The following is a 127,504-nucleotide window of genomic DNA, read 5'->3' on the forward strand; positions in this document are numbered from 1 at the left end:
AAATTGTGTCGGATCCAGTTTTTCTTTGTCATCAGAGAGTTTGACGAGCTTCGAGTTCATATCTACTGGTGTGCTTACTGGCTTTGAATTTTCCATTCTGAATTTCTCCAACACATCTTTGATATATGTTGTCTGACCAATCCAGATTTCTCCAGCTTCTGGTTTTTGAACAATTTTCACACCAAGAAAATGAGTTAGCTCACCCATGTCCTTTATCTCAAATTGTTTTGAAAGCATTTTCTTCACCTCCATCATCCGTTTATCATTGCATCCAGCCAGAAGAATGTCATCAACATACACAGCAATAATGAAAATCTCACCAGTTGCTGCAGTGTAAATGCAGGGATCAGCTGTAGTTTGGACAAACCCCATCTTCTTCAGCTTTTCATCTAGAACGATGTTCCAACACCTTGGTGATTGTTTCAATCCATAGATGCTGCGATTTAGTTTGCACACTAGATGTTCTATTCCTTTGACAACAAAACCTTCAGGTTGTTGCATGTACACTTCTTCCTTTAGTTCTCCATTCAGGAAAGCTGTCTTGACATCCATCTGATGTAGTTTTAGTCCATGCTGTACAGCTAGAGCAAGTATTGTTCTAATTGACTCAAATCTGACTACTGGACTAAATGTTTCGTCATAGTCCGACCCAAACTTTTGTGAAAAACCTTGTGCTACTAGACGTGCTTTGTGTCTCTCAAATGTTCCATCAGCATCAACCTTGACTTTGAACACCCATTTACTGCCCACTACTTTTTGATCTTTTGGTAGTTCTACCAGTTCCCACACATTGTTTGCATACAGAGATTCTATTTCTTTCTTCATAGCTTCCTTCCATTTCTCCTTGTCTGGACTACTAAAAACATCTTTTAGAGTTTTGGGTTCAGCTGTTTGATAATTAGTAAGTGTTGCCCACTCTCCATAATAGTCAGGTGGTTTTCTCACTCTTGTTGATCTTTGAATCTCTTCTTCTGCTGAGCCCTCACTGTAAGATTCTTGGCAGTCAAATTGCACATAACGTTTCACAGTGTCTTCCTCATTTTCAGCAGACTCCTTCTCAATTTCATGATCAGACTCATTGAATAGCACGTCTCGACTGTAGAACACCTTTGCGAGTTTTATATCATAGAGCCGATATCCTTTCGTTTCTGTTCCATAACCCAGAAGGATACATTTCTTTGCTTTGGGATCTAGTTTCTTCCGTTCATCTTTGGGTATGTGAGCATGTACAGTACATCCGAATACACGTAAATGATCAACCTTTGGTTTCTCACCGGTCCAGGCTTCAAAAGGAGTCATCCCTTTCACTGATTTTGTTGGGCTTCTGTTTCTCAGATACACAGCTGTTGACAGTGCTTCCGCCCAGAACTTCTGGGGTAGCTTTGCATCCGCTAACATTGATCTCACTGCCTCCGTCAGTGTTTTATTCATTCGTTCAGCTACTCCATTTTGCTCAGGAGTCTTCGGTACTGTGAGCTCATGTCGAACTCCTTCTTTTTTCAGGAAGTTTTGAAACTCAGACGAGGTATATTCTCCTCCATTATCTGTGCGTAAGACTTTCAGTTGTCTTCCAGTAGATTTTTCTGTCATAGCCTTCCATTCTAGGAATTTCTGAAAAACTTAATTTTTCCGCTTCAGAACATACACCCATACATAGTGAGTATTCTCATCAATGAATGTCAGAAAATATTCAGCTCCACTCAAGGATTTTGCATTCATTTTCCCACATACATCACTGTGCACTAAGCCAAGTGGTTCAACAGCTCTTTTGCGATCACTGCTTTTGAACTTGCTGCGATGATGCTTTCCTTCAGCACATGAATCACAAAAGTCTATATCTTTTGACACATCAAAGTCAAAGCCATCAACTAAACACTCATTACACAGCTTCTTCAGATTCTGTACACCTAGATGACCATAACGTCGGTGCCAGGTTTGTTCCTTAGTATCTTTATGCAAATTCACATTTTCTGATACATGCAAATGATCACTTTCTCTACAGTTCACATAATAGAGACTGCCATCTTTTATTGCAACAGCAATCAGTTTTTGATTAACATCTGTGATGCAGCATCTGCTCTCTGTGAACTTGACTTTTTTTCCAGACTGAGTTACCTTGGACACACTCAGTAAGTTGTATGACAATTGTGGTACATACAAAACATCATTCAGCTTGCATTCTTTTGTCTTACCATCAGACAATGTCATCTTCAGCCGCACAACTCCACGTCCTATTGCTTCAACAGAGTAACCATCTCCAAGTGTTACTTCTTGTGAGGATTCCAGGCTTTTAAACTCAACAAACTGTTTCTTGTCATTGCACATGTGACAGGTTGCTCCTGAATCTACAATCCAGCTATCCATTCTTCCATCAGAACTTGATGATAGTGCATGACTCACCATTAGTCCAACACTCTCACTATCTGAATCACGGTCCTGTTTTTTCACTTGTGCCTTGTTTGCTTTGGGTTTATAACTCACCTTACTCTCTTTGTGGAAGTCTGTGCTTGCAAAATATTTGTTGAACTCTCTGCAGTCACGCTTGATATGTCCATACCTTCCGCAGTAGTGACACTTTGGGCCTTTTCCTCTCACAAACTGTTTTCCAGTCAGAGCTTTAACATAATCACTGGTGTTTTCAACATCGCGTTCTCTCAGTTTACGTTCTTCATGCAACAATCGTTCCGTGACAACCTCCATTCTAGGTACTTGCTTAGCTTACACTTGCTTCAAGTGCGGTGACTAACACGTTGAACGAGTCAGGTAAACTGGCTAGCAGGTGCACCACACGATCTTCCTCGTCGATATGATCTCCCACAATTGACAGTGCATCAAACGTTTCAGTCAACACCTTAATGTGCTCTTGAACTGAGTCTCCATCTTTCAATTTTAACGAATACAGTTTACGCCTCAGTGCTAGCTTATTCGCCCAAGTTTTCTTCTGAAACTGATTCAACAATTTTTTCCACACGACAGTAGGATCTTCCGGCTCTCCAATCAAATAGGTTCTATTGACAGTACAATGGTAGCCAGCGCACGATCACTTTTAGCCATATAAATTGCTAACTTACTTGGATCAGATCGTGGAGCAGTCTCTGTACCATTTACCAAGTCCCATAGTCCATCTCTCATCAATGCCATCCGACATTGCACTTTCCACGTGGGATAGTTTGCTCCGTTTAATGAAACAATTGTCACCGTCTTGGAATCCGAGCTCATTTTTTTTTTTTTTTTCTCACAGTCGGTCAATATCTTCAATAAGCCTTTCAGCAGCGTCACTGTAGCGTTCAAGTTCTGGGCCCATAACCTGTTGTTTTTTAATAAAGACTCAGAGTACTACTCATTTTTAGTCAAACGCACAGAACAAACAGTGCGTTCTCCTTTACTGCGTGTTCAGACAAAACGTATACAGCTCTTCTTCAATGCTAGCTAACAGAAAAAATATGCCCAGAGCTCCCCCCAGTGGTCACACCATCAAAACCCAAAAAAGAAGATTTACATTAGAGGCAGCTTAGTAACTTTAACAGCTTTAACTGAAATACACAAAAGTCAATAACCATTCTAGTAAGAGTGACATTTTCCAACAATTTATTCAAAGTTTTTTGAAAAAAATCGATTTGTGGCGGTCAGTTTGATCTTGTGGCGGGCCGCCACAAATAAATCAATATGGGAAAAACTGATGTATGTATAATTGACAAAAAAAAAAAAAGATCTCTAAATTGGCTAAGAAATAAAATACACTTCTGGACAATAACCAATCATTTGTCTTCTATAATATTTTCGATAAATATTTTACTAATGACAATTTTATGGTTATGATTGTACAAGCAGTATATATGCTACATTTTTATCACAGAATAAGGCAGAACATATATTTTATAGCTTCTGTACTGTAATTAATGCTGTCAATTACCACTGCATCATTCATATTTATTACCTGGAGAAGACTTGAAAAACATACATAAACCATATCGTCTTCACGTTTCATCCGTTAAGTTTTATGCTTGTTATTCAGCTTAGCTACAGCGAAGCATGGTTCTGTGATCAGTAGTAAATCTCCATCCGAAGACCAGAGGGCGCTCTCGTGCAGAAACTCCAAATACACCCCGAAGAAGAAACCCAGGAAATGCAATCGATGCAGCTGAATAAACAGAAAAGATAACTACTTGATTACTTGATTAAACTTCATTAATAAACACACATCTAAGACAATATATGATTTATCTGAGTTCTTATTATAATAAAGTATTTAACAATGCAATGCTAATCAACATAGTATTCTAAGCAGTGATAAAGGCTATGAAATATTGCGTACCTTAATTATTCTGTGTAAGAAACACTTGACTTACATTATGAAGTGAGTTGAGTAAAAACATGTTATTAAATATGGTATTTTCATGTGCTTTCAAATAGAGCAGCATTTACTGCTCACTGTAAACATAGTTCACTGAGAAGCTATGCAAACAGCTGTCATTATCACAGAACGATTTCATTGGTGTGCAATTATGAACACGATATTGCGTAACTTTTCAGCGAACAACGGCTCTATGTATTAAATGCTGCTCCACCTGAAAGCAGGTGACGGAGATTTACTACTGATTACAGCACCGTAAAGCTACTGACATGATGTGCATTACTATCGCATTCAATTAACTGAACAGCCCTAGCTGGCGCTCACCTATTATCGTCCCTGTTTTGATTTCAGCAAAACAATTAAAGCGAACGCAGACAACGTGATTAATATTCATGAACCCAGCAGCTCATTAATGCTTAGTGCATTTTATATTGTTATTAGCAGTAGAATTTGTAGTAGTATTGTTATCTTATCAGTATTATTTCGTTTTTTTTCCCTTTTTTTATAGAAACACTTAATGACAAACAACATCAGAAATACAGTAACAAATGTAGATTCTACTGCGTCTAGTATTTCAGCTTCATTCATCGCACCCAAAGAAAAACTGCAGAGCTTTACAACTATAGGACAGGAAGAGCTAAATAAACTTATCAGTGCATCTAAACCAACAACGTGTTTATTAGATCCTGTACCTACTAAACTACTGAAAGAGTTGTTACCTGTAGCAGAAGAACCGCTTCTCAATATTATTAACTCTTCGTTATTTTTAGGTCACGTCCCAAAACCATTCAAGCTGGCGGTTATTAAGCCTCTTATTAAGAAACCACAACTAGATTCTAATGAACTGGCAAATTACAGACCCATTTCATATCTACCATTTATGTCTAAAATTTTAGAAAAAGTTGTGTCTTCTCAATTGTGCTCCTTTTTGCAAAAAAATTATCTCTATGAAGAATTTCAGTCAGGTTTCAGGCTTCACCATAGTACAGAAACTGCACTTGTTAAAATTACAAATGACTTGCTTCTTGCTTCAGATCAAGGCTGCATCTCATTGCTAGTATTACTTGATCTAAGTGCTGCGTTTGACACTATAGACCATGACATACTCATAGATCGATTACAAAACTATACTGGTATTCAAGGGCAGGCTTTAAGATGGTTTAGATCCTACCTGTCCGATCGCTACCACTTTGTTCATTTAAATGGGGAGTCATCTCAATTATCACCAGTAAAGTATGGAGTACCACAAGGATCTGTCCTAGGTCCTCTGCTATTTTCAATATACATGTTGCCTCTTGGTAATATTATTAGAAAACACGGGATAAGTTTTCATTGCTATCCCGATGATACTCAATTATATATCTCAACAAGACCAGATGAAACTTCTAAACTATCTAAGCTAATAGATTGAATAAAAATGTAAAACATTGGATGACTAATAATTTCCTCCTACTAAATTCAGATAAGACAGAGATATTACTTATTGGACCAAAAAACAGTACACAGAATCTCTTGGATTACAATTTGCAACTAGACGGATGCACTGTCACATCCTCTAATAAATCTGGGTGTTATATTAGACAGCAACTTGTCCTTTGAAAATCATATTTCCCATGTTACAAAAACAGCATTCTTCCATCTCAGGAACATTGCCAAGCTTCGAAACATGCTGCCTGTTTCTGATGCAGAAAAGCTAGTTCATGCATTCATGACCTCTAGACTGGACTATTGTAATGCACTGCTAGCTGGTTGTCCTGCATCTTCAATAAACAAGCTACAGATAGTCCAAAATGCAGCGGCTAGAGTTCTTACCAGGTCTAGAAAATATGATCATATTACCCCAATTTTACAGTCTCTGCACTGGCTACCTATTCAGTTCCGTATCATTTACTAAATAGTATTACTTGCCTATAAGGCCTTAAATGGTTTAGCTCCTGCGTACCTAACTTGTCTTCTACCACGCTATAATCCAACCCGCTCTCTAAGGTCGCAAAACTCTGGACTTTTGGTAGTACCTAGGATAGCAAAGTCCACTAAAGGAGGTAGAGCTTTTTCACATTTGGCTCCCAAACTCTGGAATAGCCTTCCTGATAACATTCGGGGTTCAGATACACTCTCTCTGTTTAAATCTAGATTAAAGACACATCTCTTTAGCCAAGCATTCACATAATGCATCTTATAATCTTGTACTGCAGTTATAACTGATCAAATGTACATTATTATTATTCTTTAGCTTGGGTTGAACAAATCATTTTTGCTTAGATGGAACAGCAGCTACGCTAATTATGTCTCTATTTGTTTCTCTGTTTCTAGGAATTACAGAAGTTTCAGTCTGGATCCAACCCTTAAATGATCTGAGATGACCGAACACCTGAGAAGAGATGATGCCAACCCCTCAGAGGATGCCAACGCTCAGACAACATACAGAATCACCACATTTTGCCATAAGTTAAACATATTAAGGTTCTGCAATATATAAATATATTGTGGAAACTTAAATTCCTGTATAGCTGCTTTGCAACGATTTGTATCGTAAAAAGCGCTATACAAATAAACTTGAATTGAATTGAATCAAATCACCTCAGGAATCATGGAATAACTCACACTGGAGAAGAGCCTTACATGTGCAATCACTGTGGAAAGGGTTTCACAAACAAAAGATCCCTCAAGGTTCACCTGGTAATTCACACGGGAGAGAAAGCTTTCAACTGCCCAGTGTGTGGAAAGAGTTGCAAACTTAAAGGAACACTTAAGCTTCACATTGGAGAGATCTTAAATGTGTATCCAGTGTGAAATGTTTGCAAACTCATTCTGTGACATTGGAAACATAATTACACTGAGGAATATGGCAAACACCCAATTTTTCATTGATTGAAAGAGTGACGATTCTTCCTCTTTGTGGGTTTCCTTTGTTGTTTTGTTTTGAAATTAAAGTATTAAGAGCTCCATCCATGTCTCCGCTTCCTCTTCTGCCTGACCATGACTCTTCTTTATTTGCACATTTTGACTGTCAGCATCTATTTCATGCACAAAACTCTCTCTCTATATATATGTATATACAGGTTAGTGCTGTCAATCGATTAAAAAAATTTAACGAATTAATCGCAATTAATTATTTTCCTGAAATTAATTTTTTTCCTGAAATTAATTGCGATTCATCTTCAAATTAATGTACAAACAACATTTTTAATATTTGTTTAATGGCATCTTTTTTTATGACTGGAGGCCAGTATCACTGATACCAAGTAATACTGATTTCCCTCATCAAACATTTTCCCCTAATATTTAACCATTGGTTATAGCCATTAAACATTACATTATAATTTAGAGCTATCAATTTTAACATTTAAAAGACTGTAAACTTCTAATTTAAATTAACTTTAAACAATCTTCAGATAAACCCATTATTATAAATGTCATATAGCTAGGCTACTTCTTGATGAACAGACATCACAGCAGCTGGTTATTAGGTTGTTTTTGGGTGCTATTTCTTTAAGAGATGCTGAACTTAACGCGGATCTGACACGCATCGTGTTTTCTCTCAACTCTCATCACCTTTTCTAACCCAGAGACTCTATTAATGAGCTAATGAGTTGATCCCGACTGTTGCGTCACAGTCGGTGTTATGTTCTGATTCGCCTGTTTTTCAGTGGTCTTTTTTAATCACGAGATTTACATATGAAGGAGGAAACTATGGTGTTTGAGGCTCACTGTATGTCATTTCCATGTACAGAACTGTTATTATTTAAATATGCCAGGGTAAAGACAGTTTTTCATTCTATGGCACCTTTAACGCGTTAAACTGAAAAAGTTAATCACCTGCGTTAACGCACTAATTTTGACAGCACTAATACAGGTGCATCTCAAAAAATTTGAATAACTTGAAAAATTTATTTTTTTAATTGTAATTTATTTCAAATAGTGAAACTTTCATATATTCTAGATTCATTAGATGTAAAGTAAAACATTTCAAAATATTTTTTCTGTTTTAATTTGGATGATTAGAGCTTACAGCTCATGAAAGTCAAAAAATCAAGTATCTCAAAATATTATAATATTTACATTTGAGCTTCATTTCATTATAAATTCTGGGTATCTCTTGTTCTTTGAAACCACAATAATGGGGAAGACTGCTGACTTGGCAATGATCCAGAAGACGAACATTGACGGCCTCCACAAAGAGGGTAAGTCACAGAGGGTCATTACTGAAAGCTGTGGCTGTTTACAGAGTGCTGTATCAAAGCATATTAAATTATTGAGATGCACCTGTAGATATAATTTTAATTTGCTTAAAAACAAAGCGAATTTATTTAACAAAAATTAAGTTAAGACGGTTAAGAATATGACTAATACTGAATAAGGTAAGTCTATTAAATAGCAGTCCCAAACAAGTTTTTGTTAATAAAATTAAGTTGGTATGAGCCACCAGTCATTTAAACATGAAAAAAAATATTTTTGGGTTATGGAAACAACAGTTACCGTGGTGAATATACAAAACTAACATGAACTGTTAATGAAACGTGGAAACTGCTCCTGAATAGAATGAATATCATACCTTCATGCAAATCCTTCCCAGCCAGCACACGCAGTACCAGTTATGTGATTTATCGGTACTGTACTTTTATATCACGCATTGTATTCTCGTAGTTTCTGCGCTTTAGTGAAGTGATATACAGCGCGGCGCCACGTTCGTGCGTGCTATAGAAGAGTGCACGCTACAAACACGGTATCTGGGAGGACAGATACAGGATAGTTTGCTTTTCTGAGGTGAGAGACTTATTTCATAAGTTAATAAAATAATGACACTGACATTAAGCCTGTCAGCATCTCACCTGACCCCAGATACTGAATCAGGACAGTGCGTTTCTCTCAGGTACTCTTTACTTAAACTGCATCTGACAGAAGTATCAACAGCTTTCATGCACGTCTTTTAAAATAAAAGTCTCGCATCAGAAAAAAACATTTAGAATGACATTTTTTGTTGTTGATTTATTTTTTAATGGCCAGCTACCACATTCACAAAAGGTCAATGGCACCCAGAATATTCTGAACAGAGCCTCTGCTTTTAAACAAACAAAAAATAAAACGCGATTTAGGTTAGCTTCACTTGAATGTGGGTGATTTTCATGAAAAAAAGCAACATTTTGAAGAAAAAGCTGAGAGAATCATGTTTTTGTAAAAGACTACATCTGGATCCGATTCAGAAAAATGATCAAATTGAGGTAGAATGAAGAAGTAGAGCGCTTCCACCAACACATCCAAAGCTTGCACGGGCCTTAACCACTTCCTGGATCATAATTTATTTTGGTAATATTATAGGAAGCTTTGATTTGTATGCCATTTAATGCTTAATGATAATATGCTGTTTAATGCTGATTTTACATATGCATCTGCTTACTTACACGATGGCTTGTTTCTGCTGCTTCTCCGCCATGTTTTGATCCAGATATTCAATACTCTTTCAGAAGATGCGTAATAGTGCCTCCTGCTATACACCAGTGAAAACACACAAAGCAGGAAAATCCCATCAATGGTGGGGAAAGAGCTAAGTGTATCTATAATCAGAAAAATATGTTTTTTATTCCTAGTCTGAAGTATGTCCCTGGGAACATCTAATCCTGCAAATTTGCTCGAGTCTCAACTAAGCGTCCTTGCTGGGCACTGATGAGACTGATGTAAGATACAGCAGTATTTTCCCTCTTTTAAGTGCCACCAGATAGTTCTATGCATCGGAGTTTGTGCACTGCTCTCTTTTCCCCTTGTTTTCCGAGCAAGGTATAAACAGCACTGAGACTAAGCTAAAACTAAATAATCTCTATTAGTTCTTTAGTCAGTGGGATATTGAGAACCCCTCAAAGAGTTTCTGATATAAAGCCCAAGGCTCCTGGTATGACTGACTGAGGAATCCATTCAAGATCACACAGGGCCTGCTTACACCTGATCGTGAAAAGACCAGGGGTCACATTTATAAAACTCTCCGTAGATTTCATCCTGAAAGTGAACATAGGCACAAAAGCTAGATTCAAATTTTCAGATTTACAAAACCATTCATACGCCAGAACCTGCGCAAAAATCCCAGTTGGAGGAAGATCGTGTGCATCCTCCCCGAAATCACCATATACGGAGCTTATAGTTTTAGTATGCATAACCTCATCTGCATATCATTTCCACTGTTTAACACAGTCAAAGGTACAAGACATATTAAGGAAATATGAGATCCGGACTAAAAATGACATTTGTGCCATACATTAATTTTTATTGCTAAAAATCATCCAATATCTGATGTTTAGAATAACATCAAAATATCCATAAAACAAAACTGTTTAAAATATAGGCAGACAGGCCTATATTTATTGCAGTGGAAATACAATTGTCTGACTCGGCGCATCACTGACAAAGTATTTTAAAAAGGAAATGTGCCAATCTAACCGTATTCTTCAAATACAGTGGTAGGCTATTTTTCATGATGTTGTGGAGATCTTCACACGACATTAACACCTCCATGCAGCTGCAGTTGTACAGCAAGCTATTATCATTAGACCTATTCAAACCAAATCCAACAGTATCTGCCATAATACCGAAGTGCACATCATTGATCTCACGAATATTTTCTCATAACATGAGATCTGCAGTTTAGTTTAAAGGAAGTTGCAGGTTTTGTGCGTACGCAGCGGTTATAAATGAGGCCCCTGGGCTGCGTTTCCCAAAAGTATCGTAAGCCAATGGAGCTACGATCAGTGAAGGTATTTAATAAGGCAGTTTGTCACATCCACGTCAAAGTTTTCACAAACTCAAGAGGCAGGAAAAATGTAATGCTTTCAAGTCAATTACTGCTAAATTTACATTTCACAATTACTTCTTGTCCACCTAAACACACCCCAAATCTAGAAGCTCTGCAAGCATGTAAATAAGTGACCATGACCATCTGCAGCTAATCAAACATATGTTTGCCTTTTCATCTTCAGTTTGGGCTCCAAAACATTTGAACCTCTTCAAAAGGGTTTAAAGACTATTATTCAGGATATTTGAGACTTATAGTGAATTTAATGCTTTTGCAGGCTACTTTTAACCCTACTTTCACCAGATTGAAGGCAAAGGTGATTTTTGAAATTGCTCCTTTTTCTAAACCTCTTGCCACACGCAGAACACTGCAGTTTCTTGGAAGAATGAGTTCGTAAATGCCTTTTCAGATCTTTTTGATATTTGAAACTCTTCTCACACTGAAGACACGTGTAAGGCTTCTCTCCAGTGTGAACTTTCATGCGAGTCTTCAGGTTTGCTTTATTTGTGCAGCTTATTCCACAGTGATGGCTTAGAAAACTGTCCTGTCTTAAGTGAATCCCCATGTGGTAATTAAGGCTTTCTTTACGCGTGAAACTCTTTCCACACTGATCACATGTGAACGGCCTCTCTCCAGTGTGAACTCTCATGTGAGTCTTAAGATTTCCTTTTCGATTAAGCATTTTTCCACACAGTTTGCAGGTGTAAGGTTTCTCTCCAGCGTGAACAACCATGTGAGAATGAAGGGGTCCTTTATGTGAGAAGCACTTTCCACACTTATCACATGTGTACGGCTTCTCTCCAGTGTGAATTCTAATATGAGCCTTGAGACTTTCTTTTCGTGAGAAACTTCTTCCACACTGTTGGCAGGTGAAAGGCTTCTCTCCAGTGTGAATTCTCATGTGAACTTTAAGGTTTCCTTTCTGATTGTAACACTTTCCACACTGCTGGCAGGTGAAACTACCTCTAGTTTCAGTCTCTGGAGCACTTTTTTGAGAGGTCATAAAGTCAAGATGTTTCTCATTTTGATCTTTCTCTTCTGCTTCATTCAGTTCTTGATTCTCCTCTTTCAGCACCATCTGGTCTAAGGCAAAAAGAGACATGTTAACCCTGGTTTAATGGCACAAAGTAAGAAATATCAAAACATTTAGACATTTAAATGCATCAAAACCAACAATATAACTGTGATCAGAGATGATGGGTTCAAGCACACTGTCACGTGGTGGGCACATGCATTTGAGTGGGTAAATAATGTATGTGTTACACCTGAACCACAATAGCTCAGGCCCCATGACCAAACTCACCACACCAGTTTGATCCGACACCCATATATTAAGCAAAATTATTTCTGACAGTTTACATAATTTTAGTATTGATCTATCATCAAACTGATTCAAATAATGTTAGAATAAAATAAAATTGACATCAATGAGAAATCATAAAATTTGTCATGTCATGTTGGAATAATTTAAACACTTTGTGTCATGACCTAATTATAATACATCATCATAACGCATTAATTATGCATGGCGCACGCAGTTAAAATAGTTTTACCATTTATGTGCTCTTAAAGGGGTAGTTCACTTCTATAATCACCCCCTTGTCGTTCAAGATGTTCATGTCTTTCTTTCTTCAGTCGTAAAGAAATTGTTTTTTGAGGAAAACATATCAGGATTTCTCTCCAAATAATGGACTTCTATGGTGCCCCTGAGTTTGAACCAAAATGCAGTTTAAATGCAGCTTCAAAGGGCTCTAAACGATCCCATACGAGGAAGAAGGGTTTTATCTAGCATAACGATTGGTTATTTTCTACATTTTTTTTACAATTATTTACTTTTTAACCTCAAACGCTCCTCTTGTCTATCTCTGCGTGAACTGTTTTTTTCCAGTTTTTTCAGAAAAACTCCCATCTCATTTTCTCCTCCAACTTCAAAATCGTCCTACATCACTGAAGAAGTACTGATGTAGGATTAGTAATTACACTAACTAGCTAGCTATCTGTCTAACATCTACAAATAAATTACAAAATGTAGCCTTTATTTTGTTGTCTTTTTCATATTGCTAATTTTCCTTTGTTGTAATAACTACTTGTCACTGTAGGCATAGTTGTGGGTTGCATTTCTCTGTTTGGGAGTAGGCTATAGCTCATGTCTGATCTCTTCAATTCACGAATAAAATACCTACAAGGCGCATTTATTTATTATCACAATTTATTTACTACTTATTTATGCTAATACTTGTCAGTATTTGTGTTATCATATTATAGTAAAGTTTAGAAACACCTGCATTTTCAGAATTTTTTTAGTGGAAATCTAAAATCTCGCCTAGGGCACCAACAGAGCCTGGGCCGGCCCTGATTGTACTTATGTTTATTAATGTTATTAATTTAAACACACACCATGGCCACACCCTTTGAGATATCAAAAATCTGCTCTCAATTTAAAATAACTTAAATGTTTTAATACTTTCAATTAATAATAACCCTTTTCCTATGAATTTCATGAATTATTTAGGCTTAAGCCTTGTCTGTGAAACTGGGGGACAGCATCTTCGCTTTTGGGTCTTCTTTTTTTCCGCCTACAGAGCTCGTGAGAGTTGCATTTAAGGAACGCATGTTCCATCAAGGACACCCGCATTAAAGACATCCACCTGAGATTAGGTGAGTGAAAGTGTTGCATTCATTGGATAAATTCGGTTAAACACATTATTAACAAAATTGTTAAAGGGGACCTATTATGCTCCTTTTTACAAGATGTAAAATAAGTCTCTGATATCCTCAGAGTGTGTATGTGAAGTTTTAGCTCAAAATACCCGACAGATCATTTTTTTATAGCTTTTTAAAATTGCCACTTTTAGGGTAAGAGCCCAAACGTGCTGTTTTGAGTGTGTTGCTTTAAATGCAAATGAGCTGTCGCTCCCGGTGAAGAGTGTGGAGCTTCAAGAGCTCAAGCTCCGGCATTAGCAGTGCTAGCCTTTGCTAATAAACATTCCACTGTTAATATAAGCCTCTTATCTTTACAGAAAACGTACTCTGTTTCAAAGTCAGTCATCTGATGATACTGACCATAATAAATTTGCGTTTATGAATTACACAGATGGGGAGCACTGCGGGATAAAAATAACAACATAGCTGGTCTCATGCGATCACAAACTTTATAAGTCCCCTTCTGATTATGAGCTCGACAACTTTAAGCGATCGACTCCCATTGCTTTCAGATGCAACTTTTAACAACCGCATTCCTATTCACGATCATTCATGAAGACAGCACCAGAGAAAACAGAGACGATGGTAGCTTTAGCATCATTAACCTTAGTGCCAAGCAGCTCTTTCAGAAAGGCATTTTGGAAAACAAACACCTGATACTTACTTTGTCTGGAGCTGACGTTCACGCATGAAGTATTGGTATTGATCTTTACACGTATTGGGGACTTTACCGATTTTTTCCAGGACATTTCCTCTGAAAATGAAACTTAATCACAGTGTCCTCGGCTCAGATGGAGGGAGTCTATGGAGACTCCTATGTTCGTTAGTGCATCCCAAAACACAACACTTGAAACGCCTCTCTCAGGGCTGTGTCTATAGGGCAGCGTCACAGATGAGCGGGACTTTTGCCCCTCGGTGATGTGAACAGAGGGAGAATCTGAAACAGCTCGTTCTGAGAGACGGTTTATCATTTTTACCATTATAGGCTGGTTGTTTTCACACACCTTATAAAAGTGATTTTTGCATAATAGGTCCCCTTTAAAGTATTTGACTGAATGTAGTCCTCCAACAACGCTTTAATTTGCATCTGTCTTTACGACAGTCCTATGACATTCTTCAAAAACATCACTTATTTCTGCAGAGCTAATAAAGATCAAATGAGTGAGTTCAGCTTTCAGAATGAAACCAACCTGTTTGTTCCTCAGTATCTTCATGTTTGACTCTCAATGCTTCTTCAATCTTCACATCTTCACTCTCCTCTTTAATAAATTCCATCTTTATAACAGTGAGTCACATATATATCGCTTCAGCAGGAGTTTTTCTGTGTGTTTGGACACTTTCTCCTGTTTAACATTATGAGAGAAAACAAAAATGCAAATTAAATACTGAGTGCATCTCAGTCAGCACACTAGTTCAGTAGTCAGCGCACTAGTTCAGTAGTCAGCTCACTAGTTCAGTAGTCAGCGCACTAGTTCAGTAGTCAGCTCACTAGTTCAGTAGTCAGTTCAGTAGTCAGCTCACTAGTTCAGTAGTCAGCTCACTAGTTCAGTAGTCAGCGCACTAGTTCTGTAGTCAGCGCACTAGTTCAGTATTCAGCGCACTAGTTCTGTAGTCAGCTCACTAGTTCAGTAGTCAGCTCACTAGTTCAGTAGTCAGCTCACTAGTTCAGTAGTCAGCTCACTAGTTCTGTAGTCAGCTCACTAGTTCAGTAGTCAGCGCACTAGTTCTGTAGTCAGCGCACTAGTTCAGTAGTCAGCTCACTAGTTCAGTAGTCAGCTCACTAGTTCAGTAGTCAGCTCACTAGTTCAGTAGTCAGCTCACTAGTTCAGTAGTCAGCTCACTAGTTCTGTAGTCAGCTCACTAGTTCAGTAGTCAGCGCACTAGTTCTGTAGTCAGCGCACTAGTTCAGTAGTCAGCTCACTAGTTCAGTAGTCAGCTCACTAGTTCTGTAGTCAGCGCACTAGTTCTGTAGTCAGCTCACTAGTTCAGTAGTCAGCTCACTAGTTCAGTAGTCAGCTCACTAGTTCAGTAGTCAGCTCACTAGTTCTGTAGTCAGCTCACTAGTTCAGTAGTCAGCGCACTAGTTCAGTAGTCAGCTCACTAGTTCAGTAGTCAGCGCACTAGTTCAGTAGTCAGCTCACTAGTTCAGTAGTCAGCTCACTAGTTCAGTAGTCAGCGCACTAGTTCTGTAGTCAGCGCACTAGTTCAGTAGTCAGCGCACTAGTTCAGTAGTCAGCTCACTAGTTCAGTAGTCAGCGCACTAGTTCAGTAGTCAGCTCACTAGTTCAGTAGTCAGCTCACTAGTTCAGTAGTCAGCGCACTAGTTCTGTAGTCAGCGCACTAGTTCAGTATTCAGCGCACTAGTTCTGTAGTCAGCTCACTAGTTCAGTAGTCAGCTCACTAGTTCTGTAGTCAGCGCACTAGTTCTGTAGTCAGCGCACTAGTGAGGGAGTCAGCACACTAGTTCAGTAGTCAGCGCACTAGTTCTGTAGTCAGCTCACTAGTAAGGGAGTCAGAGAGACTTAAATCTCTTGATTAAATAATAATAATAAAAAACTAGCACTACAACTGAATAAAAGAACACATATAGGCATTTCGCATTTAATTATCACTTGTATTTGGCTTTCACTTTTTAACTATAGTATATATTACTCTTTCAAATAAAAAGCTGGTTTGTAAAAGTTATCACTCTGGTTTTGAGCAGCTGTGTCTATCGAGTCACTGAATCGTTTTTGTGAATCAATTGGTTTGAAAAAGCTCAGTTTCTCTATCAGTACTTGATGATATTAATTAAACAGAATATGGCATTGCAATTTTGCACTCAATAATTCTTTCTGCATCGCTTGTAAAACTATAGAATCGATTGAACGGTATAAATGGACTAACAAAAACACAAACCTTTCTGCAGCTCTGATGCAGGAGCTCGGCGACGCAGCCTTATGACATCACGACGCCATACCAAAATAAAAGTCCTGATAAAAGACTTGAATTACTGCTGATATGTGTTGTCTAGTGATGTGATAAAAATATTAAGAACTGCTAATGAAAGAGTGTAAGATTTGGTCTTACAGAAACTGTAATGTTTTGGTGCAAGGATTTATACCAGATCTAAATTAGATTAAAATGCAAATAATGTTAAATTCACGGGTTAAAGAAAAAAAATTGTGTATTTTTCTAATATTTAGTGGATATTTAAAGTTAATTCAAATATCTAAAAATGTATACAATGCCAAAAAAAAGTTAAGAATAATAAATTTAAGCAAAAATAATAAAAATGACGAGTATAAATATATTCAAAATGGACCATTTCACAGTTTTTTTTTAAATCAATAGTAAGTCAAGATTCTAATTATATGAGTTGCTGTCTATATAATAGAGTGATTCAAATCGCTCACTAATGAGACACAGTTTACAGCTGCAGTTTTCCTCAAATAAAAAACACATTTTAATTTATCTTATTTATTATTTCCCTTAATTATTTTGTTTTATAAAGAGTTATTTCTTCATATTATTTTGCTGTGTTCATATTTTATGCTTTATGCCATTAACTTGAATGCTTCTTTATGAAAGCAGACGTGAAAATAAATACCTATAAACATGCATATATCCTCAGGAGATGAGATGAAGGACAAAATAATATTTGCATGCAAATACATATCTAGCTTATAAGGCACCATGTTGATGATTTTTCTGATTATAGGAGACGTCTTTAAGCACTACCTGCTGATTAAAGACCTTGTGAAATAATCCCAGAAGGTGTTCTTTGGTTGGGTTTGAAGCAACTATTACAAAAAAAGAGAATAATAATCCAAGGCACTTCTTCTGGTCCAAAAAAGAAAAGATAAAAAGCCTTTATTTGAGAGAGCCAGAATGTGAATAAAGGTTTTTTAACTTTTTTGGACCAGAAGAAGTGCCTTGGATTTTTCTTTTTCAACTAATCTAACCATTATTTTTTTAAATTAGCAGATTAATCCTTTGACTTACTTTTCAATAAATTAGTAGGTACAACTTTAGTACTACCAATAGTATTGTAACCCTTTTATTTTATTTATTTTTGATCAGTCTGATATTTGCTCTTCTCCAATATAGAAAACTAAAAAAAACAATATTTATGCCAACTCTTTTTTTTTTAGATTTTTTCATGTCCACTACAGTGGATGCCAGGAATGAAGCAAGAAAACCATCCTCATATTTCCCCCATACTTATAAAGTAGAGTTTGTGCACTAAAGTTGAATTAGTGGTGAAGATTTTGAAAAGAACACATAGGGTGAAGTCAGCAAAATTGGGACACTTTTTGGTAAACTGTGTATTAAATCTTTGTACCTACACCATTCATTGTGAAACTTGCTAGTGCCTTATACTCACTTCTTCTGTAGATGAACAGCTGGTGTGTTTCGAACATAAACACACTTAGGTAGATTAGGCGCATTCCCTTCAAATGTAATCCACTGCATCATCAGTGGCTCAGATGTCGGGAGTAAATGACGACTGCTACGCTCATTATTACACTGAACAAAATTTATACACGCAACACTTGTTTTTGCCCCCATTTTTCATGAGCTGAACTCAAAGATCTAAGACTTTTTCTATGTATATCTCTCAAATATTGTTCACAAATCTGTCTAAATCTGTGTTAGTGAGCACTTCTTGATAAAGTATTATCTAATCTAATCTACAATGATGAAAACTATTCAGCCTTTTAACTAAAACCTTAAGAACTTGTTTATAAACAATTTCAACCAGATTAAGAATAGACTTGCATGTTTGAGGTCACATGTCCAGGTAATTAATTAGTAAAAAAAATCAAATAGTTTTCTTGACATTAAGATATAAACATGATTTAGTAAGCCATTGTGAAACCTGATCCATCATATATTTCAATTTCTGTGAAGCCATGTGCATCTGCATATAAAACAACATCATCAGCATACTCACGTGTATAATTTAAATTATGCTCCTTTGCTTAAAAAAGTGCTGAAACATTTAGAGACATTTCATAAAGAAAGACTACAACTACCTGATTTGTACTTTTTTTTTTTTTTATTGTGTAGCACAATTAAGAGTTCTTTGGTTCTGGTAAATAAAGCAAGTCTGCTTACAGACGAATAGAATCAGAACTTGTTCAGATTTCTCTCTATAAAGCAGCTAACATGAATCCCAATGATCACTGATATTAGGAGGAAGATCTTTTAGTCATCTACAACTGAAAGTTTGCACAAATTTAGCACTAAATTCTTGCTATACAACTGCTTTCACTCCACTATAAAAGTTACATTTGTTTAGAGCCTCTTATATACAAATAACTGCACCCTGACCTGACTACATATAGCTACCATATGGATCCATTCACAGTAAAAACAGAAAAAAAGAGAATAACCCTGTTTAAAATAATTTGAGTGCAAACAAAGATGCTAAAAGATTAAAAAATGCATGCTTTCACTACACTATAAAAAGTAACATTTGTTTAGAGCTTCATATATGAAGAGTTTATTTGCAAAAACATTTTTGTAAACTTTCTAGTGCTGTCAAACGATTAATCACATCCAAAATAAAAGTTTGTTTACATAATGTGTGTACTGTTTATTTATGATGTATATATACACACACACACAGTATATATTTTGAACATATTTACATTTATATTCATAGAATTTATATTATATATATTTCAACTTATTTTTCTTAAATATATACATGCATGTGTGTGTATTTATAAATACATATAATTAAACACATATGTAAATATACACGTATTTACATGTATACATATACGTATGTTTGTTTACATGTATTATGTAAACAAAAACTTTTATTTTGGATGTGATTAATCGTTTGACAGCACAAAAAACTTCATAAATCATTGTTTTGTTGTTTTTTATAGTGCATTCCAAAGTAATAAATCAAACTACAGTTGGGTTGTTTTGATAAAGTAATAATAACTCAAAACAATACAGGTATCATACAAAAGTAAAGTTTCTAATCTGCCTTTGTAGTGTTTTTTCCCCCTCATTGATAATGTTTGTGTATTTTATGCTGAATACAGTGTGCTGATTCGCTAAAGCCGATTATCGGGTTCAAACTGCAAGTGAACTTGTCAGTTTCTGCAGTAAAACCTAAACTCGCGATTCCTTGACAGTGGCCAATACCGGCTTTTGTGACAAAATGTTTTTAGGGTTCAGAACGTGCTATATGTGGAGAATAACACATGGAAATCAGTTAATACAAATAACTACAAGCTGCCTTGACCTGACTGCATACTATATGAATCCATTCACAATTACTAAAAACAGCAAACTGCAAAAAAGAGAATAAAACTGTTAAAATTATCTGAATGCAAAAAGAAACTCTAAAAGATAAAAATGTCCAAAAACCTGCTTCGATCTCCTTTTATAAAGAATGACTTTTTTAGTAATGAATGAATTGAATAAGCAGTTTCAGATTTCAAATGACAAAGGTTTATAGATTAATAGGATAACTGATATAAAATAAATGATTGTCCTCCAGTGGTGCGGAGCAGGTTACGGGGCGACCTGCTGGTTTTTCACCGCTGTCATTTTTGTTGTGAGTTTATTTTGTTATTGAGAGGAAAACACGTGGCACATATTCATCTAAACTCCACTCTTATGGTGCGTTCACACCAGACGCGAATGAAGCGTTAAGCGCGAGTGATTTACATGTTAAGTCAATGCAAAGACGCGATTAGACATCCTGCGGTGCAATTCGCGCGAATGGCGCGGAGCGAATTGAGTATTTCGAGCGTTTGACGCGCGGAACGCGAGATTCGCGCGAATCGCGCAAGTTGAAAAATCTGAACTTTGACGGATATTTCGCGCCGCGCCAACCAATCAGGAGCTTGCTCTAGTAGTGACGTGATTAAGAGCGGAGGCAGAAATCAAAACAACAATAGAGGACATCTTATGTTTATCCACTACAGAGACATCAGAGCCAGCGGCAAATGTCAGAAGGACTAGCCGAGGTTATGCTCCTCTCTTCGGGATAGATGAGCACGAGCGTCCGGTGATCGCCTGGAGCTCACGGCTCCGAAATCGGCAAAGCACATTTTCAAATAGGGGCTGTTTTTATAAATAAACCGCAGATTTGAGTTTTAAACAACTACATTCTCGGCTGAAATACACGCGTCCAGTGTTTCCATAGCACATAAAGGGCTGATTTTATTTGCCAAATTCTATACATATGCTCTCTGTGGCAGTCATTGTGCCCCCTGGCAGAAGCCCCGCCCATGACGCGAATTCGCGTCTGTTGTGCAGTGAATTTCACGCGCGAATGAAGCGAGTAAACCCAAAATGTTCACGCATCCAACTACGCGCGAATAGCACGATTTATTCGCGCAAGTCGCGTCCGGTGTGAACACACCATAAGAGAATGAAAAAAGAACTGAGTATCATCATCCAGCTTAGGGGTGGGCGATCTGATGATTATATCATATACATATCCATCATCTACTTTTCAAGCAAATCGTAGAGATTGTGATAATTTATGTCCTCATAATAATGTTAAAACCAAATCAGCCCAGTCATGAAATGTGCCTGTCTTGAAACGCAGTCTACTTGTGCCCATGGGACATGCTTTATTTTAAAAAATGCATTAAAAGCGCATTAACTGCAAAAGAGACCCAGCAGAGCTGAACACGAAAACAAAATATACTTGGGGTTTCAGGAGTGCGCATAAATGGTCACAAATGTCTGTCTTGGCAAGTATTTACATAAAGACAGTCAGTTAAGTCTTAAGTGAACATAAAAAATTGAGAAAGATCCATGCATTCCGTCTGAAAGCCTAATGCTGCGGTCTTCATAATGTTAATCAAACAACAAAAGACTGCTCTTGACTGAATCACTTTTCAACTTTAATAGGAATTAATACATATTTGATTCATACAGTGACCATTCATGCAATAATTCACGCCGTGACCATTTTGATTGTTTAATGCAGTAATATTTTAAATTGTTCAAATAGGTTTGGATATTCTGGATAGTAAGTCTCAAAATCGGGAAGATCGTGATTCAGATTGTGATTTTGTGTGATAAAATCATGACATTTTGAGAAGATTGCCCACCCCCTAATCCAGTTTATGTAAAACTCAAGATTTGCTTTGTTTCTGTTAGCCTTCTCTCTGGTCTCCCTGCATGATTCCCAGATGTTTCTTGTCTGTGAAATTCCTTCCTTGCTGACGACATTTAAAACAGTTCCCTCGAGTCAATCTTCATGTGGTTTCTTTAAGGTTTTCTTCTTGCTTGAAATGTTTTCTGCACTGTTGGCAGGTGTGTGAATTCTGTTTTCTCCAGACGCTAAGGTTTCCGTGTTGATCACTACTCTTTTCACAACGAGAGCTTGTGAACGGATTTTCTCCAGTGTGAACTCATGTGCCTGTTACAAACTCCTTTTTGAGCGAAACGCTTTCCACACTGAGCGCATGTGTAAGGCTTTTCTCCAGTGTGAACTCTCATGTGGACTGTAAGGTTTCCATTTTGTTCAAAGCTCTTTCCACACTGAGGACATGTGTAAGGTTTCTCTCCGGTGTGAAGTCTCATGTGGGTTTTAAGGTTTCCAGGTTGAGTGAAACGCTCTCCACACTGTTGGCATGTGAACGGTTTTTCTCCAGTGTGAATTCTCATGTGCCTGTTAAGGCATACTTTTTGAATGAAACTCGATCCACACTGTTTGCAGGTGAAAGGTCTCTCTCCAGTGTGTAATCTCTGGTGGTAAGTAAGGTTTTGCTGTATACTGAATCTCTTTCCACACTGAAGGCATGTGTAGGGCTTCTCTCCAGTGTGAAGCGTCATGTGCCTTTTAAGGCTTCCTTTATATCTGAAACTCTTTCCACACTCAGAGCAAGTGAAATGACTTGTATTTCCTGTCTTTTGAGCCTCTTTTGGTGTGGAAGTCTTTTCAGACTGTGAGCAACAAAGATATTGTTCTCCAGTTATGAAATCATGAAGATACTCGAACTGATCTTTCTCTTCAGTTTCATTCACTTCTTCCTTGTCATCTTTCAGTGCTATTGGGTATATGATGAAAAAACAAATAAAAATTAACCCCAGTATAATGCACAAAACATTAGACATCAGAACATACATATGTAATGTATCCAAACCAAAAATATGTACGCTAGATCCTAAAACAGGGGTGTCTTCCTGCAGAGCTAGCTCCAACCCTGATCAAACACAACTGAACCAACTAATTAGGATCTGAAGGAGCACTTGATAATTACAGACAGGTGAGTTTGATCAGGGTTGGAACTAAAGGGTTGCTAGAAGTTGCCTAAAGACATTGATTAGCTGGTTCAGGTGTGTTTAATTGGGGTTGGAGCTAAACTTTGCAGGGGTGCGTTTCCCAAAAGCATCGTTAGCTAACTATGGTGGTAAGTCCCATTGAACTATATTGGTAACGACGGAGCTTGCGACCATAATTGCTTTTGGGAAACGCACCGAAAGCAGTGTTACATGTAATCGGAGAACATCTTCATAATAATGCTAATTCTTAACCTTCTTTAGGATACATCCCAGAAACCTTAAAGCTGGCTGTTAAACCATTTCTTTAAATGCAGTTTGACCCAGAAGACCCAGTTATAGAATGATCTAAATATACCATTTAACATGTCTACTTAGAGCAGGGGTGCCCAACCCTGTTCCCGGCGATCGACTGTCCTGCAACGTTCAGCTCCAACTCTAATCAAACACGCCTGAAGCAACTAATTAAGGTCTTCAGGATTGCGTGAAAATTAAAGGCAGGTGTGTTTGATTAGAGTTGGAGCTGAACGTTGCAGGACAGTCGATCGCCAGGAACAGGGTTGGGCACCCCTGATTTAGAGATGAAAAAGTAACAAATTTAGAGAGAAAAAAATAAAAAGGGGACAAATTGTTTACTGATAGCAAGCCACTTGTATGGTGCATCTAATCAGCGCAGCACAAGATGAGATGCCTTGTCTTGTTCTGTCAGCCTGTAATCAGCTTTAGAGTTAGATTTACACTGATTTTTCAGTGGTGGGGGGTAATACATATGGGCCTGGTTTCACAGACAGGGCTTAGGTTAAAACAGGATTGGGCGATAGTTCAATTACTTTTTATAAACATGCCTTTGAAAAAAAACAATACTGATGTGTATCGAGACAAAACAAAGGCACTGATATATTTCAAGATCAGTCAGTGCAAGTTTCTTTAAATTGAAACGGCTCAGATTTACATATTAGTCTGGGATTATGCCTAAACCTTGTTTGTGGAACCAGGGGATGATGTTTATTTTTTACCATTGTTTTGTTTTTGTCGTTTTGTTCTGCAGTTCAATTTCACTCTCATTTGCAAAAATGACCTGCTTTCAGCATCTGATCATTACGACATCCAGGGCAACACAATGTAACTTCAGTTTTTTAACCCTGCCCTAGAGGTTTGTGTTTTAGTCCCGCCGCCGCGAGGTTATATTCCACACCCAGCCATTTCAGAAGCAGATATATGGTTCGATGTCACTCTTGTGTGTGTGTGAGGCTACTTCTGTATTAGTATACGTCTGGTCATAAGCGAACCACTCCATGTCAAATAAAAACTGCTTAATTATGACACTCTTCATAAATATACATCATTTTTGTAGAGCTGGACATTTTAATGAGGATCAAATGAGTGAGTTCAGCTTTGAGAATGAAACTAACCTGTTTGTTCCTCAGTATCTTCATGTTTCACAATCAATGTTTCTTCAATCTTCACATCTTCATTCTCCTCTTTAATAAACTCCATCTTTGTTTGTTTCTCAGTATCTTCATGTTTGACTCTCAATGTTTCTTCAATCTTCACGTCTTCATTCTCCTCTTTAATAAACTCCATCTTTATAACAGTGTGTTTCAACAGGAGTTATCTGTGTTTGGACACTTTGTTCTGTTTAAGATGAAAATAATTAACAGACAGAAATATAAAGCCAAACTAAATCTCTTTGGGTGTGTACTAGTTCAGTAGTCAGCTCACTAGTTCAGTAGCCAGCGCACTAGTTCAGTAGTCAGCGCACTAGTTCAGTAGTCAGCTCACTAGTTCAGTAGTCAGCAAACAAGTTCAGTAGTCAGCGCACTAGTTCAGTAGTCAGTAAACTAGTTCAGTAGTCAGCGCACTAGTTCAGTAGTCAGCTCACTAGTTCAGTAGTCAGCAAACTAGTTCAGTAGTCAGCGCACTAGTTCAGTAGTCAGCGCACTAGTTCAGTAGTCAGTAAACTAGTTCAGTAGCCAGCGCACTAGTTCAGTAGTCAGCGCACTAGTGCAGTAGTCAGCTCACTAGTTCAGTAGTCAGCAAACTAGTTCAGTAGTCAGCGCACTAGCTCAGTAGTCAGTAAACTAGTTCAGTAGTCAGCGCACTAGTTCAGTAGTCAGCGCACTAGTTCAGTAGTCAGCGCACTAGTTCAGTAGTCAGCACACTAGTTCAGTAGTCAGCGCACTAGTTCAGTAGTCAGCGCACTAGTTCAGTAGCCAGCGCACTAGTTCAGTAGTCAGCGCACTAGTGCAGTAGTCAGCTCACTAGTTCAGTAGTCAGCTCACTAGTTCAGTAGTCAGCTCACTAGTTCAGTAGTCAGCAAACTAGTTCAGTAGTCAGCAAACTAGTTCAGTAGTCAGCGCACTAGTTCAGTAGTCAGCGCACTAGTTCAGTAGTCAGCACACTAGTTCAGTAGTCAGTAAACTAGTTCAGTAGTCAGCGCACTAGTTCAGTAGTCAGCAAACTAGTTCAGTAGTCAGCGCACTAGTTCAGTAGTCAGCAAACTAGTTCAGTAGTCAGCGCACTAGTTCAGTAGTCAGCGCACTAGTTCAGTAGTCAGCGCACTAGTTCAGTAGTCAGCGCACTAGTTCAGTAGTCAGCGAACTAGTTCAGTAGTCAGCAAACTAGTTCAGTAGTCAGCGCACTAGTTCAGTAGTCAGCGCACTAGTTCAGTAGTCAGTAAACTAGTTCAGTAGTCAGTAAACTAGTTCAGTAGCCAGCGCACTAGTTCAGTAGTCAGCGCACTAGTGCAGTAGTCAGCTCACTAGTTCAGTAGTCAGCAAACTAGTTCAGTAGTCAGCGCACTAGTTCAGTAATCAGCACACTAGTTCAGTAGTCAGCGCACTAGTTCAGTAGTCAGCACACTAGTTCAGTAGTCAGTAAACTAGTTCAGTAGTCAGCGCACTAGTTCAGTAGTCAGCAAACTAGTTCAGTAGTCAGCACACTAGTTCAGTAGTCAGCACACTAGTTCAGTAGTCAGCAAACTAGTTCAGTAGTCAGCGCACTAGTTCAGTAGTCAGCACACTAGTTCAGTAGTCAGCACACTAGGGCTGGGTATCGTTGAAAAATTTTCGATACCGATACCTTGAGTTCGATACCGGTTCCTGAACGATACTTTTTTCGATACCAGTTTTATGAAATCAGTTTTAATAAGATTACATTATCTCAAAAAAATATTTTTTAATGTTGATATTTATACAGACTCAAAGCCTCATCTCCTGAGCTACTGCACAAAGGAACAAAATATATCCAACACAATAAATAAATAATTTTAATAAAGTTCAAATTGTTTTCAGTGTACACATCTGTTAGGCTACGTTTACATTAGTGCGTGTTCATTTTAAAACACATCATCACTTCTAGGTTGTTAAAGACTTCAAGAAATGTAAAATCTTCATCCACTTTCATAAGTGGGTGTTTTATTTTCTTTCACCATATGTTTTATTGTCATTTTATTTATAATTCTGGTGTAGTATGTCTAATTATTTGAATGCATAAAAAAAATTTATTCTTAAAATAGCCTAATGAAAGGTTTTATTTTTCCTCAGAAATTCTGTGTTCTGTATCTGGTTTTCAAATGAAGACATAAAACATTAATTTAATTTCTTTAAATTATTGAAAATCAAAGTTTATTTATTTTGGCAAACAAAGGGGGTTTACTATTAAAATAAAAAAATGGAATAACTGTTGTGTGATCATTTCTAAAAATAATAATAAAGTTTTAATAATTTTAATAGTAGCCTAGTAGTAGCAGTATGTACTGTCCGCTGAACAATATTAATATATTTCTGCTGCAGTGTCTTCCAAGTGAAACCGAACTTTTATTTTGACGGGTTTCCGGGAATACCTTTACAGTTCTGTGTGTATATGATATGACGCTAGTTTTACTCGAATCAAACGGTAAAATGCTCATTAATTGACTCTCACAGCAGTTCTGGAGATGTTGTTCATGTCCTCATTTAGTGAGGCGGCAGACGCTGAAATCACCGCGAGCGTCACGCGAGCTTCAGTCTGTGTATAATAAACAAACAGTGCGATATAGAGAGCGGACTGCTCCGTGCGCTTTCGAAACGCTCTCGCGGATGTCAAACACTGATCTATCAGCGCCGCGCCACTTCTAGCCAAACACACCTAGTGCTGCAGGATTATTGGCTCACTGACGGTGATGAGATTAACCCCTTAGGTATAGAAATTTGGTACCGAACGACAAGACGTTTTTCGATACTCTGTGGTATCGAGGCAATTCGGTCGGTGCCTAAAAAGTATCGAACTCGATACCCAGCCCTACAGCACACTAGTTCAGTAGTCAGCAAACTAGTTCAGTAGTCAGCTCACTAGTGAGGGAGTCAGAGAGAGAGTTAATACAATCAACTTATTCACTAACATGATAGCCTTTAGGGAGCAAAATAAGACGCAGCTTTTCTCTTACTCATGCATGAATGTGCTTTACTTAGACAAAATAACGATCGAATGTTACAATGTTATATTCACCGTTTACAAGGCTTAAAAACAAACCTTTCTTCAGCCAAATCACAACAGAAGCAGGAGTCGGCGCAGCCTTATGACGTCATGGCGCCCCGCCAAAGTAAAAGTCCCATTCTGCTGTCTATAATCACAAAAGAGCATAGAAATGTACATACTATCACTATCAAAGTCCCTTTAAAGTCTTTATATATATATATATACACAGAGAGAGAGAGAATTAATTTACACTTTCTGTAATATTTGTGATAAAAGTAATGATGAAACAAACGTAGAATTTTTTTTTTCCAAGGTCATAAATTTAAATCAGTATAAAACTACTGTTTTTTTAATAAAAATAATTGTTGTGTAAAACAAAATAATAATAAAAATCTTTACAGTTGTTCTGTGCACATTTCAAGCCAACCCAAGATAAGCTTAAATACGTTTCAGGTGCTGAATAAAATCACCACTTTGCAAACAAAACAGTTGAAGTGATTCAGACGTTTGGCTCATAGGTCCCTTTATTTATCTTTCTTTTTTCCGTTAAAAAAAATACCGTTTTAAGTACTTTATTTATTAAAGTACCTTTATTTTCCACAAACTGTCCTCTCACATGACAATTCACTTCATACGTGCTATTTGATCTCGAATAGAAGTAATACAAAATGCTAAAAATAAGAAATAGTCAATTACCATGTCGAGGTTGTCCTTGTCGACTCCTCCTTTGGCCCAGTTGTAGTCGAGAAGTCGAGCTGTAGTCATGTTTCTCTGTATAATTGTCCAACCATAGCTTGTTTCAACATCACAGACTGCTCATGTATTTAATGTTTGGTTTGCTCCAGTGACGAGGCTACCCACCCACTTTCAGCTGTGGCCCACACAATGAGAAGTTGATCATTTTACAAATGGATGTAATTTATTAAACAATAATAATAATAAATGCACTATTTCTCTATAACTTCAGTTTTAAAAAATGCTAGATGTGAATTTTCAACTACAGGGAGTTTCTTAATGTTTCTTCTTCCTATAGGGCATAAGATTCGCTTGTCAAAATAATGGCACATAATAGTACAATGTGAGTGTTTCTGGAGTTGAATTTCTTTTTATTTGAATGTGTTTTTGTGGAATAAGAGAGACTGTGTTTCATTGCTTTGTGGAATATAGACAGATCCATTTTTGATTTAATGAATAAATTGTTCTTAAATTCAAATGAAAAAAATCACTTCTAATGTGTTTATTTTAGGGTTAAGATATAATCAAATAAAATGGCAGTTGATTAATTGTATTGTTTAACGAGCTAGACTTTAAATTTAGGCTAAAACTATTAAACTCACCAAAATATACATTTTTAGTGCACTAGATATCGGCTTCAGTAAAAGAAGTTATCTTAAAATAAATGATTAATCTCTCACACAATTATATTTATTTTTATTTTAAATGCCAAAAGCATTTTAATTAAGATATACATCATTAAATGCCAAAAAGCTTTAAGCACACCCGTTCCCAATAAGCTCACATCATATTTTATTAAAAAATACTGAACAGCCTTTTTAAAGAATTGAAAAGTATTGTTTGAAGGTACAATCACAAAGAAACAGCAAGTCAATCAGTTATATTCATAATGAAGTGTGATTTAAGCACACAGGGACATCTAGACTAGTCCACGTTCAGCGAAGAAACACATTCAAAAATCAGATAAAACAAACCAATAAAACATTTCATTCATGAGGATGAACACAGAAACTAGCCTCATTATGAACCCTCTTATTAAATGAATCTCAACTTATCTATAGCCTCTAAGGCTGGAATCAATGCATGATTTTTAGCCTGATTTTCCACAGATTTACAGTCTGGAGAAGTTGATGCTAGTTGCTGAAAGTCAGAGCCAGTCTGCAGATTTGAGACGACTGATTCCATAGAAATCATGTAGTGTATGATGGTCACAGACTCTGATTTTTATCTTCAGACTGATTCCATCCAGCCTGATGTTTGATATTTACGTTTTCATTTGTCATGTGTTTCTGGTAGTGTGTGATCCTCAGTCCTGTAGTGTATGATGGCCAGTTTATAGTTATATTATTATTAAATACATACATTACTAATGCACACATACATACAATAGCAATAGTTTTTTATTGATTTGTTTAATTTGTATATTTTAATACAAGAACATGAGGTAAAATAAACTTTTTTTCCTGTTCATTTTTACTAGAAGGAACTGCATACCTCCTCACCTTATAGAAGATTCTTGGGTTTGCGTCAGGATCCACTTCTGTTCCCAGTGGAGCTTTGAAGCTTTGAAGTCTAAAAAATAAAATTACAGCATACTTTTTGTTTTGTTTTAAACAGTATATGGTGTTGTGTATTTCAAAAAAGTACCCTGAAGATATTTCAAAGTCATAAAATTGTGTGAAATGAGAAAAAGCAAACAAAATGTTGCTGAATAAAGAAGTATTTAATTTAGAACTAATTACACAAACTTCTGGCTACAGTGACGATACCTTTTTTAGAAGCTGCATCTGAATGGGTTTTTACGTATATTTACAGATTTAGCATTCTTCAAAATATCTTCTCATGTTCCATTTAGTTGCGACTGTTAAGCTGTTAGCTAGGGATGATGGAAGAGGTTTCGGTGACATACATGTTGAAGAAACAGACCCGACTGAACCCACTGAGTCACAGGGAAGAAGGCTTGCTAATACTGTGAAAGGCTTTTTCACAACATCTTTAAGCAGATACTTCTTGACAATTTTACAGTGCTGAATCCCATCTGATAACTAACATAAGTGGAATCAATTGTAAGACTGTACATAAAATTATATTATATAAATGTCCTTCTAGAATGAAATTATATGGGATGCTTATTTGGAACATTGGTGTCCTGGCCAAATTCCCTCCACTGGCCCTTGTCTATCATGGCCTTCTAATAATCCCCATCCACTTGATTGGCTCTATCTCCTCTCCACCTGTAGCTGGTGTGTGGTGAGCGCACTGGCACCGTTGTCCTGTGGCATGCCGTCGCATCATCCAAGTGGATGCTGCACACTGGTGGTGGTTGAGTAGAGACCCCCCACATGATTGTAAAGCACTTTGGGTGTACAGCAATACACAATAAAGCGCTATATAAATGCATCATTGATTCATTCATTCATCATTTCTCTACCATTTTTTTTTTCAGAAGGTGCCCACGAGCCTGCTATGCTCGAGACTTACAGTTGAAGGAAGTTATAACGTGTGTTCTCCAACACAACAGTGATGCTACTAGGACAGCTCTAGTTTGTAATGGAGTTTTAAAATAATAAAATGTAAAAAAAAAAAAAAAAAAAGTCAGCACTTTACTGTTAGATAGACAAGCAATACACAAAACAATTCTTAAAATGGATGAAAAAATCCTGCAGGTAAGACAAGGTAAGTAATAAAAAGTAAATAATAAAGGTAATGCGTAAAAGGCATGTAGTAAATATAAATATAATTAGAATTAGTCTGGTTTCGCGGATCCACTTGGGTTAAATAAGCTGTTTAGGTAAATTAGTTATTGTTAAAATGGTTAAAAGGTTATACCCATTTAGGTTTTGCTATTTTCCAGAGATAATACTTTTTTCCTTTTACATGGAAGACAATTTCAAACTCAAAACAATGTGAACCACAATCATACCTTATATCATGATGCTGTACATGAAATTAAAATAATACAATTATAATGTGCGGAACTTAAATTCCATTCAATTTCTGTTCTTGTCGTGGAATACAAGTCAGTTCAGTTCAGGAAGATGAAGAAAAATATTTCCAGTTAAGAAAAAAAAAATATGTGGAAGAATGGAAGAAATCGATGCCTTGTTCACCTTTGCCTTGTATGATTTCATATCAAAGTGCAAAAAACTACGTGCATGATGTCGTGACTCGTGGTAAGTTAAGGATTGGTGTTCTTGGTGTGGTCGAGAGTAGCACCTGGGCAGAGATACCTCCTCTAGTCCACTCAACTTCTTCTCCCATTCGTACCATGATGTAAGCAGATCCTTAGGCAACTGTGGGTCGTCCCAGTCACGCTTCTTGTCCCACAGGCACTGTACCAGAATCTTAGCCCGGGTGGTGTAAGGGATAAGATAGCCAAGAGGATCATATTGGCTCACTAGCACTCGGTAGATCTGATGCATCTTTACTGGTAGACGGTGGGCCGAGGGTCCGTATCTGCTTTACTTTTCGAAATGGATGATCCCCATGGAGGGAGAACCTGGATTTGTAAAGTTGGGACGGTTGTTTTATTCTCAACGATATGAAAAGTGTTGCCACTCCCATTTATTGCACATTTTCCCAGAAATCATAATGCACGACCCGTAAATATGCAGGCAAACGCGGTTGCCTACTATATCAGTTGAGCCAATAGCGCGGCAAGATACTGACATGGGATTATTATTAACCAATCAGATGTAGCTTATTTAGAACAGCTGTTACACGTCACGGATGATTTAGCTATCAGACACGAGCAGCAGCAGCGCATTGATCATCGTCAAGGACATTCTTTGTGTGATTGTAAGTATTCATTTAATTAGAATATGATATCTATATAAAATGTTTGTTTTGTACACTGTGTTGTTCAAACGTGTGTAAGCGTCTCGTTAGTGTCGTTTTAAGTTGGGTAACGTTTCAGCTGGCGACTAGTAGTAGCCAGAGCCGTTGTAGAATAACATATTTAACGGCTCTGGCAGTAGCTAGCATCATGCGATTACATATTTGATTTGGTGTAAACATTCCATTCTAACGGTAATACTTCGTCCAACTCACATAGACTACAGCTCCACTGTATGTTGGCGGATAATTACCTCAGACCGTTTTGCAAACGTTCGCCAAAAACTCAAGGCAAACATGAACCTGTTGATGTTTAAGACATATATTTAATTATCAGTTACATCTGACATAACGTTAAAGGGTCAGTATTCTAATATTCTAACCAATATTGAAACCGGAGAGCTAAGAGCTCTAACGTTATAGATTATAACTATCAAATAACATAAACTGCATGTAAAAGAAACAAAATTATACGTATAACTATCAAAGAACATAGGCTATCAAAGAGAGCAGAGTTATAATGTACATAAACAAGTCATACAGATTTACTTCTGCAGGAGTAGCCAACACACAAACACAGCACTCCCCACATGTGTACCTGCATACACTCGTGTGCCCTAGTCATCTTCAAGTGACTTATTGTCACAGTTTACACACTGACAGAGGTTTGTACATGGCAGCTCATGCAGTTTACATGTGCATCTACCCTTAACACAATTCGTTTTTTTACACGAGCAGTGCACAAGTTCCAGTATGGCCTCTGGAGCTGGCGGAAGTGTCATCCAGTCCACTCCGTAGAAATCTCCTAACATCTTCCAGCCATGATTTACAGGAGGAGGAATGTCTGGCATGCACTCAAGACTCCTTCTGTGTACTGCAGCCTGATAGCTTGCCCGCTGGATGTGTTTATGCAAGGAGTCTTTGTTTGGAGGCAAGTCTCTCTCAGAACATTTACCTGATTTGAACCGTTTAGCCCTTGCAATATTGACATCTTGGCAGTCCTTCTGATCATATAGATCACACGTGTAAGCTTCCAGAGCCTCACATAGTTCTGGTGATGGGGTGAAACTTGTTCCTAGTTCTCTAAACATTGTGATGTATTCTGTTTTTGAACTCAGTTTTTTGTATGCTTTTGCTTTCCCAACCTTATGCAGAGCGCTCACTGTGTCACATCCAGAAAAGGCATGCAGACCTACAAGGGCATCACATTTGTCTTCGCCAAGATGGGCATGTAGCTTGGTAATGTCAGTAATGTGTGTGTTTCTCCCCTTGGCTGTATGGAAATGGAGGTGGCCATCAATGTGGCTGCAGAAAGCTAGAGCCAGCACAAAGACATCGGTGTCTGGGCTCTTGATTACCAGGTCATGGCTGTGTTTGGCTGCATGGGCTGCATGCAGTATCATTCTGGTGTCTGCCTCCTCTTGACTTGTCTCTAGGTCTTTGAGTTCCACTATCTCAAGGTCAGTATAGCTCACATTCATCTTAATTGCGTGACACTTGCTTCCATGTGCAACAATGACGGTTATATTGTCAATTATGTTCTTTGCAGATGAGCTCCAATGTTGGAAGAAATACTCCAGTAAGTTTTCTTTATTTTGGCCACATGCCAGGAATTTTTTCCACTGCTTTGGGGTTTTTTGGTCATCTCCATATATTTTGATTTTTTGGTAGCCCTGTTCTGCGCGCCGACTATGCTCAGCATTTTTGATACTCAGGTCGCTGTATGTGTCGCATACAAAATGAAGCTCTGTTGACTTGGTTGCCTTAGCTGAGTGAACTAATGTCCTCAGTACATGATCAGCATACAACCCAAATGTTGGCTGTGGCTTTAGTTGTTGCACCAGAGCCATAGCATCCCAAATCCAAACTGAGCCATCAGGAATGTTACTCACTGTTGCAGGTGGGTTGATCTCATCGAGCAAGATGTGCATCAGCTTAGCTTTGTTGGTTTTGACCAGAGAGCCATCAAAGTTGGAAATTGACTGTGGAAATATTTTCTTATTATATAAATCTTCTTTCTTTTTTTATCAATTTAACACATCCTTGCTGAATAAAAATATTGATTTTATTTAAAAAAAGAAAGAAAAAAAAATACTGACCAGTAGTGTATATTGTAGTTACAAGATATTTCTATTTTAAAAACACAGCTTTTTTTTTTTTTTTACTTTTTATTCATCAAAGTATCCTAAAAAAGTATCACGTCATGAAAAAATATTAAGCAGCAGAACTGTTTCCAACTTTGATAATGAATCATATTAGAATGATTTCTAAATGATCATGTGATAATGATCCTAAAAATTCAGCTTTGCGTCACAGAAATAAATAATTTAAAGTATGAATTGAAAATCAATTATTTTAAATTGTAACAATATATAACAATATTACATTTTTTCTGTATTTTTGATCAATTATAAAATTTTATTAAAAATAGTAATGTTTCCAAACTTTTGACCTGTACTGTATGTCTAATACTGCACCGCCTGTCTATACAATATAATACCAACCTTCCTTTGCAGTTTCTTCAACTAATACTGCCTTCTCTCTTCTCCTTTGTGCTCGTTTTATCTTCGTGATATTTGTGAAATGGCTGTAGCACTCCCTGTGGTAGCCAGTGTTAGCTGGTTTGACTAACTGGTTTGTAGGTTCCTGGCTTTGTAACTTGCATGCCTGTACTGCCTCTTCTGCAATGATACCTTCTCTGCCCTCAAGGTCTTTCCACAGAAACACTGATTTAATAAATTTCTCCCAACTTATGTCTGTGAAGGGAATGGTGGGTCCACCACTTCCCTCAAATATATGCATACAGCACTTCATGTTTTGCCATTTCTTCCAAGTAAACATGGGCGGGAAAAAGAGTTGTCTGTCTCGTTTTTTCATGACGTTGTGTTTCCAAGCAATACCATTATGTCAAATGTGTTAAATCAGAAGGGTGTATTTATTAAAGATTACAAAGAAATGACAGGACATCGTATGACAAAAGGTGGTTACATAAAATGAAAACAGTACAAATGGATAACGTTACCTCTACATTCTCATTTAGTCAAACTGAATATGTAGCAAAATAAGGTAAAATAGTTATTCTAAATAGAATAATCTTAAATCCTGGGCGCGAAGCGCGCCAGTGTGTCGCGTCACCAACACCGACACTTTCCACGCACGCTATTGGATGAAGGCAACAAATACGTCATGCAGGTCGGACCCCGCACATAGCTGCTTGCTCTATTCGCCGGGAAAATAACCTGGAAAAAGTTACCGATATTATAATAATGGACAAGGTGTGTGAGAGGCAACAATTTTTATTTGCTTTGTTGAAAAGCGTAGCGGTTACATATAAAAAAACTGGGTTATCCCTCACCACAGATCATTTGAAAACACGAAATCTCCCCTCGGCCCACCGTCTATGGGGAAGAGTGTCTGGCTCGATGCTTATAACGGAGAGTGTCAGACTGACAATGTCACTGCAGTCCAAGCATAGACTCGTGGATGTCTTGTTGGCCTTGACTGAGCCAGAGGTCACAGGTACTGGATCTGGATTAAGTGGGGAGATGAGTAATCACAGACTGACAATTGCTGGCCCACTGCAGAACCTTGAAGACTCCAGTGGCTAGACGTGCTTGAAGTCGATCAACTAGGTTTTTAGCCTCTTGGGGGAAGTGAAGACTGTGCTGGCAATAATTGCCAACAAAAAATTATACTCAGTTACCTCTCTGAATTGGTCTCCCAGCTGACTGTGGTCCATCACGTGTCTCTGCAGGGCATACGTAGCACAGCATGGATTGCACATGGTGCCAAAAGGGGAGCACCTGCCACTGGTACACATCAGAACGGTCTGCATACACGATGCATTTTGTCATCTTCACAAGACACGAGTTCTCCTTGGATTCAGTCTCAGCACTGGTATTCACAGCTCGCTCATTCAGGTCATGCAATATAAGCAGGTGTTTCCTGTTGCAGGTCTTACACAGAGCCTTCAGCGTGCATCTGGATGCATGATGATTGCAGCCACACCGCCAACACCTGTTGTTCTTGCGGATCCATGCCTTTCTGTTCTTTAGACAGCTCCCTGAAGTTGGGGCATCCATTAAGGAAGTGACTAGAATTGTCACAATAAGGACAGTAGGCACGTGACTTCTCTCTGTACCTGACCGAGCTGGGCCTAGACTCTGGAGCGGGTGCTCTGCATTCACTGTCAGCAGTGGGCTTCACAGCACCCAGCAATATGCTTGTAGATCTGCCTGGAGGCTTGGTGTCATGACGACCTTCTCTTTTCCTGGTAGGTAAGGGTGGAGCATACATGACTGATTTCGCGGTGTCATCTTGGTCCTGATGCTCGTACTCTGACCAGTTAGCAAAGTTGAGAAGGGTAGGAACTCTGATCCTAGACGGGTGGACGTATCTCTTAAAGCTGATCTGGAGTTCATGGTGAAGCTTGCCTTGGAGCCTGGACACATGTGAACCACATTCTAATTCAGCTGCTCCTTCTGAACCCAACTGCTCCAACATACTCACTAATGAGCGCACTCGAAGAGCTTGAATGCCTTCACATCACCTGGCCCAGATGATCAGTCAGAATCTGATACTTGAAGCGCTCACTCGCATCTGCTGGTAGAAGGCTGAGTAGATGTATGACCTCTGAAGTGGTGCGTGATGACCCTCAGCAGCAAGTGGCATCCTAGGTGAAATTGTAAGGTCCTCCATCTGTCTCGTCAGCTGCTCAAACTGGGCAGCTCGGGGTGGAGGAACTTCATCATCATACACTGCAGAACTTCTCCGACTACAGACGGATGGTGGCACATGAGTGCGAGGGGCTGGTACTGGTGTCACTGTTCGACGAGCAGTCTCAAAGCTGGTGCTAAACTTCTGGATCTTCCTGCTTCAGCGAAGCATCCTCTGCCTTGAGCCCTTGCAGCGTAGACAGGATCTCTGGTAGAATGTGGCTGCGAAGCTCATTGTTGTCCCTCTTCATCTCGAACCACATAGACTTTATATCAGACAACTGCTGGACTTGAAGGTAGTGCTCCCCAGGCTCTGGTGACACGTCTCAAAAGTGGCTCTGGCCATACATCTCGGACAATGAGAATCCGAAACAAGGACTGATGGGAGGTTGTCCTTCTCCACTTCACAAAGGAGAGTTTTATAATGACAGGACACGCATTTATACAACACCTCTATTTAAAAGGAAGAACCACTCGTCATTATGCTATTTCTGCATCATTGCACATTGAGTTTCAGTTTCGGTTTTCAATCCGATCAAGTGTTTACATGCACGCTCATTCGTATTAGAAAAGGAATAAACCACCCCCTTCAATCCGATTGGAATGAAAAATCGATTAAGGTGTTTATATGAAGGCTTTTTTTTATATGAGCTGTCAATCAATTGAGACACTTTTCAGTCCGATTGAGCCGTCAATTATTTGTTTGAATGTAAACAGCCACTGTGTTTGGTTTCTTGGTTTCCATTAAATTCTTCTCAACTGATCTTCAAGCCTGATGATTTCTGTATCAGTGTATAAGAAAGTGTGACAAAAATGGCTTTCTTAATAGTAACAATTGGATTCATGATATTTTTGATATTATTATTGATATCAGAAATGAACATTTCTACCAGTAGCAATTCAATTCTTGATATCAAGTATAAACATTTGCACTAGTAACCACGTGATTACTGACACCAAAAATAAAGGTTTTTACTAGTAAGAACTGTATTTCTGATATGGGAAATTGAAATTTAAACTAGTAAGACATCAATTTTTGATATAAATAACTGAAGACTTTCTGCTAATAGATATAGTGAAATATTGCAAAATATGCCATTACCACATTTTGAACAAGTCCAATATTTTGGATTTAGAATGGATTCAAAAACCAAGAGGCAACGCTACACAAGGCAGTGGAAATATGCACAGAGATCACTGCATGAAAGGTGTATTGGAGAGGAGTCATCAGTTCATCCAGTAACACTTCAAGAAAGAATAAATGAAGAAAATTACACTGATGAAGACATCTCAAGTGTTACTGAAAGTGTAGAAATTGGGCTCAGTGGGGAGAGCTGCAGTTCAGGACCTGACAGTGTGGCCGATGGGTCCAGTGAGGAAAACTGCAATTCAGAAACTGAGGATGAAAAAAAAAGTGGCCCTAACTTCACTCTCAACATTTTTACAAGAATGGGCAACAAAACACCTCATCAAGCATAATGCCCTAGATGATCTCCTGAAAGGACTCCCAGAAAAATGGACACCCAGAGCTCCCATCAACAGCAAGGACACTGCTGAAAACTCCAAGACTCATTAAATCAGTGGCAAAATCTGGAATGGAGTGTGTCCATTTTAATTTAAGAGAGAGCCTTCTTGAGCAGCTGTAACACTATCCAAGAGAGATTACGGAAGGAGTTAGCACATTGGAGCTATCATTTAATATAGATGGCCTGCCTATTTTTAAAAGCAGCAAAACACATCTTTGGCCCATTCTCTGTGCCATTCATCTGCCACCCATCAGTGTCTTTCCTGTCACACTGACACTCGGTCCCACCAAACCAACAAATTTGGATTTTACTGAAGAAGCCATAAAGGACATTCAGGAACTTCTGGACAATGGTTTGGATGGAAAATAAATAAAAATCAGATGTGTTGTGTGTGACGCACCCGCAAGAGCCATGGTAAAAAAGATCAAACAGTATTCTGGGTGTGATAAATGCACACAGAAGGGCACATGGGTGGTTCGGCGCGTGACCTACCCAGAGGTTGATAACCTCACTTTGCGAAGCAACGACACGTTGACTAGACGTCAAGAAAATGAGGACACTCCTTTGTCCCCCTTTTTGAGCCTCCCACTGGACATGGTAGAACAATTCCCGATTGATTATATGCACCAAGCTTGCCTGGGAGTAATGAAAAAATTAATAACAGTGTGGGTTAGATGAGACAGGAAGGTGAGGATGTCTGCTGGGCAAATAAGCAATGTGACCCAAAGGCTGCTGTCACTTCGAAAGGTCATTCCCAGCTGTTTTGCCCGGAAACCTAGAAATCTGGAAGACATTGACAGGTGGAAGGCAACCGAACTGTGGCAGTTTACACAGGAACGATCGTGCTTAAAGGAATTCTGGCTGATATGATCACTTCATGGTGTTCAGTGTTGCCTTCAGTCTTCTGCTTTGCCCTACACTTGCAGTGGAACACAACAGCTCCAGCAAAGAGCTGATGAAATACTTTGTTAGAAAAGCAGGAGAACTATATGGAGACCACTTCATGGTGTACAATGTACATTCAATGGTGCATCTACCAGAGGAGGCAATGGCTTTTGGCAGTCTTGATGCTTGCAGTGCATTCCCCTTTGAAAACTATCTTGGGAAGCTGAAACGACTTGTAAGGTCAGGAAAGCAGCCACTTACTCAAGTGGTCAAACGGCTAGAGGAGATGTCAAAATCCCCATTGTCTGTGGAGGCCTCTGAGCCCAAATTCATTAATGTTAAGATCTACTGTTAATTTACTAATGTAGGACATTCTGAGAAACCAAGGAGGATAAACAGTGAAGGTCATTAAAATCAGTTATTATAAGCAATAAGTTATTGAATAAATGTACTGTGTAAATTATCTTTAGTAAATATTTACGTCTGTATATTTTTTATCTCAACAGATGGACACAAAAAGTTTTGCAGTTGTGGAATTTGCTGAGGATAGTGCTGTTGAAATAATTCCAACGTCATGGTTGGAGGAAACCAAAGAGGTATTGTTTTGTTTTCACATTCATTTACATTACTAAATCAGTTCAAGAATGGTAAATCTTTTTTTTTTCAGGGAATGTTCTGTTACTGGACATTTACGAACACAAGGAAACTTGTAAAAAACTGCACTCTGCCAGACAAAGCGAAGTGGAGGCGATGTCCATTAAAAAACCTTTGGCTAAGAACAGGTAATGTAGTTTTTGCATTATTTAAATGGATCTACAATTGTCATGATCTCCAGTCTCTACCTGCTCACACTCTATTATCACCTGCACCTGAGCCTCACCCCAGCACTCATCAGCACTCACACAAAAACCCACACATCATGTTCTTTTTAGGTCTGGTCTCGGCTAGGACTACCCAAAGTCTCAAATGTACATCTTACCTGACGTATTTACCCACAGCATTATTCTTTGCATCCTTGTTCCTGTTGTTCCTCTCCTTTTCTCCTATCTCCAAGTCTGCTCCCCTGAATCTGTACAAGAAAGAGACATCATTGCTACATTTGTCAGTCAGTGACTTATTGCTGTGTTTATGGGGCTTACTCACCTTCCACAGACTGGTCATCTGCTCTCCAGCCTTGCACATCTTCCTGTTGTTGTTTTTCCATATTTAATATTTACCATATTTTCCAGACTCTTACACTAAAGGTCTTCAGAAATGCCGGCGTGTAGTGGAGACCTCGAATGTTGAAACAGAAGACTGCTCCACGGTGAACAAAAAGAGGGCACATAAAAAGCCAACAAGATTTGTGTCGGAAATTGATTCTTCCTCAGATGGTAATTATTCAAATCACTTCAAAGAATTTTGTATATATCCACTGAAAAAAACCAGGAAAAGAGCCAACGTAATTATAAATAATTTGTGAACCCTATTTTGAAGCATGTTTCCATTTCAGATGATGGCAGAGTTTTACCAAAGGAGAACACAGACATGTCAAAACCTCATCCACCGAAATGTAAGTTGTTAACACATGAGTCAAGAGTCATTCTATAATTAGGGGTACATTTGGCATCTTTTTTCTTTCTTTTTTCCACAAACTCAAACCTTATTCTATTGTGTGTGTGTAGAAAAGCGGATAAGCGGATTAAACAGAGCGCCATCTAACTGAGTGAATATGAGGGTTAGTGGAGAGCAGGGTAAGTTGTCACACTGTTCATAACTCCAACACTAGATGCTCAAAAATCAAATCCACTTTGTGTGACGACAACTTCTATAGACAACTTCCTGTTCACATGTGGTCAAGATCACTCTAATCTGAGGTTAGCACAATTTTCTTATTTTTCTGCTTAAAAATAAAAAAAATTGGACTTAATTTTATGCAGTACAACTTTAGGTATGAATGTTCAAAATTATGTTGCACAAAATAGAGGAGACAATAACGTGTCAATTTATGACATTCCTGGGATTGTGGCAATTGGCTATCCTCTTGAACATTCAGGCTGGCTTTAGGGTGGCTGGGGTTCAACCTTACAACAGAGATGTATTTCTGGAAACCGAGTTTGCACCATCCTACGTCACAGATTGCACTGACAGTGTGAGAGACACTAGAGGAGGAGAAAAAAAAATCGGACCTACTGTTCTCTTTACACATACAGGCACATCTAAAAAAAAAGTAAAACATTTAAAAAAAATTTTTTTTAAATTTTGATGATTAGAGCTTACAGCTCATGAAAGTCAAAAATCAGTATTTCAAAATATTATAATATTTACATTTGAGTTTCAATTAATGACCATCTCTACAGTATAAATTCCGTGTATCTATTGTTCTTTGAAACCACAATAATGGAGAAGACTGCTGACTTGGCAATGATCCAGAAGACGAACATTGACGCCCTCCACAAAGAGGGTAAGTCACAGAGGGTCATTACTGAAAGCTGTGGCTGTTTACAGAGTGCTGTATCAAAGCATATTAAATGCAGAGTTGACTGGAAGGAAGAATTTGGGTAGGAAAAGGTGCACAAGCAACAGGGATGACCGCAAGCTTGAGAATACTGTCAAGCAAAGCTGATTCAAACACTTGTGAGAGCTTCAGAAGGAGTGGACTGAAGCTGGAGTCAGTGCATCAAGAGTCTCCACGCTCAGACGTCTTCAGGAAAAGAGCTACCAAGCCACTTCTGAACCAGAGACAACGTCAGAAGCATCTTACCTGGGCTGTGGAGAAAAAGAACTGGACTGTTGCTCGGTGCTCCAAAGTCCTCTTTTCAGATGAAAGTAAATTTTGCATTTAATTTGGAAATCAAGGTCCCCGAGTCTGAAGGAAGAGTGGAGAGACACAGAATCCATGTTGCTTGAAGTCCAGTGTGAAGTTTCCACAGTCAGAGATGATTTGGGCTGCCATGTCATCTGCTGGTGTTGGTCCACAGTCAATGCAGCCATCTACCAGGAGATTTTAGAGCACTTCATGCTTCCTTCTGCTGAAAAGCTTTATGGAGATGCTGATTTCATTTTCCAGCAGGACTTGGCACCTGCCCACACTGCCAAAGGTACCAAAAGCTGGTTCAGTGACCATGGTGTTACTGTGTTTGATTGGCCAGCAAACTCGCCTGACCTGAACCCCACAGAGAATCTACGAGGTATTGTCAAGAGGAAGATGAGACACCAGACCCAACAATGCAGATGACCTGAAGGCCGCTATCAAAGCAACCTGGGCTTTTCCACGACATTCTAATTTATTGAGATGCACCTGTGTATAAATATTTCTAGCTATTAGTAAAAACAAATTCTCCAACTCGCACATTCTTTGAAGTTTGTGGTAATCAAGAAGAGCTTGTTTCAGATATATTAGTCTTCGAATGCAGTATATACTTATTTAAAAAAAAAATGCTTAAATGTCCTAATTGATGTATGGCTTAATCCTGGCTTAATCAAAGACCTGTCTGTGAAACCAGGCCAAGTATCCTTTTTTTTTTTTTTTTGAATTGAGGTTAGATTAAATAAATAAATAGACCGAAAGACAGACAAACAAGCATGCATATTGTATGTACATGCATATGCTTGCATTACTTTTATTCATTTAAAAACTATAATTCCATTAGAGTGGTTTCAGAAGAAAATGTGTTCACACATGAATGTGGAACAACACATCAATCACAGCTTGAACGGTTTCCATTCAAACAACAAATCTTTCATCTGCTGTCATGATGCCATATTCTTTTTTCCTTTAAATAACAGTCTTTCTTTCTTTTAAACAGAAGAACTACCTTCGGTCCCTTGGAGGACCAAACCCAGGTGCAAAGTTGCATCAAATGAAGTCTTGGGTGCCTACAGCCTTAAAGGGAAAAAAGGCAAACTACCCTTCCAACACAGGAAGATATGTAACATAATCAGGCAAGTTATCAGTCATTTTTGAATGGTTATTAATAGCCAATTTTTTGCACTTTGGGAAATTGTTCTGGTCCCAATGTACACTATTTTAAATAATACCATAGCTACAATGTTTACAAAATAGTATTCCTACCTCTAGGGGCAATGCAGAAGTTGTACAGTGAGATTGAAGACCTCATTTCAATGGTCCTAAGATTTGCCCCACACAGGCATTTAAAATGCTAAGCAATCGTGTCAGTTTTGTTTTAATTTTCAATGATTCAATGTACCTCATGCAAATCATTATTTTTGACATGGTTTATAGGCTGATATTAGTTTTAATACGGTTTGTAACTTTACAGCGACATCTAGTGATGAGTGGCCTTAAATCTAAATTTTTAACTTAGAAAGTATAATTACTAGATAAACACACACACACACACACAAACGGTTTTTCTTTGCACCGTATGTGTTTTTCTGTGTGTGTGTCAGACAAGCAATGTGCAAACTTATGTGAGAGTTACTTTGGTATAGAAGCCCCAAACGTCAGTCAGTCAGTCATAACTAACTAACTAACTAACTGACGGAGCTGCGTTTATTTAATTCTCTCAGTCCACTTCATCAGATGATGATACAGATGATTAATATTTCTCATGTGGCCCAAACACAGAGAATTACGAGAGGAAAAAAAGTCAGTATTGTTTTTGAAAGTCTGTATTTAAGCTGCTATAACTTCTCATTGATGACTGCAATGTTTTTGGAAAAGTTAAAGACCGTCTAGCCTAATTAAAATGATTGAAAAGCTCGTTGCACAAATATTTTCTATGAGAAGCAAACTAATAGCCTAGTTTATTATCTTCACTGCGCATCACTTATGCGGTGATGCGCAATTAAATTATTGCTGGGCAAATTAATTGTAGTAATAAATTCACATCTTAAGGCTTGCAGGTGACTTTAGTAGTTTCATATATAATGGTATCATTTTTATTTTTTCAAAGTAAAACTAGGGCACGTTAAAAACAATGTATTTAGTTATTGTTGTAGTAACTGCCTTGCAAAAAAACAAAAACAAAATTCCTAGCCAGTATAAAAAAAAATAATAATAATTATGGCTGCTAAATTTGGTTAACTCACCGGCCATCGGCACACAATCCTTAACTGCACTACAGTCCATTCTTTAGGTCTATAATTTCTATCTGACTCATGTCTTCTTTTCCCTTTGTTTTTGATTTGCAGATGATGGTGAAGTGAAGACGTTGGAGAAGTTGTTCACAGTTTCATGTTCACCGTACACATTTTCATACCTATTGATGTAAATTTAGTTTGTTTAAAATGTTCATATCTCATTTCAGAGATTGAGATAGTTTCTTTAAATGCCAGTTATATATATATTTTTTTATTTAATTAATGGTTCATATAATTCTCATGTTTTGTGAACAATAAACTATGTAGAAGAAGTGGCTTGTTGACTGATTTTTTATGTACAGGCATCAGAATATAGAGGTTAGGAGAACGTTCTGGAACCTTCTAGGAACGTTCCGTATTGGTTAGCCAGTTAAGTTTTCTTAACGTAAATAGAACGTTCCCTTAAGGTTCCGGGAACGTGCTTGGGTTAGGGGAACCTAACCTTAAGGGAACGTTCTATTTACGTTAAGAAAACTTAACTGGCTAACCAATACGGAACGTTCTGGGAACCAAAAGTTGTTAGCTGGGAAGTCAACAGTGCTATAGCACTCGTCTTGGGTGGAAACGTGTAATGTCACAATAATAATGCAAGTGACTCCAAAGCATTTCATGTAAAAAATAAAGACTTTTTTTTTATACATATGAACTAGTTGTACATGTATAAACTCTAAGGGGGAAACATGACCACCTTCTTTTTCAATCAGTTTGAGGCTGTACATTTAATAAAAAGTCATCCATGTTTTTAGGTCAAAATGATGAAGCATGAGACACATTATTGAGATATTTTAGGTCGGACCACCACTCATACAGTATTGCCACATCAACCATCACATCCCAGTTCTATCCATTTTCCAGTTAGAGATCTGAGACCAGACTACAGGCTTTCAAGGCAGACGCTGACAAATCTCTTCTCATTCCTGCGTGACCATTATAATCATGGCTGGGGCCTTGAGCCTGCAGTATGGGTTTTTGTGTTCTGGTTGGCCAGCGCAACTTCCTATCGGGTCGTATCCGGAGTCTTTGACATACCCCAGTCAACTGTACATGGCAGATAAGATTGTGAGCCAAAGAGCCCAAGTCATTGTCAAAACTGCTGTAGGTAGTATTGATGGCTGCCAAGTAAGAATCAAGCCACCTAGTACAGATGCTCAACCACTAACTGTGTTACTCAATTCAGCTCCAAGCAGCTTGTAATAAATGTAAAAATAAATACATGCGGAAATAAATAATTGTGTAAGACAGAAATACTCGAGTAAATAAATAAATGTGGAGATTAATGAACACGGAATTAATTATTAATTAATGTATGTCAAAAATATATATTGCATATTTCTTTGTTTATATCAAACATGCCTCTTTTGCCTTTTGGACAGAATCTACAGTCTTTCGTTGGTAGTTGTTTTTAGCACTTAGACAGTATATTTAAATATGCATTCCACATACAGGTGCTGGTCATAAAATTAGAATATCATGAAAAAGTTGATTTATTTCAGTAATACCATTCAAAAAGTGAAACTTGTATATTAGATTCATTCATTACACACAGACTGATATATTTCAAATGTTTATTTCCTTTAATTTTGATGATTATAACTGACAACTAATGAAAGTCCAATTTTATGACCAGCACCTGTACATCTGACATGTTGTATATGTTTTCTTGATGTAAATATCTTGTAGGGATTGTAGAGGCGTGAACAGGACTTTTATTTTGATCTGGCGGCATGAGGTCATCAGTCTGCGCCGCGCGTCTGAGTTTCAGCTGAAGAAAGGTTTGTGCTCTTCATCATTTAAAGAGTTTAAATTCATACAAACAGTTCAGTCTATTTGAAATGGTTTGGAAATGTAAATGGTGTATTAATTAAACACGAATTCTCGTCGCGATGCAGAAACGGACCTATTTGAAAATCCGAGTCAATTGAATCAATTGGTTCGCAAAATGATTCAGTGATTCGAATCTCTGCTGCTCAAAACAACAACAAACATGAGTAATGACAACTTTTACAAACAATAGCATTTTATGAAAGTGTAATCTATTCTAAATGTAATATACCTTATAATATACCTTAATCAAAACTAAAATGCAAGTATTTGTGTAAACTTTGTTCTTTTATTAAGTTGTTTAATATCATTATTTATTGTTAAAGTTTAAAAGAGTGTTTTATCTAGGCGATCTTTATCTAGTGATTCAATGCCATTAACTCTCACTCTGAGTCCCTTATTAGTGCACTGACTACTGAACTGATTGAGACGCACCCGGAGAGATTTAGGTGTTAATATTTCTGATCTTAAACAGGAGAAAGTGTCCAAACACAGAAAAACTCCTGCTGAAGAGATCCACGAGACACTGTTATAAAGATGGAGTTTATTAAAGAGGAGAGTGAAGACGTGAAGATTGAAGAAGCATTGAGAGTCAAACATGAAGAAATTGAGGAACAAACAGGTTGGTTTTCTTTCTCAAAGCTGAACTGATTTTATCCTGTACCTTTTCTCAATTCATTTGCTTTTGTCAGGTGTTTTGTACACTTGTTTGTGCTCCTCGGCTAGGATTGAGGAACACCTTTGCATCTGACATTAGTAACTACATGTGGAAGTCTTGTGAAAATGTTTCTTACCCTTCTACAGGTGTCAGGATTAACTAATAAAGAATAGTGGTCTATGCTGGTCTGATTTCATGCTGATGCATGCAAAATAAACTCTGATGATCACCCGACTAGGGCTGTCTTTCTAATAATCAAATGAACATTTAGTCAACGAGAAGTGGCTTAGTTCAACTAGAGTGCTATTAGTCACAAAAAATGTCTGTGTCCAGGATGATAGATCAGTCGTCGAGGTAATGACATCATTCATCAGACCTCAGATATGGTTTATCTGTATTAAAGGCACATTTCTCTCTGATGACGTGTCCACTGTACTGCGGAGATGGCGAGGCAGCATTCTCAAACATATCTTTGCAGCCGACACTGACTAAAAAAACATTTCCTTTATATATTTTCTGACGCATTCATAGTCATACTTTTTGTCGGTGCTTTGCAGCAAGCTTTTTGCATGCACCTGAGCACAAAATAGCCAATAATATTAAAGGTCCACCAAGTATACGGTAGTCAACATTTGAAGTGGATCAAAAAGGTTTATCAAAGTTGTCCTAAAACAAGAATGCATTTTGGTTGAACTTTGATGAAAGATTTTGATCCACTTCAAATGTTGACTAGTGTATATTAACGTAAATAAATAATTATAAACATGCAGTTAGTTCACATAATGCTTAAATTAATGACTTAGTCTGTTTCTGCCTAAAAATCTTTAGGTGTGAGGTAAACAGAGAAGAGGTGGAGGGGTACAGAATAGAGAGGAAAGCGTGAATATTTTCTGTCTGTCTGAGGTTTTGCTGATTTTGTTTTGGTATTAAAGTTGGCAGCATGTTTAGTACTGTCGCTTTTAGGGGTGGCTCGATACCACTTTTTCAGAATTGATCCGATACCAGAAATTCTGAGTATCGGCCGATACTGATCTGATACCAGGGTAGTTTTTTTTTTTTTAAATCAGTGTAGAACTTCTATACCTCAATGTAGCGATGCATGATTTTATCAAAAATAATTTGCTTATAATTTCCACACAGGAGAGACTTGGTGTTGTTTCCAAACAAAATTATTAAATATATCGGCATCGGCTCTCAGCCAAAAAGAGTTGAAAAATATCGGATCATGGCAAAAATCCAATATCGTGCCTCCCTACCTCAGTGTGTTGAACTGATCATCACTCTTTTGTGTTACACAAAATCTACTAAATTTAGACAACGTTCTTACAAAGAAAAATTAACAAACGGAAAATATATATATATAATCATAATCTATGACAAAAATACTATTATGAACTAGGTTAGTGAATAATTCAGTAGCAAAAGCTACTCTAGAAAAATCATGAGTGCACAATAATGTTACACATTGCTCTTTGTATGGTTGTAAAATACATTATTGAAAAAGTAAAAAAAACAAGTCTATGTATGTGTGTGTGTATATATATATATATGTGTGTGTGTGTGTGTGTGTGTGTGTGTGTATAGGGCCTACTATAAAATGAAAAGACATTTCTTTTAAATGTATAGCACAGTAATGAAGGCAGCAACATGATAGATAAGACAAACAAGAAAGGTTATTAATAATCTAACACTGCAAATATATTATGATACGAAAGGCTCAATACTGAGCAGCACAAAGCACTTATGTGCATCATGTGTGCAGATTGATGTGCTTGAAGCAACACGGAGTCACATCGGCCCGCATAGAAAAGTTAAAAGCACAAAGGTGTATTATAAAATAGTGTATTAAATCGGTGCAATAGTTTGAGCCTGTTCTTTTAACAGTTTTAAATCTCAGTTACTATGCTCGTGAAGAACAATTCATAGTGCTCTCCGGTGTTGTGATCTAACACTATAGACAGGAACACTAGAAACAAAACGAAACTCCAGAAAGATAAAGCACTTTTATGCAAAACCATGTTGTGTCTCTCTAATATGCATATTATTATGTGGAGAGTCTCACTTAGCATGCGAGCTTTCTCTCCCAGGGTGACCTAGATTGGTTTGGGGGTGTCCCCTGAAACAGCTGTTGTGCTACGCCTCACTGTGCGTTCACACCGCCGCCGGCGAGAGCGTCACAATGGCCGGAAGTCATTAATTTTCAATGTGAGCCGGCGGCGAGCTCCGGCGAGAGCGGCGCGGCGAGTCTTGGACGGTGAGAGCATCGAGGAGAGTTGAAGTCAGGTCAACTTTATGGTAATGAGTTATGACGCGGTTGGACGGAAACCAATCGGAATGTAGAAGTCCTCCGCTTGAGAGGGTTCCAGAGAACGCAGTCCTGTAAACTTTGGTTCCGACCACATTAGTTCCCAAGCTAAATGGAAGAGAGATTAATTATTGCTGTGGCGGCTTTCCCCATAATATTTGACGTGTCCCTGTTTGTGTACAGGGACATAAATAAAAAAATGATGCGTGGAATAAGGTGTCAGACATTGTTGGTGTTCCTGGTGAGTTGCTGATGTGCATTATCGTTATATATTTTCTGAAAATAAGCGGGAATTGCATGCTAACTTTAGCGCCAGAGCATGCAAAACTGAATATTTCTAAAATATTTCTGACATATTGACACATATTGGATTAAACAAAAAATAGGTGTTGTAGAGAGAAGGGCGAGTTGTATGTCACATATTTTAAAATGAAAGCGCTCACTTCTGCCTAATTTTTTTTCTACAAGGAAAAACAAAGGTGTACTACAAGCTATTCTGAAATGTGGGTAATGAAGTGTTGTGTTTTCTATTGTATTTTCACTAGTGGATGAGTGCAGAAGAAGGTGGAAGTCTCTTAGAGACGCATACAGAAAAGCGAGGAAGAAGGAGGCAGAGAGGAAGAGGAGTGGAGCAGGGGCGAGCAGTGTCATGGGCTTCCTCAACCCCTTCCTAGAAGACAGAATGACTGCCAGCAATATGATAGGGGGGCTTGGGGAAGCCCTGACCCCAGAGGAAAGCGAAGATGCCATGGCCGGGCACAGTCAGGCAGCACATACGACACACACAGACAGTCAGCAGTGTGAGGCGAACCAGCTGAGTGAAAGCCAGGGCCAGTCCAGCGTTCAGGGACAGACAGGGCACTCGCACAGGAGAAAGAGAGCACACACCAGTACACAGTTTGAAGAGAGGATGCTAACAGCTTTGGAGGCTGTGAGTAGGAGAGCTAGCACTCCTCAGGAGGACAGTGACAGTTTATTTTTTAAAAGCCTCCTGGAGGACTTCAGGACGCTGTCATTGAGGACCAGGCAGGATGTAAAGTTCCAAATGCACAAACTAGTCTATGAAGCAAAATGTCTGGAGGCTGGACACATTGAACTCTGGGGAGAGAGTAACGGGGGGCAGCTGACAAGTCTGACAAGTAAGCTTATTTCCCTCGCAGTCTTGTCAGCTGCGCCTTGTACTTTCTCTCTCACACACAAGAAGCCTTGTATGAAAGTATTTGTTGCAAGAGTGTTCAAAACCGTTCCGAATTAAAATATTTGTTCCAACAGTGTTCTAAACTGTTCTGTATGAAAGTATTTGTTCCAACAGTGTTCACTTAAGTAAAAAAAAAAAAAAAATTGAAGTTTTATTTTTTTTAATATAATGTACCGGAAATAAAATATTGTCAACATTTCTGGTTATATGTGTTTTATAGTGATTACAAATCACTCATACTTTACCATATCATATTGAAAAGGTGTAGGAGACCGAGGTGTAAATTTTTTTTTCACACTTCCATAATGTACTTAAAGTGCTCTTTTTTAAAATTAATTTGTGGCTCTTAAAAGAGCCGTTAAAAACCATGGCTTATGCCACAGGTTGCCAGGGGACAGCTCCCTCTGTGGAGAAATAGGTCATAAATTTCTCCCGGACACGGATGGCCTCCCGTGTGGCGTTGTTGCTGCCCACTCGGGTGACCTCCTGTAGGCCAGCAGCTTCTCCGTCTCCAGCTGATGGTATGGGCGTCCTGGTCATGTTTGTGGACCTCCTCAGGAAGTTGTGCAAACACAGGTAGCCTTCACACAGGCATCCACGTTGGCAGGGCTGATCTCAATGACTCCTCTGTACATACGCCACTGAGATGTGAGAATACCAAAGGTATTCTCAACAATCAGCCTTGCCCGTGACAGCCTGTAATTGAAAACCCTTTGCCTGCTGGAGAGATTGTGTCCAGGGAAAGGCCGGATGAGGTCTCGGCGGAGTGGAAAGGCCTCATCAGCCACAAACACATGTGGTTGTGGTCCCAAATGCTCTGCACCTGGCAGCAGAGCATCCTGTGGCAGGCCAAGGGTCTCATCTCGGAGTGCCTGGCCGAAGGTGGAGTTAGCCAGTGCACCACCATCGCTTGTCCTCCCGTAGCATCAACCACCGCCAGGAGCACAACCGAGTAAGTCGCCTTGTAGTTGAAGAACAGGGAACCCGAGTTGTCAGGGGCCCTGATCACAACATGTTTGCCATCGATGGACCCAAGGCAGTTTGGGAAGTTCCACCGATGGAGGAAGTCAGTGGCGATGCTTTGCCAGTCTTCAGTGGTGGGGACTGGCATGACCTCCTGCACCAAGGCGTCCCATATTGCCCTGGCGACCTCTCCAACAATCCCTGCCACAGTGCTCACTCCCACACGATAGCTGAAAGCTATGGTGCGGTAGGAGTCTCCAGTGGCCAAGAATCTGATGAACAAACAAAAAATCTATGGTGAACAGAAGTACATTTATTAATAATGTAATATATATAATAATATTATATCACAGTTCACTTATAATCTATTAATTTAATTTTCCTGATTACATTAAATAATGTTTATGGGCTACCTGATTATACTTATGTAACATTTTCAAAGCAGGACTTTTACTTGTTTCAGAGTATTTTTACAGTGTGGTGTTAGTGATTTTTACTTTATTAGGTAAAGGATCTTAATACTCCATCCACAACTGCAAAAAATAGTATATTACCAACTGCTAAATAGCCATGTAACAACCAATGAAACCAATTTCCAACCTAATGAAATTACAAAACGAAATTTAAACTCCAATTCAAACATAAAGAAAAAAAATCCTGAACTCACCGAAGACAAATTGCGAGGCGTTCAGCCGCATTAATAGCGCGCCGATAGTTGGTGTCCTGCCTCTGAATTCGCGGCCCCACTTTTGACAGCAGGTTGTCAAACTGGTCCCTACCCAGCCTGAAGTATCGCTGGAACCTGCCGTCATCCAGCCGCAGCTCCTGCACCAGCCGGTGATATTCTCCAAGCGGTTGACGGGCTTGGAGAATGTCATGCACCCACATCGATCTCTGACGTCTTCTCCGCAGGTAGAGCAATGCCACACCAAACGCAACAACTTGATCATCCATCGTGATGTGAATTTGATAAGGCGCGCAACACTATTTTTAGGGGACATTTTCCCGCTACAACGATAGTTTTTCAGCGGGAATGCAATTAATTTGCTCTAAACAACACCGATTTGACCAATTGCATTAAGGCTACACTTCAATCTGGACAGTTTGTAATGTAGGCTGCACACAAATTAATGTTAATTAAAGACCAAGGCTAGTAAATGTCTCCTATAATGTTGAAATTAGACAAGCACTTAACCATGAACACAAATCCACACCACACAAATGACTTTTAATTGGTTTATTTCGTTAGCAAACATGTAACTACAATGAAGTTCTTTCCATCGATCAATTTCTCGCTTTCACAATTAAAATATTTCATTAGGTTAACTTATACCCCACTTGTGGTCAGTCTACACAAGATCAACCTGCTTGTTTCCTTTGCGGCTCCTTTAAATACAAGACGAGCATACGATCTACGTCAGAGCGTCAGCACGTCCACTAATCTTTTCTACAGCGTCGCTGTCAGGGCGGCCAGGACGAATTTTGACGCTCTCGCCGGCGGCGGTGTGAACGCACAGTCACTCAGTTTTCTTCTGCCAATGTTGAGAGCATGAGTAGCCATGATGCTTATGATATTGCATCTCTCGGTAGACTGGCTTTTCCGCTCCTTTGAGATATCCGTCAAGGCAGTGGTCTATGAGCTCAGGAAGGCCTGGGCACAGTCTGTAGCATTTTACGAGGTTCATTCTTAGTTTAGGTTCCCTCTTAAAAAGTTAACTCTGAGGGGTCTGGCCCATCATGATCTGAGGATCATAGACAGGGCTAATGTGCCAGTACTCCTGCTCATTCCCCTGCAGGAGTCGAATGCAGATGATGATACCTCGCTCCCCCTCCAGAGTGTTTCTCATTGCTGGGCAGTAAGGTTGGGTGGCCTCCCCCGATTTCAGGGTATTTCAGAGGAGGCAGTCCTCCTGAATCCCGCATAAGTATGGGTTTTCCCTGCTTTTGATAGGGTTTTTCAAGTGGATAGCCCATTGCTTTGGAACATAGTTGTCTGAGGACAGCTGTATTCATAGCTAATTTTGGGGAATGTTCCTTCCTGTGATAAGCCGGGTGGGTTTTTGAGTGGATCACCTCCCCAGGACTTAATTAAGCAGTCCCTCTGAATCCCACGTTAAATTTGGGCTAAGTAGACTGCTCATCCCATCTCTGGAATTTTAAGTGGACAGCACCTGCTCAGAGTGTAGCTATCTCTGGATAGTTATGCTCCAGCTCAAACTTACTTTACTCTGAATATAGCGGTCTGAGGGCAGCTGTGTTCCAGCCTGGCTTCTATGACTAGGTTGGGTGCCTTGCCTGCGGAACTGCTATTTGGGGAAAGCTGGGTTCCAGCTCGGTGACTACTCTTCTTTACTAGGATTTTTAAGTAGTGGTCCCCTGTAGCCTCTATCTAGCCTCTGTGGTCCTTGTATTCTCAGGCTAAAGCGTTGCTCACATAACATAGCTATCTGAGGGTAGCTGTGTTCTTAACTTGGTGTGGATGTCCCTCTTTCATCTGAAACTGGGTTCCCCATTTCTGCCGATCTATGTGAGCAACCCGAGATGCTGCATCCTCTCGCCATGCCTTCGGCCTGCCTGTTCACGTCTCCTTTAGACAACTAAATTGGTGACGTGTTCTGCAGGCACCCTTTTATACCTCCGGGCGCTCACCTGTGATGTCACGGGCTACGTGGGACAATTTGATTGGAATTGTTTCACATGTGCTTCAGACACCGGTCCTGCTGGCGGCAGTCCCCATAGGGTCCACTAGAGGACGCAGCATCTCGTTCCCTCTCGGGGAACCATGGTTACACGCGTAAACCAAGATGTTTTATAACCATAAACACAAAGTACCCAAACGTGGAAGCCAGCTGTCACGAGAGTATTAAACTAAGTTGTTTTACACATCAACTGTCAGATACAGGTAATGTTAAAAGCACAGAACAAATACGAACAACTGGGGAAGAAATTACATATGTCAGTATATTAGGTCTCTTGGGCATGCTGACAACAAACCTCTAATGCACCTTAACTAGACCTTGGACAGCAATTATTTAAATTTGGGATATTGTGACATGTACATTCCCAGAAGAAAATTCAGGACTACAATCTAGACATTTGAGGAAGCTCAGAAACAGTGCTTACTGAAATAGGGAATAACTTATTTTGGAGTGACTTTCTGGTTTGTAATTTTGCAGATATTTTTCATACTCGAATAGCAACACCTGTTTCAGTTGCTTAGTGGGTATCTAGTTGAATGTTGGTTTTGACGCTTTACATGTCAGAATATTTTGATGTCTGTTGCTTTGTATCATTAAATTGGGGTTAATTTTTGTCTATTTTCCCCTTAGACCTGATGGTGCTGAAAGAGGAGAGTCAAGAACTGAATGAAATGGGAGAGAAAGATCAATTTAAGAATCAACGTGATTTCATAACTGGAGAAAAATCTTTTAGTTGTTCAAAGACTGAAAAGACTTCCTCAAGAAAGAAGGCTCAAAAGATAGGAAGTAGTATTTATTTCACCTGCCAACACTGTGGAAAGAGTTTCAGTCAAAAAGAAGGCATTAAAAGACACATGAGAGTTCACACAGGAGATAAGCCTTATGTCTGCCAACATTGTGGAAAGTGTTTCAGTCAAAAAGTAGCTCTTAAAGCACACATTAGAATTCACAATGGAGAGAGGCCTTACATATGCCCTCAGTGTGGAAGGAGTTTCACTCAGCTTGGAAACCTTGGAGTCCACATGAGTGTTCACGCTGGAGAAAAGCCTTACAAATGCCAACAGTGTGGAAGAGGTTTCAACCAGAAAGGAAACCTTAACTCCCACATGACAGTTCACACTGGAGAGAGTCTTTTCACCTGCCAACAGTGTGGAACAAGTTTTACTCAAAAAGAAAGCTTTAACAGACACATGAGAATTCACAATGGAGAGCAGCCTTACATGTGTGATCAGTGTGGAAAGAGGTTTGATCAACATGAAAACCTTAAAGTCCATTTGAGAACTCATAGAGGGAAACCCCACACATGCCCTCAGTGTGGAAAGAGTTTCCGTCAAAAACGACACTTTGAAGACCACATGAGAATTCACTCTGGAGAGCAACCCTATACATGCCCTCAGTGCGGAAAGAGTTTCAATTATAAACGACACTTTGAAGACCACATAAGAACCCACACTGGAGAGAAGCCTTACACCTGCCAACAATGTGGGAAATGTTTCAACCGAAAAGGAAGCCTTAACAGGCACATGAGAGTTCACACTGGAGAGAAACCGTTTACATGTGGTCACTGTGGAAAGAGTTTCAGATATAAAACAGGCCTTAAGTCCCACATGAGTTTTCACATATGAGAGAACTGTATTTTATGTCACCAGTTTGGAATTGTGGAGTTTTACAAACAGGAATCATGTAATGACACTAGAGAGAAACATCACTGTGGAAACAAGACAATCTTGAGGTTCACAGCACCACCCCTGATATTGTACAAAATACCTGAGCAGCAGATTTGGGCTTTGTTTACACCTGGGTTTAAAATGAGTTTTGGTTGATTGTGTCACAAATATACTGTCTCCATATCACCATCTCTTTTCTCCACTTCTGTCCCCATTTTTTCAAGGGTGGGGGGATCAATGGGTGGCTAAATTAATGTGTTTTTTTTTTAGATTTCTTGATCAAATGGATAAAATTCATTCACGCAACTTGCATATAAACCAAGTGGCAACCTTCTGGTCTTTCTCTTGAAACCAACACAGAAGTGACTTAAAATTCTTCGACTGGCTGCTAGAGACTGGCTCCAAAAGGGAGTCAATCCCATAGACCCCATGTTAAAATGCCCAACTTTACAGCAGAAAAAAACGTTTACAGCAGTAGTTTTGGTCTATTCAGCTAATTTCGCACTTCATGACAACTGTGAGAGGGATTAATTTTTTTTATAACTCATCCGTTTAAATTATATCAAGCCTTAAAGTTCTGCATAATTAAGAGCGTGGCCAGTTGAGTGACCGTCAAGCTAGGTGGCCCAACCCATATCCTGCCTTTTTGCCCATTGCCCATTTTCAATTATCTGGGAGTGACGTGCTGCCAAGATGGCGATGATTGGCTCTGCCCACTTTGAGCTTCAAAAACGCTCTTCAGAAACCTACGGGTGACATCATAGAAACTACATTCATGTTTTTATACAATCTATGATATAAATGCAAAATGAGACAATAGAAAAAGATAACAAAAGCAGCAACTTCAACACCGAATGCTGTGGATGCATGTTAGAAGTGAGGATTGGCGGAAAACATTGTGCTTTGTACATTTTTCGTCTTCAAATCAAACCTACAACTTCAGCTGGCAAAGTTTAAAGTATCCTATCTGGAAAGATGCTTCCTGTAATATTCATGCATTCTGTATTTAGAGTTGTCTGCTTACGATCAGAACAACGAAAACACATCTTAATTCTAGGTGTAAACCTGATTAATATGTAAATATGTGCTGCATGTTCTCTTTTCGTTACAAAAATAAATGTGGTCACAAAACAGCATTTTTGAAAGCATCTGACCATAACGATGTGGATATTGTGAGTGTTGCCTGGATTTGTTTTTCATAAGGTATTTTTACTCTTCTCCTCTAATGGGTGCATGTGTACCTTATTCCCAGGAATAAAGTAAGCTAGATTCATACAAGAAATGAGTCGATATCACTAAAATGTATAATTGTTTGTTACTATTTATTTTCCAAGTACATTTGTAGTATGGGTGGGTTCAAGGAATTCATCTGCATTTAATGCAGATAAAGGTATACCACAGGGAAGTGTAACCAGTCCTTTACTTTTTAATGTTATGTTTAATGATATATTTGAAAATGTAGGCCCTTATACGCAATGATAGTGCCATACGGAAGAGGGGACAAATTTTTTGCATACAGGTGGCTTTTAAAAAGGTGAAACTGGACTATAGACTGGATTTTTTAAATGTCAACAAGTGAATAGTTGAATATTATACACCCAAAAAAGGAAAATCCCAGAACATCATGAATAAACATTATATGGTAAAGTCTTGGAAACATTTGTGGAAATGAGTGGAAACATTTAAATATTTAGGATTCTGGTTTAATAGTAGATATATACGGGGAAAAAATTGATGAACAATACAGAAAATCCTTAAATGTGACGAGGGCAATAGCTGGCAAAGAGTGGGGAGCAGAAAAAACAGGAGTGCTAATGAAATATAAGGCTGTGATTATATCTGTGTTGGATTATGGCTGTATAACATATGGTGACACATGAATATCATTTTTAAATTGCATAAAATACAGTGTAGAGTTGTAAGGATAAGCTTAGGAGCAGCAAAATCAATGCCAGTTTAAGTCCTACTGGTCGAGGCAAATGAAATGCCACTGAATTTGCGTAGAGTAAAATTATCCCTGGTAAAACAGTCACCTTAAAAATTGTTGGCACCCTTGGTAAATATGAACAAAGAAATCGATCCTTTCATTAGATAATAAGAATTTAAAATGGGGGGAAAATCTCATAATGAAATAAATGTTTTTCTCTAATACACATTGGACGTAATTAACAGTGCCTTTTACTTTTGCAACATCCTTTTGCCAAGATCACAGTTCCGAGTTTTCTCCTATAATCCCTGAAGAGTTTGGGAAACACCTGACGAGAGATCGGAGACCATTCCTTTATCCAGAATCTCTCCAGATCCTTCAGAATCACAGCTCCATGACGGTGCTTCTCCTCTTCAGTTCACCTCACTCATTTTCTATAGGCTTCAGGTCAGAGGACTGGGATGGATATGGCAGAAGCTTCATTTTGTGCTCAGTGACCCATTTTTGTGTTGATTTTGAATCATTGTCGCGCTGCAACTGCTACAGCAAGCAGAACACCTGATGGGAGAGGTGTGTTGTCTGAGTCTGATGTTTACAATGTTTTTAGAAATGTTTGTAATGTTGTTTCTAGTTTAAAACAGTGTAAAATGTTACCACAGCATTTGGTTCTGGGAACATTAAAACAAACTAATGCAATGCTTTATAAGAATGTTATGGCACAACATTAATAAGATTAAAGCATTTTATGTCAGCATACGGCTAAATAATTTTTTGTTTTACTCATTTCGATAGAAAAAGAGGTTATTAGTCCTAATGTTATAGTACATGGTTTATAATAGAAATGTCCCTTTGCTGATTTTAGTAATAATATATCAGCTTCCCACCTTGAGAATAGGCGTATCTGTTTTTAGTATCCAGGTTGATGCTGTTGTTTCACTTACAGTAAGGACTGAAGCATGACACTTACCTGTCTCTTCTTGAGTTTGTGTGTAGTTTAACCTCAGATTAAAATGACTTGAATGAGTGCTGATCTCTTTCTGTATGTGGTTTCTTCTGTGCTCTTTAATGCACATGTGTGTGTTTGTTTGTGTGGAGGATGTGTTACAATATCAGCTGCTTTTGAAATGACTGGGCTGAACTGACTTATTGGAAGATAACACACACTTCTGTTTCACCATTTTTTTTTCTTTTATAAATGCAAGTTAAGAAAATAGCTGAAGTCACTTCTGCATCCTGTCTTCTTGTTATCTGCACAAGCAGCATCTGTTATTTCCACAAACAGTAGTGACATATCCAAATATAAAAGCAGTGCTAATTGTTCGTAGAACCCTAAATATGATGATTCTCCAAGGACATTTCATTCCAAATTCCACAAAATCCTGGGGGATTACTGTGGTAATGATAACTGCAATTTTATTCACAGAGAAAGCAATTCAGCTCAAAAGTAGTTTCAGAGACACTGAGTATCAGAATAAAATGGGGTGAACTATTTAAATCTGTACACTGTGATTCTCACTTCAACACTTCAGATCAAGAAATGAGATGCATGATAACGGCTAGAATATGATCATGTTAACATACAGCTGCTTGTGATGAAGTAAGAACATAAGAGGTTTTATTGTCAGAGATTACCCATAATTCACCAGAATTTTTTTCCTTTTGAACAGTGAAATCATAAAAGTAATTATAGTTGTATTATTACAATACTTTTCCTGTCAAAAACCTGCAAATGATGCTATAAAAATAACTAAAATAGTTAAAGCATGATTAAATATCAGGAAGATGATGGAAGCAATGCTACTTCTCACAAATCCCTCTTTTCTTAAGTGAGCATGGGGCATCATTCCAGTTTTTCAGGACAGCATATGAAGGTATCAGATCAACACAGTCCTCATCTCCACCAGCATTATTTGGCTCGCTCCCAGACCAAAACCTGAAAAATGTACAGATTCAGTTCCTGAACAACTCTAAGTATTTACTAAGTCATGCAAGTATATATAAAAAGACGGAGAAAATCACAACTTTTCATTTTCCGTCGGTTTTAGTGCACAATGTAACTACAGAAGAGTCAAGTTTTAAATAGGAAAATTATTGAAACTCTTTGGTCATTTTTGAGCGCGATGCTAACAGTCTAATCTGATTCAATGATCTATGCTAAGCTAAGCTAAAAGTGCTACCGCCAGACCCGGAGATCGGCTGAATGGATTCAAAAACGGTAAAACTCAACCGTTTAACTCTTGGAGTTGGAAAATGAGCCTATTTTCAATAAAAGTGGAGTGTTCCTTTAAAACAAATGCATAAGCTCGACAGTGGTTTTCTGTGAGTGTTTTAACACTTACCCTTGACTTAGTGATGAATTATCCACCCATTTCATTTTCCCCTCGTTTTCTATGTCAGACAAACCGATCCACACAATCTCCTTGACAAATGAAGAAATGAACTTCTGTGTATTAAACAAGACATGAGTGAGAATCTCAGTGTTTGTGACCTTCAATACATTTGTGTTCTTTATCTGGGATTATTTAACTGATATAGAACAAAGACAGTTGCTAATATTAATAATACATTTTCAACAGTAAGGACTAACAAAAGATACATCCAATGCATATTTGTACAACATTTTACTAGCATTAATATAATGTTAAAATGTGCAAATGTGAGACTTTGTAGTTAATTTTGGTTTCATTACTGATTGGTTGTTTGTATGAGGAAGTCTATTTAAAGATGTGCACAGAATTGCTCCGAAACTCACCTGCTTGTCTTCACTTTTGATAATGACCAGATCGGCACCACGATCCCTGCAGTACTGCCGGCTGTCAGACCAGTTCATTGCTTCACTGGACCAGAACAACAACTCTGAAACACACAGCAACACTTTTTAAAATTGATATGAAAAGAAAACCAGCTGCTTTCAATAAACAAAACAAAATACAATTGTAGTTTTACTTGTACTGTATAGTAAACTGCAAGTACATACCAATCATGTGCTACAAACCTTTTTCAAATATCTTTTTAAGTTCAGTCTTTAACTCTAGATTCTTCTGACTCAAAGAGTCAAAACTTCCTTGCAACTGGCTTTTTTCAGAAGAGAGCTGATTGACTCGTTTTTCCAATTCCTGATTCTTCTGATTCAAAGAGTCAAAATCTCTCTGTAACTGGCTTTTCTTTGAAGAGAGATCATTGACTGTTTTCTCAGACTCCTGATTCTTTTGACTCAAAGATTCAAAACTTCTCTGTAACTGGCCGTATTCAGAAGTAAGATTATTGACTCTTTTCTGTGACTCCTGATTCTTCTGATTCAAAGAGTCAAAACGTCTCTGTAACTGGCTTTTTTCTGAAGTGAGATTATCGACTCTCTTTTCCAGCTCCAGTTTCGTCTGATTCAAAGAGTCTAAACTTCCCTGCAACTGGTGTTTTTCAGAGGAGAGCTGATTGACTCTTTTCTCCGATTCCTGATTCAAAGATTCAAAACTTTTCTGTAACTGGCTTTTTTCTGAAGTGAGATTATCGACTCTCTTGTCCAGCTCCAGTTTCGTCTGATTCAAAGATTCATATTTTCTCTGTAACTGGCTTTTTTCAGTAGAGAGATCATTGACTCTTTTCCCCAACTCCTGATTCTTCTGATTCAAAGAGTCAAAACTTCTCTGTAACTGGCTTTTTTCTGAAGTGAGATTTTTGACTCTCTTGTCCAGCTCCAGTTTCGTCTGATTCAAAGAGTCATGTTTTCTCTGTAACTGGCTTTTTTCAGTAGAGAGATCATTGACTCTTTTCCCCAACTCCTGATTCTTCTGTTTGAAAGAGTCATATTTTCTCTGTAACTGGCTTTTTTCTGAAGTGAGATTATCGACTCTTTTCTCCAACTCCTGATTCTTCTCGCTCAGAGAGTTGAAGTTGTTCTGTAGCTGGTCTTTCTCAGGTTGACATCTTGAATTGGACTGTAACATGTGTGTAACTTCTATATCTTTATCTGCCATGAGCTTGATATGCAGTACTACAATGGCAGCCAAAAGGAAAATGCATATGAAGCCAAAGCATGCTGTACTCAAAACAACTCCTACAAAACAGGAACAGCAAAATCAAAATTAGGAAGGTTCATTTTTTATTTAAAGTACATGAACTGTTAAAGTGTGTCCATAAATATGATAAATATATCTGAAAATATACATTGGTTAAAAACAAAAACTGAAAACTATTAAACTAAACACATTTAATAAAAAAAAGACATTTTAACTACCAAATCACACCAATAATATATTCAACCTACAGTTAAAATAACTTCTGATTCACAATAAAAGATTGCTTACTGTGGTTTTGGGTTTTCTGGTCTTTATTAACAAAAACATCTTTATCCTGTCCATTTCCCTCTCAGTTGAGCTGCTATTGGTCTTTTGTTCAACATCTTGTTCTGGTTCCATGACTACTTCTGTGTCTCTACCGTTGAGATTTATTTGTGTTCAAATGAACAGCAAGTTGATGTGTTCAAATACACATTTCCCTCGCAAAAGACAGATGCTATTCTACAAACTGCCAAAATGGGAGGATATCACACAACATCAGGTTACTCTGAATTATCATCGAGTGCATCTGAGTTCAAAAGGAAATTTGCTGAAACATGTATGTCACAACATTACCCTAAGCAAGGCTGAGTAAATAAGCTCAGTATAAGCTAAAAAAAAAAAAAGTAAAAAGAGTAACAGGATAATTACTAAGTCTCGGTGCACAATATTATCATTTTTAACATAAATTAAAAGTTTAAACCACCAGATTAGGCTATCATGGTTCTTCTTTATTGTGATATTTAACTGCGCATTTCAGAGCAGTATATTGGCATTAAGGCTGTTTTGGCTTATTTTATGTAGCTTAAAGGGGTGGTTGATTGCGATTTCACTTTTTTAACGTTAGTTAGTGTGTAATGTTGCTGTTTGAGCATAAACAATATCTGCAAAGTTGGGGTGCTGAAAGTTTGATGTAAACGGAGATATCGTTTCTTCTGCCAGTTTAATGCCTACAAAAACGGCTTATAGGGACTACAAAGAATTACTTCCCTGGTCCGATACGCCACAAACACAGATAAACCCCGCCCCCAGGAACACGCGCAAAGGGGGCGAAGCCATGTTGCGCTGCTTTAGAGAAGAGGAAGATAAAACTAGAGGTGCACGTAAAAATCTATTCGTATATGAATCGTGATTCTGTCATCTAACGATTTTAATGGATTCATAAGTTTCAAAAGTTTAGGGCAGTCGTGGCCTAATGGATAGAGAGTTGGACTTGTAACCTGAAGGTTGTGGGTTTGAGTCTCAGGTCCGGCAGGGATTGTAGGTGGGGGAGTGAATGTCCAGCGCTCTCTCCACTCTCAATACCACGACTGAGGTGAGACCCTTGAGCAAGGCACCGAACCCCTCAACTGCTCCCCAGGCGCCGCAGCATTGGCTGCCCACTGCTCTGGGTGTATGTTCACTACTGAGTGTACACTTTTGTGTAAATTCCGAGTATGGGTCACCATACTTGGCCACACACCACTTCCCCTTCCCCTTCCCGTAAAATCAATGTTCTAAAACAGCAGTTCTTAATACTGTTCCTCGCGTCGCCCTGCTCTGCATTTCTCTCTCTCATTCAGATCATCAGCTCAGTGAATACACTTATTTTCACATAGCTATGAGAAGCGTTATACATGGATGCGTGTGCGGTTGTCGTACTGTATTAAAGCTTTAATCAGAAAAAAAACGGATATTAAAAGCTAACATAGTAGCATTTGCAAATAACAGCCTATCTAAAAGTATGAGACAACAACAAACAAAAAAACTTAGCCCTACCATTAAAAGCTGTGCTTGCACAGGTTCTGCGCGATCCTCTTCACTAATATCCTCTGCGTCTCAATCGGGCTCAGGCAATACAGACGACGCCATTGTTTACAATACAACCAGAGCACATGCCGCTGAGCTGAGGGGCGTGACGTTTAGATGCGCACTAGAGGCGGTTTAGCCAATCACAACACACTGGACCAGCTAACCAATCAGAGCCCATCGCTTATTTCTGAGGGAGGGGCTTCATAAAAGCAGGAAATAATCAGCACGTTTATAGAAGAAGGGACAGAGCGGTCTAGAATAAAGGTAAATTATGTGAAAAATAATACGTTTTTAAAATAAATGAAGCATTAACACGTTAGACTCCACCCCATAAACACAATCAAGCCTAGAAAAAAACAGTCAGTCAACCCTTTAAGCACAGACCCTGCTGGAAACTCAAAATGCCATTATTGATGCCAGAAGGAGTTTCTCAATGCAGCGTTAAAGGGGAATTAGTGAGCTAGCGGGGGAAAAGGAGTGTATCCTTTTCCAGGTGTCTAGTCATTCTCTGGAAGAGGAAATAAAGGACACAATAGTCAAATCTAACATGCTACTCTAGGATATCAGAGCGAAAAAGACAATTTAAGAATCGATCAGATTGGTGTTAGAATGACCAAAAGAGCAAATTCCACTGAGAGGCCCGGATAACAAGACAACGTCATAAATCTGTCCACGATACCCTGGCGCCATGAGTCTGAAACAAACCTCTTTCACAGAACAGTTTGCAACATTAAAACAAAAGGAGCACTTAATGATCTGAGATGACCAAACACCTGAGAAGAGATGATGCCAACCCCTCAGAGGATGCCAACACTCAGACAACATACAGAATTACCAAATTTTGCCATAAGTTAAATATATTAAGTTTCTGCAATATATTGTGGAAACTTAATTTCCTGTAGAGCTGCTTTGCAACGATTTGTATTGTAAAAAGCGCTATACAAATAAACTTGAACTTACTGATAATTCCAACTCAGGAAGGAGATTGTCAAATTTGAGGCAAGTAACCAAGATTGATGGTCAAAGAGATGCACAGCATGCCCATCACATGTAAATCCATGATAGAAATCATGAGCTTCCTTAGATTGACTTCACCCAACCACCCAGGACAAGAACCAGACTGAAATTCCTTCCAAACGCTTTTTGATCTTTGTTCTTCACAGAACATATTCTCACGTCTACAGAATGGCACAGAAACTGTTTTATGCACCAAAATCATCTTTAAAGGACTTATGAGCAACTAATGATTTCTATGCATAACTCCATATTATGTATGTAACCCACACAGTTGACCATCATGTCCTAATCACTCATTATGTATGTGTTTTTAATAACTATTGGATAGCTTAAGGGTTCATATTCATGTTTGGTATGTATCAGTGTTAAAATTATTGAAATGTTTCTTCCAATTAATTATTTGACAAATGTATCATATTCTGGTTATAGAAATCATGTCCAAAATTATAAATTGCAAGAGTGGGAAAGTTTGGACCATGTGACTGATAAGATAACATGTTGATTTATGGATTGGGAGGAGAAACAGAGCAACACCCTGAGCTAAGACAATGTCTAATTTGTCAAGACACCATTTTGGGATGTGTCCAAAAGCCCAGTTAAAAACTCAGGACACCATCAAACCATGCTTTTTAGCTTTTTGCTTTTTAGTCATTGCTTTTAGCCATGCTTTTTGCCACTGCTGTTTGCTCGTGAATTCTTCGAGTGCCATTCCAACGTGCTCTGGCTTACATGCCAGTTGCTACTTAACCACAATGAGAAGAAAAATCACCTAGTCTCGTTATATCCTTTCTTTCTTTTACTTTAGTTTCTTTTCCGTTGTGAGTTTTGTGTTCTCAGTTAAAGTTTTGCCGCCACGCGAGTTCAACTCGAGTCTGTGACTGCCTCAAACTTCAACCAGACCAACTCTGCATCTTCAGCCAATGCCCAACCAAAAGTAGTTTACTACATCCAAGCTATTTAAAAATTTAAAAATTGACCTGTTTCCCTTACAATACATTGAGCACAATGACAGATATTATTCTTATATTTTTTAAGAACTCCTTCCTTCCTGGTAGGATGCTAAAACTTCACAGCGATTTTCTAAACATTAAGGAATGGCATCACATTGCTTACACAGGTACTGTTTACAGTGTACACGATTTCAAAACAGGTCAGACATAAGCCCCTTTAACGCAGAGATTCCCGGAAAATACACGGGTAATGTGTTCCGGCAATTGTTCCCGGGTCGTTAGATTTGCTGCATTCACACTGCCAGTGATTTTCCGGAATCTGTGCGAGCGTTCACACGCAACCCGTAAATGTTCCGGAATGACACGTGACGTCATCATGTGACGTATATAATGCGCCGCGCACCATTTCACTAACGAAAAAAGAAAAAAAAAACTAAACTGGCGAGCGATTTCAGCTTCAGCGTGGATAGTGAGGGGCTCCGATCGCTGCTTCATTCCAGTTTACACATTTTTCGTTGTGTGAATGTTGATCTGCCTTCAAAACACCTGGTAAAAGAGTCGCATGATAACGCGCGTCATCAGCCTTTACGGCATTTATCCGGCTTTTGTTCACACAGCGCTCGTTCCGGGACTGAACCCGGCAATGTTACTAGGTCCCCAACCCGGGATTGATCCCGGAATCAATCCCGGGTCGTGGTTGCGTTCACACAGAAGGCACTCTGGCAATTTTCCAGGACCAACGTGCAGTGTGAAAGGGGCTATACAGTATAACAAGTTAAATGAGCACTTAACATGCAAGTAGTGATTAGCACTGAAGTACCTTTTACAGTAATCATAATGTTTATTTTAAATAGGATCTGAATTAGAGCCCTGCACGGGCCTCGAATTTAGGCCCTAGCCCGGCCCTGGCCCGAGACGCTCAGGCCCTAGCCCGGCCCGTGTCCGACAGCTCATCAGAATTACCGACCCGAGCCCGTCTTTTTTCCCCCCTTCTCCCAAAACAGCTTATACTACTGTTTCGGCTAATAAAATAGTTCAGTTTTGTGTGTAATGGCAAAACTATTATTTTTTATTAAGTTAATTTAGAAAAACGTTTGGAGCATTTTTGTTCATTAAATAGCCTATAAGTTTTTTTTTTTTTTAAGTAAGGACCAAGCGGCATGAGCTGATCATAGCCTATGTTTGATAAATTCAGCCTTCTCATATCATCATGACTTGCCTAAAATAAAATCTATAGATATACTAAAACAGTTCAAGTATATACCAATGTTTAAACGTTAAACCTGCTATAATAATAATGTGCGCTAGCCTATATCTGAGTTTGTGCTGAGAGTGGAAGCTAAAGCTGCTCTGCAGGACATGGAGACACCAGACCAAACACTTGCATTGTTTTCAGTGGAAACAACTTAAAATAGCCTACGCTGTCATTTTTTTTTTTTTTGATAAAGGTAAGAGTAATACATCATTCGGACCTGTAAAGGGTCTACTTGTATTTGTGTGCACTCACAATACCAACAAAAGGTAGTTCTTATAAAAAACAAAGAAAACAAACATGATGTGCTTTCTGCCGTCTCGTCTTGAACAGGAGCGCTTCAAAAAAATGAACCGAAGCTGAGCGAATACATGCCTCACAGACATGATACATATATCTATAGAAAGATTTAAATTAACACTTAACCAAATAAAACAATCGAAAACAAAAACTCTTTTATTATAATCTTAATCATAATCAATAAAGATGCATTTCTCTCTAAAAGCGCGTCTAATGAGGAGACGGCAAGTCAGGATCAGCAACTTCATCCTTGCGACACAGACTCAGAAAACATTAGTTTATTAGTAAATAATTCAAATATCTCCTTACTATTTCCCGCAGACACATTCATGGTTATGTTTGCTGGGGTTTTTCAGCAAGCTTTAGTCTATTGTGTGCATTTGAACGCAGAACTATTCAGCTGCTGCTAAACACTATACTACACTAAACACCATCCAGCTGCTCTCAGTCGCGGCGCGGTCTCTGTTGTTTCCAACAGCGTGGAAATTTTTTTCATCACTAATCGATGGATGTCTACAATATAAAATAAGGAGAAACGCAAAACAGGCCCGATGCCCGGCCCGCGTCTGAACTATGACGTGGAAATTGGCCCGAAGCCCGGCCCTAGAGGCGTAAAAAAGTCGGGGCCCGTCGGGCCAGGGCCGAAATGCAGGGCTCTAATCTGAATTAACCTAACATGCAGTGCAAATCAAATTGAACATAGTTACTGCCACGTAGAGGAAGATTTCAGTTACAGAACTTCAGTTGATGATAGGCTACTAGGTAAAGAGTAATGCTTAAGTACAAAGCCATACTAAATTCAGGTGTATATTCATGTTAATGGAGCATTTTGAATGTGTGATACAGAAATAAATTGTTATTGTATTAAATGATTATGTTTAATTTACAACTGATAAGAAGTTATGTTTAATTGAAAACAATAGATTTATGCTTTTATAGCTTTCCTGCTTTTGCTTGCTCACAGTCACCGAAAGTAAGTGAATGCATGATTCGGTCAAAATGTAATTTTATCCTCAGAAAAACATTTAAGTATGCATCAGAGCTAATGAATTAATAATTAAAAGGGTCATGACATTGGAAATCAAATTTGCCTTGAACTTTTGGCATAAGAGGTCTTTGTACCATTAAAACCTCCAGCAAGTTTCATAGCTTAAGATGTCCTCATTACAAACAAAGCATTTATTTAATCAAGCTCCAAAAACAGCTCGTTTTGATATTGTGGGATCGGTGACGTCACATGGGCAAATATATTTGCATATAACCACCTCTAGAGCAAGAACCAGGGGTAGGCAACGTCGGTCCTGGAGTGCCGATGTCCTACAGAGTTTAGCTCCAACCCTGAAAAAAAACCTAAAACCAAAAAACAACATTAATAGCATCAGAAACAAACTCGTAAACTGATGTCAAGGAGCATTTAAAAAAAAAAACGTATTAAATGCATGCATCACGAATATGGAATGCCACGTTCTTAATTCCAATCGATAAATTCAGTCAAAATAATAAAGGCCTGTTACTAGTAAAAATCCAATCAGTGTCAACAAAAGCCATCATTACTGAATGCATTTACACTCCAATTAGCCTAGCAATGCATAAAATGTTATGAAATTAATGTAAAATTTTGAAGGCAGAAATATGTCAATATGTCAATCAATTAAATGATAAAACAGACACCAGGTGGTGTCAAATCACTGTATTAACGAGTGAGTTCAATCCAATCAACTGATTCTTTCAAATAGGTTACGCTGATTACGAAAAAAATATTGGCCTAATGTGTTATTTAAAAAATCTTTTCATGACAAAATGTTCAAAAAGATGGCAGGTAGGGGACATGATCGGGGGAACATGACTTATGTTGAGAGAATGACATTTATTTCTCGTGGCCATGCGTTTAATGTACAAACCTGCGTGACCGTAGCCACCTTGGATATTCAGAAACAGATATTACGCATGCATTAATAAAATGTTTTCAATTTAATAAAGCGCAGAATTAAGAAAATATTATATGAACCTACCTGTACATTGTGTGCGTGATGCAGATATATGCAGTCCACAGACAACATTGATGAACCTTGTTATAATTAATACATTTAAAAATAAGACGTGACATGCCTAGAAAAACTTTACTATCTTTCCCATAGATCCAGCGTTTTAAATCCATTCAGTGATCATTTCTTTCTTTCTTTCTTTAATTAAATTACGGGAATGTTACGAGTTCTCTGTACAGGAATTTAACTTTTATTTATTTTTTAATTTTTTGATAGCCTAGTAATTAGGTTATATGCTAATAATATAGGTAGACTAATATATAGCCTAATTTCTACACTTTCTTAAATATTCTTTTAAAATTTAGTTTGGAATTTAAGATAAAATATTAATCTCATCCCAAAGTCAAGTTTGTTAACCAATCATTAGCCGACAAGATTATGATAAATTAGAATTAAATTAGGCCTAATGATGAATAAGAATGTTTTTTTTTACTTTTTTAGGCCTATGTGTAAATATGATACACAGAAGAACAAGATTCACACATCACATCGTGCACCTGCGCTTTTTTGAACGAAACAATTAAAGCCAGGATAAATTCAGGCCACATACAAAAGGAATAAATACGCAAAATATATTTCACTTAGGGGCCTAATTAACCAAACAAAAGAAAAAGCTGTTCCACGGTTAAACAGTTCAAATAATCGCGCTGGCGTCTCATGCCCACACAACATGGTTATCTCACAGACTATTCCTTTTGAGATTTTTTTTTTTTATGATTATGGAAATTCTAATTGTACATTACAGAATAATCTGGGCCTTTTTTTATTTATTTATTGACTTCTCTTATGACCCCACAACAACAAACCATACAGTAACTAAAGAACACCTGAACAGGTACACAAGCACTCACCCTTCCATACATACATATTCAATTTGCACACTACTAATACTACTAATAATAATACAATAAATAAATGAATAACAAACTAGATTATACTCAACATAAATGAAAATAAAGAAATAAAAACAAGTAAATAATAAAACATAGATAAATTGGTGACAGACAGTGTTTACAATGCCAAGTAAAAGTCAGTACAATGTCAAGTAAAGTCTACATTTCAGTTTACATGATATTCATATATGCTTCCCAAAGCTGATCAAAGTCTTTCCGCTTGCCCTTTACAATATAAGTTAGTCTCTCCAATCCGACAGAGTTCAATATCTCCTTTTTCCACATTTTCAAGGATGGAGCATCCATACTCTTCCAGCACAATGCAATAACTCTCCTGGCTTGGAGGAGGCCGAAATCTAGGAGTTTAGTGTGTTTCAAAGGAAAATCCAGTGGGTATATTCTAAGAATACAGAGTTTAACATTCAAAGGGATTTTGTCATTAAACATGTCCGACATACATTTAATAACTGCTTTCCAAAAATGTTGTATTTTTGGACATTCCCAAAGGCAATGATATAACGTACCTATCTCAACCAAACATTTAGAGCATGAAGTTTAACAGGAGTTATGTAGGTTCTCATTAACCATTTATATTGAAGTAATTTAAAGCTTGTATTAATGTTTGTGTTTGTGCTTTTAGACATGCATCATTCCAGTCTGTCTCATCTATATCTTCATGCATATCCAATTTCCAAGCATTTAATTTATCCAGTGTTGATTCAGTACGGTATTTGACCAATACATTTTAATACATAGATATCTGCCCCCTTCCTTCTAAATTTCCAAGAGTTATTTCCTCTAATTTTGATAAAGATGATATACAACTTATCTGTTCCTTTTTGATGACATAACTTTTTAACTGTAAATATATATAAAAAAGTTTTTGGGGGATTGAATATTTCTGGCATAAATGATCAAAAGACACTAAAACTCCAATGTTTATATAAATTCATAATTTTCTGAATGCCTCTTGTATTAATTTAATATTTTAAATAATACAATTTGTCCATAATTTAAAGCCTCCGTCTTTATTACCTGATATAAATGATCAGGTATTACCCCAAATAGGAGTAATTTGGGACAGTTTTGGCATATCGCCTATATGTTTATGTGCAGCATGCCAAATTGTATTTTTAAGAAAATGACTTTTTGTGTTCTGTTTCAATGACTTAACATCTGAAGAGTATAGATACATTTTTAATGGTAAATCTGGGGTGTACGATTGTTCGCGCAAGCTCGAGGTGGTGTTATATGGAAATAATGTAATGCTGAGGTCAGCTGGGTAGCCATATAATAAAATTGGGAAGCTGAAGCCCAACTTACTGTCGGTTTACAGTTAGGCTACACTCACTCGTTAAGACAGTGACTTGGCGCCACCTAGTGTCTGTTGTATTTTCATATTAAACGTATCCTTTAATCAACAAGTCGTCCAACGCATACGGCCGTATAGGTCATTTGGAACTTACCTCAAATACGACCCAGTGGAGCGTTCCTGAAAATAGCGCCCCCAAAGGCAGCTGGAAATAACTTAAATCGCCTCAGTGTATTGTGACTTTTCTGCGGGATAATCGAGGCTAATCACAGGTATGTTATTAGCAAACCTTGATAATATAAATGTAAAAACAAAATATGTAATCAAATATGTTTCACCTTCGTTTGTGGTGTTTAGCTGTAAATTATTTACTTGGAAAAACGTTAAATGACATTATGAAATATCCTAAATGGAAAAGTTAGCCAGCATGAACATCATAAGTGACATTAAACTTTCCTTTTATTAATATCTGTCGTCACAATATATTCGATAGAGATCGATTATTGTTGGACAAGTAATTCTGTCGTCTATTCAGGATTCATTTACGTTATGCTTCCCATGTTAAATCTGTACGGGACGCTTTTTCCAAATTATTTGAACATGTTTGACAGTCAAATAATTTGAGCAGAACACATCAGCATTGTAAAGTTAGCATTTAGTGTGATATTAATTGGAAATTGTAAAAGTTTTGGTAAGGGACCATATAAAAAGTCCACACATTTTGTTAAAACGAACATAGTTTCCAGATTTCGTTCATCTGACTCGTTCTATCATGAGAACACTTAAAATATTTCAGATCATATTTAACAGAAAAATCCAATTATCTAAATATTTTTCTATAACTGTGTAATAAAATGCAATCATAATAATTAGGCTATTATTATTAGTAGTAATAATATACATTAACATTTTAAATAAAATGTTTGTAATAACTGTTATTTCAAATAAAGTAATTGTTTTTAAGAAATACAAATGGAATGTATAAATATGGAATTGATATTTACTGTCATTGTTAATAGCAACAAAGAAAATTGTTTAGCAGCTCCTCAGGATTAGCAGGATAACAATAAACAGTGTAAACTGTTATAAATAACAAGAACAATATTAATTGGAAAACTTTTGAAAGTTTTCCTGTCTATTCCAGTCGTTTTCTATTCCCTGTAGGTTTAAGCGAGCCAGGGTCCTGCTATTGCTCAAGTGTAAGGGGAGGTCACTAAATAATTCCCACATTAGTTTATAGAAGCTGTTTTTTTTTAACACTGCATACAAATTTCCTGTATATTCTGGTTATATTCTAATAAAGAGGCTGAGAAATAATTATATATGGTCATTAAACCACTGTAAAACAACTTAACTTGATACTGTATTATGTTTGGCCACAGATTTATCAAATTGTAGTACATAAATAAACCTTTTTACCTTTTTGGTAACAGACGTTTGTGCAACATCAGACACCAGTCAATTACGGACATTTCTTTAGGATGAATGCATTTGTTATATTACATAACTCACGTGTCATTCTCAGTAGGTATTTGTTTAGACCTCTACAGCATTATACAGTTGCAGTTTTCTTTAAAAGCTTTGAAAGTTAGGTCAGTGTGGTGACTATTTTCTGAGACTGTGACTCTCGTCAACATAGTCGGGGTGACAAAATATTTCTTATCCCCTCTTAACACAGCATGTAGTACTCTAATTATCATTTATGTTTCTTTTTTCAGATGCTTACTCTAAAAGACTGCTACATATGCAGGAAAAAAATTGGAGTAGCAAGCAAAACGTGTCTACACTGTAGTGCCAAGCAGCCATATAAGCACAAGCTTGAGGAAGAAAAGAAACGGCTTTCCCAAGAATGGAAAGAAAAAAACAGCAGTGTGAACAAAGTGTATGATGCAACCAATCTAATTTATACATTTCAACAATTCTTTCTTCAGCGTGTACACTGACTGAAGCATTACATCTGTGTGTTTCCATTGTGCTCAGGTCTGATAAACACAAATTAGAAGTTTGTGCTTATCATTAGAAAGTAAAAAAATACAAATAAATCCCATAGACCAGGGGTGTCCAAACTCGGTCCTGGAGGGCCACTCTCCTGCAGAGTTTAGCTCCAATTTACCTCAACCCTAGTATGCCCATATTTATATAATATTGTGGTTACACACACACACACACACACACACACATGCAAACATTCATTAAATATATCCTCCTGAGACCCCGCCCATTGACTTGTGTCCTCTGTAGTGGACCTTTTGTTTTCATGAATGTTCTTTGAATTTTTTTAGCTACTCTGTGAATTCCTGCTGTACTGTACAGAGGACATCCTGGGCTTTCCAGTGATATGTCATTTGATTGGCTGGTATGCTAGGAACTACTTCTTACACTGCATCCAAAATGGCTGGCATACGAATAAGCACATTTTATGGAAAGGAGAGAGGTATGTAAAATATTGCTATTTAAATGTTTTTATTACTATTATTATCACATATATATTTGTTTTCTAAAGTGTCAGGAATAATAAATTTAGTTTTTAAAGCAGTTAAATTGTTTGTGTTTCAAAATATTATCCTTTTTATGAATGTCAATTATAGTGGACACCAGGACCATCTTAATGTACTTAATAACTGCATGTTGTAGGAGACAGAACTGAAGCAGAGAGGATTCTTTAGAAGATAGTTGAGGGAGATTCAGTCGAGCTGTCAGATCAGGAGAGAGGTGAGGATGAATTTGAACCCAACGTACAAGAAGATGGTGAAGAACAGGAAGAAAATGCAGGAGACTCAGATGAGCAGATTGATGAGCACGAAAGATGTCGCCCTCTGTGGACCAGGAGTAACACGTATGAATTAATTCTGATTTATTTAGTACCAGGATAAGTTCTTCAGTTCTAGCCGTTAGCCACTGTTATAATTGTAGTGTCCATGCACACACACACACACACACACACACTATTCACTACAACCAGTGATAAATCATTGGTGATAAAGAATTTATCAGTGAGGCTTGAAGATTATCCACATGGGATCATGCAATATGCAAAATGGCTAAAAAAAAATGCAGTTTGAACTTACAAGTGTTCAGTAGGAGACATAATCACATCCATAACAGAGATATTTAAATAGATTTGTTTGAGGTTGAATTATTATTCCTATTGACTTCCATTTATTTGGTGTTTTTGCCCATCATAATAGATTCACACCTGTGCTACCTGAGCTTCCTGACTGTAAAGATGATCCTACTACCCGTGCAAACTGGAGTCCAACTCAGTACTTTTCCCAGTACATTGACAACAAACCTTTTGAGAATTTGGCTGAATTTACAAATCAAAGAGAGCTACAAACTTGAGGAGTACCTCTAAATACTACTCCACAAGAAATTAGGATTTTCTTTGGCATTTCAATCCATATGGCCTGCCTAGGATATCCCAGAATTAAAATGTTTTGGGCCAAAAAACAAAAGTGCCAGTTATAAGCAGCAAAATGACAAGGGATAGGTTTTTCAAGCTGAGAAACTCAATCAAGATTGTGGATGACCTGTCTATAACAGAGGTAACAAAGAAGGCAGACATTCTTTGGAAAGTCAGGCCATTACTGGACCATGTGAGGCAAGGCTGCCTCAACCTTCCAAAGACACAGAAGGTCTGCATTGATGAGCAAATCATCCCTTTCACAGGCCGCCGTCCAGTCAGGCAATATGTTCCTGGCAAGCCAAACCCTACTGGCCTAAAGGTCTTTGTTCTTGCTTCTCCAAATGGTCTGATGTTGCATTTTGAAGTGTACCAAAGGAAGAATACATTCACTGACCAAAGACTTGGAGTTGGACTAGCAGCAGTCCTACGCATGGTTGAGTCTGTGCCCACTGGAAGGCATCTATTCTTCGACCGATACTTCACAACATTCAATCTCATGGATGCATTGCTGGCAAAAGGCCTTCCAGCAACAGGAACCATAATGAAGAACCGAGTCCCAAAGCAGAGCAAACTGCCAAACGACAAGGTGATACAAAAAGAGGGGAGAGGAGCATCAGTGTCTCTGGTCAGAAAGAGTCCTCAGCTGGCAATCACAAAATGGTATGACAACAAATCAGTGCTATTGGCTTCCACAGTTCATGGGAAAGATCCTGAAGATGTCTGCAACAGATGGTCCAAAAAAGAAAAAGTCCATGTCCCAGTGAGAAGACCATCAGTTATCAAGGAATATAATGACAACATGGGTGGCGTGGACTTGTGACAACAAAAGGTCAAAGAGGAATAAGCGGAGTGTCAACACCAAGCTCTGAGAGCACACCAATCAGAACAACCAGCCCTCTGTAAGAGTGGGCACAGACTAGTCCCTGACCACTTGTGCCTATAAATCTGAATGCAGGGATTTATTTATTTCCTGTCAACCTGAACCCGATTCTGTCAAACAATTTTGCCAATACTGCACCTGTTATGTTTTTAATAGTTCTTTAAAATTGTATATCCCTAATTTAAAGTGGAATTGATAGTTCCCCTTCAGGAACTCGAGCTGCGTCAGATACGCTTTGGGAACGCCTTCAGCGTGACCGTGCTCTGAATTATCTGTACAATCAGTCCAATGGAAGGGGGAGGCGTCACGGGCAGGTGACGTCATGACCAGGAAGCTATAAAAGCACGTGAGGTGGAGCCGGCTTCAGCTTTCTGTCATTCAGCAAGCGCTCTGTGTGCTGTCAGTCCGATTTTTCGTTTGTGAGTCTTATTTGGTGTTGTGTGTCAAAATAAAGCACTATATCCAAGGCCACAAGTAAAGTTAAGAATAAGGGCGAACTTGGATCACGCTTCAAGCTGTGTGTTCCTCCCTGCTCTCCTTACATCACGAGCGGGGATACACACAGTTTGTGCGTGGTCTGCCTGGGTGCAAGGCATGCGGAATCGGCTCTCGAGGGAGAGCGGCTTCCGCTACGCACGCTTCGCTCCTGGAGGGCTGTCTTTGAGAAGGGAGCCTTTGCGAGTGTTCCCCACGGTGCTGGTCCCGCGGCTGCCGAGGCAGAGCGGCAGTTGCACTCGTGGGACTCGCAGGCTGATCTGGCAGAGGGAATGGAGACGGGCGAGTCCCTATCTTCTTTTTCGCCTGCCAGATCTGGTGCCCTCTCCCTGGGTTCAGAAGCCCGTTCTGCGGTTTCTTCCCCTCCGAGGTGAGGGCACGACGCTTCGTCTCTCTTCCTCCGAGGAGGTTGAGCTGGCGAGCGTCGATGAGGATTCGCCTCCTCAATCGCCCCAGTATGAGGAGCTGTTGGAGGTGGTTACTCGTGCGGTGGCCAAGCTAGACATTGACTGGCCCGCCGAGAAAACATCTGAGCCCCAAAGGAGCAGATTAGATGAACGCTTTTTGCGTATGAGGCCACCACCTCCACACCGGAGCCTGCCGTTTTTCCCCGATCTCCACACTGAGGTGTCGAAATCGTGGGTTAAACCGTTTTCTTCCCGCCTCTTCATCCCTGCATCTGATTACTACGGTAATGTGGCGAGACTGAATGAGTGCGGGTACAGAGCGATGCCACAGGTCGAACGGACGCTCGCGAGCTATCTGTCGCCTGGTGTTGCTTCGTCTCTGAAGCTCCAACTTTGCCCACCAAATCGCTACGAACTACATCTGCGTTGGTGAGCAAAGGGTATGCGGCAGCAGGTCAGGCTGGTGCGTGTCTGCACACTATGTCCGTGTTACAGGCGTACTAAGCTGAACTGCTGAAGGAGTTAGATGAGGGCGAGGAGTTTAAATCTGAAGATATTTCTGAACTCAGGAGAACCGCTGATTTAGCCCTCCGCGCCACCAAGGTGACCGCCCGTGCTGTTGGGCGCTCCATGGCATCTCTGGCTGACCCTTTCAGATATGAAAGATAAGGATCGGGTCTGCCTCATGGATGCCCCGCTTGCGCCTTCTGGCCTGTTCGGCGACGCTGTCAATGCAGTCGTCGACAGGTACCAGGAGGCTCGTACACAAGCGGCGGCATTCCAGTGGTTCCTCCCTCATCGCTCTCAAACTCTGGGGGCTGCTGGGCGGGAGCAGCACCCTCCGCATGCCAGCTCCTCATATCGGGACACACAAAAACAGAGCGTCGCCTCTCGTGCGCCCCCGCAGGGAGGCCGAGGTTGACGGCGACCTGTGCCGGGGACCTCCAAGTCTAAGACGGATCTGCAGGCCGTCATTCAGGCTATAAGGTCCTCGGCAAAGAAGTCCTGATGCAAGTGGTCCAGGACTTCTGAGTGCGACCCCCTACTGGGGTGGAGCGGTGTCCACTGCATTACACGGTGCCCGTCTCGCCTCAGTGCCCTCAGGGGATCGGTCTGCTAACCCTGCCGCTGTTCCAGGGCGCAGCTGTCCCCAGCGAGTATTAATTTCAGTTCTTTCCACCCGGAGACGTAGCAGAGCTGAAAAACTTGCCACCTCCTCGGAGGTCTCTGCAGCAGTTAGATCGGTCGCCCCCTGTCGGTGCGCCGCTTCAGGGCACCGATCTAGCCGCTCCTCTTACACCAGAGGTCAGTCTCGAGAGACTGATTCCCTTAGTAGATTATTTGGTAGAGTGGAAACTACTGCCAAATGTATCTCGTTGGGTCCTGCATACAATAGAGAAAGGCTATAGTATTCAGTTCGGCGCTCCGCCGCCGCGATTCAACGGGGTTATTCTGACTCAGGTCGGCCCCGAGCAGGCTCTGGTGATGGAACAAGAAGTCGAGACTTTACTGAGGAAGGAGGCCATCGAGGTGGTCCCTCCTCATGAAGCTCAGTCCGGCTTTTACAGCCGGTACTTCATAGTTCCAAAGAGGGATGGAGGGTTGCGTCCCATTCTAGATCTGCATCAACTGAACCGCTTAGTCATGTGACTGAAGTTCAAGATGCTCACTATCAAACATGTCGTGTCTCAAATCAGGTCCGAGGACTGGTTTGTCACGATAGATCTAAAGGACGTGTACTTCCATGTCTCCATCCTTCCCAGTCACAGGAAGTTCCTGAGGTTTGCTTTCGGGGGCGAAGCTTACCAATATCGAGTTCTTCCCTTTGGCCTAGCACTCTCACCCCGGACTTTCACGAAGTGTGTGGATGCGGCACTGGCCCCGTTGCGGCTTCAGGGCATCTGCATACTAAATTATATCGACGATTGGTTGATTCTAGCTCAATCAGAGCAGACGGCGGCTCGACATCAAGATGTCGTTCTCGCCCACATGAAAGACCTGGGGTTAAGACCAAACACCAAGAAAAGTGTGCTTTCTCCATTACAGAGGACCACTTATCTGGGTGTGGTGTGGGATTTGACCACGATACAGGCACGTTTGTCCCCTGCTCGTATCGAGTCGATCCTCACAGCAGTCAAGAGAGTGAAAGAGGGCCAGTCACTCACTGTACAGCAATTTCAGAGACTGCTGGGTCTGATGACAGCTGCATCCAACGTGATACCTTTTCGCCTGCTGTACATGAGACCCTTACAGTGGTGGCTCAAGACCAGGGGTTCTCCCCGAGGGGAAACCTACTCCGCACCTTCAAGGTCACGAGACGTTGCGTACGTGCCGTAGACATGTGGAGGAAACCTTGGTTCTTGTCCCAGGGCCCGGTGCTGGGAGCTCCTTGTCGCCGTGTAACACTAGCGACGGACGCGTCCCTCACCGGTTGGGGTGCGGTCATGAATGACCACTCTGCTCGCGGTCTGTGGAGTGGCCGCCATCTGACTTGGCATATCAATTGGCTGGAGATGCTGGCCGTGTTTCGAGCACTCAAACACTTCCTCCCAGACCTAAGAGATCACCATGTGCTGGCGCGCACCGACAGCACGTCGGTGGTCTCGTACATAAACCGCCAAGGAGGTCTGCGGTCGCGACCCTTGTACAAGCTGGCGCACCATCTCCTTGTATGGTCCCAGGGCAAACTCCTCTCATTAAGAGCAGTACACATTCCTCTCAATGTGGGAGCAGACGTTCTGTTGAGACAGGGGCCGAGGCCCGGGGAATGGATGCTTCACCCCGAGGTGGTGAAGCAGATATGGAGAGCTTTTGGCCAGGCTCAGGTGGACCTGTTTGCAACTATAGAGTCATCTGAATGTCCCCTCTGGTTCTCTCTGATTCCTCCAGCTCCTCTGGGACTGGATGCTATGGTGCAGACTTGGCCGAGGCTTCGTCTGTACGCTTTTCCCCCTATAGTTCTGCTCCCGGGAGTTCTGGCGGGAGTGCGCCGGGACGAGGTCAGTCTACTACTGGTAGCGCCGTTCTGGCCGGGCCGAGTATGGTTCTCAGACCTGATTTCTCTCCTCAACAGCACTCCATGGGAGATTCCCGTCAGGAGAGATCTCCTCTCACAGGCGGGGGGCACTATCGTTCACCCTCGCCCGGAGCTGTGGAAGCTGTGGGTGTGGCCCCTGAGGGGGCACAGCTTATAGCCTCCGGTCTCTCAACCGAGGTTGTTGAGACCATCCTCCAATCCAGACCTCCCTCTATGAGGAAACTGTACGCCCTGAAGTGGAGGCTCTTCTCTTCATGGTGCGGAGACCACCAGCTCGACCCAGTTAACTGCCCGATTGGTACAGTTCTGGAGTTTCTGGAGGCCCGTTTATCCGCAGGGTTAACCCACTCCACCATTAAGGTGTACGTGGCGGCCATTGCGGCCTACCATGTTCCTGTCAGTGGTCAGTCAGTGGGCAGACACCCCCTGGTTACACGTTTCCTCCGCAGTGCGCTGAGGCCACCAGTACCTTCTCGTGTCCCCACGTGGGACCTGGCTGGGGTTCTAGAGGCTCTTTGCAAAGCTCCCTTTGAGCCCATTGAGGAGATATCTGATAGACTCCTCACCATTAAGACTGCCTTTCTTCCTCTCTGAAGAGAGTTGGTGATTTACAGGCCCTTTCTGTGGCCCCTACCTATCTTGACTTTGCGCCCGGTATGGCCAAAGTTTTTCTCTACCCCCGAGCGGGGTATGTACCTAAGGTTCCCTCTGTGGTACCACAGCCCGTCGTACTTCAGGCCTTCTGTCCTCCTCCCTTTAGGGAGCCCGACCAGCAGAAGCTTAATTGTATGTGTCCAGTGCGAGCACTGGGCACGTACATCCACAGAGCTGCCCTGTGGAGAAAGGCGGACCAACTCCTAGTGTGCTATGGTCCTCCTAAGAGGGGTCTTTCTGCTACTAAGCAGACCCTCAGTAGGTGCATAGTGGATGCTATCAATATTGCCTATGAGTCCTCTCAGCTCCCCTCGCCTGCTGGGTGGTCCACGCTCTTCACTTTTGTAAGGTTTTATGACCTCGACATTCGAGCCGCTCCGGGCTCTTCTGTCCTCTCGTCCTAGTCACACTAGGTAGGGACTTGTCAGTCTGGCGGCGTGGGTATCTCGTTCCCAAAGCGTATGACGCAGCTCGAGTTCCTGAAGGGGAACGTCTCAGGTTATGCATGTAACCATGGTTCCCCGAAGGGAACGAGACGCTGCGTCTCGAGGCCATTCCTCCGGTATAACTGCCAGCGCTTGCTTCATTCCTAGAAGCTGAAGCCAGCTCCACCTCACATGCTTTTATAGCTTCCTGGTTATGACGTCATCCGCCCGTGACGCCTCACCCTTCCATTGTACTGATTGTACAGATAATTCAGAGCACGGTCACGCTGAAGGCGTTCCCAAAGCATATCTGACGCAGCTCGAGTTCCTGAAGGGGAACCGTGGTTACATGCGTAACCTGAGACGTTTTCCAAAATGTGCTGAAATTAAGTAATTTCAATCATATTCTTATAATGGTGACCCTACCTTAACTCTAAAGAGATTTTTTTTTTACAGATTAGGATACAGTAGGCTGAAATTAATTGTCAAATTCTGGTAATTACATAAAGTTTAGTTCAGGACAGAGAATGATTCATTAGACAGTTTACAGGTCATATCATAATTGCCATTTGCCATTCATTTACATGTTTTGTTACAAAAAGGGCATTAGTCTTTAGTAAACCTTTTTTTTTTTTTTGGAGGGAATGTCTCCTAAATTGTCAATTTATAAATTAACTGGATAAATTATGGAAGGCCCCCTAAATTAACTTCTCCGGTTTATAGTTAATTGAGAACCAAGGATTTTACGTTGTAAAGTGCACAAACTACCTAACGTTACCTAGCTGGAATGTTTGCATGTGAGCTAGCAGCACATGATGCTAGCGATCAAGCAAGATAATATGCATGTTAGGTAGCAAGATAACGTGTTATTAATGGGTAAAATCAAACCATAACCAAAACATCGAACTGGACTTACATAGTTCCACATGAATTGCAGACAATCAACATGAATACTTATGAATATTAAAAATAACAACAGGATACTTAAAATACACACCTTAGCTACGACAATCAGTGCAACTGTTATGAAATGATCAGAACATGAGACATCTGCAGGGTTTTATTCAAAGACATGGTCAGAAAGGAGCATGGGTCGATACGCACCAAACAGTCATAGATGAGGCAAGACAAAGAGCATTCCTAGGACAAGCGTGGGTCTTTGATCGGCGAACTGTATCCAACAAGGCAAGGCAAAAAGAGATAATCCAGGTACACAACAATAATCCAGGCGGGGGAAAACACAGTTTTCATAGAGTCTTGCCTTGCCTGTTTCGGACTAAGACAGGCTTCGTAAAGTAACTATCAGCTAGAGTAGTGATATGTGCTTACAATACTCGGCGATCTGACTAAGGAAGTCCATGGTTTATGTAAGGCGTGTGATGGGAACCAGCTGTGTAATCAGTGCAATCAGCTGTGTGTGTGTGTGTGTGTGTGTGTGTGTGTTATCAGTGCAATGGATGATGGGAACTGTAGTCCGAGGTGAAGTGCAACAGTTAGTGTAGTGCAAGAGTCCATGTGGTGAGCGGGTGACCTCTGGTGGTGAGTGAACGGACGTTCATGGACTGGATTCGTGACAGCAACGCCTGGTCCAGGACTCCCTTCTCATTCTTCTTCTTCGTTTGCTTAATCTTCCTCTTGGTGCTTGATTTATTGATTGATTTGTGTGTGTGTCTCGCGATGGTCATATGGTGATATTGTTAACATTAGCTGACAGAAGGAAAAAATATCATTTGGATTATCTGCAGTGCTTTGAAACATTTTCAGAGATTTTTTTTTTTTGGTGCTTAGAAAATGTTTAATTTAAAGTTATTTGTTCAATTAAGATATAATAATAATATAAAAATTATAGAAATTATAATATTAAAATTATATTTGAAAAGAGTTTAATTATTTTAATGTGGTTCTTTACTACACAAAAATAGATTTTTTTTTTTCTTTTTATTATGATTTCTGATGCTGTCAATGTTGTTTTTGGTTTTTGTTTACATAAAAAAAATGCAATTAGCTCATAAAGCTGAGGGCACATGACAGGCGCTGTTTGGATGAGCATGAGGCTTGTATGTTCAATGCATGGCGTGTGTGTTTCACTAGCTCCGTTCCCATGGACACCTTTTGTTTGACCTAATTCTGGATATTTCCAGCCTAAGATGTGTATCCGTATCTAAAGCCTTGTCTACACCAAGAGAACCCATTATAATCAGTTGATGCGGTGACTGTCCACACAGGAAGTGGAGCGAGGCGACAAATCTTCTACAGTAACTGATACCTCCTTCTATTCTGAATCTTGGAAACATGCTTTTGTATACATTGAAAGTGAAACCTAAAAAAACAGCGCATAAGAAATCGATTGCACGCTTTCGCAAGCTTCAGCAAATGCACACGATCACAGATTGCACGCTTCCCAGCCCAAACAACCCCTACGTGAAACTTAAATAATAACCTGTGATATTTTGGCCATATTGCCCATCTAAGTCATTCATCCCACACTATCAACAGGCGCGTGCGTCATGTAGGATACACTTCTTGTACTTCGTTTGGGCACCACAAAGTGTCACTGTGGCCTCAAAGCTTACCCCTCGACTACTCTGGCTCGATTGCTATTCCTGAGGTAAAACACGCCCTCCTCTCCTTGCCCTACGGACAAAGAAATGTAGAAATATATAAATGTGTAAATAAATACAAAAATAAAATAGATAAATGTGGGGAAAAAAAATAAAAAAATACATAAGGAAATAAAATTATAAATGTTTTTTTTTATTTTCTTTGTATATTTATATATTTTTGCTTTTTTTTTACATTTCTTTGTACATTTATTTTTAGTTATTTCTAATTACGGCAGGATTGGCCTTTTTTTTTTTTTTTTTTTTTTTAACAAGACACTTTAGGAGTGTAAATGCTATAAGCATATAACTAAAAAATTTTATAAATTGAAACTAAAGATTATTTTGAAGACAATACACTTACACTGTGGGCCAATTTCACTTGTTTTAAACTCCGAGTAAAGTGCAGAGTTGCCAGAACAGGTTGTAAAAAGCTATTTCAGAATAGAACACAAACATCAAAGCCTGCCATGAAGAGTCGTTACCTTGTGATTTTATGGAAGTGGTGAACACGGATGGCAAATATAATATGCCTGAAAGCTGCGCTGTCATAATCAATGCATTATTACGGATCATAATCATGTTATGATGCAGGCAGTGTTTAAATTAATTTAACAGAAAAAAAACTCAATAGTTGACAATGTATTGTTTTTTTTCATTAATATAAACTTTAAAGGGGCCATGAACTGAGAAACCAAAATTCCCGTGATCTTTTGACATACTGTATAACAGTTCTTTGTACTATAAAAACATTCTGTAAGTTTTTGAACTAACTGTCTTCTAAAAACAATTTTTATTGAAGCCAGTCTGCCAAAACAATAGCTTGTGGAATGTGCAAACCGTTGCAGTCTGTCAGTCATATAATGGCAGTCAATGGGACCAGCTAAACAGCTAGAAACATACATTTTTAGGTGGAAACCCATGCGCACCAATGGGTGGAGAGCCAGGTAGCCTAATCGCAGCCTTTATAAAACAAGTACCAGGTTCTGATAGGCTGTCATACTAAATAAGGGGCGGGAACTTGCCCACTCTGCCACACCTGTTTTATTGCTCTGTGTGAATTATGCTCAAAAACATGTCACCTTATCTTCTCTGATAAGCGTTCTGCACATGCAGCTGACATAAAACCACACTTTCTATTAGAAACAAACAAACAAAATAACTATGCAGTGAAGAAGTGTTTTCCATTTTGACACAAATCTTTTGCGATGTCTTAACAACAGAGATTAGCGTACATCGTGTCCACATCCGCTGATGTGCGTTTCACGACCTAACGACTCCTTTGAACCGATACAGTTTTATGAATGGCTAAAACAACTGATTGGTTCAACACTGAACTCATGTGTAAATCATCTTCATTATGTTTTTTAGTGTAAATCTTGACAACATTATAAGGGGACCTCAGATAACAGTACAAAATAATAAAAAACCCAGTTCATGGGCCATTTAAATTTGACATATTTGTTCTATATATGTTACAGTTCACAGGGATGTTGAGGGGAAATCAGGAAACAGGAGACAATCCTGGCTGTAGATGAGTTTATTTGAGCTTCTGTTATTATGTTTGTGTTCAAAAGAGATGATTAGAGCGAAACATACAGAGTCATAACCACACCGAATATACAAGGAGTTTCTAAAAAGACACATATAACATAATACAGAATTAAAACAGACTTCTAAAACTTACTAAAGAACAAATCAAACACAAAAGTAAATCAGAAAATTAATGAAGCTGCCTATGAAGGCCGTGAATGTAAGTAAACACATTAGCTCTTAATATCTGCTGCAGATGAAGTTGAGTTTGTGAGATTCAGGAAGGCTGATCCAGCGCCGATCTCCTCCAGACTGAACTGCTCCTTTTCTCTTCTCGAGTTTGCAGTTTTCTGGTGTCGTTCCGTTCCCTGGAGCCCAGTTCTGATAGCACACCATCTCTCCACTCACCCAGAGCCACATGTTCATGGCGCAGTAGTTGTGTAAACCCAACCACACCGCCGCAGTAGACGCCCGTTTAACCACGTTCATCACATCACGCTGCATCTCTTCTGAATGAACCGAGACCAGATCCACATGATTCTGTCTGCAGTATCTCAGAGCTTCAGCCCACGTCAGATTCTCTCTGATCACAATCAGTTTATCTGGAAACCAAACAAACCACAAGCAGAAACTAGAGAGAGACTGATCAAAAACAACATGCAGAACAAACACTGTGGGTGGATTTGTCATGTCAGACATGTAGCCTGAACTTTAGAAGATCTGTGTTATAGTGTTTTGTGAGGATCTACTCACCTTCATGACACATAAAAGGAAACCGGTTGGTGCAAGAGATGTCATGCCATTGTCCCTGAGCGTTCGGTTCAATCACTGTACAGTTTTCATGACCTCCATAATTATCAGGTTCACCAGACATATAGTATCTGAATGAGGAGTTACTCTGATCTGACCACTGCCATGAGTCTCTGAACAGACCGATCCAGACATATGATCCAGATAAGTGATTATCACTGATGAACTGCTGAACCTGTTGACTCTCATTCTGGTTCCTCACACTGACCAGATCAATGTGATTCTGTCTGCAGTAACTCTGAGCATTTCTCCAGTTCATCGTCTGATTGACAAAGACGAGTCCTGTGTTCGCTTTAAAAAAACAAATGAGATAAAGATTAATGAATCAGTTTGTTAATTATTCTTACGCTGCTTTATGGTTTGGATGTGAACAGGAGCAGTGATGGAAACACGTTATTTAACCCTTTTTAACCCTGAGTATAAGGCTGTCTGCCATATTATCACAAATATTCAGTGTTTTCAACCATATAATGCTTATTTTAGGTTTCAGATATTTAAATACACATAAGAATTACCAAAATATACATTTATAGTTTGTAAAATACACACTGATGTCTGTTGAAACGGCAATAACAATCCTTTAAAATATTATTTGACAACATGTTTTATTAATATCATATACACATTGTGTGGGTAACAAAGTTTGCTCTATTCTTCTCCCAATACACCGGAGACTTTAATGTATTTCGGGAGGAGAGGATGAATTTACGTTGTAAATCCCACAGCTCAGATTCAGAGTGAACTAACATGGCGGCACTCATCACCCACTAAAGGTCAACTAACATGGGGTGCGTCTCAATCGGCTTTAGGGTTGCCACCCGTCCCTTAAAATATGGAATTGTTCTGTATTTAAAGGTAAAATGATGCGTCCCGTATCAAATCAATACGGGACGCAATTTGTCCCGTATTTTACAAAGGCCAACACATATTTGAGTAAACAAATAAGTATTTTGCACTGTTTATAATACTAATTGCAATTCTAATTAAATCAATTTCATAAGAAATATTGGAGAAGCTAATTAGCGCATGATTGCATTTTGCGTCTTTGTTTCCATAGTGACGGAGTCTCCAGAAACCGTGTCGTTAAAACCCTTTCTGTTTAAAACATCTGTAGCTCACATCTGCCCTTTGAACACAATGAATTCTAAATGGGAAAGTTATCAGTGGGTCTCTCCAGTAACTAATGAGGAACACGCAGTTTGCAGGGAAGAGTTTGCTTACGGTGGACTGTCTGACTAAAGGGATTCACCCAAAAATGTTATCATCGTTTACACACCCACAAGTTGTTACAAACCTGTAATAATTTCTGTCTTCTGTTAAACATAAAAGAAGATACTTTGAAGAATGTGGGTTACTAAATAGCTGCTGGTCCTCAGTAACCTCTAATATACTTTCAAAGTATCTTCTTTTGCTGTTTTATTAAAATGTGGACAGTCTGTTAATATAATATTCCATACATTATCAGAGCTTAGTAGACATAATTATTATATTTTTAGACATTATTAGACAGATTAATTAATAGATTAAGTTTAAAAAATGCTAAATTATTTAGATCAAAATGGAACAAATAATTACAGAATAATGTAGTCCTAATTTAAGCAAATGAATAAAAAAAATTATAAAAATTTATCCCACCCAGGTAACAATTGCAGAACTGTCAAAAAAGACTAATAATAAGTAATAATTATAAATAATACAATTTAAAATAACAATATTAATGTGTTCTGTTGCAAGTTTACATAGCCTAGCCTACTTGAGGATGTTTTCTCCTTAGCTGTGTCCGAAACCACTCACTCATTCACTAGTCCCTATATAGTGTCCGAAACCACTCACTCATTCACTAGTCCCTATATAGTGTCCGAAACCACTCACTCATTCACTAGTCCCTATATAGTGTCCGAAACCACTCACTCATTCACTAGTCCATATATAGTGTCCGAAACCACTCACTCATTCACTAGTCCCTATATAGTGTCCGAAACCACTCACTCATTCACTAGTCCCTATATAGTGTCCGAAACCACTCACTCATTCACTAGTCCCTATATAGTGTCCGAAACCACTCACTCATTCACTAGTCCATATATAGTGTCCGAAACCACTCACTCATTCACTAGTCCCTATATAGTGTCCGAAACCACTCACTCATTCACTAGTCCATATATAGTGTCCGAAACCACTCACTCATTCACTAGTCCATATATAGTGTCCGAAACCACTCACTCATTCACTAGTCCCTATATAGTGTATGGCAGTTGAGTGGACTATATCAGAAAGGAGTGAGCGGATTCGGACGGTGACGTACGTATGTTACACTGCGCGTGAGAAACATCTTCGTCATATGTACTTTTTTAATATTACATGTAACTTATTTTAGAAAATAATATTAATAGCAATAACACTTAAAATGACTTTATATTGTAATTACATACCTCCGCGTCAGCACCTATCAAATTCACACCCCAGCATATGTAGTGTCATGAAAATAAATATTTTACTTACACTTAATATTTACATGAAACATTTCAGAGTAGTAATGTTTTGAATGTGTAGGTTTCTTAAATTTAGACCGTTTTGAGTAGTCGTGTTCGAAGGGATTCCATTGAAGTTAATACTGGTAATATTCAAATACAATTTCTAAAATATTGATCAAATATGCATCAAACCCTTTTGTGCTGTAGTTCTTGTACAAGATTTAAATTTGAAAGAATTTCACAATTTTTAAATAAATAAAAAGTGGTTAAATGTTGTAATAACATAAAAAAATTGCACGTTCTCTCAAAAGAGACGTTACTCATTAATAAATAACTCAAGTCAAAATTATTTTGTAAATCCCATTTTTTCATTTTTGACTAAGAGGAATGCAGGTGCTCAAACTTGCAGATGCTCAATTTCAATATTTAAAAAAAAAATATATATATCATGAACATTTTAAACCTCGTACATAAAACTCGTTGCAAATCTGCAAAAAAATATAAAGAAAATAAAGAAAGTATAGGACTTTCTATTTGCTTTTAAACTGTAAACGCTTTTCACTAAGCTGTTTTTCTTATTTTTCAAGTTCTACATTTTCTCCTTAGCTCCATGTCGCTGTAAGTTTTGGGAGTTCATTTTTAGTCTCCTATCCTGAAAAGTCTGTCTTGCAGAGATTGACAAAAAATTAGCTCCTAAAACTTACTGCTATTCTGGAAGATAAATTCTTCAAACAGTGGTACAAGAGGATGTGCTGCTGGTCCTTCAAGAGTCACTCAATTCGTCAACGACATTTTTTACAGAATCAGAATCAGAATGAGCTTTATTTTACACATACAAGGAGTTTTTTGTAGTGACAGAAGCTCCACAGTGCAACAGAAAGACAGCAACAGGACAGGACACAGATAATAAAAGAATAATATCCAGATAGGCAATGTACGAAGCAGCAAAAACACAATATATAATATAGACACCTATGTACAGGTTAAGTATGTGCAAATTAGAAATGAGAGAATAAAAATAAAATTAGTGAGTGTGGTGAATGGATAATGAATTAGTTGTGTGTTCCACGTTTATTGTTGAGTGTTCATGAGCTGGATTGCCTGAGGGAAGAAACTGTTCCTGTGTCTGGTCGTTCTGGTGCTCAGAGCTCTGTAGCGTCGACCAGACGGTAACAGTTCAAAGAGGGAGTGTGCTGGATGTGAGGGGTCCAGAGTGATTTTACCAGCCCTTTTGCTCACTCTGGATAAGTACAGTTCTTGGAGAGTGGGGAGGGTTGTACCAATGATTCACTACACAATCCGGACGACAACTGACGACAACGAGACTATAACGAACGAAAACTCTTTTTGAATGACAAAAATTATGACATAAATCTATTGACATTTTCGTCAAAGAATAAAAACGAGACGAAAAATGTTAGAGAGGGACGATTTGGGAAGAGATTCATTCAGAACGAATCTGCTGCATAGAAGGTTAGATGCGAACATATTTAAAAATACAAAAAACTGCTAAAATACACTTGCTGCACGGCGCATAAAACGTTCAAAAATGTCAACAAGACAATAAGAGTAAGAGGAGAGCAGACATATGCATAAATCTGACGACGCAAGAGAGAACTCAATTCGGTCCGGTTTTCTGAGCGCAGACACTGAAGCATACACACACAGAAAGCGCGTCTCACCGCAGTACTCTCACGTCATATGAACGGAGAAATACACGCAAAATGATGTCAAAATGTCCGTTTTGACGAGTATTCACGTAAACACAGCTGTGAACGTAAACAGTAGGGAGAACGTGTATGAGTAGGCCTACATTGCATCCGTCACCGTGCATTTGGTTTTAAAGGGATAGCAGCCTAATTTAGTTGCTATTGTCCGAGACATTGATGTTAATCAAGCAACAAAAGAAAGACATACAATCACTCACTGCTCTTAACTGAAAAACTTTAGTAGCCCTAAAGATTAATCTAAATTTATTTATAGAAATAAATATGTCTGCTTGAAAGAATGATAAACAAGTTGTTATAAAGAATGCATAATTAGCCTATATAACCATTGGTATTTCGTTAAAAAGAAGACCATATTCCTTTATGAGAATTGGTTTTATTTAATTTTAACAAAGGCATGTTGTGTGTCACCGCAGTTAAATTGCGGTCTATCATGATAAAAAAAACAATATCAAACCTATATGAGTTTGGACATTTTAGAGAAATGCTTAATAAATGCACTGTAACTAAACCATTAGATTTTAGTCGACTAAATTTACTGTAGATTTAGTCGACTAAAAATCTTATAATATTTAGTCGACTAAAACTAAATAAAAATTTGCTGTCAAAATTAACACTGCTCTCAACTTATTCATAAAAATTAATCTTCATGTATTTCACAACACTTCAGCATGTTATTCTCATTAAGTGAGGGTCATTTTTTAGGATTTTTTACGCAAGCTAAGTCTCTGAGAACCTGACACCTTATAATTCTGGAGACTCCAGGAAGGTTGCAGTTCTGGAAAATGGTGGCGCTGGAGACTAAATGTTTGATGGTTTACACCTAATTCTTCACATTAATTCTTAATTATTTTGCAGTTATCGTGTATCTTATATTCTCCACCTGTTTTTGTCTAACCCCGCTGACCCAGTGAGCATTTCGCTGGCCAATAGTCATGTCTTAACTTTGCAATTTCTGTATTGCATTATTTTTTTATATTTCTCATTGGGGATTTAATAATTTTCGATTTTTCAGTTAAATCTCTTTTTTTGGCTCATTTTATCTGTAAAAGAAAACGTGCCTAATAATTCTGCACACATGAATATAAGGAGTTTTTCACTTCCAGCCTTCATGGACAATTATATATCACTAATTAAGATTGATGTGGTTTGGAATTGGTAAACTGTACTTAGAAATAAATATGATCAGAATATCAACGTGTCTAATAATTATTCACGCACTGTATGTAACGGTCAGTGGTTGTAGACATAAAAGGCGCACGACGAGAGAGTAAACAAAAAGAGTAAGCTTTAATCAGTAGCATCAACACACATTTGACAATAAGTTAACTCAAGAGCCGACAAACACTGAGGGAGAACTGAGGACTTATAAAGAGCAGGGAACAAAGGAGACAACGAGATAATTAACTCAAAACAGGTGACCGGACTAAACGATGATTACTAATTAACTAAATCAGAATAGGAACTACCAAATAAGGTCAAAAGGGGAACTAAACAGAAACTGACATGTTACATATCGCCCCCCTCCCGGAAGGTGCGTCCCGCACCGTAACATACACATCACGGGCGGGGGGGGCGGGCGCTATGGAGGCTGGAGCAGGGCCCAGACAGGAAGGAGACCAGGGAAGCCTCCAGGGTGGATCAGGGGCCTTGGGAGGCCATGGCAGGATAGGAGATTCGGGAGGCCATGGCGGATCCAGGGACTCGGCATGCCATGGCGGATCAGGAGACTCGGCATGCCATGGGGGATCGGGGTCCTTGGGCGACCATGGCGGATCGGGGTCCTTAGGCGACCATGGCGGATCAGGGTCCTTGGACAGCCATGGCGGATGTGCCTGCTTCTCGGGGGTACTCTGTAAGCGCGGATCCGTACGGGACCAGCGGAGACTTAGGAAGACTAGACAAGAACAACGGGGACTCGGATGAACTGGACAGGACCAGCGGCGACTCAGATGGGCTGGAAAGGATCAGCGGGGATCCAGAGGAACCCTTGTGAGGGGCAGGCACTGGAGGGCACTTGTGAGGCGTAGGCACTGGAGGGCACTTACGAGGAGTAGGCACTGGAGGGCACTTGCGAGGGGTAGGCACTGGAGGGCACTTGCGAGGAGTAGACACTGGAGGGAACTTGCTCTGAAGAAGGCAACACTGAGGTTTGCCGTGGCAGAGCGGGTAGAGGGAGCAGGCACAGGAGAGTGCTGTAGTAGAGCGGGCGTCGTCATCGCCGCCCTGGGCGGCAGGACCATCATCGCCGTCAACGGCGCAACGTTCATCGCCGGTTGCGGCGGTTTCCTCATCGCCGCGGGCGGAACATTCTTCGCCATGGGCGGCGGGATCATCGTCGCTGCCAACGGCGCAGCATTCTTCGCCGTGGGCGGCGGAAACATCATCGCCGCGGGTGGAGGAAGCAAGCTGATCGGCGCCGGACCTCCGTTGCGGGGAACCAAAAACAGCCGCCTCCTCATTTTCGGTATTAGTCGGATCTTCTGTAACGGTCAGTGGTTGTAGACATAAAGGCGCACGACGAGAGAGTAAACAAAAAGAGTAAGCTTTAATCAGTAGCATCAACACACATTTGACAATAAGTTAACTCAAGATCCGACAAACACTGAGGGAGAACTGAGGACTTATAAAGAGCAGGGAACAAAGGAGACAACGAGATAATTAACTCAAAACAGGTGACCGGACTAAACGATGATTACTAATTAACTAAATCAGAATAGGAACTACCAAATAAGGTCAAAAGGGGAACTAAACAGAAACTGACATGTTACACTGTAAAGATGTGCTCACTTTACACAGAGTGTGCGTGATCGCGAAATCGAAAGTGAACTGCGAGCGCTCATTCAAATGTAATTTCAATACCCCATATATTAATAGCGTGAAAATGATATACAATATTAGAATGTTTGCGGGAGCGGGACACACATGTTGCTGGAGTGGGCGGTAATGGTCAAAAACTCAGTGGGAGCGGCTCAAGAAAACTCTAGTCTGCACATCAACACACGCGCTACCCCATCTCCACCCCAATCATTTGTGCCGTTTCGTTCTGTCTTTGACAGCACATGTAAGACAATTTTGATATAGCGCCATAAACTAAAATAATTTCAAATTTAATTCAAGCACTTTCAAGGACCTATGTTTGTTTTCAAGTACTTTCCAGGCCTTGAATCCATGTCTGAAATTCAAGTACTTTCAAGAAGCGTGGGAACACTGTTAACATGTTTGTAAATATTTTGAATAAATCAAGAAAAATGAAATAAAAGCGATACATCACTCATTCACAGCTTTGTGGCTGCGGTGTGTCACATGACAAGCATGGTGCATCGTCATGGAAACAATTAATCGGCTTTCACACAGGACACGGAAAGCGTTGCACCAGCCGCTTGGTTCAACGCAGCCCTTCAGATACTACGCTGTCCAGAGCGAAGTAGGCAGGGTTTTCAAAATGCTTAGCGGGACTTCTATATGTCTAGTCATTTGATTGTTATTCCACCTTTCAGTCAGCAGCAAAACATGTATCTTTTCCGTGCTAAGCGAGCGATAGCAGCCTTGCTCGTAATAAGAAGAAAGAGAGCAGCAAGTAAGAAGAGGCTGTGGGTGTAGTTCCTCTTCAGGAACTCGAGCTGCGTCTGGAGAACGCCTTCAGCGTAACCGGCTCTGAATACTAATGAAATCTGTCCAATGGATGAGAAGGACGTCACGGGCGATGTGACGTAATGACCAGCTGGTATAAAAGCATGTGCGGTGAAACCGACGTTAGCTTTCTGTCATTCAGCTAGCGCTCTGTGTCTCTGTGAGTCTTATTACTGTTGTTTGTCTGTTACAATGTCTAAGAGCTTGTGTAAGGCGAAGCATGGGAGAGAAGCGCAATACACAGCTTGTGTGTGCTTTGCTTGGGGGCAAGACACGCGGAGGCGGCTCTCGAGGGGGCTGATTGCCCGCACTGCGAGGGCCTTCCTCTGCGTGTGCTTCGCTTCCGAAAGGCCCTCTTCTCCAGAGAGGGCTCTTTCATCGGCGTTCCCCACGGCGCTAGCACCGCTTCCGCTGAGGCATAGTGGAGGCAGCTCATGGGGTTCGCAGCGGGATCTGATGGAGGGATCGGAGACGAGCCAGTCTCTATCTCCATCCTCAACCGGGCAGATCCCATGACCGCTCCCCAAGATCGGAAGCACGCCCTCTGTCACCCCAATATGAGGAGCTTGTGGAGGTGATCACTCGTGCTGCAGCCAAGTTGAGTCTTGACTGGCTGGTTGAACCACAGAAGGGCAAGTTAGATGAGCGCTTTCTGCGGCTTCAGACTTCACCTCCACATCGGCGCCTGCCTTTTTTCCCCGACCTCCACATTGAGGTGTCGAGGTCGTGGGGAAAACCTTTCTCGGCCCCCCTCTTCGTCCCCTCATCCGATTACTACGGTAATGTGATGGGGACGAATGAGTGCGGTTACAGAGCGATGCCGCGTGTGGAACTGACGCTTGTGTGCTATCTGTCTCTTGACGCTGCGTCGTCCCTGAAGGCTCCGACCCTGCCCACCAAGCCGGTGCGCACATCGTCAGTGCTGGTGGGCAAGGGGTACGTGGCAGCAGGTCAGGCTGGCTCATGTCTGCACACCATGGCGGTGCTGCAGGCATACCAGGCTGACCTGCTCAAGGAGTTGGATGAGGGCGAGGGATTTTCTGCGGAGGACATTCGTGAACTCAGCAGAACCGCTGATTTGTCTCTCCGCGCCACCAAGGAGACCGCCCATGCCGGAGAGGCATCTTTGGTTGACCCTGTTGGATATTAAAGACCGTTCCAGCGGTTTTCAGCGGTTTCTCCCTCGCCGCTCTCTAACTCACGGGGCTGCTGGGCGAAAGCAGTGTGCCGCGTGCTGGCTCCTCACATAGGGAGGCGCAGAAAGATAGCGTTGCTGCCCGTGCGCCTACTAGTAGCCCCGTTCTGGCCGGGCCGAATATGGTTCTCAGACCTGATTTCCCTCCTCAACGGCTCTCCATGGGAGATTCCAGTCAGGAGGCACCCTTGTGCACCTTCCCCCGGAGTTATGGAGGCTGTGGGTGTAGCCCCTGAGGGGGCACGGCTCAATGCTTCCGGTCTCTCAACCGAGGTTGTTGAGACTATCCTCCAATCCAGAGCTCCCTCAACGAGGAGACTGTATGCCCTGAAGTGGAGACTCTTCACTTCATGGTGCGGAGATCGCCAGCTCGACCCAGTTAACTGCCCGGATGGTACAGTGCTGGACTTCCTGCAGGCTCGACTCTCCGCAGGGTTAACCGACTCTACCTTGAAGGTTTATGTGGCGGCGATTTCGGCCTACCACACCTCTCTTGGTGGACAGTCAGTGGGCAGACACCCCCTAGTTACACGTTTCCTCCATGGTGCACTGAGGCTAAGGCCTCCAGTACGGTCCCGGGTCCCCCCTTGGGACTTGGCTGTGGCGTTGAATGCTCTCTGTAGGCCTCCATTTGAGCCTATTGAGGAGATCTCAGATCGCCACCTCACCCTGAAGACCGTGTTTCTTCTGGTGATCTCATCTCTGAAGAGAGTTGAGGATCTGCAGGCCCTGTCAGTGGCCCCTACCCACTTGGACTATGCGCCTGGTATGGCCAAAGCCTATTTATACCCTCGTGTAGGGTATATCCCCAAAGTTCCTTCAGTTACGCCACAGCCTGTCGTACTTCAGGCCTTTAGTCCTCCTCCCTTTTGGGAGCTTGACCAACAAAAGCTTAACCGTATGTGTCCAGTGCGAGCACTGGACGCATACGTCAACAGAGCTGCCATGTGGAGAAGGGTGGACCAACTGCTGATTTGCTATGGTCCCCCTAAGAGAGGTCTTCCTGCTTCAAAGCAGATACTCAGTCGGTGGATTGTCGATGCCATTCATATGGCCTATGAGTCCTCTGACCTCCCCTCGCCGATGGGAGTCAAGGCTCATTCCACGAGGAGTGTGGGTCCTCCAAGGCCTTTCTCGCAGGTGTCCCAATCCAGGACATCTGCAACGCTGCGGGTTGGTTTATGCCCCTGACTTTTGTCAGGTTCTATGGCCTGGACATGCGAGTCACTCCAGGCTCTTCTGTTCTCTCGCCCTAGTTGTGCTCCGTACGGATACACACAGGGCAGGGATTGAGAAGTCTGGTGCCGTGGGTATCTCGTTCCCCAAAGCATCTCCAGACGCAGCTTGAGTTCCTGAAGAGGAACATCTTAGGTTACGTATGTAACCCCAGTTCCTTGAAGGAACGAGACGCTGCATCGCGAGGCCACACTTCCGGCATTCCTGCCAGTGCTTGCTTCATTTTAGAAGCTGAGACCGGTTTCACCGCACGTGCTTTTATACCAGCTGGTCATTACGTCACCTTGCCCGTGACGTCCCTCCCATCCATTGGACAGATTTAATTAGTATTCAGAGCCGGTTACGCTGAAGGAGTTCCCCAAAGCGTCTCCAGACGCACCGTCTCGTTCCTTCGAGGAACTGGGGTTACATACGTAACCTAAGACGTTTTTTTATAATACCGCATTATTTCAACGAAGTAGTGGAGGAGGCTAGAGGAGGAACGGCTTTTAACACAATGCTGCTGCTGTTGCCCGTGTCTATTTCACACAATAATCTGATGCATGCTGCCTACCTACAATAAGCTACCAGACTTTAAACACACCTGACATGCCAACTTGAATGGAGATGTGTCTCCATGACAGCTTTTCTCCCGACCGCAAACTTGTATCGTATAGCTCTGGAAATTCAGACACACAGAGAATCAGCTGTTCATCAATTTTGATTTTGGCGCTTGTTTGGATGCCCCGTTTCTATTGGCCGCGAGGGGAAACGTCACAGAGTGCAGCGGCAAAAGTTGAACTATTTTGAACTTTGACCGTGGCGCGCACGCAAGCACGTCTGCTGCGCGTGCGCTTTGGTCGGCGCAGCAACGAACCGCCCTTGATGAAGACACACTTTATTCTCATTGGTTAGATTCTGTTATGGTAAGTACGACGTGTGTTGCATGTTTATTCTAACAATTAAATTCCAATAATGCTCACAAATCTGTGGTTTAATAACAGTAAAAGCATTTTTAGTGTAGTCGCACTGTTATCTTGAGTCAGTTTTATTAAAAATACTGATAAAAGCATATATACCCCCACTTTATTGGTATTTTTATGCTGAACTTTATTAATGAACAGATGGCGCTGTATTAAGCAGTATATAAAAAGTGTTTCTGATGCTCATAAAAACGTTTGTGTATTTGGCAAATATTGCATTTAATACACATTATGTGTGATAAGAGTATGCAAACACTGTGCGAGCATCACAGAAAGTGTCCGACTTGATGTCTCTGCTTTTCATTCCGCACTGACTGCAAGTGGCTACTCTCGCCAGCCGGTGGCAGGCTAGTGTAGTTCATCTCGAACAAGCCTATTTATTTCAATGGCTTGCGCCGCGCGAGGATGGTTTGTTGCTGCGTCGACCAAAGTGCATGCGAGCTTGTGTTCAAAATTGTTAAACTTTTTTCCGCTGCGCTCTGCAGTGTTGGCCCGTAACTAGTTACTAGTAACTTAGTTACTGTAATAATATTACTTTTTGCAGTAACTAGTTGTGTAACTAATTACTAATAAGATTTCAGTAATAATATTACAGTTATCATGCCTCAACCCCGCTGATTTAAAATGCAACAATCAAATAATTCCTAGATTTATTTTCATAATTTAATTACTTTTTGAAAATTAAAATTTCTTACAAACTTATGTGTTTTGATATAATACATAATGAAATATAATCGTATATTGCTAACAGAGAAATTACAATTAGCTTCAAGCTACACATGACAATTAATGTGATTAATACAACACTCCATGAATGTCACTATTGAGTATTTGTAATAACTTCTGACTGCGATCCAATGTGTATTTTGGTCAAATGATGAGGCAGAAATATGTTGTTAGTAACATTCTAGAAGAATTTTATGTGGAAGAAAAAGTGGGGCGTGAAGAAAAAGTAATGTAACTAGTAGTGTAACTAATTACTGTTGCTAGAAAGTAATAAGTAAAGTAACAATATTACTTTTGAAGGGAGTAACTAGTAATGAGTAATATAATACATTCTTTGAGTAACTAGCCCAACACTGGCGCTCTGTGACAATTACCCGCACGGCCAATAGAAACGGGGCATCCAAATCCAGGGGTGTCCAACTCATTTTCACTGAGGGCCACTTCAACATTATGGCTGTCATCAAAGGGCCGGTTGTAACTGTGAGACTGTACAAATGTTACTACTCCTTAACATATTAAGTAACTCTCGTTATTTTATTATTACTTATTTAAGTTACAAATATTGCTTATGCATTTGCATAGATGTAAAAATATATGTTACTGATTATTATGTCATTATTCATTTATCAGGTTAAGAAATCCTAATTACTCCATAAATTAAAGTAAATGCAGACAAGTATCATCAAACACGGGTCATTACATTAACTTTGTTAAAAACTTTTTTGTTACATTTATGGTACAACAAATAATTGTGAACTGCTAAGAACGTGTGATAGATTTAAAAACCAAATGAGCCCGTTCTCATGAAAATACGCATCAATACCACAATTTTATGTTTCTTTTTGGCATGTAATTTATATGCAGAAATGGACTTTGGCGTTCATATGATACGCAAGCAATGCTTGTAGTAGAAAAAAAGAAGTGGCGGTACTCAACCCCACTCCCCCACCCAAAAATAAATAAATTCAAACAAAAGTTCTAAAAAAAGTACTCTTTAATTTTCATAATTTGCAATGAATGTATATAGTGCCAAATTAAATAAATAAGTTCATTAATTTTTCACATTTCAATGATTCAATTTGCATTTATATGTATAGCACTTTTCATGATACACTCTTGTGAAGCAGCTTCACAGAAAATGAACATTTCTACATTACAATTAGTAGTTTACAGCACTTTTATTTAAAAAATAAATTGCACAAGTCAATCTGCAATACCAAACAGGAACACAGGGAGACGCCAAAAGACCACTAAAGGAGCTTCCTTGACCTGACTGATCCAGATTTACTAAACCACTGACTACTTCGTAAAACACCTTCAGTCAGCATCCAGTATAAAACACTCGTGCCTTTAAGCCAAATAGCTTTTTTTTTTTTTTTTTTTTTTTTACTGACATCTGTATGTACTATCTCCGCCCTCTCTGATGAAATCGGCCGTGTTTTCTAGCACTAGTTTGAATGCATTAGCTTTCTGGATCCTTAGACATTCCAGGAGTTTATCTGATCGCAAAAAAACTGCTTCTTTTTATTTTCATAATGTATTGTTTTTGTTCATATTTACTGATGCAAATGAGTAATTATTATTTTATTATCTGCACTAGGGTGACTGCTTGGCTATAGATCTGTTGCAGGACAGCAGATGTGATTTTGTAGTTTTTTGGTGGGACAATACGGGACACGTGCGAAACAGAGTTTAGACATTTAGACTACTACTGTTATGCTATGTAAATACTGATTATATAACAAAATGATTTGATATACCATTTTGTTTTATGCAATATGTCTGTACAAATTTCCATAAACTGGTTTTCCCTTTAAACACAGTGTATCTACTGTATACTGTATCTAATTTGCATATTAACAATTGCTGTTGGGACAGCATGTTGAAAAAAGAATTGTCATAATGGGAGTAATAATTGGCCAGATTTTCATTATAATATCTAATATTTCATAACAAAATAGATATATAATTTATTTTCCTATTCAATTGTCTCCCAAAATGCATAATAAACATAATTTTAGTCCTGGTGTCCTCTACAGTGGACATGTATGAAATTATGTCCTGCTTCATAACAGGAAGTCATATTTGAATTTGAAAACCCATAACATTTTCCTGAGATGTTGCTTTATGAAAATTAGAAAATTATTCAGATTTAAATGACAATTACAAAATATAATCATATTTCCATAAGGATGTAAAATGTTTCACTAAATTAAATTCAGCCATCTTTAAAGACCGAGGAGAGGGAGTGGTCCTGGTGAAACGTCCAATCATTTAGTATCTCTGTAAAGCCCTGAATGTGCTCTGTACAGGACATCCAGACTTACAACTGTGACACGTGAGGTCTCAGAGAAATACACTGAAATAGAATGTCCACTACAGAGGCAACAACTCCATAGCTGGGTCTCAGGAGGATAAAGCTGCTTAGATTTTTATTTTAAGACAATCATATGGTCTTGAGTTTGACACGTGTGTGGTAAAGGTTCTGAAAACTCCTCCTATTTCACTCTGGCCAGCCATAAGGCAACACAGTCTAAAATAACAGTCGCCTAAAAACCTCACGCTGGTATATTCTAAACTCACTTGTGAAAAGATGAAAGACTGGAGCTGCTTCTACAGCTGGTAATTATGATATATTAAATATTCAGATATTTGAAATTATACTGTGATCTGTCTAAAAACTTTATTCTGATTGTCTAGAACGTGTTCAAACCATTCAATTCTACACAAATACAGACCGTCATTCACACAGAAACATTTAAGAGCACAGAAACTTCATGTCATTTTATTATAAATTAGCTTCACTATCGAACCGCTACATTACATTTCTCTGAAACAAGGGTTTATGTTGTAATGGACTATCATTCCTACACGGACCAGACTCAGTTAATCTACATATGAAAAATGAAGCCCTTGTAGGTTTGTGTTGAGATACTGAAGGCTGATAATATCAAGCTGAACCATGTCTAGTCACTGCTGTATGTTTATTATTAATAATATAAGTTCAGTTTAGATTTCTAAGACAGTGTTGAGTACTCGAGACTCGGACTTAGTCTTGAACTCGGTCTCGAGACCGTATTTTAACCCTCTGGGGTCTGAGGTGATTTTGGGGCCCTTGAGAAGTGTTGACATGCCCTGATATTTGTGCTGATTTCAGCTACTTATAACATACTATTGAGCAACATATCATTTTTTTTGTATTCAGCACAAACTGTGCTACAATAATATGTGACCAAGATGGATGTACATGTTTGAATTTTTTAGAAAAAATATTATGTGTGGTTAGTAAGTTTAGCTGAAATAAGGCCATAAAAGCCACACTAAATCGTCCTGAATAAGACTTTTGAGTAATCAGTCTTCTAGGCTGGAATATTTACTTCACAATTATGTGAAAATCATTCAGCTTACTCATTCACAGAAAACAATATATTGATTTACATTTTTAAAGCCATGTCTTGTGATCGAAAGCCTATATGTGAGGGAGTGGTAATAGCCTTGAATATGAAGTGATTTTCACCTGAGAGACGAAGAAAGTACATGATCAGCGTCATGGTACCAACAAAGCCAGACTGGAGTGGTTTGGTTTTGTCAACTCGAAACTAATCCTGTAACTCTGAATTTGTTCATCTACCATCATGGTTCAGGCCCCGGGTCTCGACTACAGCAATGCTCAAGACTTTTAGGCTCTTTAATAGCAAGTTTCCATTGTGACAAATTATCAGATACAGGGACAAAAAAAAGATCAAATTAAACAGTCATACTGATCAAATATGGTATATGGTGCATATATAAATGAACTCACTGTTGTTGCAGATGAAATATCGGGTATCACTACATGGCAAATCATGCCATTGTCCATTTCTCATTAAAGCACACTCATCTCTGCCATCTGGTTGTCCAGGTGCCCAGTTCAGATAGAGCGCATGTTCACCTGAAGACCAGTGCCATTCATCACGACCCGTCTTCTGCAGCCCAATCCAGACATACTGAACACTTCTATCATTCACACTCTTCTTCAGCTCGTTCATGTCGTTCATGTCGTCAGCGGTGGCCAGATCTGTGTAATTCTCTCTGCAGTATCTCTGAGCTTCAGTCCAGGTCTTGCTCTCATTTATGAAGTGATACTGACGCTGAACACATTCAGATACGGAGCAGAGAGCTGTGAAAGAGAGGGTTTGATTTAATGATTTTCATAACAGGATCAAACCTAATGAAACTAGAAACCAGAAATAAAACCACAGACACACTCACCGATGAGAAGAAGAATGAAATATAGAGTTTGGTCCATTTCTGAGGAAGAAAAATAATAAAACTCAGATTTCAAATATTCACAGATTCATTTGGTGCAGAAAATGATTTCAGTGATAATTAAAAATGCATCTTAACAGGAACATAAATGCACTGTACACAATGATAAAGACAATATTATCATGTCAAAGTCTAATTCTAGTTAAAGAATGAACATGTGAGTTGTTCTTACTTCAGAGGTTGTGTGTTTCTGTCCTGAATCTGATGTTTCTGTCTGCAGCTTCAAACTGTGTGATTATTATATCTGCTCTCATCCCTCATTCAGCATCACTTCATTTGTTTATTACTCTAAACAAAAGCCCTTTTAATTTTTCTTCCTCATTCATGTGTTTTTCTGATGTTTTTCTCTGTTGGTCTTTGTTTCTGTAATTCTCTGGAAGTGTGTTCATTTGAATGTGGTAGAGACCTGATGGTATATTTCTGTATGCACACATGGAAACAAAAGTCATTTATGGAAATCATAGACACAGAGAATATTATGTACACAGATGATGTTACTTCCTCTTCATATGATGTCAACTCACTGTCAACATTATAACAGTATTCATTTCCTGGTGTAACAAAACATGCTTGCTATATGAACCTCTTTCTCTCTCTTTTTTATTTAGCTGATTAACATGCATATGAAGATCTCCAATAACTATACATGACTCATGTTCACATTCACTTGTGCCATTTTTATACTGCAACAGCAGAGCAGAAGCTACATATAAAGCACAAAAGGTGCATACATGCATTCACACGAGTTACAAAAGCAGAAAATTAATTTAAGTAGGGTTTAGGCTTCCCTATCTTAATGATACATTATTGAGTAATTTTAATCTGAATCGATCCTATCAATTTTAATGATAACATCATTCAATTTTAATTAGGAACCACAATTTCTAATTTGAAATTCTAAATTTAATTCGCAATCAAGTTTGGACCCATCTGCTTCAGTTGCTTAATTAACTTAGTAAAATTTGTATAGGTTTTCCTTTTGCTTAGGCCTGATAGTAGATCAGTGCTTGGTTGGTGAAGTGACATTGCCTCCATTGTGGGTCACAGCAAGCAGAGTCGGGTGGGGGGTGGGGGGCGAATACCCCTGTCCTAGTGTTGCAAAGTGACGGCACGCAGCCTATCATGTTGTGCGTGATAGTTTCATTTAACCCAAGGCCATCTTGTCAAGCGCAAGACTCTGGCCCAATTAAACTATCACTGGAGCAATGGATATGGGAAGAGAATGTTGTTGACACCAAGTAAGTACCATAGCCTAAAATATAAGCAATATAGTAAATTACACCTAAACAATTTAAAGGGTTAGTTCAACCAAAATGAAAATTCTGTCATTAATTACTCACCCTTATGTCCTCCCAAACCTGTAAGACCTTCGTCCATCTTCAGACCACAAGTTAAGATATTTTAGATTCAATCTGAGAGCTCTCAGAGCCTCCATAGACAGCAAGGATATCACCACGATCAATGTACAGAAACGTAGTAAGGACATTTGTAAAATAGTCCATGTGACATCAGGTAGTTTTACGAAGCTACGAGAATACTTTTTGATGTTTTGTTAAGATCTCAAAACGTGTTTTAGGGCACTTTAACACGGTAAAGACAAAAACGTATGAATGCTTTGGATGTTCAGTCACACTCACACAGTGGTGGACAGTAACGAAGTACAAGTAATTCGTTACCGTACTTAAGTAACTTTTTAGCGTATCTGTACTTTACTTGAGTATCATTGTTTTGTGAGACTTTATACTTTGACTCAACTACATTTCGAATGTCACGTTTATAGCGAACGCAATAATGGAAGAAGCGCCAGACATTGAAATTGAGCACCCATGGCCATATTTAAGCGAATTTTTTGAAGTAGTGGAAAGGAAGAACGAGTCATTCATTTTTAAGTGCCTTCTCTGTCTGCCTCAGAAGCATACGATTTCTTCTTTCAAGAATTCGCCGTCCAATCTAAAGAAACACATAGATTTAAGTAATTTTCAGTTTGACTGTGAAATTAATTAAAGGCTAATATACCTGTCGTTTTACCCAAACTGGATATAATACGCTCATACGTTGTGTTAATAAGGGCAAGATGCCAGAAATTTTGAAAATCAGCTCCTTCTCAAACTAAACAAAACATATTTTAGCTTTAGGTAGGTCATACAGTTAACAGTGCTATTTCTGTTATTCTTCTGTTATAGCACATCACTACTAGTTAGTAGTTCTACATACTACGTAAGTCTTCAGGGAAATCTGGTGGTGTGTTAGTTTCTGTTTTTGTGTGATTTATGCAAACACTAACATTTGTTTATAGAGTGAACATACAGCTGTGTTGTAAGGAGTCATGTTTAGTAAATTGGAAAAAAGACATCCTTTGTAAACTCAAGTACATGGTCTGTGTACTTCGTCCATCACTGCACTCACAGACTTCTTCCTCACCCTCCTCCAGTTGAAAGCGACGTCTTCTGACAGGCCTTTCGTCTTTTAAAAGTATTGAAGCAAAAGGCTGTGAAGTAGTCCAAGGTATGGTGACATTAACACCTGAAAACTTTGTTGTACTATAGGCAATAAAGCTTTTGAGCTTCTTATGAATATATCTTATTGTAAGCAAGCGGACACTCAACAGTCATAAAAATGTTTTAAATGAAACAATTTCATACTTGAGGTATGCGATTTTTTCAAATAGTGATAATTATAGTGACTATTTATATTTAGTTGATGTAGCATATCATATTAATCCTAGAATGTGCTTAAGCAGCATGTATTTATAAAGAATACACACTTTTTAGACCATATAGTGATTTCCACAACCAGACTATTGTTCATATTCAGAGTGAAATATTAGGAGCTGCTTATGTGATTTGCTTTCCATTTATATTCATCTTCACATGGTTCAGGAAATATGGCTGTTAGTTATTGAAAACAAGTAAATCATCGTCAAGTATGTTTATTGTCATACTGTTACAAAAAGCTGCAAGAAATTTCAAAGAGAATCACAGTTCAAATGAAACTTTACTGATGTCCTGAACAATACAACTAAAATCATGATCATTTGGTTAAGAGCACTGAAACAATGCTGTTTGTATGGACATTTATATTATATCAGTGTATTACTGGTATTATCATTCATAGAAACATCACTGTTGTTTTAGATGCATATTTCAGTTTAGATCTTAAGATGTGACAAAGTTTGACTGAACAAACAAAAAGCTCATTTAGATAGTTTAATATGAAAGTTGTAATATTACAATGGTTATTTTATTTTTTATTTGACTTAATTTTAGTTTTTTTATTATTTTATTTAACAGAATAACCAAATTAAAGGGTCATTCAAATAAAAACCAAGTAAAATTACTGAAGACAAGACAATGTTTAACAGACATATTTAGATGTTCAATGCACTATATATATAAATATGTATCATAATGAGTCATTTTAAAATACTCTTCTCACAGATCCATTTATACGTATCGCCACATGGAAAATCAGCCCATCCTGGTGAGTGATTTAGACCACAGTCTTCCTCTTGTGTCGGGGGTTTATTCGGTTGTTGAGGCCCCCAGAACCTGCATCAACAGATCAGCATTAGATGCTCAGAGCTGCTTTCTGTGTGATATGATGCTGACTGTGAGAATCATTTATTAAATAATAATCAGTTCAGTTCAGTGATTTCTCACCCAGAGGTCCCATTGCTGCCATCAACCCATTTCCATGTGCCCTCCACATCTCTGTCAGTCAGACCAATCCAGACTAAATCACCACCAGACATGCTCTTCACAAAATCCTGAGAAGTGAAACAATAACAACATTTATAAAATGAGCACAGACCCATTTCAGCACATTATCTTTCATTTAAAACTAAACACCACGATTACACACACACACTCACTCACACTCACTCACTCACACTCACTCACACTCACACACACACACACACACACACACACACACACACACACACACACACACACACAGACTTGTTCCTCTGTGTTGTTTATGATGATCAGATCTGCTCCTCTGTCTGTACAGTGTCTTCTGCTCTCAGTCCAGTTCTTCTTCTCAGAGGAAATGAAGTAAAGACTGGATTGATTGCACTTCCATCCACCTATAAACAAAGACAAGCAATCTCTTGTGAAAAAGTATACTAAAATGTATTTGAAGTATATTTATTTCATGCCAAGTATAATACAAATACATTTACATATTTATGTACTAAATTATCTTGCAATTGTAATTTGAGTATACTGCACTGTTATACCTAACATCTGCTAAATGTTGTACTTGATGTACTTTAATTATGCAGAAGTGGAGCTGAAGTCCAACTAAAGATATACTGGAGTATATTAGATTGTGCTAAAGTGGAACTATTTCAGGTATACTGTAGCTATATATATTTAGTATTTAAAGGCCAATATTATTCAAAGATCATACAATCCTCATCAGTGATGACATGAAAACACATTTTAAGTTTAATAATAAGAAATGTGCAATTAAAAGTTAATTATAAAGCTTAATTATAATTGTTATATCAGTAAGTCTCGTCAGTAAATATGTCAATAGGTTTGAACTATACTTTATGAAATAAATGTATTTTATATATATGCCTTTTATTTTTACTAAGGCATGAACTAAATTTGAATCCAAACAAAATTAAGAAGGTCATTTATGTTAGTTGCACTAGTATTGTATTAATCAATATACAATAACTGACAGTGTACTGTATTGTGATCATATTCAGTTTGAATATTCTGTAGACGGGGAAGTTTTCTGTGCATTTGTCAGGTTTGTGTGTCAAAGCCAAAGTTTGGTTCTCACAAAAGATAATGTTTTTGACTAAAACATTTGATTTTGACCTGGCAGTTTGAGGTTTGCATAAGTTTCTGTGTAGTTTTGAGATTGTGAGAAAATGGTGAATTGTTTCATGAATTGTGTGAATCAAGAAAAACTGTGATGCAATGCTTATGCTCAATGAGATGAATATTGACTTATAAAGCCACTTGTTGCAATGTCTAATTTAACTAATGATCATCCACTACAATAATGTCTCAAATGATCTATTATTATTTATCTTCCGTTGAATCCCTAAATTATTAGTAATTATTCGAAAACAACGACACGACGGGAGTGTCAGGGCTCTTTCACAAAACCATGAATAAACTAGATCGAAGTTTGACAGAACCCTGACAACCCCAACACAACAGATTCAGTACGGTCCACTTTCAAATCGGAGTCTGCTTTAAAGCAAGTTACCATTTAGACTGAAGAAACTTACCCGCAAAAAGATTCTGAAGTTCACTTTTTTCTGATTTCAGCAGGTCTCTCTCTTCTGTTAGGTTTATGTTTTTGGTTAGTAGCTGGTCTTTCTCTTTTGTGAGGTTCATATTGTTAGTTAGTAGCTGTTCTCTTTCCTCTGTGAGGTTGGTGATCTTGGTTAATATCTGTTGTCTCTCTTGTGTGTAGTTTGTGTTGTTTGTATGGATGTGGACACACAGCACTATGACTGCAGTCAGCAGAAGAACACACAGCAGCACCAAACACACCACAGCTGCTCTGGAGCTCCTGTTCTTCACACCTTCACTTCCTGAAGATGATAGACATGATGTTAGTCTCTTCACTTCCTCATTTCTCACGGCTCACATCAACTGGAAACATGCCACTGTTAAGTCTCAGTTAGCCTAACGCAGTACAGATAAATATTATTATTATTATTATTAGAGGGTCAAGTAAAGATGGAACAGATGAGTTTTTAACCGTTTCTTGAAGATGGGTAAGGATTCGGCTACACAGACTGAATTGGGCAGGTCATTCCACCAGATGGGAACACTTAATGAAAAAGTCCGTGAAAGTGTTTTTGTGTGTCTTTGGGATGGTACAATAATGCGTCGTTCACTTGAAGAACGCAAGCTTCTAGAGGAAACATAAGTCTGAAGTAATGAATTTAGGTAAAGGGGAGCAGAGCCAGTGGTGGTTCTGTATGCAAACATTAATGCCGTGAATTTAATGCGAGCAGCTATTGGTAGCCAGTGCTAATTGATGAACAGAGGTGTGACGTGCGTTCTTTTCGGCTCATTAAAGATTAATCTTGCAGCGGCATTTTGGATTAATTGTAGAGGTTTAATAGAATTGGCTGGAAGACCTGCCAAGAGAGCATTGCAATAATCAAGTCTGGACAGAACAAGAGCCTGAACAAGGAGTTGTGTTGCATGTTCCGAGAGAAACGGCCTGATCTTCTTAATATTGTATAATGCAAATCTGCAGTACCGGGCAGTTTTAGCAATGTGGTCTGAGAAATTCAGCTTATCATCAATCACAACTCCAAGGTTTCTGGCTGTTTTTGAAGGAGTTATGGTAGATGAGCCTAACTGGAAGGTGAAATTGTGATGAAGCGATGGGTTAGCTGAAACTACAAGCAGTTCTGTCTTAGCTAGGTTGAGTTGATGGTGATGGTCCTTCATCCAGCAAGAAATGTCTGTTAGACACGCTGAGTGCGAGCAGCTATCGTCGGATCATCAGGATGGAATGAGAGGTAGAGTTGAGTGTCATCAGCATAGCAATGATATGAAAAGCCATGTTTCTGAATGACAGAACCTAGTGATGCCATGTAGACAGAAAAGAGAACTGGTCCAAGAACTGAGCCCTGAGGCACCCCAGGAGTTAGATGTTGCGACTTGGATACCTCACCTCTCCAAGATACTTTGAAGGACCTATCAGAGAGGTAAGACTCAAACCACTGGAGTGCGGTTCCTGAGATGCCCTTTCTCAATAGGGTTGACAAGAGGATCTGATGGTCAACCATATCAAAAGCAGCAGACAGATCCAGCAAGATAAGTAATGAATTATAATAATGATGTATGATTAATGATATAGATTAATATAATGATGCACATCCGATTTCTTTCCCCACTGTTTACTTTGACTTAAGACATAACCGACAGTTTTTTTGAGGATACTCTCCAAGACGTGTATTTTGACATAATTTTGTATGAAGGTACAAGAGCAAGAAAAGGCAAATTCTCAGCACTATTTGTGTGCGCCCTGTGCGCACAGAACACCGCGCAGATGCTGAATTGGGCTCTTTCACTTTTTCTGTTTGCATGTTTAAACTGTGATTTGTATTTGTTCGTTCAGGTGAGGGAGGAAGCGAAGGAGAGCTCGCGTCGGTGTTGCTGTCAGTGAGACGGTGCACACGCAAGTTCTCAGTTGAGCTTTTCCGCGTCTTGTGTTTGAATGCTTTAAACTCTTTTGTATGTTTAACGAACACGTGTAAATGATAAGCTTTCGTGACTACGCACAGCAGTGGCCACTGTCCTGAGCGTCTTTTTAGGCTCACCTCAGCCAGTCAGTTGAGATCGCCGAGGGGCCGGCCCCCCTCAGCCGTGGGCCCCTATAATCGTCACCACCTTTCACCCCACTAGCGACGGCCCTCACTACATTTCAGATCATACTGGATGACCTGGAGGTGAGTAAATAATCAAAATGTTCATATTTGAGTGAACTATTCCTTTAATCTCAGTTACCTGTGTGTTGAGGTGTTTGGGTTGTTGTTGTGTCCTCTGTGTCTTTCTTATGTTTCATGTCTCTTACAGCCTCTGCTGTGATGTAGATATCAACAGTCCTTTCTATTCTGTCTTCTGAGTCCATTATCAAACCTTTATTCATACTATCATTCACAATTCCAGACATTTATTTTTTGGTGCACTTGAAATGGTTACAGTCGTTTATCTATTGAACATAATTGTAAAGTGTTAAAAAAACTAAAATATAAATTCATACGCTGAATTATATACTGAAAAATATTGTTGATTAATCTCAGTACCTGTGAGTTCAGATGACAGGACTCTCGTCGCGTTGAATCTGTGATCTCTTTACCGTCTTCTCTATTTTCATTTACACTATTGGACGGCTTCAGTGTCCCCAAACTAACCCTAGTTTCGCTCCTGTAGTAGACTGTGTTCCTCATCTGTGTTTGTGCAGCTAATATTTATGCAGAAAGGAACTGTTTTTAAAAAGGAACTTTTACTCACTGCGGAAGGACATGTAATCAGTTTCAACAATTTGGATTGTGCTTATTTTACATCAAAAGCCCAGTCAGCTGTTCAGTTTATGGTTGAAGCAGACCTCCATGAAGTTGGCAACCCATAACAATAAATAATCACCATGCAATTATGCCATTCATTTGTGCTGGTTTGGTGTTTGAGATATTAAACATTGTTTTTTTGACTATGCGACGCCACTCTTGACCCCATGTTGCTCAAATCACTCCTGTAAGGATCCACCCGCCGGCCCAAAAAGCAGAATCCAGCGGCCTGCTCGAAGGTTCAGTGTGTGTTCGGTCTTTTATTTGCGTCTTGGAATTTATCTGGATTTGGTTTAGATTTTGCTCTAGCCCAGAGTTAAATCTGGCTCCAATTTCAAGTGATCGTTAAATTTAGGCAATATTCTTAATTAAAAACTGATCACAGATACCGATGGTATATTAATTTAGATATTTGATTATTCAGGAAATCCCATATTTTAAATTATTTGTTCATTAGGCACCAGGCATCGCACAGGAATTACACTCGGCCGATAGTGACTCGGCCATAGTTAAGTCACCTACATCTTGGATGCCCTGGGGTAAGCAGATAAACATCAAATTTCCGTTTTTGGGTAAACTATCCCTTTATTATTATGTACATTACCAAATCACTTGAGAGTTGTTATGACAGACACAAATGATCTGCTACGCAATTAGTAGTGAGTCACTGAATGATCCCGTGACATTATTTATTTTAATATGAAATGTGATCTTTTCTGTGTGTAGATCCTTTTCACATTTCCAGGGTTGTCTGAGGTAGAAGTTATCATAGTTGGGTGAACTTACATAGAAGTGAATGGAAACCTTTTCCCCAACAGTAAAACAAAGGGAAAAAAATAATCATAGTGTTTTAATGACTTTCCAAAAGAGAAAAAAATGATTATAATAGTTAAAACAGAGAAAGATGTCAAATTTTCTAGATTAAAAATGTTAATAACGATGGAAATGCATCATCATATGCATATGATATTCTACACACACACACACACACACACACACACACACACACACACACACACACACACAGAGGCTGCGTCTGAAACCACATACTTCCCTAAGATATGGTAGGCAAAAAATAGTAGGTGAATGAACATTAACATTTTCACATCATTTATTGACAAACTGAATTTCTCTATTTTCTTAAATGCAAATTATCAACCAGTGGATTTCCTCAAAAAAACCTTTCTCCTGTCGAACTTGAATTGTTTGTGAGCATGTGAACCACACATAACTAAAGTTACATTATTTACATTATTTAGCAATGTAAATAATGTTAGTTAAAATTATTTAGTAAACTTCCACTTTAATAAATAATACAACAAACACAATTAATGTAACCATTTGAAAGAAAACAGGATGTTTGGTTACAGCTTCTGGAGCAAGAATGCTGGCATCTTTCCATACCACAGCGTGGGGCAACACGGGTTGGTTTGCTCCACTGGCCAGTGATGTAATCTACACATTTCTTTATATTTTGAATACGTGCTTGTATTGAAATGGAGGTGACTGAACTTGAAAGGACTGTTGAGCCCATAATAAGTGCAATTGCTCATGGATTTGAGGAGTTTGTTTGGAAGAGCATCTCTCTCTTCATCGGGGTGGGGGAACGGATTTGGCACCATCAGTTTTTATTTCAACTGCTAAATGTGAACCATGAGGATTTATAAAGGATATTTACATTTAGTCATTTAGCAGACGCGACTTACAAATGAGGACAATAGAAGCAATCAAAACCAACAAAAGAGCAATGATACGCAAGTGCTATAACAAGACTCAGTTAGCCTAACACAGCACACGTAGCAAAGTTTTTTTTTTATTATATAATAAAAAAAACTGAGTAGCTTCTCTAATCTTTTTGTATTCTATTTGTTTTCTAAGAAAACAAGCAGTTTGTATAATAAGGATCAAATGAGTGAGTTCTGCTTTGAGAATGAAACCAACCTGTTTGTGTCTCAGGATCTTCATGTTTGACTCTAAATGTTTCTTCAATCTTCACGTCTTCAGTCTCTTCTTTAATAAACTCCATCTTTATAATCATGTCACATATATCTCAGTCACTTCAGCAGGAGTTTTTCTGTGTGTTTAGACTCTTTGTCCTGTTTAAGAAAAGAGAATAATTTACAAAGAAAAATAAATCAAATTAAATCTCTCAATCAGCTCCCTAGTTCAGTAGTCAGCGCACTAGTAAGGGAGCCAATCAGAGTGAGAGTTAATGGACTTAAATCACCTGATGAGACTAGCATGCAAATTAATAAAAGTACACCAATTATATATGCGCTTCAAAATAAGATTTTATTTAGCATTTACTGATTTCCTCTTTCATGAACACATTTGCAGTTGGTTTGTAAAAGTTATCATTTCTCATGTTTGTGTTTGTTGTCTGTTTTGAGCAGCAGATGCCGTCAGTGTGGAGTCATCATTTTGTGAACCAATTGATTCAAATGACTCGATAAAGTTAAAAAATATCTGTTTCTCCATCATTACTTGCTAGCGACTGAATCTGTGTTCATTATAAACTGGTTCACTATATGAAGTTAAGTGAAGTGACATACTGCCAAGTGTGGTGACCCATACTCGGAATTCGTGCTCTGCATTTAACCCATCCAACGTGCACACACACAGCAGTGAACACACACACATACACACACACACACAGCAGTGAACACACACACCGTGAACACACACACACACAGCAGTGAACACACACACACACACACACACACCGTGCACACACACAGCAGTGAACACACACACACACACACACACACACACACAGCAGTGAACACACACACACACACACACACACACACACACACAGCAGTGAACACACACACACACACACACACACACACACACAGCAGTGAACACACACACACACACACACACACACCCCCGGAGCAGTGGGCAGCCATTTATGCTGCGGCGCCCGGGGAGCAGTTGGGGGTTCGGTGCCTTGCTCAAGGGCACCTCAGTCGTGGTATTGAGGGTGGAGAGAGTGCTGGACATTCACTCCCCCCACCTACAATCCCTGCCGGCCCGAGACTCGAACCCGCAACCTTTCGATTACGAGTCCGACTCTCTAACCATTAGGCCACGACTTCCCCGTGGCCTAATGGTTAGAGAGCGGAATGAATGAAAAATGAGTTTAGATATTTTTCCTATTTAAAGCTTGACTCTTCTGTAGTTATATCATGTACTTAGACCGACGGAAAATGAAAAGTTGAGATTTTCTAGGCACATATGGCTAGGAACTATACTCTCATTCTGGCGTAATAATCAAGGAACTTTGCTGCCGTACCATGAGTGCAGCAGGAGCAATGATATTATGCAGCGCATGAAAGTAGTCCCAGCTATATCATAACTAGTTACCTAGCCGGGACTATTTTCAGGTGCTGCGTAATATCTTAAATCATAAAAATATCAAAACTCTATAGTCATCACTAATCAGATTCAATGAGCAATGCTAAGCTACGCTAAAAGTGCTACCGCCAGACCCGGAGATCGGCTGAATGGATTCAAAAACGGTAAAACTCAACTGTTTAACTCTTGGGGAAAGTTGGAAAATGAGCCTATTTTCAATAAAAGTGGAGTGTTGCTTGAGAGACTGCCACTGATGTACAATCCTGAGCTCAGTGTGACTGTGGGTGAGTGCCAGGTTGGATTCAGAGGGCGGTGCCCTTTCAAACAATACATGTTAAGCAAGTCTGCAAAATATAAAAATGTGCTTCTCATGAGCACCACGCGCAAAACGGCAACAATCAGCGAACGAGAGGACAGGAAGCCTCAAATGATTCTTGATTACAACACCATCAGAAGTGGCGTGGGCACTCTTGACAAGGTATTTGCTACTTTGTACTTCTTCTTCTTACTATTATATTTGTGCATTACATGCACAGCAGCCTCTCTGCATCTCATGAGAAAACTGCAGGAAACAGATGATGGAGAAGCTGGTCGCTCCACAGATGGCCCGTCCTCGGCTAATTCATCCTTGGTTGGTCCTTCTCTGGCTAGTTCCTTAGCCAGGAGAAAAAGATGCTTGCTGAGGGATGTTAAAGGTCACATATTGTACACCTTTCTGGAGTTTTATTTTAGGGTTTGATGTCCTTAAGAATATATATTTGCGGTTTAAGTACCAAAAACCATCTCAATATATTTTTACAGCTCCTCTCAGGAGCTCTGATAAGAACAGGTCGATTTTGGCTTGTTTAATTAATATTTATGAGCCTCTCTTCTGATTGGCCTGTTGTTTTCTGAGTGACGCATGGCTAGTCCAACCACAGGTAACTAGGGTCATGTTGGGCCGATGTCACAATTACGTCACAACACTAGCTGGAAGCAAATCAAAGGGAAAACTGGAGGCGGCCCATTCAAACCAGCACAGATTCGGCTACATATGGAGCTTAAAATATCATCTTATTGTGATGTTGGGGGCCAGAATCGATGTAATACAGCCTCGAATTAGAAATTTGATCACATACCTGCTGCCACTGCCAGACAAAAAAACGATGACAGCGGTGGTTAAACACGATAAAACGAGCGGACTGGACAGAAACAATCATCATAAATGCTCACGTTTGCAGCGCACGCTTCTTATCAGAAAAGGTTCAATAAAGTATTGTCTTTTGTTGTTATGGGAGCGTCTGAAGATTTCTTGCATCTCATGATGTATGAAATAATGTAAACAACAAACTGATGATTTATATATAATAATTTGTAGCTGTATATACACTGTTGTGATTAACTGTGGCTGGAATAGTAATGTAGCTGTAAAAATAGTTGCCTGCTGAAGTTGAAATGTATTTAGATCTTCATCATGACTAGATAGACACGGTGAGTTTGTCTTTACTAGACATGTTAGACGTGATCCACCTCATAGTAACAGTCCTGTCAGATCCTCCATCCTTTGAGTGAGAGTGTAACGTTACAGGTCGGCCGATCTGGTTTCGTCCGTTAAAGTTTCCGTGTTGTTGCTCAGCAGTGGCATGGACGCGATGCTGTCTGGGGGTTTGGCAAAAGGACGGTGGGCGGTGCTCGGGATGGTGCCTGAAGGTGGTGACTGAGTAGATTGGACGTCACATTTTTACAGAAGTCACAACGCCTCGTGAAAAAGCACAGCTACTTTATGCAGGCTGTGCGCACTTTACTGTGGATTGACTGTTTTGAAACTTCTATGGTAGTTACATACCTCCGTTATCATGAAAAAAGCCAGGAAATGTCAGTTTTGATAATATGGGACCTTTAAAACCACGTTCTTTTGCAAGAAATGCAAAGATTCAGTTTGCAAGAGACATTGCGTAGTGATCTGTGACCTCTGCAACAATGCTTAGGCTGTTATGTAGAGTTAGTATGTAGTTAGTATACACAGTAGTTATATAGTAGGCCACATAACATAAATAAAGTTAGAATAGTATTTATAACTTTCTTTTTGTTACTGTTCACTGACATTTCACAAAAATATACGTTCATTGATAAATGTTTACATAAACCGTTATATTTGAATGAATTGCCTTTTTAAAAAATTTAATTCTAAATCAAAAAATGGTTAAAATGCTTTCTTCTGTTCTCTTTCTAACACAATGTTCAGGTTCGACTGTAATCATAATGCAAAAACTAACACTTGAAGTCATTATTTCTAACAAAAAATATGTAAAACTTTACAAAAGTACTCTAACTCCACTACTTAATAAGTAAACAGTAATGTCTAAAAACAACTAGGGAATTCACAAGCCTCTCTATAGATTCCTATACAGGCATCTAGTGGTTACACCATGAAATGACATGTTTGATTAATACATTGTTCAGTCATGGTTACAGTGTGAACTGAAATTACTTCTCTTTCTAGTTTCTGGAGTTCCAAGTCGTCTATGTTCCTCAGTGTCTTGTGTTTCCATCTCAAGGTCCATATCTCTTGTTCACTTCGATCCTGCCCTCTGCCAGCTCTATCTGTCTGAAGATGCATTGTGTAGAGACATCTGACACTTTGTGAATTCTGTAAAACACCTATCAATTAGCACTGCAGGATTTGTGTATAATGTAGATTTACTTTAGGCAACACTCACTATGTTACCAGGATGCTTATGCTGTACAGTATCTGGATCCTGTTAAAAATATTTTCTATTAGCACCACATTGCTGACTACTTATCCATTATGGACTTAAAATCTACTCTAAATTGACATGATACCTCAAGCCTTCTGGAGTCAAGGCTCCACATGCGACACAGTCTCATCATTGGCGGAAGTGCACTCCAAGATAAAATATCATGCATCAACTACAAGATGAAATATAAAGTTAGTACAAAGTACTTTGTGGACTCTGAGTTTGAAGGCAGTTTCTGGGATCCAGCAGCACAGACTAATGCTGTTTGGGGTAGATTATCTCAAATTTTCAATACTTAATACTGTGTCTTGGTTACACAATTAAACAAGGTTGATTTCATCAATAAAATATGGTTATATATATTAAGTCTCGCCATTAGCATCCAGTGATGATTGTCATTAACACCACCCATAATCAGTTGAAACTTTTCAAAATCATTTAAAATGCAGTATAAACAAAGTATCACATGTTTTTACACTGTTGCGCATTATAACCAATCACACATGAGTCTGTTGAGCTTATGAATGCAACGGCCAATCAGAGCTGTTAAAATGAGTTTGTTCAGTGCACGCTCTCGCTGACTGAATTCTGCTCTCACGCGGATTCTCTCATCGTAAACAACAAAATGCAGTAAAAGATTAATTCATCAAATTATGTATAGACAGCTTTAGTGATTATAAGGGGAGTTTTTTGAGAGTGCTTAAACTCGCGCTAGACTGAAATCAGTCATAATGTATAACCTCTTCTCTGTATAATTTATTCTGGAAGGTACAGGTCATTCATTACCTCTTCCGTGAACATCCTCCTTCATAGCGTTATCAAGCTTCGCCTTTGTTATTGTTTTGAAAATGCGACCTCTAGTGGCAAAAACTTACATATTGTGCCCTTAAGCGAGGACAGCAAGGTAGTCAAGTAGTAATTTTAAACTTGAAAGAAATAAAGCTTTTATTGATTTTTTTCTTTCTTTTTTTTTGGTGATAATTATCGATATCGACTGAAAAAAAAATAACACTGGAGGGGTAGACAATGCCCCCCCCTAATGCTGATTGGCTGCACGTTTGGTCGGGTAAACAGTTTTTCTCAAATATCGCTTATTGCACTTTTAAAGGGCTCATCGGATGCAACATTCACCTTACAAGTTGTTTGAACATAAATGTGTGTTGCAAGTGTGTTCTCACATCCATCCTGTGTTTTTTTTTTTTAAATCCCCTTTCTCAAAGGGGGGTGGTCCATTCCAGAGTGTGTAGATTCATGAGTGCTAGCTTCATGACCACTGGATTTGGGAGCTCTGGGAACACAGAGACTACCAGATTGGGGTCAGTGGACTAAGGCCAAGGGGTTCTGGAAGGGCAGTAATGGACTGGACTCTCTTGGGAGACTGGATTGATAGAAGCAGGGTCCTCCTTTATGTCACCCACAATGAAACACTGTACATTTGGTGCTTGCCCACTGTTCACAAAGAAGTTGAAATCATGAAATTAACATAAAAAACAGGGTTTCTGCGGAGTCTTAAATTTAGTTGTATCAAATTTAAGGCCTTAAGTCTTAAATTGAACAAGAAAGTCTTAATTATGATTTCAAGAGGTCTTAAATTTGGAGACGGAAAGACCAGAATTGCGATATGGCTCAATGTGATGATTAAACTTCAAAAGGCTATGATTTGATGAAATAAACATGAGCTGCAAGTTCAAAGTCCGGTGCTGCGCTGCTTTGTGTTCTGCCTTTACCGGGAATCCACCTTATTTCTGCCAAACGCGACACCGGCTGGCAGAGAATGAATCAGTTACCATAGGTTAAACTAGTTTCACTGCACGATTCAGGCGAAGTACATTTAGAATGATCACATAATTTAAGATATGGGGGCAGAAAATGTATAGCCTATATTTATATAATTTCATATATAGTTAATATCACACAAAGAGTGACACTTTTTTTCTTCTCCAAAAATCAGCATGATTACAAATGTGATATGGATTTTATGCAACAGTTCAAAAAACAAGATGATAATATTAATAGACTTACGTTTAAGACACCATATTTCCTGCTTTTGCTCTATATCGACAACAAAAATAATTCCAAACACAGCCACAGAGGTGTTTTGTGTCTCTGAGCAACATGACGGTGATTTGTTCCTGAAGGAATCAACCTTTTAAATGATTCAGTTCAATCGCAATGACTTGCTTATTAACGCTGACTTACTGCCACCTATTGGCCGTTTTAATTTCACATTTAACGTATCTTCATTTTTAAAAATTATTTCAAACATCAGTTTTCAACGTTTTATGTTTCAAATATCAAAACATTATTTATGCATTTGTAACTGCTGGTTAGCATTCTTTAGAAAAATGGCTTAAAGGTAAAAATGGCCATAAAACTTGTTGGAAAAGACTAATTTTTATCACTGCTGAGAACTGACCACACAGAATATGAAGAATATCACAATAATTCTGGAGTCAGCTGTCCATGGTATAGGGGTGGGCGATATGAGCTAAAATACATATCACGATATTTTCTACTGTCCAGATGATATCGGTATTATATCGCGATATGAGGAAAAAAAATTTGGACATCACATTTTAGTAGACCTTAGTTACATTACAGAGAAAATAAGTATTTTAACCTTATATAACCATAAAAAGTGAGGCATTGGACATAGAACTGAAAAGTGTTTTTATTGTGCCATTGTTTTTCTCAAAAAGTGCAAACGTGCAACATGAGGTAGTATGGTAGTAAATCATTAGCTAATGAACACATAATACATGGGTATCATTATGGTGTGACTTTACTTGTTGAGGCACATGACTAACTAACTAATTCAAAAACTATAACCACAATGACATATCACTTAACAATTAGTTAATAGTTCTGTGCCTCAACAAGTCATAACATGATACCTTTGCAAATCATTAGCTAATGATTAATTAAAGCAGACAACTAATTAACTCCATTAGTTAATAAAGTAAGTTATTAGGTAATTAATACATTATGACACATTTAACTGATAAAAATTTATTGATTACTTAATCTTTGAATCATATCGAATGTTCATTAGTTGCTGATGAAGTAATCATTAATACATTTATTTTAGTTCTTCATGAGTTATACATTAACTCATGATTATCTGTGCATTACTTAAGCATTATTTAATGCATATTTGTGCACCCATATTGTAAAGTGTTAACGATTTATCTTACATGATGTGAGTTTTTTTTTCTTTCTTTATGATAAGCATAATAAATGTAGGCTATATAATCTTGAAACTTACCAATGGCATTGTGCAGCCTGTGTCCAAAACATCCAAGGTTTGCCCAGTTGTTCAGCTGCAGTGCTTTGATCATATTTGATCCACTGTCGGTCGTCATGCATACTTGACGTGACTCTTTTAAACGGCAACATGGTGTGGATATTCACTGTACTTCGGAATCACAGATTATAGTAAGAAGTAAGAATTTTATCTGAATGTGAAAATATCAAGTAACATGTCTGCCACTTTTGTTCTAACCAAAAGAAAAAAGAAAAGCATTACAATACATTGTTCTACCAATGGTGATTAAATCTAATGATCACTTAGCTCATATCACATCAAACCGTGGAAATTATTGTTGTTGTTGTTATACTTTACCATTGAAATGTCTTACTTATCCAGCAAAAAAATCGTGTCGTGGCCTAATGGTTAGACTCGTAGTTGGACTCGTAATCCAAAGGTTGCAAATTCGAGTCTCGGGCCGGCAGGGATTGTAGGTGGGGGGAGGGAATGTCCAGCACTCTCTCCACCCTCAATACCACGACTGAGGTGCCCTTGAGCAAGGCACCGAACCCCCAACTGCTCCCCGGGCGCCGCAGCATAAATGGCTGCCCACTGCTCCAGGTGTGTGTTCACGGTGTGTGTGCACTTTGAATGGGTTAATTGCAGAGCACAAATTTCGAGTATGGGTCACCATACTTGGCCGTATGTCACAAAAAGAAAGAAAGAAAAGAAGCCATCTCTGCGTCCATCTTTAACCCCTTCAAAACACAGTTCACACCACCTTGCAAAAGTCCTGCTGATATTTATTCTTCTTTTCACAAGGGCCTGGGACCTTTTTTTTTTTACTAATGATTGTTGTTTGGACTTTTTTGAATTACAATCCGCCATCAAAATAAATTAAATTATTCCAGCTGCTGTGAGAAAAGGCTATTAATGATCTGCCACCTGCAGCATCCTCACCTGTGATATGACCTGCAAGCCGGGACTCCTTCATGTTTACATGACCTAATGACGCAAAGACAAATGGCGGCATGCTTGCATTTCTTACGAAAACTCACCAGTACCACTCAAATTGGACTGTAAACCAGGTATGCAGTTCAAAATATCAAGTATGCATGTGTTTATTGGATGGACTTTGCATTATTGACCTTCATGATCCTAGGCACACTTACCTTTACATTTCTTATAAAACTATCATTAGAACCGGAGACATTGCTTGTAATACCAGAATAGACAGCCTGGTTTTAAGAATAATAGGATCAGTTATTCATTATCAAAATGTCTGCTCCTGGAATTTCACAAAGGATCCTCGAGGTCGTTGAACCACTTGGGTTGGATCCTTCTCTCTGCGTCAGGATCTGCTTAGATGGTGAATCGGTCATGTCAGGGCACAGAGGAAAGGTTCAAGTTCTCCAGAAAGAAACATTTTTGAAAGCTGTTTATGTACACTGCAATGAACTTTGCACCTCTGCCAAAGTGTCTGGGCACGTGACCACTTCTTTTGATATATTAAATAATCCACACAAATTTTTTCACTGGGGCTCAAAGGCATACAAGGTTCATTGCACTTCAAAAGGAGATGCATCCAAAACGTCAATGTATGTAACTGGAAAGATTGTGTGAGACTAGATGGAGCCTGGTCATCAGACCCCTGTCCCTTATGTTGTTGTGGCAGATGAGGCCTTTGGTTTGATACCATGGATGATGAGCCCATATCCAAGAACACAACTGGATAACAACAAGCGGATCTTTAACTACAGGCTCTCTCTTGCAGGACGCTACGTCGAAAATGTTTTTGGAATCTTGGTAAACAGATTATGGGCCCTATCATACACCACGCAATGTGACACTAGGCACGACACAAGTGTTTTTGCTAGTTTCAGCCCAACGCAATTATCATTTTCATGCCCTGTACCATGTTGTTTAAATAGTAAATGCATTTGTGCCTATTTGTGCGCTCATGGGCTCATGGTCTGAAAATGAGGTGTGTTCAGGCGCATTGTTGGCGGGTTTGTATTTTGAGGCAACTGAAATAGACCGCGCCATTGACTTTAGACCAGGTTTTAGTTGTATACTTAGCAGTATACTTTTTTGTTATTTAAAGAGTGCGTTTGTAATATGCATCTATAGGCAGGTCCACAACACACATACACTCCGATTATTAGCAGCAGCACACAAACATGCCAAATATTAAAAATCAAAGGATTACAATGTAAACGATTATTATTGTGTAGGCTACATAAATATAAAAATGCCTACATGTCATAATGGATAGTCATTGCATATATCATATATCCGTTTCTGTTTCCTCTCTGGAGATGCATTCAGTCTTTGCACTTGCAAATTCCACCGTGTAATTAGCAAATCCGCCATGGTGCGAGCGCAACTGGCTCTTAAAGGGAATGGGAGAAGAGATTGATTTATTGCACGTTATCCCAAAACACACCCATTACTCGTTTAGAGAATAGGGACAACCCTTTTAGATTTTGGTTTTCCTGTTGTTAAACTAGCAAAATTTGATTCTGACACGTCCTAAGTGCACCTGCGCCTTGTGCTTTAGACCTTGCACTTAGATCGTTAAAATAAGGCCCTTAAGAGTTTTTCGGCAAGCAATTACGCTGGAACCACACTGACTCACGCCCGCTCCACTGAATACCAACAGTGCGCGGCACACGACTCCCTCTTGTGATGTAATATTATATGAGGCGCCGGGCTGGACAAAAGTGAAGCGAGAGAGAGACTGTGATGGAGAACAGAGACAAGCCTCGATGCTGTTGACAAATGTGAGAATTACAAACCAAAAACACAGTTTCCTATGTTAAACTCGCATTTGTTGAACTACTATAGAGTAAACTGTCGAATTTCTGAAGGTGTAAGACGCTAGACAGTAACGATATTTGTGATTTTTCTGTAAAAACACGTTTTATGGGTGCTCCAGTTAGCACGTGTATGTCTGCAAAGTGAATTCACATAAACCACACATCTTAAAGACGATTACTAAATGTCTATTTAATATGTGACAGAAAAATGTTCTAAAGAGAATCACAGATGGGTACATCTAATAGACATGAAGTGATGTATGTGCGTTATTATGTAGTAGAATTCCCTGATGTCAACACTGCTTACATTAGTAATAAATCTACATAGAGTAACTAAACATAAGTTTCCTATCAGTCGGTCACTCCGAGTCACGTCGGTGACCGACGAATTGGAATCTCGCTTAGAGAGACCAATCCACTTCGAGTGTAACTAAACGAGCCAATGCACATTGGCATGCGATTATTGCATCCAGCTGCCGCTAATCACAGCGTGAGTATAAGCAGGCAGCAGGTGCAGCGCATATTCAGCTTTTCGCTTCGGAAGCCGAGCGGTTACATTGTTCTGCTCCTGATTTCTGCTGACGAGTGAATTCAACGAGTTAAGCACGCTCCTTGGGAGACTCTCGTGTTGGCGGTACGGCACTTCAGCGGTGGTGGTTCTTCCTGTGTCGAGTGGATTGCACACATCAGGTTGCACTACCCCCTGATTGTGTTGCAAGCGGCCATCTCCCCTGTGCGCTTCAGCACACTGAAAGAGTGATTTCCCTAAAAGAGCATTCACGGGTGCGTCTTTTTAAAGACAACGTTGCATCTGGCAAACTCGACATTACGTCTTTGTAAAGATGAGTTGGGTCTTGCTACAGACAACGTGTCACCCGTGCGTTTCTGGATGCGGTCGTTACCTGGCGCAGGTGATGGTCATGATCGCTGCCTCACGTGCCTGGGCAGTAAGCATGCTGAGTTGGCGTTCGTGGATGAGGCATCTTTTCATGGTGGGAAGATGATCATCTTGGAGTTGCGGGCCAGGCTCCGTTACCTCGACAAAGGGACGGAGCTCTGTTGCCTCCGCCTCGATCTGGCTCTCGTTCTGGCTGCAGACAGACAGGGACTACTTCAGGCAGTGGCATGGGTTGTCTGAGGATTACAGTGGTGGCAAACCCTCTAGGGAACCAACCCTCAGACCAACCATTGCTCCTCTTGCGCTCCGAAACCAGTTGAGCTGTCAGTGGAACGTGCTGGGCCCTCTACAAGGGGCGCACCAGCAGTTACCCTGGCGCTCCTCCTGACGACCAGATGTCGACCGCTGCATCGGAGGGGAGACGGAGCTTTCTGGGGAAGAACATTCGGCTGTGCTGCTGCTCCGGCAGTAGCAGTGCCTGAGTCGGATCCAGAAATCACGGCTATGCTTTCCCGGGCCACTGAGAGGGAAGGGCTCGAGTGGAGATCCCACTGTGTCCCGAGCCCTCGAGGTTGGACGACTGGTTTCTCGGGGTAGCTTGCGCTGGTTCTCAGCGCACTGCCCCAGTGCCTCTTCCCGGAGGTGCATGGGGAGCATACCAGGTCGTGGACGGCACCTTTTACTGCCAGAAACCTCCCTGCTAGCTCCTCCCCCTCACCACCCTCGATGGTGGCGCAGCTAGGGGGTATACGGGGGTCCCCCCGGTGGAGTGGTTGGTTGCAATGCAGTTGTGTCCTAATACCGTCTCCACCCGGCAGGGCAAAACGTGCCTCCTCTTCCGGGCCTGTAGGTACTCGTCTGGTCTGTCCGGCGGTGCTTATGTGGCCTGTGGAGAAGCTGCCTCCACCTTATGCTACGGCGTTACTGCAGGTTCTTCAGGCTAAGAGCACTGAGGGACATGCACGGGGGTGGTCACGATCCGGAAGCTCTGAGAGCTTTGTACCGCTTCTGACTTCGCGCTACGAGCGACGAAGGTCATGGCGCGGTCTCTGGGTCATGCGATGTCCACACTTGGGGTCCAGGACGTTCACCCCTGGCTGTGTCTGGTCGACATGGGGACGCCGACAAAGTATCGGTTCCTCAAGGGCCCTGTGTCCCAGAGTGGCCTCTTCGGCAACGCAGTCAAGAACATGGCCCAGCGGTTCTCGGCTGCTCAGGAGCAGGCTGAGGCGATCCAACACGTCCTGCCCCGGCGGGCAGCTGCTGCCTCCACCCGTCCACCAGCTGCAGCACCCCAGCCTGCTTGTCACCGAGGGCGCCCGTGCGTCCGTACCCGCTCCCGCACCGCATTCGCCTCCAGAAGCGGTGCCGTTGAGCTGGGCGTAGGCAGGCCGCCCCGCCCGTCCTGGCCCCCGTCAAACCTGGCGATGAGCGGAAGAGCAAGAGGCCCCCGGGACGGGTGACCCAGAGAAAGAGGACTGCTTCGGGAGGTGGCAGATGTGCCTCCCCTCCCCCAGAGGAGGGCCGGGTGGAGATTCTCTTGTTTCAAAAATCTCAACAAGAAGCGGTTGTCTTGGCCTCTGGGTCCCAAGAGGGCATGGAGAGTCACGGACGGACCAACTCCGGACCGCACTCATCCTCCTCTTCGCCAGCTAGCAGCAGTGGGCGGTTCGAGAGCATCATCAAAGGCCCTACTCACGCACCCTCTGCCAAACCACGGAACCAGGTAAGCGTGCCCCGCACACTCAGACCCCTTTGGTCCGCCACGGGCCGTGTTCCTGTGTTCCATCTCGCTGCCCCACCGTGGGTACGTTGGTGGTCCCGCTGGTCCGCTTGTATGGTCTCTGGGTGCCTGCGCTACCCAGCCTGTCTTGCTGGCTCCGGTGGACCATCTGACTCGGCTATGTGGTTCAGTTCCCTCCCAAGTTCAGGGGCATCCACCTCACAGCAGTGATGCTCATGTCTCGTGTGGGAGATCACTGTTCTGCTGGCGAAGGACGCGATGGAGCCGGTCCCTCCAGCCGATATGAAGACAGGGTTTACAACCCTTACTTCATTGTGTCCAAGAAAGCGGTGGGTTACGACCAATCTTAGATCTGCGCATCTTGAACCGGGCCCTTCACAGGCTTCCGTTCAAGATGCTCACGCAGAAACGCATCTTCGGGTGCATCCGTCCCCGAGATTGGTTTGCAGCGATCGACCTGAAGGACGCGTACTTCCATGTGTCGATCCTTCCGCGCCACAGGCCATTCCTGTGGTTTGCGTTCGAAGGACGGGCATATTAGTACAAGGTCCTGCCCTTCGGGCTGCCCCTGTCGCCCCGTGTCTTCACGAAAGTGGCGGAAGCAGCCCTTGTTCCCATGAGAGAACAGGGTGTTCGCACTCTCAACTACCTCGACGACTGGCTCATATTGGCTCAGTCTCAGGACCAGTTGTGCAAACACAGGGACTTGGTGCTTTCACACCTCAGCCAGTTCGGCCTTCGGGTCAACTGGGAAAAGAGCAAACTCTGCCCGATGCAGAGGATCTCTTTTCTCGGTATGGAGTTGGATTCGGTCAGTCAGACAGCACGCCTCACGCAGGAACGTGCTCAGTCGGTGTTGAACTGCTTGAATACGTTCAAGAGCAGGACAGCGGTCCCACTGAAACAATTTCAGAGGCTCCTGGAGCAGTCGCGCCGCTGGGGCTGCTTCATATGAGACCGCTTCAGCACTGGCTCCATGGCCGAGTCCCGAGGTGATAGCGCAGCAAGTCCAAGTCACACCGCCCTGACCCCGTGGTCAGACCTCTCGTTTCTGTGGGCTGGAGTGCCCCTGGAACAGGTCTCCAGGTATGCTGTGGTTTACACAGATGCCTCCACCACCGGCTGGGGTGCCACGTTCGAGGGGCTTGCAGTGTCGGAGGTTTGGACGGGCCCCCAACTGCGCTGGCACATCAATTCCCTAGAGTTGCTAGCAGTACGCCTGGCCTTGATCCATCTCAGGAGGCGCTTACGGGGCAAGCATGTACTGCTCCGCACGGACAACACTGCGACCGTTGCGTACATCAACCGACAGTATGGTCTACGCTCCCGTCTCCCTCCACCCTTAAAGTCTATGTGGCTGCAACTGCTGCCAACCACGACCCCATGGAAGGGAAGTCGGTGGGTAAGCATGACTTGGTTGTCAGGTTCCTTAGGGGGGCAAGAAGGTTAAATCCTCCACGACCCCCCTCTATACCCTCTTGGGACCTGTCTCTAGCGCTCAAAGCACTACAGCAGGGTCCATTTGAGCCTTTGCAGACAGTTGAGCTGCAGTTTCTTTCAATGAAGACTCTGCTCCTGCTTGCATTGGCCTCCATCAAGAGGGTAGGGGACCTGCACGCATTTTCGGTCGACGACTCGTGCCTAGAGTTTGGCCTGGCTATGTGCCCAAGGTTCCCACTACTCCCTTCAGGGACCAGGTGGTGAGCCTGCAAGCGCTGCCCTCGGAGGAGGCAGACCCAGCCCTTGCATTGCTTGTCCCGTCCGAACACTGAGATGCTACGTTGACAGGACGCGAAGCTTCAGGACCTCAGATCAGCTCTTTGTCTGTCACGGAGGCCGGCAGAAGGGGAATGCCGTCTCCAAGCAGAGGATGGCCCACTGGATAGTGGACGCCATCACCCTGGCTTATCAGGCACAGGGTGTGCCCTGCCCATTCAGGCTGAGAGCCCACTCTACTAGAAGTGTTGCATCTTGCTTGATGAATCCGTCAGAACCGGTAGAGGGCTGGGTTCCATATGTAAGGCCTAATTGGATCCCATATGTGTAAAGTCCATGGTATAGCCTGAGAGCCTGTTTCCCCGGCAGATGTTCTGCCATTGTCCAAGAGGCTTCTATCGCGTCTAAATTTTCCATATGCGCCTAAACGGTTGATTCATATGCGTAAGTGCTCCTGAACCTCCTTCGGGAATGGTGGACTTCCGCAGCATCCGGTTCCAAGTGGAACGGGTACGTTTTACATTTACATTTACGTTTTCCCAGTGTTATCCAGTCTTACTGAGTGGGTAGTGCCGTAGCAACAGTAACTGGTCTTCTGTGCTAAGCCCTGACCTGCGCCAAAAAATAGGGGCGCAGGAGGCTTCCACAGGACACTGGAAGGGGCAGTATCCGTGGCCCTTTGGTAGGGATCCCAATTCGTCGGTCACCAACGTGACTCGGAGTGACCGACTGATAGGGAACGTCTCGGTTACGTATGTAACCCTTGTTCCCTGAATGAGGGAACGGAGGCGTCACGTCCCGTCACCACTGCTGCTGTACCACTGCTGAGCGGCCGGGTCACCGGCTCGGCTCCGAAGCGAAAAGCTGAATATGCGCTGCACCTGCTGCCTGCTTATATTTACGCTGTGATTAGTGGCAGCTGGATGCAATAATCACATGCCAATGTGCATTGGCTCGTTTAGTTACACTCAAAAGTGGATTGGTCTCTCTAAGCGAGATCCCAATTCGTCGGTCACCGACGTGACGTCTCCGTTCCCTCCTTCAGGGAACGAGGGTTACATACATAACCCAGACGTTATTTGTATTATCTGTGGAACATTTGTGTGTGATAAAAAGTGATACATTAGCAACTACCTCGCATTTTAATTGTAGTATCGAGCTGATAAATCACAGAGGTAACTTGACTCTGTCTATGATTATCTGTAAACTTTCGATACTAAAGCACTCCCAGATACTG

At 39.9% G+C, this 127,504-nt stretch overlaps 5 protein-coding genes across 6 annotated transcripts; 1 reads left to right on the plus strand and 4 right to left on the minus strand.

Annotated features, from left to right (window-relative positions):
* Positions 1 to 2,713: 2,713 nt before the first annotated feature.
* Positions 2,714 to 27,646, minus strand: LOC306861444 (uncharacterized protein; the record flags this gene model as incomplete). The annotated part of the gene is made up of 7 exons (XM_079403690.1): positions 27,600 to 27,646; positions 24,500 to 24,722; positions 22,180 to 22,855; positions 21,214 to 21,268; positions 15,029 to 15,062; positions 11,919 to 12,218; positions 2,714 to 2,880 (listed from the first exon to the last, which is right to left on the minus strand). Exons 2-7 carry the CDS (start codon positions 24,669 to 24,671, stop codon positions 2,714 to 2,716), a joined length of 1,404 nt encoding a protein of 467 aa, XP_079259816.1. The 5' UTR covers positions 24,672 to 24,722; positions 27,600 to 27,646.
* Positions 27,647 to 46,038: 18,392 nt separating this feature from the next.
* On the plus strand, positions 46,039 to 58,585 carry LOC306861655 (uncharacterized protein). Of its 2 annotated transcripts, none has more exons than XM_079404055.1 (3): positions 46,039 to 46,097; positions 46,622 to 46,768; positions 54,600 to 58,585. In XM_079404055.1, the coding sequence occupies exons 2-3, from the start codon at positions 46,684 to 46,686 to the stop codon at positions 55,592 to 55,594; spliced, it is 1,080 nt and encodes a 359-aa protein (XP_079260181.1). In that variant the 5' UTR covers positions 46,039 to 46,097; positions 46,622 to 46,683; the 3' UTR covers positions 55,595 to 58,585. The 2 variants fall into 2 exon arrangements, with proteins under 2 accessions (XP_079260181.1, XP_079260182.1); XM_079404056.1 differs by lacking the exon at positions 46,039 to 46,097 and adding an exon at positions 46,272 to 46,313 and having other exon boundaries at positions 54,600 to 56,932.
* A 171-nt stretch (positions 58,586 to 58,756) lies between these two features.
* On the minus strand, positions 58,757 to 62,155 carry LOC306861636 (uncharacterized protein). The gene is made up of 5 exons (XM_079404020.1): positions 61,868 to 62,155; positions 60,559 to 61,617; positions 60,316 to 60,419; positions 59,903 to 60,006; positions 58,757 to 59,496 (listed from the first exon to the last, which is right to left on the minus strand). The coding sequence occupies exons 2-5, from the start codon at positions 61,535 to 61,537 to the stop codon at positions 59,361 to 59,363; spliced, it is 1,323 nt and encodes a 440-aa protein (XP_079260146.1). The 5' UTR covers positions 61,538 to 61,617; positions 61,868 to 62,155; the 3' UTR covers positions 58,757 to 59,360.
* A 22,451-nt stretch (positions 62,156 to 84,606) lies between these two features.
* On the minus strand, positions 84,607 to 101,902 carry LOC306861649 (macrophage mannose receptor 1-like). The gene is made up of 5 exons (XM_079404048.1): positions 101,859 to 101,902; positions 101,630 to 101,668; positions 101,181 to 101,537; positions 85,369 to 85,716; positions 84,607 to 85,217 (listed from the first exon to the last, which is right to left on the minus strand). Exons 2-5 carry the CDS (start codon positions 101,664 to 101,666, stop codon positions 84,856 to 84,858), a joined length of 1,104 nt encoding a protein of 367 aa, XP_079260174.1. The 5' UTR covers positions 101,667 to 101,668; positions 101,859 to 101,902; the 3' UTR covers positions 84,607 to 84,855.
* Positions 101,903 to 104,600: 2,698 nt separating this feature from the next.
* Positions 104,601 to 109,626, minus strand: LOC306861669 (uncharacterized protein). Its single transcript, XM_079404073.1, has 6 exons — positions 109,485 to 109,626; positions 109,186 to 109,390; positions 106,941 to 107,249; positions 105,646 to 105,773; positions 105,346 to 105,452; positions 104,601 to 105,234 (listed from the first exon to the last, which is right to left on the minus strand). Exons 2-6 carry the CDS (start codon positions 109,349 to 109,351, stop codon positions 105,099 to 105,101), a joined length of 846 nt encoding a protein of 281 aa, XP_079260199.1. The 5' UTR covers positions 109,352 to 109,390; positions 109,485 to 109,626; the 3' UTR covers positions 104,601 to 105,098.
* Positions 109,627 to 127,504: the final 17,878 nt, after the last annotated feature.

This window comes from Barbus barbus, assembly GCF_936440315.1.
Source record: "Barbus barbus genome assembly, chromosome: 42".
Lineage (NCBI taxonomy): Eukaryota > Metazoa > Chordata > Actinopteri > Cypriniformes > Cyprinidae > Barbus > Barbus barbus.

Excerpts from the sequence above, each read along its gene's own strand:
- LOC306861649 (XM_079404048.1), bottom strand. The coding sequence starts at position 101,666 with ATGGACCAAACTCTATATTTCATTCTTCTTCTCATCG. Across the intron at positions 101,538-101,629 it reads TTTCATTCTTCTTCTCATCG|CTCTCTGCTCCGTATCTGAA; the intron begins GTGAGTGTGTCT and ends TCTCTTTCACAG. Across the intron at positions 85,717-101,180 it reads ATATTTCATCTGCAACAACA|CGAACACAGGACTCGTCTTT; the intron begins GTGAGTTCATTT and ends GTTTTTTTAAAG.
- LOC306861636 (XM_079404020.1), bottom strand. The coding sequence starts at position 61,537 with ATGGCAGATAAAGATATAGAAGTTACACACATGTTACAGTCCAATTCA. Across the intron at positions 60,420-60,558 it reads TAAAAAGATATTTGAAAAAG|AGTTGTTGTTCTGGTCCAGT; the intron begins GTTTGTAGCACA and ends TGTGTGTTTCAG. Across the intron at positions 59,497-59,902 it reads AATTCATCACTAAGTCAAGG|GTTTTGGTCTGGGAGCGAGC; the intron begins GTAAGTGTTAAA and ends TACATTTTTCAG.
- LOC306861669 (XM_079404073.1), bottom strand. The coding sequence starts at position 109,351 with ATGTCTGGAATTGTGAATGATAGTATGAATAAAGGTTTGATAATGGAC. Across the intron at positions 105,453-105,645 it reads TAAACAACACAGAGGAACAA|GATTTTGTGAAGAGCATGTC; the intron begins GTCTGTGTGTGT and ends TTCACTTCTCAG. Across the intron at positions 105,235-105,345 it reads GGCAGCAATGGGACCTCTGG|GTTCTGGGGGCCTCAACAAC; the intron begins GTGAGAAATCAC and ends CTGTTGATGCAG.
- LOC306861655 (XM_079404055.1), top strand. The coding sequence starts at position 46,684 with ATGGAGTTTATTAAAGAGGAGAGTGAAGACGTGAAGATTGAAGAAGCA. Across the intron at positions 46,769-54,599 it reads AGAAATTGAGGAACAAACAG|ACCTGATGGTGCTGAAAGAG; the intron begins GTTGGTTTTCTT and ends TTTTCCCCTTAG.